Here is a 144,179-nt window from a genome sequence, read left to right as displayed (position 1 = left end):
ACTGCTAGAGTTAAGGGCTCACTGGTGATCTCTTTCAGAAACTTTTTGCACCTAGGACTAGCTAGACAGCCAGCTGTGAAACACATGTTTATGTAACACTGCTAACACTAGCTGGCCAGGTCATTTCTGAAAGGGTACTGGACTGAACTGGCAATGGAACATTCTGAACCCAGAACTAATGCCATGTTTAATAGTACGCCTAGACATGTGGGCCTAGGCACATTCAATTTTAGACTAGGGGTTCTGTAGAAGACCAAGCTAAATCCATGCAGTTTCCCTTTGCCAGTGTGAAAGCCCTGTGTGGTGCAGCAAAACAGGGAGCGAGTATCACCATCTCTCTCTGAAAGGCCCAATGTAATAAATCTCTCACACAATCAGAGAAATGGCATTTGAAATACAACCTCTCACATCCAAAGAAGGTACGAATGTAAAGATGCTGACATCGCAGTATACAAGCGTTGAATGCCTCACAACGCTTACATAGAGTTGAAGGAATATGTACCATATGTATGTAGCTTTGGTAAAAATGGTAAATTTGACTGCTTGCTCAGCGCAGCGGACAGTGGAGTTTACAGAGTCAGTTCACTGCTCCGTTGGAGGGGGAAGAAAAAAAAAAAAAATGTTTTAATCCAAGAGCAGGGCCCATTTATCACTCTGTGGTCTCCACATCACTCCCTCTAACAGCTTTGGTTTCCTGTGGCTGCGCACAGGTTAAAAGCGGTGTGGTTTGATCCATCAGCTCAAATTAACCAGGCTGGGGCCTGCGCTCTGCTGGACTGCAACATCAACTCGAAACGTGCTGATGCTGCAGAACGGAGAAGCGGGGGGAAGGATCACGGATGAACTCTGTGGAAGACAAGCTCACACCGGAGCTCGCTTCACGCAGTACAAATTTCACGCGCAACACGGGATCTTCAACGCGGGCCTGCTCCGCGGCCAATCTGAATGGCCTGCAATTTGTGCGGTCAAAATCGGATATGCGATTTTGCTCTTGTAAGGATTCAAATGTATCACTCACGAATAAGCAATGCTGGACAACGTGGGGAAAAAACACAGCAATGTGCTAACCGCAGACTGAGTGGAAGCTGGCGGTATCCACCTTTTTTATTTTAAGCATTACTGTGGCAATATTGCAAATAACAAAAACAACAAAAACCAGGAGGAAAGCAAGGAAAATGCCTCCCATGGAAAATGATGTGAACTGGCACAAGTTTTAAAAAGCTCCGATCACAGCAGAATTCTCAATCCGACTGAAGCTGGTCTGAACGCATCACTGCCTCTGAATCCAATGCACAACTGGCATATATACAACTTCTCAAATTAGTTTTGGTTCCTTAAGCCTGGACAACAGGCAGTGTAGAGTCACACAAATGCTTTGGATTCCTCCACCCAAAGGCAAAGTTATTGTATTGTCCACGTATCAAACATGCTTTGCAAAGGACATGCAGAACCGTCTGAGACTAATTTTCAGCACCAGCATGTTGGGATTTACTTCTCAGAATGTCTCTGGAAATGTCCAAACCGCAACTCTGGCTATTATACTGTGCAGCTCTGGGAGCTGTGCTTTATCCCTCTGTTATTCTTTGCGGAGTCAACATGGCCATTCGTGCCTTTGATTCGAATTTATTTGCTGACATACACCCCCAAGATGTAACGTCAACTAAACTGCACTACAGAGCGCGGAATTATTCCAGAAGCAGGAGTAGACGGATTCTTACTTGCTGGCAGCCAGCATTAACTCCTCAACTGGTACAATTAAAAAAATATGTAACACGTTGTCGTTTATTCGAGATTAATCGCAGTCACCTGTTTTTACCCTTTTAAGCCAAGACAGAGGATGTCTGCTGGCTCGGTTTCATTCTGCTAATGCATGTCAGAGATGTGGCGGCTAGCACGCCATAGGAATTTAAAAAACACAGCCGATGGCGAAAAGCCAAGGAAAACCGAGCATCCCGTGGGTTTGCTGCAGCAGTGCCTCGCAAACGCCTGGCCTCATCTGGCGACGCTGTACAAATGAAGCAACAACGTCCCCCGAAAACGTGACAAAGCTGGGCTGTTTCGGCAATCGCCGTGTTTCTTAAAAAGACACACCCCTAAGTTCAGACAGAGGAACTGTCTCACAGTCCTTCTGGAAACGCCTTAAAACGTCAACGCGAGGCAGTGTTGTCTTCGGAAACCGCTTCCGATATTGTACATTTACGGAGGGCTTGAAGATGGGGGACAGGCTCAGTGGACTGACACACAGCAAGCCTTGGACAGGCTTTGCACCTCAGAGGTGACAGAAGAAAACTGACTTGGTTGCTTTCACTCCCACAACATTTAAGTTAATTACACTAAATTCCCCTGAATTTTTAAAAGCACTGTCTAGGTTTCAGTCAAACATGGCTTGTCATCTGAATGTCTATGGCCTTGTAGCTTTCACACAATTATACAATATTAATACTTTCCAGAAACTGTGTAAAAAGCAAAAAAATAAAATAATAATAAGACACAGAGAATACACAGAAGTATCTGCCTTTGTGTTTCTACCAAGAATTGGTGCTATTAGTTTTTCCCCTCTGTGTTTCGGACAGCCTGACACATCTTCCACACTGCGTTTCACAAGCAGTTGAAAGCTTGACCATTTTGATGTTAACAGTTTATTCTTATTGGGGCTTGATTTTTTTCTATAAATATATGAAATTTATTTCAAACATCTTTTTTAATCCACTGTTTTTTTTTTTTTTTTGGGGGGGGGGGGTCTTGATATCTCAGGTTACAGCAAGTCTAAGTAACAATTGTGTGGAAATTATGAGGAAACAAAACTGATTTATTATGAGACATATGTGCCTGTATCACAGGTGTAAAGCATCTACACCGACTAAGCCAAAAAGGATGTTAAATCTACATACTTTCTTTGTTTCATTTCCTAAAGAAAATTTAAAAATGCATTTATTTAGATCTTTCGTTAATTTTGTGGCATTCTAGTGCAGGTTACAATTGTGGTTAACTGCAGTCCAGTTGTTTATAGCTGAATTAATCAATGTCGTTATTTAATCAGTTTAGTTATCTAAGAAGGGAAAATATACAATCCATAATACTAATGCCACGCATATTAGCAGTTGGCCAATGGACAATTTCACATCTAAAGGGGTTAAAGTCACCAACAGATTATATGTACAGGAGTGGCTCAAGGTAAGGGTCAACCTTAACCGGCTCAGTTAAGTGATCCACGCCTCCTTGGCGTTATCTGCAAGATTTACCTTTTTTCAAAATGCCGAATTAAATCCGTGTGTTGCGCAAATGTCACGGGACAGGGTGAGCTTGCAGGGGTCTCTCACAAACGGAACATAAATATACTATGCATAACAACTGCACTTTATGGAATCCTGTCCAATTCTCATGTTCTATAATGACATCTCGACAATCCCATAGGAAGAAGATGTGCATTCCCTCAAACATTAAAGCATACCAACGAAGACATTCGGGAGAGGATGAGATTTTTTCAAGCCCTGGCTATCAAATATGCTAAAACATCAAGCGCTGCAGATAGCAACTAGCTAACGTTAAGCTACTTAGGTTAATGCAGGAAAACATGCACACGCCCAGCACCTTCAATTTGAGTCAGTGCTCCGTTTTCTGTGCTGCTGGATTCTAAGCATCAGGGTATTGATTTCAGCAGCCACATTCTAATGCAAATCCCCCCGCTTCGTTTCAGTTCCACGTCGCCTGTGCATGTAAATCGTGTTTCCGACTCAAAAGCCCCCGCTCCAAGGGAATGCTTCACGCATTGAAAGTCAACATATTAATTTACTTTTAATTCGTCCAGTGACAGCACGTAACCACTGTTCCAAATGAGTCCCCTTCACTATCCTGGAAACCAATTAGCTAGCTAGCCAGCCAACAGCTACTTTTTCCATATATAATCCTATAACTGTGATTTTTCATACCTCTAATTAAATACCTCCATGTACGTTTGGGGGAGAAAAAATTACTCACTCAGCCCTTGCCAGCAAAATGAACAAGTTAGATGGCACATCCACAAAGGGCTTTGGCAAACAACAGCGTTTTGAATAGATATATATTAACATTTGGTGCCATTATCACACATTGATGATAAGCGAATCAAGCGAACACAGAAACATGGTAACTAGCATTTTTTTCTGACCAAAACTGAAATTGGTTGTAGCAACGTTGGTATTGTTATGATAGCTCGCTAGCTGATCAAGTGATGTGTATATCCAACCTCTTTTGTTGAGGATTCTCACACGTTGCTAGCCACTGGCTAGCTAACATTAATAGCTAGCTACATTGAAGATAGCTAACGCTGGCTATTAATGAAAGATGCACTAGCCTCAGTCGTTTGATAAGACCGTTGATGACTGGCAATCAGGCTAGCTATTAAATTATCACAATTTACGGTAGGCATGTGATACCAATAACTTGTTAACTAGTCCACCTATTCTATCTGGACAACTCAGACTAGCTTCTTCGCGAAGACCTCGCAGTTAAGGTAACTTGTCTGACTCGCAAGCTACAGCTGAAAGACAAACAGCTCGTTATCTGGCTATCCTGCTTTGTGCTTCCTATGGATTAGCTAGCGAGCTGCCAAGTTTACGTTATAACACAGTTGAACACACGCTGAAGCCAGCTATCTAGACAATCAAACTGAGGTAGCAAGCTCGCTAGCTACCAGACTCACTATGCACTACTAGCTCAAATCGGTAAACTATTTGCTAGCCAGCCAGCCAGCCAGCTATGTACTAAAAGTGGCTAAACTAGAAAAATAAGCAGTTTGAAAGAAAACCACTGAAATCACTTGCCAATCATACAGTCAGCGTATATTAGGTAAATTTAACAAAGTAAAAAGAGAATAGAAAATAAACATACGAAGAACTGCAAAATCACACAGGACAACAAACGATTCAAACTGGACTAAGTAGTGTTGGTTAATAAAAACAGCCTCATGGTAGAAATGTGCAGGCCAATGTCTGCTTCACTGTGCATACTTGTCCCGTAGCGTCCAGCGTGTCAGTACACCCTAATCATCAAGGCCAATAACAACAAAAATTCATCAGTCGTACAGGATGACAACTTCATTTCTACTCAACGGGGACTAATAATCAGACACTACTTGCGCACAGCAGGCAGCGAATGACTTGGGCGCTGAGGATCCTCTTCTGATCTCTGGCTTTTCAGAAGCACCGTTAGATGCAACTGACTTTTAGATCTTTCTCCCACTTTTTTCCACAAAGGGATTTTCCCTTAGGTAGCCGGACAGCTAGTTATCGTTAACAATAAAGATTCCACATAGCGCGGCTCTCTCTGACCTGCGCCATCTTTGAAAAGAGTCTTTGAGCAGACGCTTCTTGAAACAAAGAGCAGCAACGGACGATCCGAAATCAAACTTCACAGCGGCAACGTACAAAATGTCCATTCCAAGACCGTCCCGGTCGCTTACCTTCAGTTTCCTGTATCCCAGTCCCAAAAAGCAGGACCACAAGCACTAGACAACAGGGTACAGCATCCATTGTGATTCACACTTACTCCAGACTAGCTAGCTGTCTCACAACTTCTCTAGTCTTTGGCTTGAGGTAAAAAAAAAATCGTCTGATTGGCTGGCAACGCCACCACACCCCGCCCAGACTGAGCAGACCCACTCTGGCTGCAGCCTCGGTAAACATTCGTAAATGTGCTGAGGGAAGCGGGGGACAGTCAGATCCGTACAATGTGATTATTAACTTATTTTTCTAAACGTAAACCGCAGCTAAATTAATCACGCAGCTAACACATGAAATTGTTAAAAAAAAAAAAAAAAACTGATTTTTTTTTTTTTTTTTTAAAAACGTTAAAACTGAAACTGCGATTTAAAATTACAATTCATAACCTTTGTTAATTTCGTGTTTTAGTCATACATTGAAGCTAACAATAGTTTTAGTTTTGCAAATGGCTTAACCACAACATTTGAAGCTTTACATTCTGTAGCTACAGACATACTGATAGAATCTCATGGCGCAGCTTCTTCTGACAGGTTAAGAATTAGCCTGGCCAGCAAGGTAATTTTTTAGCATTATTAAAAAAATAGCTGTTCAGTGCATTTTTATTCACATTGGCTTTGATTCATATTACCATGTCAGAATCGATCCAAAGACACGCTTTACCATGTAGCCTACTGTGTAATCTTTTGCGTCAGAAGACTGTAAGAACTGATGTCGTAAATGAACAACGGTATCATGTTGCTCTATATCAAGGAGGCCTGTATCGTTGGCTTGGCATGGCCCTGTAACAAATACGCACTTACATGCAGTATTACTTTCACATTTTTATGTCAAAATAGAAAATACGCTTTGTTTTGTCGTTGATATGAATGGCTTATTTAATATGTTTTAAAAAATCTCCACACAACCACAGTTTGAACATATTTTTGAGTCAGGGAAAACATGTCTGTGCTTTTTCTGTATCAAAAAACCACCATATTGTAGCTAAGTAACAGTCACAGATTGGGCTGGTCATCTGTGTACAAAAGACACAACTTTGTTATCAGTTTTGTTGAGCCTGAGCCCCGAAGACTGGTGGGGGTGTTCATGTTGCTGGGCAGACTTCAACCATTGACCTCTGGCCCCTGGAGATTTCCATTTCATTCATTGCCATTGTTAAATCAAGATACTGGAATAAATACTGACGTCAAACTGACACGTCCCGCTTTTATAAAAGGTAATAGAAAACCGTTGCATTTTGAGGTGACAATCAAAAATACTGCATCTTGACCCCTGATAAACTGCAAATGAAATAAAACAGGATTAACAGCAGCTCAGGCTGCAGAGCTATTTGTACAAAGGTCTGAATGCACAAGAAAAGCAAGCTGGAATGAGACTCAGAAGCCATAGTTACCATATGCAGAAAGCCAATTTCATATTGCACAGTGATCAGTGCATGTGGCTTCATGAGCAGAAGCTGAGAGACATAAAATTGTTTCTATTCAAAGATAATGACTTTTGCACAGGCTTCAAGGGGGGGGGGGGGGGGGGTGAGTTGTCGTTTCTGTTCCTCCTGCTCGTGCTGTAGATTCGTTCAAGGCAGAAGGCGTCTGACCCCACTCCCTTCCCCCAAGCCCGCGGACGGTGGCAGAGATTGATGACCGTCCATTGTTTGATCTCCATCCCGGGCCTGTCGGCCTCAACGCTGTTTTTTTCTTTTTTTGTGCGCACTGCAGTAAAACTTCCCTCAAAGAGGGGGAATCAATGTGGAATGCTGCTCTTTTGATTTCGCAGCATCCTCTGCGTTTCGCAGCACTGTCAGGCGAGCCGTGCGCTGTGAGTCGGCCAGGAGCGACCAGGAGCTGGTGGAGGTGCTCCAACAGAGGCTATGGATGGCTGGGTGCATTATCTCGCATTCTATTTCGGGGCGGTATGCCTTTGTCCATATCCCCACCACAGTTTCCGTCAGCCGTATGGAACCCGGCCATTTCACCATCTCTCTGTCACAGTCTCCGAGAGACATGAATGGACTGGGAGACTGAGACAGACTGCATGTCAGAGGTCCTGAAAGATAGGGACATGAAGCCCCCAGGCATTGCATGTGCCTGGCGACATCTGCCATTTCACTGACGGTCTTTCATAAGCCGCTGACAGCGCCGCGATAATTCTGCGCACGCCTTTGTTTTTCATGTTAGGCGATATTTATCTCCTGGTAGCGGCTGGGAGCCATCTTGGTTGAATGTTTTCCAAACTTGAAGGAGAACATGGGAGTTTTGGACGCAGGGGAACGTCCTGCCTCTAACCTTCAAATCCCATCATTGGCCAAAACATTTCAGATTGTAATATTTGTGATGGGAATGTGTGGATGTTTTCAGCATGATGTGTTGATGCAGTGAAATAGCACTTTATGCTAATCATATAATTTATTTGTCGTATAAAGCGTGGCAGCCCAGATCAATTTTTTTCTGTGCAACAGTCATTTAGATAGTGTATGCTATTTCTGTATTCCTGCACAGTCCAAAATTGTAATGGTGGTTAAAGATATAGTAAGTAGGGCAAATATGAATGCCTTATGCTATGGGAATAAAACACACTTTTGTGTAATTTTTCAGTAAGGTGCATATACCAAAAAGATATCCACACTTGAGCGCTAATTACTCAGATACACACAGTGCTGGGTTGCATTATAAATGACTGTACTGGCAGTGAGTAGGGTTATTCATCTACAGAAGAGGTGTACTACTCTGGTCTCCGAGGACTGCAGTCCAGGTAGTTATATAGGTCTCTTTGCACCCTCCACCCCCTAAATGTGCGGGCAAGCTCGACCAATTATCCAATTAATCAACTCATTCGTTGATTCTGGTGCCCAGGCAGAATCGACATCAGACAGCAGAGCTCTAGGACTGGAAAAGTGCCTCCCTGATGAAGAGGGAGATATTCTACTTGCTATCAGATGGATGGTGATAACATTACTAAAAAATTCGGCAAAGTCGTATTATTCAGTCTTTATATCATAATCGTCCCTCAACGCTTCAAGAAACCCTTTGTGTTGAGGTTTTGAAAAGAAGCCTGTGTAGCATTTTTCTTTGCCTTTTGATTTCACAATACTCCTGATTTGTACAAGAATACTGGTCTATTTTTGCACAGTATTTGATTCTGGAGCTCCACTGTTGACAATTTGTCATGTCAACTGCATCAGACTTAGTGCAATTATTTATCATTTCACAAGGGACACACAGATCCTGGGAAGACAGTGTGCTGGACTGTTTTTTCGACAGGGTTTAACAGTATCATGTCCTGACTGCAGCAGCTTTGAACCAATGGGGAAATGAGCACATGTAGGAAACATCCTTTTAGACTGGATGGTCTCCAGAATTTGATTTAATTATGCTTGAAGGCAATGTAAAACAGTCTTGCACTTGACCTCCAGTGGGTTTCTGCTGCTTTTGGTTTGGTGAACCCAGCTCACCACCATGTTATCATGCAAAAGCCATCCATAGACATACTGCACCCTGGTGTGACAATTTTTATCCAATTCATCCCTCATATGCCGTGAACAGGGTGCAAGCTATTAATGTTCAATCATATATCAGCAAGCATTCTCAGTGGCACTAAAGAGTCACAAATGAGTCCCATTTAATAAGCCTCTGGGAGTGTTCTCGTTGGTTGTTCTTGGACTGAAAGACTCCGGTGTGTCCTTGGGCGAGCCACGGAGAGCAAGAATAGAATGCCACAGTGGCTGAGACAGCAGCTAAACATACAGACCAGCAGCGTGGGATGAGCTGTGTGTGTGTGAGCGTGTGTGTGAGCGCGTGTGCGTGTGAGCGTGTGGGCATGATCTGGGGTTTATGAAGGTGGTGCTGGTGGATCGTGATAGGCGGGCTTATGGGCAAAATGGGTGATGATTTTTTTTTAGGGTGACAATGACAGAGAGGAAGTACAATGCATGGCAATAGGGAGTGTACCAGGTGGTGTCAGGAGAGAGTAATGGGAGGGGGGAGTGTTACAATGGGCGGGACATCGGAGAGAACACGAGGGGAGGGACGGCGTGGAGGAATATGTCTGCTGTTGCCGAGGGAGGGGAGCGTTTTAAAAATCTGAAGCCAGGTGTGCTGAGCGGCCGGGTGCTAGATCTCACTCAGGCATCTGACAGGTGAAGATATTAATCTGCGGCACTTCACAACCCCCCCGTTCGCTAATGAGAGGGGACGCAGGGTGCACAGATGGCTCCGTGCGGAACTCTGAATCTCCCTGATTGGACAGCTGGCGAAACCCCATTAACACCTGAGGAGAATGTTGCCTTTGTGTCCATAACCTGCAACCTGTGCTCCAAGATGTTTGTGTTCTCAGTCAAACTCTGGAGTCTGAAAAACAGCTCACACCACACCCCTGGTAGTATCAAAATGTTTAGTAGCTTGAAGTTCTAAATTCCTGCAGCGTACTTGTATCTGTTTGTGGGTTGGAGCTGGCAGAGGAAAATTTTAGAGACCCAGCACTGAAAGGGAATGTTATTTGCTGTTTAGGTCAAATGGGTCCAACTGTTGTTGTGGTCGCACACTCAAGGGACATTGCTGAAAAGGTTTGTCAAAGAAAATGTCCAAGTACCTTGAACAACAACACTATTAATGTGCTCTCACAACACAAAGTCTAGTTCCAAGATTAGAGGCATTGTTATTGCTTGCACTTCAGTTGTACTTGCTAAATTACCTATTCATTGCATCAGTCATTGCAAGCCGGCATGTTCATTTCTCACTACTCTCCTTTGCTTTGAGGGCTATAGAGGCAACGTGTCCCATTAAAAAAGGTTTGTAAACAGCCAATCTGCGAGAATGGCAAGCCAAGCTAATGGAACACTCAGACGAGCCAGTGTGGCCTTCGCAGGAACAATGGCACAATGGAAGGATGAAATGGCGCCGTTCTGCCGCAACTCAAAGCATCGTAAGTGGGGTCATTGGTGTCAAAAAATAACAGTGGTATGACAGAACTGTTGTGTTTTCACAAGTTTTTTTTTTCCTTTTTGTTGCGCTTCGATGGACTACTAAACCAGTACGATCAGCCTCCCTTCAGGCAGTTGAAGCGACTTTGCCCGTTCTTTTAATGTACTTTAAGAATCAGATAGCTGGAAAGGTCAGGTGTGCCGTTTGGCATCCTCAGCGCTGTACAACATGAGTTTCACGTGCATTTTTACTTTGAAAGGATTAGGGAGGATTCTGTTCTTACAAGGATTTCGGATTCTGGGAAATGCAGACAGGCCTTTAATTTCCTGAATCTGCTGCACATGACTTCCTTGCCAGGGAGCCATTATGTGTCAGCATCACCAGGCCCAGGAGCAAACGTTTCATTTTTTGTGGGGACCAATGCGATCAACCACACCGACTGAAGCGCTCTGGATCGTGCATCAGAGTACGAAGGGTTCGGAGGCTCCGTTTTTGTCAGGATCATTAATTACTGGACAAAAGCACAGGTGAATCCAAGTCTGTAAATCATGAGTAGATCAAAAGGGAGCCAGGGAGGTTTCAGCAGACGCAGAGCATTTGTCTTTTTTTTCCTGCATGTAGCTTGTACATCAGAAACTCCCTAGGAGGGAGGTTCAGAAGCAGGCAAGCTCACTCACAGCCCACCCTGGGGGAAACTGTTTGGAAGCCGCCTGCATTACAGGTCAAAACAGCTTCCACGGACCAGCTATCCTGCACTTAGCGCACACATGTAAGCTCCTACTGCCACCTTGTGGTTACAGGTTGTAATAGCGCATAGAGTGTGGCGAGGGGGATCAAACTTTCTCACAGATGTACAGGTCAGGGTCTTCAAACATCATGAAAACTCAAGAAAACAGCGATAGCTCAGACTCCCTCCAAGTGAAATATATAATGTCTGTGTTAAAGACTGCTGCATTTCTCTTCAGAAAATAAGCCTTGAGCTAATTATCAAATATACCATCTGCTATTGAATTTTTGAAAAAAAAAACTTGATGCCAGTTTGTATTCAATCAAAAAACAAGCAATTTACAACATTTTCTTAGCTCTACAATATTATTTATCATTTTGGGATTACTCAAGACCCTTCACATCTCTTAGAGTTGGTGGATGGCTGGCTGCCTGCTTTGGTCCTTGCGTTCAACACTTTTCAGCTCTTCTCTCAGCTTTCACAAGGTGTCTTCTGTTAAAGTCACTCAAGTGAATGACACAGCTGTATCTGACTCCCTGTCCTTTGCCGCAAGCTAAGTGCTGTCTCTGTGCACCCAGCATCCTATACCCTTATCAACACTGAAATATCAGGATTACAGAAATAGTGGCCTATGTACCGCGAAGACACACACAAATCTTCCACTGCTGCAGTATCAACACACACGCTGAGCAAATACGACACCACAGAGCCCCCTCCTTCACAGAGTTGGAATTTATATTTAATAAAATATGCAATTTGTTGGCATTTTAACACATTACTCAGCGCAAGCACTGGTTGGTGCCGAGACGAAATAAACAGATGTTTAAAGTTACACTTTAAGTGCCTATCTTTATATACGCTCTACACATTGGCAATATGATCACATTTACTTTGATAAGGAAAATAAAAACACAGCGTAAAGACAGAGGGACAAACAGAGAGGAGAGCCCCCCCTTGAGGCGAGGGCGTAATACTACAAAGCTGCCTAGCACAGTAATACTGAACCAATGGAAAACACTTCATGTGGCATAGGGAGCATATGCATACACACAACACAAAACCAAACGCAACAAGAGACGCATCACAATACATTCTGGAGTAAAACACTTCATAATTGTCATCATGCAAGAATAATAACATTTAAAATGGCACATGTGTAACCCCCCCCCTCCTTTTTAAATTTCAAAATAGAACACCTCAGGATTCTTATCAACATTATAAAATTATTGCATTACTTTATATATGAATTCCGTATATACTTTAAGCGAGGTGTATTGTCATAATTACCCACACGTGGATAAGCAATGATTGTCATTTTCATTAACATGGCTATTATTCTTCATTTCAGAGAGAGAAAAAAAAACAATTGATGATTATCTATACATAGGAACAATATTAATCCCTTTTTTTTGTCTTTGAGCTTATGGATTGTAATATGTCACGTGTCGGCTTTCCAGTTTCATCTCGTTGACTCCAAGCCTTTCTTATTTACAACAAGACATGTGTAAAAACCTGGAGACGTGATGGAAAATAATTGGGCCTTTGAGACTTGGACAAATGTCACGGTTGGAGAGAGCACCTGTCTTATACAAGGCCTGACTTTTTCCTCAGAGATATCCAGCCACCTGGCCTCTCCCCTGCTGTCAAAGTGCTACACCATTGCAGCTTCAAAAAAAAAAAAAGACAACTAGATGGAACAAAAAGACAACCGTATGGTTACTTCCCCTTCAATGTAAGAGCAGTGAAAAAGGTGACATGCGGTGTTTTAGCAGCTACTATTAACTCCAGCCTTCTCTTTTAGTTTAGCAGATAGTAATCCCATTGGGTGCGATCGTGATTGTCACGGCGGCGGAGGGAAAGCTTCCTGTCGGACGCGGCGACTGTGCGAGGTTGGAGGCAGGTTCCTGTGGCGGGCTGGGGAGGAACGCCTACGAAGCCCCGATGCCCACGGCGATTACAAGGAGGACGAGGAGCAGGTGGAGAGACAGGGATGTGGCGGCGGGGTGTCCGGCTGAGCTGAGGGTGGAGATCTTCACCTCGGAGGTGAGGAACGCGGACAGGGGGACATGGGACACCAGCGTGGGGCTGCCGTAGTTGATCAGCGAGTCGATCTTCTCTGCTTCTTTGCTACAGGCCTCGATCTGGAGCAGGAGACACGTGCGTGTTATTTATTCAGTCAAATGGCTGGGACACATTACATGGCAGAGACAGATGTGCTTAACAGGTCAGGAGTGAGTAGTTCCAGCCGACCTGAAAACGACTGTCTATTGTTACATCATCATGCACCAACTAATGTGAGATGACAAAGCTAATGACAGGACTGCTTCTGAGTGAGGGCTCTTGTGAGTTTCGGGTGAGGGGGTGCCTGGAGAAGGCTAGATCGAGCCACCCCAGCCCTACAGGGATATCGACCATGCACTTAACCTCAAGTGACACTGCAGTTTCGCCACATGACTGACTTACACATCAAGAGTCCTATCAGTGAAGTGTTACAGAAGGAGCAGCTGCAGGCACTCTTTAAGGATCTAAAAATACATGCTGACGCGTTTCGGCTCTACCGTCCTCCTGGCCCTGTCCCCCCTTCCGCCCCCCCCCCCCCCCCCGTTTGCTGAAAAGTGGCCCAGGAAAGTGAAATGCAGCGTTCAGGGGGCTCCAGGGCTCCATGCTGGAGCTCCGTCGGGAGCCCTGCTCCCTGCGCTCCATACTCTCACCTCTTCCAGCCAGCGCACCACTTATCACAGCTTGTTTGCTAACCGGCTCTGCCCTCAATTCGATTAGACACACACATTTAACTGTGAGCGCCGTCTCACATGCTAAGAATGTCTACACACGTCGATGACTTAAGTACGGCTAGAAAGCTCAGCCTTCGTCTGAAACCCTGTGCGAGAGTCTAAACCCTCCCTCTGGATATCTCTGGGAAACGTGGCCTATAAGCACGAGCGTGTTGTCAATAGTGTACAGTGTGCTGTGCAGGGAGAGATGTGTAATACCAGTGTGCTGGGGGTGGGGGGGGGGCATTCGCAGCTGAGGGGCTGCCTGAGTAGGATGCTCTACTCTGAGATAAAGACTAAGTCAATAATGGGCCTTTGATCAATCTTTGCCTCTACAGAGGAGACAGTCAAGAGGGTGCACCTGCTGTGGACTCAGTGTAAGTGAAGGTTCAGTGCTATAATTGAGCTGTGCCTGCAGTGGACTGTGAGGTGCAGCAACTTATAATGCTGCACCTGGAATGGACCTGGGAACATTTATGTGCTGCACCAGCAGGCCAGTCAAAACTTTGCTTTACTTGTACAGAATGAGTGGGAACAGGTGGCATTAGAGCTGTACCCACAGTGAGACAGTGGAAACCGCTCCATATCCTCAGTGAGACAGTGGGATCAGGGCCGTACCCTCAGTGAGACAGCGGGAACAGTGATATTCCTTCAGTATAGTGTAATATTTGAACAGTGATATTTGTGCAGTACAGCAGTGTGAACAGCAAGATGCTGTGCCTGCAGTACAGCACCCTGAACAGTGATAACCCTGCAGTGGAACAGTGTGAACGGTGGTATGCCACACCTGCAGAGGTGTGGGCTGCTGGTCCACAGGTACGACGAGGACAACTATCTCAGAGTCGATGCTCAGATAGCCGAATATGTCGCACTGGGGCACGGAGATGTGCAGTCGCAGGATCCGCAGGATGTCGTGGACCGTCACCGGCTGATTGTGATTCAACTGCAAAGAGAGCAGCCTCACGTCAACAACAGCGGTGGAAACACGCTTTAAAATTAGCTCTCAATTTACTGGTCATTTCCTAGACTTAACACACGGCTTACCGATTCTTAGAGGGGTGTGCTTTTGCTTATAGTGAGATTGGTGGGGGGATTACTGTAAGAATTATTTAACTGATTGAGGCTTTACAGTTAATCCACTTTAAATGTGATACCATCAGCGCAATTCATTCTCACTGAATCAACACCCTGAGTTGGTCCTTTGCCCTTTGGTTTAGTGATCTGCTCACTGTCAGTCAATAATTCCTGGCGCGCAAATCTTTATACTTCTACACATTCTCTCTGCACTCCACCAGGAATAGAAGAATCATACTTCCTATTTGCGGTCTTCTATCAATGCAAATGCAGAAAAAGATCCAACTAGTTCACTGAAACATAAAGTAGTACTTATTTCTGTAAAAAAGTAACTGCAATAAATATTAGGCTGGTTACTTAGCATGACATGCACAGAGCAAAGTTGATTGATTAACCCATCCATTCTTTCACAGACTCATTCAGGACTACAGCATACAGTATGTCAGTCTTATTACAAAGTCAACTTTGAACAATAGCTAACCAGACACAGCCACAGTTTTAATGATGGAAAAGCATAACCCCTTCAGTCTAAAATTCCTTGCTCATATAAGGTAAACAGCACCGTACACACTTACTGCCTTACAGACAGACATACACACTGTACAATCTACGCTGTACAATCTCAAAGTCCTCATTGCCCAAGCCTGCAGAGAGAAACAAAGCAGGAGAGACACAAAAAAGGAGAGAGAGAGAGCAGTTAAATCACCCTGGCAAAGGTGTTCATCTGGTCCTTGTTCCATAGTATCTGCAGCATTCCTGCACAGAGCGGACAGCAGGCTCCTACAAGGACACAGAGCTATCAGTGTTCATGTAACCATTCACATCAAACGTGGTGCACGTCCAACCACCACACCAGTCATACAACAAGCATTAATTACACACACACTCACACACACACACACACACACAGACAGACAGCTACATTTCAAAACCTTTCACAAATCTTACACAAACCCAAAACTCAGCCCTTACAGGTAAATGCTATTACTGTATATGCTGTTTCCTCACAAATCATTGAAGTATTTAATTCAGCAGCATTCTGACACACCTTATTCAATGCACACCTCAGCAAAAGTAAACACCTGGTACTGCAGAACAATTGGTACAGTCCACAGTGCTCAGGTGGTTTTGTCGCGATGCAGAACAAAGTTACATCATTGACACAATGCTCTAAACAAACAATTCAGTTTGGAACACCCCCTGGTGGTTGTAGGGTGTCAGCGCGCTATCAAAATAAACTGGAATCTTGTGTTGATTAGAGGCACAGAACATTTGAAAGGAACACAGTGAGGGGTTTATTGAGCAGGTGTTCAGACTGACAGAACTGTATGTGAGCGAGAGAGGCTTTGAGAACCTCCCTGTCCTCCTTCATTTCTGAGAAACTAAGAGGGGGCTCCGAAGAAACTTTTAAATTAAGCCCAACCATAGACCATAAATGATGCCTGTATGTTGCAACTTGGTTCTACACTATTTTCTATGCATATTTATGTTACTACTGTTTATTGTTGCCCTGAAGTAGCAATTGCCACTAGTTAATGTTCCTCCTAGGAACTAACTAAAATGTCTGCATCATAGTTTGGTAGAACTGTAGCATGATATACCACACTGAAAGAAAATGGAACTGAAGCTGAACTGGTTTGGAGTGGATATGATGGAGTGAAGCTGGCTACGGGTTTTAAAAGCGAACTCAAGCCTGGCGAAGGGGACGCGGGAGTTTCAGCGTGGGTTGGGAGTAGGCGGCCCTACTCACCCGGCGGAGTGACGGGGTTGCAGCCCTTGGTGGAGAGGGGAGGGCAGTGGATGGCGTTGCAGCCCGAATCGGAGGTGTACTCCGACACCGCCCCTACAGCGTGGCACCGCCCGGGGTAGTCCACTGCCACCCGGTCAGAGTAGGCGGCGCACACCGTGCTGTAGGTCTCCCCATTGTGTCCACACACAGGCTTAGGCCTCCTGCAGGCGTCCTACAGATAAAACACACACACACACGTACGCACACACAGACAGACAGACACACACACCCCTGAGTTACAGATCTGTGTTTTGGTGGAGGCTTGGTGTTCGCCACCCCACTGAAGCCTGTGATACAGTCCCCAACATATCCACTCATGCTCGCCTCTTTAAGAGTTAAACTGGACCATGACAATCGCTTACTTCAGTGCACACAGCCTGATCGCACGGCTCTTCGTTAGGTAACCTGACGCTACAGTGAGAGGAGTTTCTAATGAGTGATCACCTTTAAGTGGGCCACCCATTCCAGCTATTTCCCATTAGACGCCTCTCCAGAGAAGTGGAGTGGAGCGCCATCAGCAGAGCTAAACCAGCAGAAGGGAATACGATCCCGCAGCGCTTAAATGCTAACAACACTACTCCAAACATATACACTCCACCTTGGAGAGGGGATACTTCAGCAAGCTCGAAAAAATCAATTACAAAATTCAGCAGTATTACACTCAGACTGCCGCTGTTTTAAGTCAGGCATGTGTACATACATACTGCATACTTGTTCAGCAAACACAAGGTGCATACACAATTCAGTGCCTAGAGAGGGGAAAACAGGGAATGGTACAAACTGGATTGGTGATCTGAGGTTCAACCAACAATGCATTTAGCCCCCTGAAGCCATGGGGAAGAGAAGGCATTTCAGGCAGTAAAAATCCAACATTTAGGACCCAGGGGATAACATTTTGACAAGAACAAAATGTCCTTGCTGTCTGCTCCTGAAAGCAATTTAGTTTTGAGGTATAGACAGGACCAGCGTCTCGATCCAAGGTGGTTCAAATGATTTTCTTCAGGTATGTCAAACCTATTCAGCGGGTTTCTGTTAGGAACTTGTCCTAACAAAGAACCTCCTTGGATGGAAAATGTGTTGTTTCAGGGAACAGACAGTGTGTGGACACATTCATTTTTTTTCCTCGAATACTTCTTTCTACCCAGCACCCAGGAAAAAAAAAACAGGATGCGCATACAACATTTCCTGTGTATTGCAGAGACCCAGGGGATACCTACGGGCTGGGGGGGGGTCAGTCCGTCTGTCCATTTAGCGGAGCGCAGCAAGAGAGCTCGCTCCACGGGGACAGGGGGGCGACAGAGGAAAGACAGAGGAGCGAGAGTGGAGAGAGGAGCAGAGAGGTCAGCGTCTGGGAGCCGTCAGGAGGGGGGAGGGGAGGGGGAGAGAGAGAGAAAGACAGAGAAAGAGAGAGACATAAAACAGGTTACAAGAAAAAAGAATGGAGAGACCAGAAACAGAGCAAAGCAAAGTGGCACAAGAGCAGGCAGAGTGCCAGGTGACGGGCGGCTAATTGGAGCCGGCGTCCCTTGATGCCGGTGGGCTGGGGTGGCTGGGCTCGGATGATGAGTGCTGTTGCGTTTTGAGTGCAATGTCATGCCAGGCTGTCACAGGGATGTCAATGCAGTCCCCGCTAGACACAGCAAACCTCCACGGGGAAGGCCGAGGCACACGGGAAAATGTGAAACGCTTTGGATGAGCAGCAGGATGGAAACTCCATGCACAGATGAACACATGCACACACACGCACATGTGCTTGAGTGGAGCACTGATAATACGCTGTTAAATTAGGTCCTTAACATGGACTGCGACAGATAACATTCACCTGCATAAATGAATACTGTGGTAAAATGTAAGCTATGTAAAATGCCTACAATAAGTGTATTTCCGCAGCAAATAAATAATATAGCACCCTCTAGACACACACAGACACATGCACACACACACACACACATGCACGCATGCAGGCACACACACACATACACACACACACACACACACACACACACACACACACACACACACGTGCACAAACTAAATCTAGAACATCTGTCACTCTCACCATGATTGTGGTGTTTGTTTTCAGATGGGAGATTAAATTCAACCTAGTTGCAATACATGACTGCAATGTCAATTAACAGCCATTTAACACATAATGATACCTGCGCCCTCAAGCTATGAAATAGCTTCCCATGGCATGCCAAATGTCTATCAACAACTAAGGGGTAAAAGTGCCAAAGCATATGTGTACACACAAGCAGAGCATGTAGAAACAGGCGGATTCACACTGCTGAGAAGTGAATGGTTGGGGAGTGGTGTGCAACTGCGCGAAAGTGAGTGGCATGCGTTAGCACTACTCCCCAGACATTTTCTCCTTAGAGGGTGAGCTTTGAAGAGCGTATACCCTGAACTTCCTTGTTTGCTCTTCTATTAATAACTAACACCTCATTCCTGTTACTTTTTTTTTAACGCGGTTCATTCAGGACTGCTGTGTGCGCGCTTGCACCGTGTGGTTATGGGTGTTTATGTGACTGTGGCCCGGGGCGTGCGCGCAGTGACTGACAGCAGAGAGCGGCTCCTCTCTGACACCTCTGGGTGAGATCAGCGTGATGCCACAGCTGGACGCGTTCTCACGCACAGGATCATTCAGCAGCCCCCTCTCTCCCTCTTCATTCATCCCCAGCAGGGACAGGCACGCTCATGTATGACACAGGGCTCCCTTTCGTCTGTCTGAGCGAAACGCTGAACCTGAAGGGCCTGTGCCCTGCCGACGCACCTCCAAATGCTCCGGTTTACAGTTGAGGGTTAAACGACAAAACTGAAGCCTCTTCTCTACTGTGGTGTCGCAGCCTCTCACATACACACGCACACACACCTTGCCAGGGAGCAGTATCAGCTGAAATCTGCACTGGCTGGTTTAAATAAACCCTCCTCACTGTACAAACCGTGCGACAGCACAGTACCGCTGCACCGGGAGGTTAGTGTGCCTGTTTTCGGTTTTCGCGGTCTGACTGTTAGCATATTCGCATGCCGACAATGCATCAGCCAGGCCTCCACAGCCCACAGTGCGCAGAATCAAAGCCATTCCATACGAGGTTCTTACTGAAGACAGAGAGCCGAGCACAAACAGGAAGCTTGCAAGGCACTCCCCCTCTGTCTCATTCCAGCCCAGCCACCAGCAAAAAACATCAGCGCCCTCAACCCCGCTACCAGCCGGCGTCACATGCGCAACAGGAGGCCGCGCCGCCGTACCTGGCAGTGCCCCATGTAGGCCAGGGTCTTCCCTCTTTGGTAGAGCAGGCAGAGGTTGGAGTACTCCATGTTGGCTGTGTCGCACGCTGGGTCCAGCTGGGTTTTGTCGCAGCTGGGCAGCCGGCCCACGCACTCGTACTGCTTGCAGGGGAATTCGTTGGTGTCGGTCAGGCACACTCTGCGGTTTGGTATACATCTGAAACGAGATCGGCGCCGCGCGTTACAGGCGACTCGTGTCACAGGTGACCTGTGCTCTTCCCACAACCTTCCCACCCTGACCACACAATTATAAACACTGATACTCAGACACACTCCCAGCACAGAGAGAGAGAGAGAGTTATACACACACACACACACTCACACACTCACACACACACACTCACACACACACACACACTCACACACACACACACACACACAAAGGCAGATATCTGATGCAGCGCAGATAACTTGTTTGCCTTGAGCCAGTTGTTTTCACTTAGTGCTTCGCTGCACTGTAACTGATTAAATGGGTAAATCAATTAAGGCACGCAGTGTGTCCCAGGTTGTGTTTAAGGAACTGTTAATGTAGTGTTGCGCTCTTCATTATGCAACATTCCAACTCCTACCACTGTGAAATAAAACCTGGTGTGTCATTTATGAAAGTGCCAATAGACCTTCCCACAGCTTCAACACTCAGAACCTCAGGGGAGGACTGTCTATAGGAGATCAACCTCCTCTCAACCCCTTGAAAGAATGCATTCTGAAAAACAGTTTTTAGTCTTTGCTGTAAATGATTTTAGTCCTTGTATTAACCGTTTTATATCTTTACTTGTTTAACCTATTTTAAATAAATCATTTATTTAAATATAATCTTATAATAAATAATTTTTTTTTTGTGAAAAAAACCTTCTGTAAAAAATTACAATAAGCATCAGCCAGCTTCTTCACAAAATCCATTTATTTCAATTGGTCACACCTTTTCCCTTCCTGCCAGCAACACCTCGAAAAGCACACATGTACCATATACTGCAGGGTTTGATACATATCTCACATATCTGCAAAAACTAATCTGTGACAGCAGCAATTATCCCATTGTGTTCCCATACCATAATCACACAGCACATGCAGTTTTCAGATGGCTCCTTAGGCTAGTACACTAGGTTACCAATGGATGCCTTAAAAGGTAAAAATTGCCCAGCCAACGATGCACAAATGGCACCCAACTGGCCAATCACGCAGAAAGAAAAAAGTCACACGGCAACAGCAGGTGCCGTGTAGAAGGCCTGTGGAATGGTATTGTATTTTTTAACCCAGTGAAATACACCTGTTTTTGTAAGTAAAGGTAAAAGCAAAGGAGGGGGGGGGGTGAATGCATCAAAGCACAGAGCAGTTCTCCCTCTAATTTTCATCATGGATTGAGTGAATTGGAATCAATCAGTACTGTATGAAAAGGCCGTTCGTAAAATGCCGTTCAGAGCCCTGCTGTAACCGGACTTTAGCAGTGCTCTCTTCTCCAACGCACACCCAGCCAGAGGCCCCACCCAACAGCAACCTGCCTGCCTTTCAGCATACCTCAGGACCCAGCGGCGGCTCCATACAGCACCAATCAGGTATCAAACGAAAGAATTTGCTTTTCACAATCTTGTTTATGAAATAACAAAACGCTGGGGAGAGCACACCAAGTCCCTCTCTTCAAACGCCCCACCAAGGGAGAGGTTATGAAATGTGCTTTGTAATATGTTACAAACTATCAGTGCCAAAAGCCATTATCCTCTGTAGCAGAACAGCGAAATAAAGTGTGGCAGTTCTATTGCTTCATTTAAAGTCGTATAGACTCAACAGAGGGGTACTGGCGCATGAATTTTTATTGGGTTTGAAGCAGGGCTGTTTGAGCGGCTTTCGCGGTATGAGTAGAAGTTTGCTGGATTTAGTTCCCGCACAGTCAGAGAGTCAAAGACTTTGTAAATGGCACCCGCTGCCCCCTTTGTTTGGTACTCGGCATTAAAGAGATAGATTGCTGTCATGATGATGCTGCGCTAACATCCTTTCCACAGACGCGGGGGAACGAGCACCGACCGTGGGTCGGACGCGGCTTTCATTGCCAGATGGGCCATATGCTTGTGCGCACGCCGTGGGTGAGGAAGCCAAGACGCTCCCTATTAGGCTGGTGACATAATGTCGCTCAAGACAAATGATCCGCGGAGGCAAACTGGCTCAGAGGGCTCAGCGAAGGCACTGCATCACAGAGGAATCCGGAGGAAGGTTAGAACAACAGACCCTCGCTCCGCTGTGCGGGGGTTCAATTAGCGCAAGCCATCTGAGAGAGCGTGGCCATGCAGCACCTGAACAAACACCGTGGTCCCAGCCAGGCCTGCACAGCTGGAGGAGGTGTGTGTGGGGGGGAGAGAAAAACCGGGGATCACCCTGACCCCGACCCCAGTGAGACAAGGGTCCTGGAACCCCCCACTCACGCCTCTTACCTTTGATTTTTTTGGCAGGGGTTGGGGGAGCAGGGGTCGCTGCTTCGGCAGGAGCCGAACTCGAACTGATTGTCGTGCAGGCCCACGCAGCGGGCCACGCAGGCGCTGGGGTAGGTGCGCCCGTTGTGGGCGCACACGGGCACAAACTGGTCCGGACAGCCACAGGGGAGACCTACAGCGGGGGGGGGGGGGGGGGGGGCAAAGGCAGAATCTGGAATTATAGAGAACAGCACTCCCTGCAGACAGAGTGCGACACAAACCAAGAATGTGACAACGTGACAGAGAATGATCTGCCTTTTACTCGCTAGTGGAGTAAGCGCTGTCTCGTGGCAACACACACTTGGAAAACGGAGGTAAGAGGTTTTAATTCAGCTTTTAAAAAAATGACTTCACTCCATAACCCTTGAGCTAATGTTCACTGCAACGTAAATACTCTACGGCATGCAAGAAGTGAAAATCATGGCAGGGCAGAATGACGGACGTCTTCTTCAACGGCCACACCCCCCACCTGTAAAACGCCTGGGGTCATCCTCGGAGCTGTCCACACTCAGGCACTGGCGGGTGGAGCAGATCGTCTCCCCCGCAAAGCAGGAGCAGGGGTTGCAGTCCACCTTGAAGGACGTCCCATGATCTGGGATGAAGACAAAAAACAGTGGATTCAGTTGGGCCATCCACCAAAACGCGACTGCGCAATTTGACCTATCAATGCCCAAGCAACACCATTTCTGCAGTTAATCTGCAGATTACTATTAAAGTGCAAACTATTGTAACTGTTACGGTCTCTCTTCGCTCGGTAGGCCTGGAATAAATACCCAATCACTGACTCGCCTTGCACCGCACATCTGTATCAAATACATCAAAAGCCTCTTACTACCTTGGACAATGAAACATCAGGAAAACAAAATGGTTCAAGCAATGTGGACTAAAAGCACGTCAAATCAAGACAAACATTCATTGATTATTCACCGAAAGAATATCAGAAACAGGCATTCACTGAAAATGAAAATGAACCCTTCCCCACAATCGTCTGGTTTTCAGGGAAATTGAGCTATGGTGTTTGACCACTAGGTGGCACTGTAACTGAGTGGTGTTGGGTGGTGGTGAAACATGGCTGAGTGTGGTTACTCTGTGCCGAATTCCTCCCTCGCTGTAGTGCACACATGGCAGCCTTAAACAAGCAGAGGGGGCAGCTCGGTCCTTTTAAGTCAGGGCACGGACATTTAGGGTGTACCGCAAAGACACCACAGGAAGGAAATGCCAGCCTGCGGTTACCTTATTTTTTGTTTTAAATTTAGCTTTTGTGTACAAAATTCTCATAAATGATGAGGACAGGGTCAGTGTTCGGTCTGTACCGGCTCCAGACGAAACTTGTCACCCAAAGCCGGGACACAAAACACCAAAGATAGTTTGGGAATGTTAAAACAGAGCAGTGTTAGCCTCAAATGATTCTTGTTGACCACTTTAGGTTAAGATTTTTAAAAAGCGCATCACATGAAACTCCTCATAAGCTGCTGCTCTGAGTGTTCTCCACAAAGTCCTTTTAAAAAGCTGTTCCCTTGTAAGAAAATACTTGCAACGAAGAGGAAACGAAAAAGTCTTGGCAGGAGTTCCAGAATGTTCTTGTTTCTAATGCATATCCAGCAGAGACGACTGACATGCGTCTGGCAAGGATCCTGATCCAATTTTCCCAGGCGATGCTCAGTTTCTTAAATCAAGTTCACATACTGCCAAGATAACAGAAAATGCTTAAAGCAGTGTCTCAGAAGAACAAAACTATTCCTGAAGTTCAAGATAGCTTTGGCTGCACTATCCTTTGAATTCCAGACTGGAGAACCTAATTACTCTATTGTGCTACCTTGTCCACTGTGCCATGTTACCATTACAAAATCATGTTTGGGGTGGGGGGGGGGGGGGGGTTAGTACGCACTTTTTCTTTGGCCTCCAATGATGCAGGTCTTGGAGGTGTCAATGCAGGGCATCTCCACGCAGTTCTCCAGACGCCCGCTCTGCCCGCAGGTGCACACCTCGTAGCAGCCCACCTGGCCATTGCGCACGGGCACCTGGATCAGGGCGTCCATGTTGACCAGGAACTCCGAGGCCTCCCCCAGCTTACAGCCTGCGCCGACACCCGGTCATGCACACATTACACTCAGACAAGCACGGGCAGTCTAGACAGGGTATCAGGTTTCCCAAACAAGGCTAGCCCTGTTTTCCTTCAGGTACAGGTCTATATCCATGCATGATACACATAAAGACTAAAGATATTAATCAATGGTGAGTTTAATTCCCCCTATAGGTATGTGATGGTACAGTACCTGGCACACAGAAGTGTGGCAGGCAGTCCTGGCCAGGTTGACAACCCTTTCTGTTGACCTCACACAGGTGGTTGCTAGGACATGGGTTAGGGTTGCAAGGGTGAATCACCTCTTCAATGATGTTTCCCAAGGAACTGGGGCCTGTCAACGAGAAAAAGAGACCCTAAAACCAGTCCTTAAGGAGAAAAGCCCAGAGAACTGGCAGAGCACCACCTTGCCAAGTAAGCTCAGAGGCAACATTCACTTGACATTTGTGCGTGTGTGTGTGTGTGTGTGTGTGTGCACTTACTCAGGTATCTCTCTAGAGGAATGCAGCGCTCGGGGTCATCGGTGGGGGACAGCAGGTCACAGATGCGCTCTGGGGTCTGTCCCTCGTGGAACCTCTTGCGGTCCCCGCACTGGGTCAGTATGTCCACGCAGTCCGACCTGGAGAACCAAGGTGGCAGGAGTGTTGAGCATTTTGGGACCCAGAGCAGGAAGAGAAAACGGGGACACATACGAAAGAGACAGTACCGACGGGAGCTCATTCAGACAGTCCAGATCCTAATGGCTGAACAGGGCCCATGGAAAGGACATAACCCTGTCAACTGGCACACTGTGCCCTTGCCTCACGGCAGAATTCATAACTGTCATGCTGCTTCAATTTGCCCCTTAAATGTAAAAATTGTTCACCGTCTGTTCTGACTGTGTAAAAGAGCCTATTCACATAACTCCCGTGTTGTGTAAACACAGTGAAATGGAAGAACTTTTATTTGTGTTTGAAGTTGAGCTGTAGTGTTACTTTCAACAGCCACTGGCTCATATCTGGAATTCTCTGGAGGCAGGTTACATTTATTTGACATCCTGGGGTGTCATTTCATTTCCTGATCCATTGCCTTTGTAGCATTTCATCCGCACCAGCTCAAGAATGCCTGATGTCTTTTTCTTGACTAAAATGCGCCCCTGGTGAGCCCTTGTAATAAGATACACTCATATCGGCGGAGCACATCTGGCATTCAAGGAATTGGGCTACGCACAGAGTCGATAAAATATGTTCCCTAATTACCTTTGAGAAAACAAAGCGCTTGATTTCAAAAGGAACGAGCTGCATTTCGGAAAAAGACTGCACATGAAGGTTATCAAACACCACCCTGGCAACTTATAACTGGACAGATTGGTTTACAGCAATCAAAGGTGCCTCCAAAACTCCAGCATTTTGACACGCATCGCTGACACTTTGTGTACACTGGCAGTGTCCGTTTACCCACTCCAAACATGGCACACCCTCCTTTCAGAAATCATTACAAACACTGTCAGAATCTAGGGAGGAAGCAGTTGTTTTTCCACACGGGCGGGGCATAATTCACTAGCCTAGTTATGTCACGTCCAACGTGCCTGTCTCTTCAGAGAGAGACGAGTTAGACGCACTCGTTCAGGTTCACCTGCGCTCACACACAGACACATTCCAGCAGGGATTTGACCAGCTGGGTGCCTGTGTTTAGAAGGCTTTAGGCCAAGACATCGGTGTGCCAGTCTCAGCTGTGACTGATAGCTCTGGGGTCAAATGTGCTCATCAATCAATGTCGCCGCACTTTGTCTCCAACTAAGCCGACCAGGTCTGCTATTGTTTCCTCTGGTCTGGCGCACCCTCTGCACCACAAGTTTAGGAAAATTGCCTTTGGTTCGTGATTGTGCTGCAAAAAAGGTGCACTTCAGTAAGAGGCTTTATCCCACTTGCTGTAAACCTTCTGCATGATAAATGAATGTTTTTCTTTCTTTTTTTTTAGCTCAGTGCGGCAATGACAATGAAGATAAATGTGGCTGGTCATGAATGCTGTCCCGTGGTACGCCCTGTTTAGTGGCACAAGTCCATTACAGGCTACAGCACAGTACCTTTGAGTCACCTGTGCTCGCCTCGTTTCTTCATGAGCTGTGGAAAAACACACTCGTTCAAGGATGTCAAAGTAATGAAAGCTAATCTAATCACGAGCGCTACAAAATCTGCAGGGAAGAACCTGGAGCGGCAGCCACAGAAGTGTCCAAGAAACGTAATGAAGAGGCATGGAAAATGACTGAATCCACCTGGCTTTGACACAAAGAGTGGTTTGTGGCGCAAGGTTTGTGACTTTTTCCGCAGCACGCCAATACAGGTGGCTTTGTCAAAAATGACTCGGTCACACAACTGCGCGGGACAGTTACAACTGCCGAAGCAAACACATGCACATCATTTGGTATAATGCAGTTCCACAGCATAGCCAGGAAGCTCGTTATGGAGAACAATCTAAGCACTGTGGCATCAGAGTGCGTTTTTTTCTATCACTTCAGTTTAGTTTAGCCACCGAATGTCACAACGATGTGCAAGCACTTATAAAGCCTAACGCCTGCTCCGATTCATCGCCCAGAGTTCAGGACGAAACGCCGTGGCGGTTAGGTTGAAACCGGGCCTAGACGCTGAGAGGCGTAGGTGGTGGTTCACAGCCACAGCTTCCTTAATGAGCCCACATTACAAGAGCGCGTTTTGATCAGAGCGCCCTCTGCGCCGTCTCATTTGGCCCGTTAACCTCTGAGGCTCTGTAATTACCTCCAGCGAAACCGCTTTGATCATCACATGCAGCCATGATGACTTCCGTGAGCAACTTCCCCTGTTAAAACCACAGCCCCCCTGGAGTTATGTGCTCTGCCTGAGCCTCGGCCTGGTACAAAGGGTCCTGAACTGAACCCTTCACCGACACGATCACGCCTTTCAAATCCCATTTGATTTCACTGCGGTTCTTGCCCTGAGCTACACACTCTGCCGTGTTCGCTGAATATGTGAAAGTTATGCAAAATATAGGCACTCTAGGTGAGAGAGGATATGCATAATTAATATCACAGCGTACCAAGAAGCATCAGAAAAAAAGGCCTTAAGGTTATGGAGGTTATGGGAGTTTAAATTTTTGAACATGTGACTTCCCTGTAAATGGTAGAAAAAAATCTGTTTTACATTTAATAAGTGTTCCTTGTCATGAGAATGAGCAAATTCAACTAGTCTGGCTGACATTCCAAAGGCACCCAATGGTTATGTTAAGCTCTCAGAAAATAAAACTCAGGCATGTCATTTCTAACTCTGCGTTGAACAAGCCATTTACATAGTGTCTGCTTGGTGCATTCCATAAACCGTTATCTCTTTATCAGTTGCTCGCTGATTTTTTTTTTCCAGTGATAAGAAGCAGGGCTTGTAACCAAAAGGTCACTGGCCCCGCTGTGGTACCCTTGGGCCTGGTACTTAACCCACGGTACTTAATTGCCTCAGTAAATATCCAAGTCTACTTTATAAATTGATAAAATTGTAACTATATTAAGTCGCTTTAGATAAGCGCACCTGCTAAGTGACAATTATGTAATAAATGGAAGAACAATAAGCTGTATTTTAAAGGTAAGTTTTGATGAACAACATACTCTCAACACCCTAATCATGAAGCAGAAAGGAGCTGTGGAGCCTTTCTGGCTATGAAGTGAACATAGCATGGTGTTTGGGCGCACTCATGACGTTAGAGACAAGCGTGTTAGAGAGTGCCCATGAGAGTATTACTAAGAGGGTGTCTGAAAAAGCCTACGAAGTTATTAATAAGCAGGTGTTTGAGTGTGCTCATGAGTTCATTAGTAAGGCAGGGTGTTTGAGTGTGCCCATGAGGATAGTAAGGCTGGGTGTTTAAGTATATCCATGATTTTATTAATATGAGGGTGTTATAGAGTGCCCATGAGGTTAATTGTAAGAGGGTGTTTGAGAATGCTCAAGTTATTACTATGGCAGGGGTTTTGAGTGTGCCCATGTAGTTATTAGTAAGGCAGGGTTATTGAGAGTTCCCTTGAGGTTTTTAGCAAGGCAGGGTTATTGAGAGTGCTCTTGAGGTTTTTAGCAAGGCAGGGTTATTGAGAGTGCTCTTGAGGTTTTTAGCAAGGTAGCGTTATTGAGCGTGCACATGAGGTTAACATTAAGGCAGCACGTTTGACAGCGACCATGAGGTCATTAGTAATGCCTGGGTATTTGAACATGCCCACAAGCTGAGCAGGACAGGGTGTTTGAGAGTGCCTGGGGGGCGTGAGGGAGGGGACATACTTGCAGATGACACTGCCGCGGGACTTGCTGTAGCAGGGCTTGATCTGCAGGGCGCAGGCCACTGCCTTCCACATCTCGGGGCGGCACTTCTTTATGTCCAGCACCGGGATGTTCATGAAGGGCATCTTGATGGTGCCGTTGGCCCACAGCTTGATGTCGTTCATGGCCCCCTGGTCCGACTGGGTGTTGCAGCTGCGGAACAGCTCTGTGGGCCTGATAAAAACACACCACAGAGAAAAGATTTCACAACACAAGCACACATACTAAAACACACACACACAGACTGCTCAATGTGTGTGTCACCATGTGTAGGTACCTGGAAACAGTAACGCTTCAGGTACATATGCATGCAAGAAAGGACCCTGTTCCTGTTTTGACAAAAGTGAACGTGCAGGTGTACTGTACGGTGAGTTGTCCTGTATGATCAACTGCCTTCAGGCACAGGCCTTCATCCTGCTGATGTCACACCCAGACAGCCAGCGTTTACCACTCTTTTTCATCCATCATTACAAAAGCATTCCAAACCAGAGCACTCTGCGCTTAGTGGTCGGGTAAGAGGACTTCCTCAGGAAACCTGGCGTTGTGAGTGGTGTTTCAACAGTGATCTCGGATAGAAGGCCCTTTCATGTGCTTCCAGTGCGGTGTGCGTGATTAGTAGGTGCAGGGATATTTCCAGACTGAGGCTGGCGTGGTCAGACGCTGATAGGCAGTCACCTGCTAGTTTATTTACATGGTTTCGCCCCCTGGCAGCCACTTCCTGCCCTGGGAGGTCATCGCGGAGACCACAGACAGCTGAGCGTGCCCTTATTTCGAGCCTATTTTCAGCTGCAGGTCATGACCACAGGGGGTAGCAGAGCGGCTGTCTGACCGTATTGTGAGAAGGCTCTTTGTTTTCCCCTCTACCCTAAACCATTCGCTACTTTGCCTGTTACTTTTCTCTGCTGCATCTGGTGGAAGCAGCCCTAGCTTTGCCCCTTTGCTACCTCACTCACTCAATGTCTGACCGAGCAAAAAGCTCCTGCAATAACACAACTTTACCACTAGAGGGTAAATGAGCCAGCAAAGTAGTTGCAGCCCTTTCATAGTGCCTGCTCATTTCTTGACTGAAACTCTGTGTTAGGGATTTCAGGTTGCTCTGTCCACTAAACTAAAAACATAAATCTGTTGAGCTGTGGCTTCATGTTCCTACCCCATATTTTCAAGTAATTTCAGTGACCATTAAACTTGTGGTGATGCGCAAGTACCAGAGCACATTTGTTTCCCATTTTATTGTCTTGTCTATTGCACTTGAAAGCAACTGAAACTGTGTGAAGAATATCAGATCGCTCTGTCTTCTAAACCACTGTGCTACTCTTGTTTCTTCTTTTTATTAACTGAAGTTCTGTGTTGAGGATGACAGGCTGTTTGGTTTTAATGGGTCATCCCCATGCTTTTGTATCATCCTGATCTCGATTTGACATGAAAGATAGCTATACATCTGCAAGAAATGAACAGTTCAAACGTGGACAAATGCCAACAAAAGGTATGCCAGCAGCCTTTGAACACTCAGAGAAAACATAAACACAGACATCCTGACACCACGCCATGCTCTGGCCCATGCTTACATCATTGCAGTGGCCTGCAAGACTCCAAGCTGGTGTGGATTCAAGATAAGGGTTGCGCATCAATTTAGGCAGTTGGAGCACATGTCGTCATTACGCTATTCAAATCGAGCACATGATCCGACAGCCCTTTTGTGTGAAATTGAGACAGTAGCACCTTACTCACAGCTGTATTCTCCACAGTGGTAAAAAAATGTGGGATTAGTAATTAAAAAACAGGAACAATGTGTCTTTTCCAACTATTCAAAAGAGAGCACAAATTCAGTTCATTTAAACAAAAACCCTTCTTAGGTTGTAGACATAAATACATAAAGCCAACTGGGGTATGTGTTCACTTTATTTATGAAAACATGTGCTTACATTCCATGCCAACACAATACTTTTCTGCTGGGTATTTGTCATTTTAGTTAGGGACTTGCATTCCACGTAAGCTAAATATTATTAGTGGATTGTTATTAATACTGAAACATTAATATCTCTCCATTTCTGCAACATTGTTAACAGGCATACTGCTCAGATTTGCAAAACAGAATCTCCCTTTTTGTCTGTCGCATATTTTGGTGATTCTTTTTTTAAGCGTTGAACTTTATGGCCCCATAAACAGGTCTCTCTCTCTCTCTCTCACTCACCCTCTTTCTCTCACTCAACACACCCTTTAAGGAAATACTCAGAAAGTTCACACAGACTTCCTGTCTGAGAACACTGATCCAGGGTCAATCTCACGAGGTCAAGTCCAGACACCGACTGTGGGACTATGCAGGAATGAGCGGCGCGACAGCGCTGGGAAGAGAGCCGCCACAGTGGGCGACATCTGAAGAGCCCCCTATGCGTTCCCTGCGTCAATAAACTACACGGAGAGGGGAGTTTATTTGACCAGCCACAAGGCCGAGGGGATGGCGAAGCTCGCTCCCCTTCGCATGCGCACGCTAGGCCCCGGGAGGTCCCGCCGCTCCAGGAGACCCGGGTCCCCGGCGCCCTTCACAGTGTTTGCGTTCCGCTAGGCGTTCTGCGGGCCAAGGACAGCGCCGCACGAGACACCCTGGCTTTGAACCCCGCAGGGGAGCCTGCGCATGCAACCCTCCCCAGGAATCCTTCAAAGGAAATTGGAGCCAGCATTTGTTTTCCCTGAACTCTGAATCCCGCACTGGGAGCAGCGGCAACGGTGCCATTGTGCAAAGTGGGATTCCTCTGTCTCCTCCAATGAAAACAGGACACGGAATCTTCTACAAGCAGGCCTCGGTGGACCTTGAGTGTCACTGATCAAAGAGGCACCTCAAATTTGGCCAGGGTAAACAGGGTAATATTCCTTAAGTAAAGTTCAAGTAACGCATGTAATGCCCACATAAACCCATCGAGAGAGTGGGAGAAAAAGGAGGGGCAGAGGGAGTGGATGAAATGGAAGAGGGAGTTATGAAAAGGAAAAAAGGGGGGGGGGGGGTGAGAGACACAGAGGGGGGGAACAGAAGAGACATGGGAAACTGACTTAATTTTAAAAACTGTGTTTTGCAAATTCCTTCTTATGCCACTGCTCCAGCAATCCTTATTTTAATCTGCCCCACCCTTTCCTGCTCTCATCTGATGGGAGGAGTAAGTTAACGTTCAGTGACACTCATATCCAACCAGGTCTAAGAGGTATTTCCTGGCAAGCATTTCAAATTCTTGTATATCCTACATTACAACGGCACCACCCACATCCTGGTGCTGTTACATTCTCATGTTTTCCCCCTTTTCTTACAGATGTGAAACATACTCCATTAGGGGTATACTGGAAACTGTACAGTGTGAGTGTTATTGTAGGAGTATTTCTGTGAGCAATGTCTGCATAAACCATTTTCCTGCTGCACCCCAACCCCCCCATCCCTCCACACTGCCCCCCCCCCCCCCCCCCAAAAAAAAAAAGTGTCCCAGGCATGTGTTCCATTCCACTGTGTCATGTTTGTATGATTTTGCTCCGGGCTTTGATCAGCTCCAGGGTGAGCCCTGCCCCAGACTGTGCTCAAACGCATCAAGCTGTGGCGCTTTTCGCTCTGACGACAGCCGCCTTTGTTCGAGAGGGGCCCGTGGTTTGCCCTGCCCTCACTGTGACTAGTAAATAACCCCCAACGCATCAACCCCCCCCCCCCCCCCCCCCCCCCCTTAACCCCCTCCACCCCTTCCACCCCCTCTGAATGCTGCGCTAAGCAGCAACCACAACTGTCATAGGGCCGGCAGAGACTGAAAGTCCACTGTGTTCTGAGGGGACCCTGGCGGGGCCCGGCTCCATTACGCTGCGCCCTGACGGCAATTACTGTCAGCGGCGAAAACCGCTCACGCACGCTCGTCTGACATTCAGTTTCCCAACTGTGTATCGAACAACAGAGGAAACATTTTTCTTCTGTCAGTATATAAATTGAATGCAATTAACTAAAATGCCATAATGTTCATTTCCACATGGCTTTAGCGGGCCTGAAGGGAGACACATTGACCAGAGAACTGCACACAAACCCAGTAACTAGGAGGCCCCAGACCAAGGCCTCAAGTCACCACTCATTATTGTGAACTTCAGCGGCTTGACAGAGCTGCTCATGCTACCCCTGCCGTAATAAATTACAATAATCTGTTTACAACCATTCAGCTCATGGCTGACGACGATGGCTAATTGTATGAGACGAGGTCACCCCACGCACATGTGTGAGCATTCTCTCTCCCTTTTAAACAGACTCACTGCTTATACCTGCTTCAGTGGACACAATCAGCCGACCGCTATGGAACCCGGTGCAGCAGACACATCACTCCTGCTGCTGAGCTTGATTCAGTGGACATGGTCACTCACCTGCTTTTGAACTCATTTCACTAGACACGGTCACTGCAGTAAGAGCAGTACGGTGACTCACCTGTTGTTGAAGTTGGTGCAGTAGGTGAGGTCCTTGCAGCCCAGCTGACAGGGCTCTCGGACGTCCGCCAGGCAGGTGACCAGGTCGGCCTCAACGGGGTTGTATTCGCACATCTGGTCAAACTCCTGCCACGTCTGAGTGCCCCAGTTGGTGCTGATCTCCTGACACATTTCCCTGTCATGTGACCAGAGCAAGTGGTCAGAGAGAAACATACGCATGCGTGCAGGGAGATATATGACACCATATGTCAACCTTACATCAGAGTCCTTTTCTAGCCCTTCTAACAAATGTTGGGTCAGAGTCAGGAGTCCAATACAGATCAGTGTTGATAACAGGGTGCACACACATAGCCATTATACACACCTTAATACAAGCTTTATTCTGAAGAAAACCCTATTCTTTTAAATCAAACAATACATGCACATGTAACTGTATAATAAGCAATCCTTCCTAAGTTCCTATTATCTCTCGGACCTGCCGCCTCTCAATACTTGCTCTACACTGGTGGAATGAGCTTCCTGCTGAGATTCGTACAACAGACTCCCTGGGGGCCTTCAAGAGAAAGCTATAAACTCTTCTCTTCAAGCTTTATCTCTAGTCTACCTCCCTCTCTATCTATCTTATCTATCCCTATTTTCTATTTAAAAAAAGCACTCTACACTAGTACACTTCTCGATAGCTATTCTTAGCATAGTGATGCACTTATTTGGAAGTCTCCCTGGGTAAGAGCTAAATGACGTAATGTAATGTAACGTATTGTTATGCCTAGAGGCCCTTTCACTCACCTGCACTGTGAGGTATTGGCTTTGGAACAGCAATGCAGCTTGGCACAGTCCATTTTGGCGGTGGGGGAGGTGTCCGGGTCGCTCTTGGGGGGCGTGTGCGAGCTCCCCAGGAAGCACTGCCAGAGAGGGTCCTGGGGGAGGGGCTGCCGGTCGCACTCCGCGATCAGCCCGTCGATGATCTCGTGCTCCGTCGTCATGGTGCGCAGAATGCGCCGGCAGGCCGTCTGGCAGTGGACGTCCTCCGCCCGGTCGCAGCAGTACAGACCTGCGCAGACGCAGGCACGCCGTTACTTTGCAGGCCGAGACACAAGTGTCGCCGCGCAGACCGCAGCAGACTGTGCAGGTGAGCCGGCTGGCAAGGTGGAGTAAGGGGACAGCTACACTAGTGTGATGCCACCGCTTGGTCAGCACCAGAACAGTACACACAGAACACGCTGCACCTCACAGAAAACAGAGACATGTCTCTTCTGAGAGCTAAGGAACCTGAGCTGTGACTCATTGTCGGGTCACACACAGCTGCTCACAGTGACAGTTAACACTGAGGCGATCTGTGGGGAAGGCAAGGATAGGGGCTGGTGCGTGGTTATCCTAACAGGTAACCCACAATAACATGCGCAGAGGTGAGTGTTTCCGTGCCTGTGAGAACGTGTCCACGCGGACACTTACTGTCGATGGGGCTCTTGATTGGGTAGGATTTGGTGTAGTTTCCCACACAGCTTATGAGCTGTGGGCTGACGCTCTGACAGTACTCCTTAACAGCTCTGATCTGAGAGACGGTGGGAGAGGAGTCTGTTCGGAAGATGGCCTGGCAGTACTCTCGGCAGTTTGTGTGTCTCCCGGCATAGCTGCAGCACACTGAGCCCACTGAAAGAGCAAACACACACAGACACAGACACACACACACACACACAGAGGAAAAAGTTAGATACTGCAAAACTGCAGCGTGGGTTTTAAATACCACGCAATTTGCAAGCATTTGAGGACGAACACACATCGTTACGAAAACAGGTTCTGCTAAACGTTTCCAAACAGCGGTGCCCTTCCCATCCTGCCTCTGTCCCGGGTCCCAAGTGTTTGTTTTCACAATAATTTCTCTCCAAAATGAGAAAGGATGTGACAGATTTTCGTAGCGTGCAGAGATCTGAGGCTCCCTTTGTGGGGGTCGAGCGGTGAAACAGAAAGACTAGAGCCGGCGCATCAGTGTGGAAAAGGGGGAACATCCTCTTGGGGGCCTAAACGTATGGCGCATCTCGAGCCCCTGTGGGCCGGCCTTGCACAATGGCACAATGGCTTTGGAAATACAAATAAGCGCTTTATTCACCGCTGGGTTCTGTGACAGATGAAGTCATTTCAGCGGCCTAAGGGGTCACGACCCTGCCCCCCAGGCATGTAAACAGGGCTTATCAGGCAGGGTGGCAGCTCATTTCCTTGTCTCTCACAACAGGGGGACAGGGTAAGCTACAACAGAACGGTCTTTCCTCTGCGGACTTAACTGGAACAGGGCCTTGCTTGTGCTCCAAGATCATATGCCATTAGCATTCTGCTGGCAGTGAAACCAGTTCATTCTACTGGCAGTGAAATCAGTGATCTGCGAATAATCAACAATTATTTTATTTATTTATATGCTATTTATTTATCCTTCATTTAACCTGGAGAACCCCATTGAAACTGAAATCTCTTTTACAAGGGGGACCTGACAAAAAACACAGTTATACATAGTTACAAAGACATACATACACAGAGGCTAATGAGATAATACCAAGGGTAATCAGGATTAAGCACAAGAGCAGACTTCAGATACTGGATTATGAATGATGCATATACTGACATATGTTTTATAATAACATATAAAAGAATGATTAAAGAAATTACTTTTAAATAAGTGCACACAAATGCATGTACAGTAAAAACACACAAACTTACTTTCATTTTTGGTGATGCAGCTATAGAGAGGTTTCTGCAAAATAAATACATCTGTAAATATATAAAAATTGCTTCACCTGGCAAAAACAATCAAAACAGCAATCTCATTAATACTGGCTGAAAACATTTCAACAACGGCTGAGGCTGGCAATTCACAGCATCCCCCGACGGGCTGAGGCTGAGCATCGTTTAACGATTCCTATGAATACACAAAGGCATGTCTTTCTTTCCGCCTGCCTGACATGCTAATGACAGGGAGAGTCGGGGGGGAACCGCCTTTCATACGAGGTGTGCAGTCCTTCATATTTAGCGTGGCTGTGGAGAAGAGCTCTTCCGCCAGTCGCACGGTTGCGCTGCTCGGCACCGCCGCAACGCCGCGGCCCGGGACAGAATGAATAACCCGGTTTGTTCCATGACCCCGTCCGAGGTCTCTTCTCAGGGCTACACAGAAATAAATCACACTGGAAATGCTCCCAACCATCCTCTGCAGACACTCCCTCCCAAGGCAACATCGCCCCGCTCCAACTGCAACTCACTCCACAATCTGGAAATGATACCATACTTTTTTTTTTTTGCTTCCTTGACCATTTCGTAAAGAAAGGCCACACTGCTGCATTCCGTCGAGACCGTTCATAATGTGAGCTAAGATGGTTAGGCTGGATGGAATCCCTCCCACACCAAAATTATGTCTGTTGTTGTTTTCACTGTTTGTTATAAGGAAATGATATTAAAAATAGACTACATGGCAACATAATTTTTTTCTGAAAGCAGCAGGCTCAACTATAGATGGGAAATCATACCCAATCATCAGCAAGATTTCTATATCTTTTGATTATATATTCACTGTCCTATGCAGTGAAATCATTACTCCATGGACCAATAGGTGCAATACATCATTGGAGTAAAAAATAATGCCCTAAAGAACACAAAAGCCAAAATGATGAAAATGAGGGGAGTTTAAATACCATATTAGTTAAATAAGAAGTCCATGGTGGCAAACAACACTGCCACTGACGTTGTGAAAACACACAAGAGAAGTCCACTGTTAGCAATTGTTACTGACAGCATGATGAAGTAGAACCCGCACATGCTGAAAGCCCATATTCCTCTACTTCCACAACAGCATTTCCTGCCTGGATACACATGGGGTCCTAATCAAGTAACTTATTACTACTGCGCTGGAAAAACCCTCGTATGTGCGGGCGTGTGTTTGTGTCCATCGCAAAGCATAGAGGTTTGTAACGCAACATCTCCGTTTTCAGCTGAGAAGTTACTTGCCTCAGAGTCCTTCTTGCATACTTTCGTGATATCATTCTTGGATGATGCCTACAGGGAGAGAAGACCATGAACTGCATTAGAACCATACACAGGATGGTCTTACAGGAGGTAAGATGAAAGACCCCAGGCCTTGAACTAGTACTCACTGACCAACACAAACACACACACATACACAGACATACACATGTGACATATGGTAAGGGGGTAATGACCACGGAATGCAGTCACAGCTCCAAGGGTTGACTTCCAATTTCCTCTGATGACATGCTACACCTAAAATATCGGTTTCCCCTCTGGTTGACCCCCCCACCCCTCAATAGAGCCAGATGCTAATAAGATTCCTTATGCTTAACTCTCTCACCAGCTTACACTCCCGGCGGCAGTCCGCAGAGATAGCCAGCTCGCAGCACCCAAGACCCACCCACCCGTCCGACTTCCTGGACGCTCCTGGGAACACAGAAACACGTTAGTGGGTTTCAGTGCGAGTGTCACAGCCTGGCTCGGGTAAAACCAAGCAGCCTCGTGAGTGAAGAGGTCAGCAAATTCCTTCTTGTGTAATTGAAATGCATTATTTTCTTCTGTTCACCGAATACAACTCTGAGGCTTTCGGCTTATATGGACTTTGTTCCAGAGTGGATTTGTTCAGCATGAATAATGTTGTTATTGCATCTGGAAAGCCTTAGGCTCCCGTTTGTACATCTGATTCCCGTCTCTCAAGAACAAGCCACTGGGCAGAGGCAGGTGGTACACTCTCACCAGCTACGCTAATGGATAGTATGCTTCACACAAGCATCCGGAAATCCTTCTTGCTCTACTTAAAACTATAATATATCCCTCTTCACCTTGAGCTGCTGATCAGTATCTTACCTGGTAATGTGGAATTGATGCAGACCCAAAGTTCATTCTGTAAGGCAAGGAAAGGTCACAGAAGCAATGAAGGCATGTTTGAGTTCACAGAAACACATCAAAAATAAAGCAACAGTTAAAAGTTAACTTAAAAGCTCAGCTCAAGTTCAGGTGTGGTTAATTAATATGCTTAACAGGGAAATGCATTCTTTTCTGTGAAATGAAAAACAAGAATCTGACAAACATCCCTGCACCATTATCTTTAAATTATCATGTATTATCATATATTTACATAACAGATGCCTGTACACAGTTTAAGTTTGTATTTGCCAAATGATCCCTTTCTGCAGTTTGACATTGTGCTCAATGGTGTGTGTGTGTGTGTGTGTGTGTGTGTGTGTGTGTGTGTGTCATAAGAGAATATCCTTGTCTGAGACGCTCCTGTGTTGTGGACTTCTGTGCTTTCCATAAATGTTGGTTCTCATCCCTAAAAATCAGAGGTTTCAAAGACTCTCCTTCCAGTCAACACGGAGAGAAGGATAAAACCGAATGCCCACGTCCAAACAGCTTGTAGGTTTCTGTGTTTGTGATTTTGTGAGAGGTGGACCTCAGATCCCGCCGCATCTGCTCAGAAGTAATCAGCTCATTGTTCCTGGTGGTGGCTTGCGGCTGGAATTTTAATTCAACCAGGTTGCAGAACAATTTATAACATGACTGAGCTCTAATGGAATAAATCATTTAAAAAACAGACGAGACAAGTTCTGTGGTAAAATAACAATTAAGAATTCATAAAGCAAACTTCTTCGCTTGGCAGAGCGTACGATGTGGGAAAGCACAGACACACAGATAAAGTGCCGTGTGAATCATATTCACCCAACGCACGGGACTTTGATCAGATAATCAACAAAATAAATGCGATACTGTTTGAGATTAATTTGTACGTCACTGGTAAAGTCCTTCATGTTGTCTGGCACATGAAGAGAGAAAAAGCAGTCAAAAACACGATCATCTGCCCTGAATCCCAAGGGAAAAAACGTTTAAAATGAAATCCAAACATTAAGAGACAGATGAAACGCAAAAGGGTACGACTTAGGTCTGCATTTGACCGTGGCAAGAGATCTGCACTACTTCCAAAAAAAAAATCATACCTTAATACTCAGTAATAATGTTCTTTCACTAGTCAGACGTATGTGAGATTTGAGGGAGTAGGAGATTCTCACACTTCCCTGAGACGGATTCAAAATCAATCTGAAGCGGCCTCAGCGCCTCAGAGCCAGCGACAAGGCCAAATAAAACAGAAAATGTTGACTTGCGTGCTAATTACAGGCTGGCCCTGATTGCAGGTCTCTTTGAGTGCAAATTGAAAACAGCGTGAGGTACCAGGTTTGTAATTAGCCATGGATGGGTGGGGAGCGTTCAGCCTGATTTCCAGCCGTGATCTTTGATACTCCGTCACAGCTCTGGCAGGTGTGATGGACTTGTGGAGCCCGCCCCTGCCAGCCATAACAAGGCCATAGCTTTACTGCAGATACGGCAGCCATTCACACATGCCTTCTATAGTGACGCCATTTGCTTTTGCAGACATTTATCAGTCTTTTATGGCCAAAGCTAACAGGACAGCAGGGGAAAATGGGCGCTTACCATAGATTCTGGGCAATAGCTTGGTAATCGCTGCAGCAGGTGCTTCAAACGGGACTCGCTTTTAATGGTGGAAAGCTGCAAATGGAAAGAGTTGTGAGTCATTTGCTAACACATTGCACACAAATCCTGAGGGTGTCCTCCCATTAAAAAGCTCTCTGTGAAGATCAGTGGCTAGAATTTGTCACCCTTGGAATAAGTGGGGAGGTGCCTTGACATTTTGTCCAATGAGCACCAACTCCTCAACTTGAATTCCTTGTGAAAGGAACAACTCATTTTAACTGCTACCAGCGTTATTTTATGTACTGTCAGCCAAAGGTTCACCAATGATGCAAGAGACCGATATCTGCACCAGACTGAATTCAGCACAGGGATGATGAAGAGTTAATAGAAGTAAACGTCCTCTTATTTTTCCTTTGGGTGTATGGAATCAACACCGAACTTCGCAACGTTTGTTGTTAGTTGCAGGACCGTTATATTCAAAGTGTGTCAAGGCTTCGCTCACAGCCCTGCTGAAAACCAAACAGCTTTTGTAGAGATCATTACGACTTACGGCTTACGGGAGAGTGGAGATGATGGGTGTTGGGGGATGGCTGTAACACTCATTAATGTCACCAGGGTTATGAGAACTGTGGTGTGCCAGACTTTGGTCTGGATACCACTTACAGAACGTGAAATTAATCTACAGAGACTGACACTAAATCAGAAACGGTTCAAAAGACTAGACAAGACAACAGTGAGTGGTTTCTGATATGTCTTTTTTTCACTTCTGGTCCTGCTCTATTTCAAAATATTTCTGTAATAAAATGCTATTAATCTTAATAACGGTCCACTCAACAGTGCCGCTGCAGGACTGGTGGTAGATATCCACTGGAATACACTTCAGAGCCTTTTAGCAGCTGGCTGGAGTATGGCTGGCTCAAGAGCTGATAATTTTTGGAATAAGAGCAGAAAAATTCTAATCAGGGTCAAAAATAGTGTGCGTTCTTTCATTCTTTGTTGTGTCTTCACAGTTTGTTTTTTGTCGACAGATTGCTTCTTTTTACAGGCTCGAACTGAATGCAATCTTAGTGAAACGTACCATGGTGTGCTTGTTAGGTTAGATTCATAAACAAATGTGTTACAGACTAACAGGTCAGGGGAGCAGTGTAACACTGGTTTACAGATTGTTTTTGAAGTCCTCTGATAAACTGGACAGGGATGGTACTCCTTTCTCTTACCCATCTTTGCCTCCCATCTCTTAGGGCTTTATAGCTGTCAAATTTATGGACTTCACAAGGAGTCTAATGGTCTTTAATGCATTCTAAACGAGGTCTTCAATCCTCATATAACATGGGGTAAGATACAACAGTGATTGTTCGACAGGAACCGCAACATTCCTGTGACAGTCGTACCAACGCTTTCCTTTGAACACAGACTATGTCATATCGCAGAGCGTTCAGGGACGAAGGGCGCGTCCACACCCGGCCCCTTTCACGAAACCCCCGACGCACCAAAGAGTCATTTTGCACAGTCACGCTGTCCTCACACGTGTGCGCCGCACGGAAAACACTGGGAAGCAGTGATTTCTTGGAAGCCTCTCAAAGAAATCTGCAGAAGGTTGCAAAAGAAAGGCCCCGGCCATGAAAGCTAATGACCGCCGCTGCCCATTTATTATGCTTTTTACCATTTAAAAAAAAAAAAAGATACAAATGTGGGCCGCCACACTAAAGATGAATGGCCCCCTCCTTTGGGGCGAACCGGCCCCCTCTCATCAAAGCAGCAGCCGTCCATTAGGAAGAAATGGCAGGATGATTACACACAAACCCGCAGCACATCCAGCCCCCTTTCTTCACGGCACTGCTGAGCCCTTCTGCGGACGCTAACAAGACGGGCATTATTCCGGCTTGCTCCGTCCTCCACTCTCCTTCTGGCAGGTGCAGCACGGGGACAAGGGACTCGGCTGCCCGCGCCTGGGACCGCTGCCACCGCCTGAATGAGTCACTTTCATTGGAGGGGAGGGCTCAGATCTCCAAATTACCCCACCGCTGCGGGCCGGGGGGTCAGCGCTGAGCCGTGGGCGCGACACTTTTTCGGCGGAAAACGGCCTTTCAGATTTCTCTTTTATGTCCCGCGTGAAAGAAGAGCGCTCTGACAGGGAGGAATCCCTGAAAGTCTGCTTGCTTGGATTCCTCCTTAACAATAAATCTAGAGAGAGTAAGAGGGAGAAGGAGAGAAAGGAGAAAGAGAGGGGGGAGAAAGGAGAGAGAAGGAGAGAGAGAGAAAGTGGGAAGGGGAGAGGAGAGAGAAGGGGAGAAACAGAGAGGAAAGAAGGGGAGAAAAGAAAAACGAGAGAAAGGGTACGAGAGAAAAGATAAGGAGAGCAAGAGAGGAGAGAATGGAGACAGAAGGGGGAGAGAGGATTGAGAAGGGGAGAGAGAGCACAGAAAGGAGAGAGAGAGAGAGAGAGAGAGAGAGGAAGAGACAGAGAAAGGACCAGTACTACCTGCCCCTCATCCACTGGGAAGAGAAAAAGCTTTTACCATGAATGGTGCTCTCTCTCTCCCTCTCTCAGCACCAAACTTCAAAAGAAGGGTAAAGGTTCTTCAGCAATTCCATTTGAAAAAGGATACATTTTCTACAGGGGCCAAAACTGAAACATTGCTCTGACTGTTCAATGACTACACTTCACACTCTTGTTCTGCTGTGGCAAATGCCCATTTCGGGCATGTATTCCCTTTGATAGACCAGTTTCAGCTCAAGTCACTACAGACAGGGAGAAATGAACATTTTAAAAAAACAGCACTTTTAAACTGGCAAATTAATTACCATACTGTATATTATACACTCTATTACATCTGTAATTAAACCTTCCTGACCATTTAAATAAACCCAAACAAATGCTTGATATAAAAAATTAACATTACACTTTGTTGAATCAAACACTGAACTGAATGACTGAATGTAAGAACAAATTGTTTAAAATTGTTATTTTATTCAGATAATAATTCAGTGCTTTCAGGTACTCTGTCCATTATTTTAAAACAATGACATTGACTGGTCCGCATTGACAGTCATTTGTATTTTATGAATGTGACATTTTAGCATCACATGTAGAGGCACTGATGATATAACCTGGCCATTGGCCTGTTCAGATAAGAACCACGGCAGTACCTCACCTCTACGAGCCCCTGGACTCCTGAACTCACACTTAGGCACAGTCCCCCCTCCCCGAACAGTGTCCATATTTCAGATGCATTAATTTCAAATAAACTTTTAATCTACATTTCAAATATGACCAGTGAATAAATTGATAAATACATGTTGAGAAAAAAAATGCAGACATAAATACATATGAAGAATAAACACATAATTGAAGATAATTGAAGAAATACAGATTATGAGATTATGAGATTATTTATTTACTTATTCATTGCTATTTTTTTAGTTCTGTATTTCTACCTTCGATATGATAATGATGTAATCTTGTCTTACATGGCATAGTATACTCAAGAGTATGTGCAATTACTCTTGCTTTGGAGTGACAATTAGTGAAGGCATACGTTCTGCAAACAACTGCAAGAGACTAAAATATTCTGGCCACAAGGACCGCATTAAGGCAAGCTTTACAAGTATCTTACCTTATTTTCACACCATAAACAGATCTTTAGCTGGCTATCCAATGGCATGGATAGACACGACTCATTTGATGAAAAGTTCTGGCACAGATTTTGTATATATTCTATATAACCTACCCTGTAGCCTTAGTTTTTACACCGCAAGGTGTCTGCTGTTGCTCAAGATCTACCATTCACTGTGCTTCCGTACGACATCAACCTAGGTGATGGTTCTGGTGGACTTGCTCAGTTTGAGGTCTCTGTTGCTAAGTCAAGACATGCAGGCAAAACAGTTATGCATGGGCACCTAGGATGGAGCACCTACAGTCCTTAGCTAGCTAAAGAGCTTCTGTGTGATGTTAGCATTACTACTGCTGATTTTATCAAATTGACAGGCACGGACAGAAAAAAATTAAAGTTATCAAGTTGGTCCGCCACATCCCGTAGCATTTGAGAGAGCATATTCAGAACATTCACAGCAGCTACAAGGAATACAGCCACTGTGCATTTTTGTTGCTAATGTCTGGTATGCCACAGGTTAAGATGGCTCACCTCATTAACATACTGGACACAAATATAGAGAAATAAATAAATGTAGAATTACAGAAATAAATAAATGTAAGGATGCAGAAATAAAAATTTACTTATTCATTTATTTCGATTTATTCTCAACATTTACGTACTTATTTAATTAGTAGCTGATTTATTTTTAAATATTTCCTTCAAATACCTGGGGTGTAGGAGGTGGGGGGTAGGGGGTCTTACGTGTGAGGGCACTCACCTGATCGCAGGCTTCTCTACATGGTGAGAGATCTGTGGCATGGTGACAGCATGAGGAATCTGTTCAGGGGAGACAGACAGGCCAATGGAATTTAGTTTGGTTTCAGTCCTCCCTGCTGCGTTTCATCCTATGTGCTGGCAGCATGAACCTCAAAACCCACCCAGAAGAATTCAATTTACTTGACTTATGGAGGTGGTTTCATTCAGTATTAAAGTAACAGGGTAACCACAAAATACACAATGCAAACATACATAAAACAGATTTTTCTTGCATTTTAGGTTAAAGCCAGACTGCAGTGCACTGCGCTGGCGTTTTACTTAAAGCCTCTTAGAGTCCAATGTGTTTGTACCTGGAATGCTGCAGTGACCAGCAGACAGTGGTTCATTATTCAAAAAGCAGGTGAATGAGGGTTGCGTAGGGCCTGCCGAGGCCTAGTGGAAAAATCCTACACACACACACACACACACACACAGAGCCTGGCACAGTGGGCAGTGCCGCTGTGGACCACCTCAGAGAGACAGAGGCACTGTAGTGATCCCCCTCTCCTTTTGGGTCACCCTCCAGCTCAGCTTACAAACCATCATCCAATCCTCCACAAAAAAAAAAAAACTAAGGACCCCACCCCTGTCACATGTGTAGGAGATGTTGTATGGCAGCAAATTGCCAACTTCTGTTAACTGTGCCAGAGGCAGTCGCTACAAAATGGAAATCTTGACCACATCACAAGTGGGTTATAATGGTCACAATACACCTAATCAAAACACAATACACTGGGGCCTTCCATCTTTGTTATGACTGGTGTCTCATGACTCATCACATAACTAGAGAAGAACGATATGCATAATGTATATGCACGCAGACAAAACCCTACGGCGTTTTAACACCGCTGTCCGTGTGAAACACTTCCTCGTTAAGATTCTAGAAGCCCTCTGAGTTGTTGTTTGTCATTTAGAGGCCTCATCAATAAACTGTTTTTTCCAAACTATTAACATATGGTAAGTCTGTCAAAAAGAGTTCACGCACCACATGAAGAAAGACCAACTTTACCCTCAGGGTAGGAAAGTCTGGCCTTCCAAGGAACAATAGCCATAATCGAACACAGAGAGGAGGCACCGAGAGGACGGCACAACTGTGCACAACACACACTGTGTGCAGAATATCTCTAATGATCACAAAGGAAGATAATTCTTAGAAAAATATATTATCATCTGTTTATACATCTTGGGAAAACATCATCATTATCAGAATTGAGCCCTCTCAGACGTCCTTTCATCTAAGACCAGACACTGTCCCCTTCTGTTTACGTCTCTTCCATGCTGGACGCTTTCATCAACTTGATTCTATCCGTTTTTCTAAATGTAGCTCCCATGTCGGGCGATGCTCTAAAGAACGGCAACAAACATCGCTTCTCATATCGAGATGATGCATTTGAGGCTCTAAGTGCACTGTTTTCCCGTCTAATGTATCTCAGCATGTCTGGTCCAAGTCATTAGGCCAGGGATGAAGGGTCTGGCTGTGTTCTGTTTTTAATCCGCAGTCAGACGAGAGCCCGGAGCCGAGGGGAGTTTTGGCTGTAGGATAAACCAGGAACGTTGCCCCCTTTCCTCCTGACAAATGAGGCTCCCAGTGTTTCTGAATCTGTCCAGCTGCTGTGTGAGCCTCTGCCTGCTGCGTGTGAACCGCACCAAAAACTGGACCAGAACCACAAACGCTTGCAGGCCAGAACCTATCGATGTATACGAAGAGGCAAACAGTAGTGCTGCGTCGGCTACCACTACTGTTCCGTCAGACAGGACTGGTGCTGTTTGCTCAGCCGCAGAAAGCATTAATGTGGCACAAATGTTACTCACAGGTGATGGTGAATTTAAAATATGCGGCGCCAGCACAACATGTGGTGCAAACAATAGGTAGGAGGTGCCTTAAGAACAAAACAACTTTTTTTAGTTCCCTGGAAAATTCCATGCAATATATGAAATTACAGCTTGACAGAAGAGTTTGGTTGGACACATCAAACACATACCATGGACCATGACAGGAAAATGGCTGGTACTTCCAGCTGAACCCTTTCCACAAGAAAAACTGTTCCTGAGCTGTAGCAGTGTACAAGTAAACATGGAGCAAACTCCCATCAGAGCAAACTCCAAGAGCATGCACACTGGATCACACCACAGGAGCGCACTACCAAACTGTCACTAGCTTTCTGTACAGTTAATTAATCCAAATTCAGCCAACCAACTTTGACTGGATTCAACTTCTAAAGAGCACTTTGGAGATCACATTCCATAAGACCAAATAATGAGATGAGATGTCCCATGGGAACATTTTAAATATAAGGAAATATCATGTTAATCAATATAAATAATTTGATCAAGAGGGAACAATAAAAAGGTAATGAAAATCAGATACTGTTGGCCGAGTAGTAAGGAGTCTCATCTTTCAACACCATTTTTCCATGTATAAGTGATTATTAGCAGTCAGCCATGAGCAGTGTCATTTAGGGGGCTTGCCCTCAGTTGAGGGCCTGCTCAGCGGCACATGAATAAGTAGTGATGTGAGGGGAGTGGAACCAGAGGGAGGGCCTCACATCTGGAGCTGCAGAGGATCATGGGAGGGGAGGGTGGAGTGAGAGAGGGACTCCTTCTCCCCCTCTCTCCTCCACGCTCTCAGAGCTGTGCTCCACTCGGACTCCTTGTTCCGTGGGGCCTAAGACGCGTTCAGTCACCATTTACGCTCACATCCTGACCAACACGTGCATGCTGTCTGGGGGGGCTGCTACTGTGTCCTTGTTTTGTGAAGAATAAAAATAATGCCACCCACAAGCCACATCAAAGGAATTCGCTGGTTCACCTCCCCCCCCCGCTCCCCTCTCCCCCCTCCTGTCCCGACCAGCCCCCCTCAGATGGGCCCCTGGGACACCCCTCCCGCCCCCACCGCCGCTACCCCTCCTCTCATCTGCTTTGCGGTAAATTGTTTGCAGCGAGAGAACATAACGGAGCACCTCCGTGCGCGAAAAGTCTATAAAAGTAAGCATTTGATGTTCTGACTCGGAATATCTGGCAGGAATTAAAGCAACTTAAAAGGGAGGCACTTGACAGGCTGGCGAAGCTGATCAAACGTGAATGGAAACCAGACCCAGTGCCGGTTTACAATTTGGGACGTGCCCCGGCGCTGGAGGGTCGGGGCGGCTCTGGATCCCATTTTACTCAAATGGCGCGGTGAGGAAACGCAGGCCCCCGGATTCTGTTTGTTTGTCCTCTCATCTGCGTTTCGCGACGGGGGGGGGTAAACAAACAATCCAGACGGACAACTGTTGTTCCCGTCCTCTCCCGCGTCTCGCGGCGTTTTTTTTTTCGCCAGGCTCGGGGCCGCCTTCACACACGATCGGCGGGTTCTTACCGCGTGAGGCTTGCGGGGCCCCTCGGCAGCCGGGGAGGGAGAAGCGCTGCCAGATTCCAGCAGACGGCAAACAGGCCGTGCCCGATGTGTGGGCGGCATTGTTCAAGTCCCCCTCAGTTATTCCGAGCGCACGTTAGCGGCCGCGCAGCTATGCGCTCCGCAACGACAGCTAGCTACCAAGCGCTCGCCTTGCCAATGGGAGGCCAAGCCACAGCCTCGGCTGCTCGCCTCTTAACGAGCTGCCATTTTAATTACACAATTGGAGGTGCAGTGGACCATTTAGTCACAACCACTGCTTCCAGCTCCTGTGTGATGCATGGCCTTTGTTTTTCTACTCCGAGTAGAACACAGGACAATTTGTTTGAGCCAAACAAATTATGGTAACTGAAAAAATTGATAAAAGCCATGGCAACGGCGCTGCTGCAGTTTTTCTGTCCTTTGTTTTCACTCTGGTCTTTATGTTTCCTTCCTGCAAGAAAGTGTAATTGGCTCAATGGCTCACATTATGTAGCAAGGGCACGCACCAAGTGACATACATCACGCATGCACCATAACAGCTGTTGAAGCAGTCAAAGCGATGTGCAGTCATCTCTGCGCTTATATCGAGAGAACTTTGTGTCGGAGCCCAGAAAACATCATAAGAGTAGGTATCTACTGAAAAAGTATGTTACACCGAGGGAAGAATGGCTATTACTGATAAACATGAAACAGTGGGTTAAACAGTTTATGCAACGCTGCTTTTAAAGCCAAAGGAGCAAGGGCCCACATTCCCCCTGATTTAGAGCCCTGTGATTTACTGTGGGACATGCAAAGCCCGAGTGGAAGAGGTGTGGGATAGAGCAGGTCCGAGGGCAACACTTGCAGGCGGTCAGGAGGCACTTTGATGGGGTCAGAAGTGCAGGCTGGACAGGTGAGCCACGTGAGAAGGGGGGGCCCAGTGCCAGATGATGCAAACATGGGAGTGAGTGTGTGTGTGTGTGTGTGTGGAAGACGGTTAAGAGGGAGGTATGGAGGTGGGGGTGAGGACACACAGTGGTGGGTGAGATGGCTGGAAGGGCCGAAAGAGAACAGTGAGGGGTATTTCTGACAAGTTCCAAATAAATGTGAGACAGAGAGGGCAGGGTTATCATCTGATAAGATATAGAGACCAATAAAGACCACTTAGGGTAAGAAAGTCACTAATGAGAATGGCCATGGATCTTCAGCTAAAAAATAATGACGTAAGTCACAGTTGGGGCTCACAAATACACTATATGGACAAAAGTATTTGGCCACACCTGTTTTTCAGGGTTTGGGCTAGGCCCCTTATCTCCAGTGAAGGGCCATCTTAATGCTTCAGCATACCAAGACATTTTGGACAATGCTATGCTTCCATCTTTGTGGCAACAGTTTGGGGAAGGCCCTTTTCTATTCCAACATGACTGTGCCCCAGTGCACAAAGCAAGGACTATAAAGACATGGTTTGATGAGTTTGGTGTGGAAGAACCTGACTGGCCCGCACAGAGCCCTGACCTCAACCCCATCGAGCACCTTTGGGATGAACTGGAACGGAGATTGCGAGCCAGGCCTTCTTGTCCAAAATCAGTGCCTGACCTCACAAATGCTCTACAGAATGAATAGGCACAAATTCCCACAGAAACACTCCAAAATCTTAAAGTATACATATTTGAATACAATGTCATTACAATGTAATGGTCAGGCGTCCGAATACTTTTGTCCATATAGTGTATGTACGAATGTGGGGGGTGGACAAACCTAACACCAGTAAAAGTGGCAGATGTTGAACAACAGGGCGGTCTTTCAGGAGAGGATGCCCGACGAGCTGCACTGGGGAACCATGCGGCCTGTGTTCAGGCTGACCAGCTGGACAGTCACTGGGCTGGGTCCCCCGTGACTGTAACCCAGCAGGGCACTGGAGAGTGGAGACAACAGAACTCAGCATGCACTTCCACAAAGAAGCAGGAGGACGTGTGCGTGACACGCCTCCGCTGCACTGACACACCACCCTGCCTCTCTGAAAGCCAAGACTTTGGTATTCATGAAACAACACATTTCCAGATTGATCTGCTTCATTATGATGCATACATGGAGGGTGGAAATACATCAGTCAGACCTGACACAGGCTCTTTTTTTTTTTTTTTTTTTTACGATGAAAGAAATACTTTGATTTTCTTCATTCGAAAAAAAAAATTGTTTCAGTATGGATTTCAGAGGTGCCAACAAAACCCTTGACCAAATACATCCAAGCATCTGAAATACAACCAAGCAAACAAAGACAGAGCGAACAAAGGGACACTCAGTTCTTGGCAAATTTTGAATTATACTGACGTCACAGCTTCTGAGCTCATTTTCTGTCGCTATGAATAATTTGCCAGTGATGAATCAGTGAGATTCACTTTGACATGGGGCCATGACATTATCATTATCTTCAAAAGCTTTAGTGCAGACATTTGTGGTGCTCCCAGACCAGCACTGCGGAGGGTGTACATGGGGACACACCTACGTGTTAGGCCTTATTACACTTTGCATGTGAAGTGGGAAAACAGCGAGCTTTAATCAGGAAATCCAAAACACCAGTATCATCCCCTTTCACAAGTGTCCATCAGCACTACCCATTAAGCTTTCCGAGTCCAGTATAAACTCAAATAGCAGCTGTGTGGCTTCATAAATCTCACTGTCCACACCAAGGATTCATTTTGATCCCTCACTCCTGGCAGCAGAGACTGGAGTGTGCTCTTTTTAGCTGACCACCGACCATACCATTTGCTTAATAACCCTGTCCCGTCAAAGTGACAATTTTGCAGAAGACCGAGAAGGCTTGGCTTTTCGGCAGAGTGTATTTACGGGCCCCACCACATCTCTGGAAGTGAGAGAGCCCTGTCGACTGTAGGCTTACAGTGGATGCCCATCTCCAAATTGCCACCATAATATGGAGACAGGGCTGAATTTCAAACAGAGGGTACAGTAATACCTATGTTGTGACATGGAGCCTCCAACAGCATCTCCTTAACATAAAAAGTCAGGTAAAATTCAGCAATGGTCAAAAATACAGCCACTTCCAGCAAGACTTTCTTGTATGTGTGTTTGTGTATTTGGTCTAATTTCTCCTGAAGCACGCACTAAGAAAGACACCGTGCCAATGTGTTTCAAGGAATTAAACCAGGCCAGCAATGTACAACAAAATAAATTGCCATGGTGTAACTTCACATACCTTTCCATTCCTATTACACAACCGAAAACAAGGCACAAGCAAAACAATTACCCCTTCCAAGTATTAGAAATGGAGCGGTAAAAACAAAGCTCAATGTGACCTGTCCTTTTTCTCTTTTCTGTACTGCTACATTCTTAACTGGGAGCCTGCAGCCTCTTGGAAAGAATTTGCCTTCCGGTCAGAGTTCACTTCCTGTGACTGAGGTCATCCTGTGTGAATTAATGCAAAGCTAATGCAAGTAAAGGATGTTCCTGGGTCGAAATGTTTTAGAAGGGTTTCCTCCACATTTAGGTTGTGAAATTTTCTTCCTGTTGCAGATGGCAACTAAGCCCTCAATTTTATTATCGCTTTTGGAAGCTCCTGAATAAGAAGTGAATAGCAGGAAAAGAAATGATGTCCCACTATTTGAAATATATTTGGAAGCCTGAAACTATACATTCTAGAATGGGGCCTTCTTCAGAAGTGCTCAGCGGTGGCCAAACCACTGAGAAACTCTTAGAAAATCACTGTCACTGTGTATTTATATATACCTCTGTGTAAAGTTTTTCACGGAATCTTGGGTCATAATTCACTGGCTAATAAATAGAAAAGCTTGCACTTTGAAGCGACAGGGAATTACATCACACTATTGTCATTTGGCAGGTGCTCTTATGCAAAGCGACTTACATAGTGAATCTAATAAAGTGGCATGAAAAGCTGCACAAACAGGAAACCACTAACCACACATAAGCAAACATCAGTGATAAACATTACCATAGTGCTGATATCACAAATGTGTGCCTAAACAACACAACATAATGCAAAAGCGAGCATCTTCCCAGGTTTATGCTTCCAAGATGCTTCTGAGCTTCTTCCCAAAAGAAGACAGTTTGTGGCAAAATTCACGCCAATACTTTGCAACGCTTATTTGGGCTACGACGTACACAGGAATCTCAGTGACGGTCATATTTCATGGAGCATGCAAACAGCTAATTCGGAATATAACCGTAACCAGGGTAATGACCATTGTGCAGAACACTGTGTGCATGAGAATGTTAGTCATAGAATGCCCTCAGCTTTTGGAATGAAGACAGGATAGGGTGTTGGTTTAGAATAATGACTGGTGAAGATATATAAGGATGACAGTCACAGCACTATAATACCAGTATGTGAATTCTAGTGTGTTTTAAAGGTTAGAACGAAGCGTTTCTTGGTACAAAACAGCCTGCGCCATTGCAGTACCTAGACATGTACAGTGAAACAGAGATAAGCTATGAATCACAAAATCTCTCTTATTTTAACCAACCTTTTACAACCTGACGTAAAAGACGCTGGAGTTTTCTCAAAGCCATTGCTCAAGAGAGAGGTTCCAGCTATTCAAAATAAGGGTTATGCCTTTGCTGCAGCACTTTGATTCTGTGAGCCAATTTGCGATACAAAAACACGGTGCGAGATTCAAATCAAAGAAACTCAAAGGGGGGAATTTGTGAGATCTCTTTTTCCACTTGCCTTTGTTTTTTGTTTGTTCTCGTAATGCTTGCGCTCACTTGAAATTTACCTTGATCAGGAAAATCCTTATCTCTGTCCTTCAACCAAACCAACAAACAGATGGAGGCACACAATATCTCATCATGCCATCTCAGCCAAGCAACAACTAAATTATCAAAACTTAAATGACAAAAAAATAACACCTGCATTAACCCATTTTCCGATCAAATGGCTTGTTCAGACAGTCAAGGCGGGCAAACAACACAATGTCACAACACCCCGATTTTGCCCATTTTTCATTCCAATCTCCATTTTCAAACAGTGAGTGTCTACGTCTTGCCAAAGCTCCTTTAGGGTTCACACACCGTAAACACCTCAAACCGAAACTGTTGCACTGCCCACCCCATGGCGACTTTCTATTTAATCTTAAAACTGTGATAATATTTATCTCTGTCTCTAGAACATGTCTTAGCATGCTACAGTGAGGTGACATGTCTCAGTATAATGCAAGTCCGTGTCTGCACGTGTGTATATACCATGTGTATACATGAATCAACCACTGAGACACCTGTGTACAATGGCTGCTTTTAGAACAGATGTTGAAAATACCCAGGCCTCCAGGTGCAAAAGACTTCTAAACTGAGAGTTCCATCTCCGTTTTCCCTGTTACCTATGAAGCTCCTAACAAAATGATGTTCTCCAAATAAACCACCAATTTTTTTCAAGGAAAATAAATAATTAAAGATAATGAATCGCACATGTACAGGTAGAAGGGGGTGGGGGTGGGGAAGTTGGATCACAGCAAAACTTTCTGGCACAGGATCAAACGAAAAAATATCCTACTCCATTATTTACCCACTGCTCTTAATCCCCATTCTCTGGGGGACACTGTCAAGAGTCTGGTCTCAAATTATACAAATTAACGTCCTCTGTCCTCTTAAAAATGATAGTTTACAATAAATCTAACACAATCTAACACTCTCAATTTCTTATAAACTGCATCAATTCCTTGTAAATTAACTAATGCCTCCAAAAGGGCTATCCAAATGCTGTTTTTCTCATTCAGATCAAAGGAACACTCAAGTAATCTCAATCTGTTTTGTTAATAATAACAGTTCTGGTACTGATACCAATCATTTTTACAGTCAATTAACAGTAAATACTCAAGTAATATTTTATTTCAATAGAAATTATGTACAAATCCAGCAGAACACTGGAGACAAAATCTGGGTTGCATGAAGCATGACTTTACCCAATTGATTCACAGAAAAACACTACATCTTCTGTGTTAGGTCATTAACACATGTTAAAAACAACTGAAAACAGGCTGGAGGCTTCAATCGCTAAAATTCCTTACCTAATAAAGTGTTGTTAAAAGACAGCATTAAAACACCAGACATAAGATACTGGAAAACAATACGATACAATCTCAGAAAACAGTCTTTGTTTATGTGTATCAAGGAGAAAAAAATACTCAGAAGTTCTCATTAACCTTCAACTTCTTTTTTAATGGAGCCACATTATATTGCAATCAAAGACAAATATGTTTGCGCTGGTTAGAAATTAAGAGGACACTTTATTAAATTTGCCTTGTTTGTTTAAATTACAGCTGGTAAACTCAAGATACGGTCCATTTGCACTTTGATAAAAGTGGGCTACCCTATTCAATACTTTCATAGATATGTGAAGCAAAAAATTAGACAACACTACTAAAAAGCAAGCCACAAACAAGCAAAATACAAGATGGAGAGGTAAAAATTTTAACTGAGGCAAAGCTTCCACTTTCATGTTTCTCCCAATGTCCCCGAGTTTTACTTGAAAGACGTTCAATTGGTTTCAGATGTATGCCACATTCAAGCCTCAACAGTACACGGGAATAACATTGTATTGGGGCTGGATGCAATGTGATTAGTTACCTTTAAAGGAATTTGCGAGCGCATATGTCTTTAGAAACTTCTACAGACTTCTCGAAGCGGGGAAGGTTATGCAGACAGTTATCACAAAAGGGATAAGCGAACGCCCGAAATTAAATAATCAGCTGAACAACCCGGGTCTCACGTTCTTCAAACGAGTAATATTCTGGTTATTTCATATTTAGGCTACATGTCGATATGTCTGTTCCAAAGAATTTCCCACGTGCGTAGTTTTCGCTCTCTTTTGATCAAACTGCTCCAAAGCAATGTGGGTCCCCGCTTATGAAGCTCTGAACGCAGAATTGTCTTTTATGTTAGCTCCATACTGTGACAGATGTCTCATGTCAGTAACTCTAGAGCGACATTTACCCGGAGAAATCCACATCCTGCGCGCATGTGGACAAACACCACTTTTCAAGACTTCAAAGCCTTCAGAACCCCAGATGCGAATTTATAGCCCCTACCCTACCCTACCCCCACCGACAAGCTGTTTTCCTCCACTTATTTTTAGAAAGATTCTGGTTTAGAAATGACATACTTAAATCTTACATTTTAAAACCTAAAGTTAAAATCAATGACACATTTAAAGAGTGTGCACGGAAAGTCAAATTGTTATCTAGCCAAAGAGTACAAAGCAACAACCGAAATTTATTTTCAAACATTTACATAATAAAATAAATAGCATATTTACGAGTAAAAAAAGAAAACAGCAACTTTGAGATTACTGAAGCTGCTCTGACACATTCCACTACAACTCAGCGTGGTGGATTTACTAAAGCGGCGATTGTTTCCACTGCAACAGAATCCCTTAAATCGGCGGAGGATAAAGAGCCTCATAAATCACAAATTTTAAACTATCGGATGGATCGTGACAATAGAAAATAATCTGAAGTGTATGTTTTGCTTATCACAACTGAAAAACTTGACATGAATTATTAAATATACTATTTCTCCAGAATCATATCACTTAACACTGGAATTAAGAAAAAAATTCTGTTTTGAAAGACTGTATCAAAAGTAAACAGAAACTCAAAGCGACTGTGTAAAACTGAACGCAAGCAAGAGTTACTAGCCAAAAACTTACATAGTATGTGCCGGTGATTCATCGCCAACTAAGAACTCGCTCGCTGTACAAGAGTGCCATCTCGCATAGTGAATTGTCAAAGTATTACCGTAATACAACATTGAAATGGTAACTGGAGGACACCAAGGAAAAAAATCTAAAGAAACTAACCTGCCAACGGGTTTTTTTGTAATACGGTGTGCATATGACAATGGGCTATTCACATGAATGTTTGTTTTCCTTATTCATAGGACTGTAAAACGGTAACTGCCCGAGATCTGTTGCTACAACTAGAGCTGTGTGAAGAAGCGGTTATCGACACGCTCAAGCTTCATACAACTCAGTGCAGACCTGAAAGCACCACGAAGAATCGAACTTTCGCCGATAGAAAACCTCTTCGTGTTGGACGAAGTATACTTTATTAGTGCTATTGTATTTATAAAAGGGCCTTGCGCGAGTAAAAAAGAGGTACAAAACAAACGCGTAGCTACCCCAAAAATCAAGTACAGCAAACTTACCCTGAGCATGAACGGAATCGTGGATGTTGAAGGCGAGAAAAAAGAAGATCTCGATACACAGAAACATCTTATTGAAATCCTAAAGTGCATTGTGAAGGAAAACATAAGTAAGACTGCGCCGCACTGACAAGCTCCATGAGACCATCTCTCTTGGGTATCTCAGCGTCTGCAGTTCTCCAGCGGTACACACAGGCCGAAATTCACTGATGAAGCTGGCCTGTGGTCATAGCCCCGACTGAGCATGTGCAGAAAGAAAACTCCCTGGAAGCGCTGCACTCCACGGTCACAAGAGGGCTGGGTGAGCGACTACATGAAAGACCCGTGCGGGCGGGGGTGGGCGACTGTACGGTTCCTTTATTATGACAGTGCAGTGACTGTAGCTATAGTTTGCATTCTTACGTGGAGACGGAATAGCCTCTAGCCTTTAGTCTTTGCAGAGCTTAAAATGCGGTCTTTTCTTCTTTATTGTATTATTATTATTATTATTATTATTATCATTATTAATATTAGTAGTAGTAGTAGAAAAAGTAGCCTAGTAGTAGTTGTAGTAGTAGTAGTAGTAGTAGTAGTGTTATTGTTGTTGTAATTATTATTATTGTTGATAACAATGATAATAATAATAATTGTTTCTATTAAATAAATAGGTAATTACATAGAAATAGTGGTGAGGGAGTTTATACAGAAGGATAACCAGTAATTTGCATTAGATATACAGATGGAGTCAAGTTTATATTGAGAATTACAACTTCACATGTAGTCAGAGGACATTTTAGCCATATACTATGGTCTTAAAAAAAAGAACAACAACTTGTGTTATGGGCTGCAGTCTCAATCTGCTTCAATCTGAGTTACTCATCTGCTAAGGCCAACATTATCAGACTGAGATTCTATCATCTCTGAAAGATAATTTAGTGCACAATGTTAGTGCTTTTGACAGGCAAGCTCATATTGTTGAAAATGATTGTTGCATCGGCAGCAACCCTGACCTCTCCGCATGTCCTGCCAAAATTTATTGTGCCCTTATGAGTGTCACTACAAACCCTTTCACAGCCAGGCTCTAAGAGGGCCCTAGGGCGCACTCTTCAGATACTGATAATGAGTAAAGTGTGGTTGGATGGCAATGCATCAGTCAACTTCCACCACAATACAGACCTTAACACACTCCAGTGTGTCACTTATTTTATCATCAGAGATGATGAATCACTGTGTTTACTGGAAATCGGCACCGTCACTCCACTTGGACGGCTGCTGTCGGCACCACTGACAGTCTGTCAGATGCAACAGACACCAGCTCTCAGCCCACAGATGCAATCTGGATAATATTATCTGATACAAAATATTTGGTAAAAATCTACTAATCATCCATAACTCCGTGTTCTCTTCAGCAGTGGTTCTTCTGGCAGCCCAGGACCTTAGGTCTGATCCAACGGGACTGGTCTGCTATTGGGAAATCATGAGAAGATATCCTTAATAAAACTCACAGGATGATCTTTGCCAAATCACATTGGAGCAGCTTGGATTTAAACACATTACATATACATACTATATTACATATAGTAATTCTGAGTTTGTTCAGGGAAATATTTTCATAAACAACGAGGTGTTGCAGGTGTAAAGAACACATCCTGCAGTATTAGAAAGGTGAGTTAGAAATCCGTCAAGATACAAACTGGCTTTAGTGCCAAGACTTCATACTTCATAAAAATAAAGACGCATTGATGGTCCTAGACTACATTTCACTTGCAGCGTGGCCAAAGTCAATGTGTGAGTGCATGCTCGGCACAGAGTTTAATGCCCTATCAAGCTAAACTCACGCCGACGCTAAGGACAACATAACTCTGCTGTAACCGCTATAGCCTAGACATCTGTTGCCTGCATAATTCCTCAGTAACATGCAGGCAGTGATCTTTATTGATTAGTTAACCGGTTAGGCAACAAATCTCATTACCTGAATTGAAAAGAGCACATCATTTATTTGCTAGGTCTATTCTGAAATTTTGACTATTTAGTTTGAATAATCTCATGTGGTCTCAATTTATAGTCAATTTGAGCTTAGAGCACTGCAAGAAAAACGCTAATTTTTCACTTTGACTAAAAACATCGTGTCTGGCTAAAAAGGAAAAATAACTGAAAAATAAAGTAAATTCCCCATTCTTATGCAGGATGAACTAATGTCTAAAACATAATCATTCAGCTGTTAAATTTGTCATGAATGTTTTCAGTTTCTCCATTATAACCTGTATGTAAAATTAATTTATAATTATAGGATTGATGATGGTGTTATTGTCATCATCATAATAATATTATAAATTTCATCACCCTCAGACTATCATTGTCAGTAACAAAACTGACACCACCTGAATTTGGAAGGTTTTTTTTTTTTACCTCTTCCCTTTCCCAAGCTGAAATTTGAATTTGATCACTGTGGGTATGCCACATCTGATGAAACACTCCTACTGCCAAGCACAATTCATCATTCTGAACTAAGGCAAAAACTCAAATAATAATTTATAATGCAGCCCGACCTAAAAGATATTCTGAAATAACCGGAAGTCCCTCATGCCGCTTTCATCGAAAAGAATCTTTGGAAATAATGTATCTGTCCTGGGAACATCAGAGGGAAGCAACATCTTCAGCTGGTCTCGCCACCATAGCAACAGCTCCTCATTTCCAGAGCACTGAGGGAAAGGCAAAGAAGCCCTTGTATGTCCAGGCCCCTGATGTGACTATGCTCATAAAAGGGCACCTTGTTGCATCTTAGTGGATGACTGGGGGTTGTTCTGCCCTTATGGCATTGTCCAAAGCTCATTAACCCCTGCATGGTTCATATGAGTCCCCTGATGTGTAGGAGCCCCTTCAAATCTGTGGCCACTGTCAGGAATTAAGGCCAAGAGACAACATGCTACAGTGCGAAAACAATGGAGAGTCCTGCTCTGAAGACCATTTCTGCCTCCGGGTGAGTGGTGGTACCTGCAACAGCGATGGAGTCATTCTTGTAGGCCAGGGGTGTCTCCGACACAATGGGAATGCTGTCACTGAAACACGGGTAAAGCCAGATATCTAACAGCAGTAGAATGGAAATTCCAATCAAGTAGCTCATTTTGAAAATAGGGAGAAATGGTTGGATGATTTATTGTTAAAGCACTTGCAACTCACTAACGAGACAAAAACTCACGGAAAATGTGGAGGTCATCAATTTTTACTCCTGTGCTCAATTACTCTTTCACATGCATACAAGTGACAGTCTAATATTCAATAACTAAGGTAGCAGTAGACATCACCAAAGTCCTTTTAGTTCCATTGGCACAGCTACATACTACATGTGACCTTTACAGAAAGTGTCCCCATGTCCATTAGGAAAAATAAATGTATCCCTCTGTTCAGAGGAACAAAGTCACATTAACTCTAACAGCCTTTGTTTCTGTATGTTTCTGTATATTCTCTGTATTTTCCTTCCAAAATCTTCTGCACATCCCTCTTCTCAAGGTAATGTTTATAATCTTCTTCATCTGTGTAGACCAAATCAATACATGTGGCATTCACCCTCAGCCCTGCTTTGAGGAACACAATTGTTGATGGAGTTTCCTCTGGAGCTGAGTGCTTCTTTCATATCGTGTACTGTGAGCATCATCAGCATTATATAATGCTATGTTGGGATGTGCTTCACACAGTTGTCAAGGTAGATCCTCCATCATAACCCACTTATGTGAGTTTGCTGATGTTGGTGGTGTGTTTCAGACTGAATGCAACTAGAATGAGATTCTAAAAGGCTCCAGTCTCCGCGGGTGGGCCCATGTAATTTTCCTCTCCAGGAAGTTCCATTTTGTCCACTCATCATGCGTTCCACGTTCCACTGTCATTAATTTCCTTTCTTCCTGCTTTAGGCTTCTTCCTTTCGCTTGGATAATGGACTTCTTCCATTATTCTTCCATCGGCCTTTCCCCGCTGTAAGTAGTGCATTGTGTCTAGACCCTCTCTTCCTGTGCATCTATCTCCTACGGTTTAAATGGAAATGCACTCAGTTTGTGTCACATGCTGACACTTTCCCCCTGGTTTTGTCCTGATGCCTGCAACTCAGTTATTCTTTGAGTCCCTCATTACCAGGCTACACTTCACCACCTTGAATTATTCAACCACTAACCATATGGGGTTATGCTCTCTTAAGATTACAACACTCTCTACTGACCCATGAATTTCCTGTATGATACCGACACATTGCATAAATGTCAAAGAAACAGCTTCTTTATGGATAAATTCACCAGCATTGCTGCAAGTCAGTACAAGTGAAGCCATCTTTTTTAGCTTGTACTCCCCAGAAGCTCAGAATTTCTTCCAACATATCAAGGATTCTTAATTCTATTATTAATCAACATTTTACCGACATGTTATGAGTCCCAGAGGTACAATAGTAGCTAGCAAAAGCCTTTTTATGTTTATGTTCTTCTTTTTACAGTTTTATTCATTTGATCTTGTTTTCTGCACTGCAATCAATAGACAATCTAAGATCATATTATTTATGCTTACACTCACATATCATACACACAAAGAGATAAATCAGATACTTCACACCCGCATATATACACATACCCACACACAGACACATGCAGTAAATATTAACTGGAAACCTGAATAATAAACAAAAAAAACATCATACCCTATATTGAACATACTTAGATATACATGCATATTAACATATAGGTGTAATAAAGGTACATACAAATAAGCATGAATACATGTAGCCATAACTCTGAGGTTTAAATAAAAAGGATAATTCTCAATGATCACTGCATTATTACATGTACATACGCATATGCTTGATACATTTTGTTTTACCTTTACATAGATACAGATAAACTTCAGACAGTACTGACACTCCACTCCACAGTGAGACCAAATTCCATGCAGATTCCTCTCTTTAGGTTTCAGAATCCTGAAGGGTTTGATATATTTCACCCCAGACCTATGTAAACTCATGTATTGTGTTTTTTTCTTCAGACAGGCTTCTTTTGATTTTCACATAATACAGCATAACATATTTCCATTGTTCTAGTTTAGGGGCTGTGTGTGATTTCCAGTTCTTGAGTAGAACTGTTTTCATAACTAAAACTGAGAGCAGAATCACTATGTTAACAAGGATCTTAAATGAATTTCATTTGTTTATCATGAAGGAGAGAGAGAGAGAGAGAGATTTGAGTTTTTAACATTCATTTCTGACCAATTATTTATAACCAATTTTCTGTTTCCATAGCTTTTGCACTCCTCAACAACACCAAAAGGAATGCAGTACAAACTCATTCTCTGTCTGATATTTAATACAAACTTCTGAAGTTTGATTATAAAATTTGGAAATTTTATCTTGAGTATAGTAAATTCTATTCATTAATTTCTATTGGATAAATTGCAGATTTTTGGATACCTTTGCCACATTGTTTCTTCTTAAATCATTATCCCACTTCTTATAGACTGTGTAGTATTGCCTTATTACTGAGTATCTTGTAAACTGCTTTATAAGTTTTTCTCGCAAGGTATTTATTATTCTCTGTATTTAGGAGTATATTGTCTATCTTTTTAATTGTTCTAGAATAAGAAAGATGATAATTATTTATAAGAAGGCTTTTTCGACTGCAGATATCAAAGGTTTTCCTTGTCTGATATTCTGTACTTCTCTTTGAGTTTGGCAAAGGATATAAATATATAATTTTCTATAATGTCTGTTACTTTGTTTATACCTAATGATTCCCATTGTATCCATTGGAGTTGTTGATTTTGAATCGTAAGCCAGAGGATATTCCAAATATTTGTATTTCCTGGAAGTATAATGTCGTCTTGCACCTTCTTTTCTAATTTGGTCCAACTATGTGTAGTGTTACTTACTATAAAGTTGTTTGAACCTTTTTTGAAAATAGCTGGAGAAATTTAGAGGTTTTTGGAGCTAACTTGTTCCTTTTCAATATTAATCCTTCTTTTAATAAATTTTAATCCTTAAAATAAACAATATATAATTTGTGAGGCTTTCTGATATAGCTCTTTGTCTGGAAGGTTTAAACTGCCTGCACTTTTGGGGAAATGTAGTAATTCACCATTTATGAGACAGTGTGCTGAACAGTGTACAAGTGAGTGCAAAAGTTGAAAGTATTTCCACTCTCGCTGGGTGGCTCACACCTAAGACCAGGCCTGGCCAATCAGGTTTCTGGCGTCCTTAAAAGAAGAACTGACAATGTAGTTATTTTATCTTTCATTACAAATCTGATTAGCCAGCTGAAATGTGGACTTGCTTGCACAGTAAAATAGCCATTAGCACTAAGCATCAGTAAGAGACCACCCATAATCTGGCCCTGACTGCCAGCGTATTAACTGTCTCTGCCTGCCTAACGAAGGTAATTGCTTTTTTGTTCTGGCAAAACTCACTGTGCATGTTGTTTTAGGCCTCTATCACACACCAGGTGACAGAAGGTGAACCTCATTGCTTGGCAAAGTATGGAAAGACAGGTTGCAGCCTTTTACAATTATATGCAGCAAGAAATTGTGATATACAAGTATGATATAAATGGCCGTTTTACAGTTTTGACAATCCACAAGGACATATTTTTGGGTAATCTAAGATAAATACTTCATACTGTAATCAATTTAAAAGCAGACATTTCCCAAGAATTACTTCCTTTCTGGTATTAGGATCTGGAGATCATATTCTGACTGTCTTTCTAAAAAGAAACTTGATTCCTCCATTCACCAGGGATTGGACAAACACCTTCGTTACCCAGCGTAACCACAAATCTTTGAAATAGTTTGAACTGTGACACGTGTAGCATGCCATGTGGCTGTACATGACACACTGGTTCTTAGCCCTGCCACACACACACACACCCACACACACACACACACACACCCACACGCACTAGCACACACACACACATATTGACCATAATAAGCTAGCAGTTATTTTTTGCAAATCTGAGGCGAACTTTGTGCGACAGTATGACGGAGACCAAAAATGTAGCATCGCCTCAATTATAGTGATAGAGTAGACACACCACCCACGAACAGCAGACAACTTTGGCTCACTGCTTTTTGTGTTTCAAGGGTGAAAATTAACAAATAACATGGCCTAAAATAAGTTACCCTAGTTAAAATAAGTACCCTCCTAAATGGGAATTAGATTTATGCATCTACAGTCATGAGAACATAAATACAAGGCAGGCTTCAGCTGTTATGGTTTGAATATGCATGCACATGCCCACGCATGCATACACACACATGCACATATAGACGATTGCATGTACACGCACACGCGCACGCACGCACGCACACACACACACACACACACACACACACGCGCGCACAGCATTTATTGAAACAGAAGCTCTGCTCAGCTTTAGAGGGACCAGAGTGGGATAAGGGCTAGTTTCCATACATGATGTTGTCACTTTCACAGACACAGTTATGGCCTTCTTTGTTAAAATCAGCCAAGCACTTCAACAGCTGGCATATGTAATATATGCTAACAATGGCATCAATCCACTCAACATTAATCTCTTTTCTGTCTGCAGCTGGGAATACAAGAGCCCCAGAAATGTATATTCTGGACATCCGTGATACATGTTTATTTTCATAGATTTGCTGAAAAATGTGATCCCCATTCATGCTTAGTCGGTTGGAAATAATAAAGTTTCTATGCGCAACCATTACTATCTTCTGACAAGTGTTGAAATATTTTCCAGTTAAGCCTAGAGGGATGTCTGCTGATCAGAGGTAGCCATTAATGCATGAATGTCAGGCGCTAGGAAGAAACATCTTCTTTCCGTCTGTGGGCAACATCATCCGTTTACTGAGTCACATGAAATATGAAACATGCTACTTGAAAGAGATGATAGATGCGTAGGGCTTAAATTTAGCAGCTGCCACAGCGGCATTCAAATGACACTCTATCACATCCCCCCTCATTCAACCTGAGCTCTCAAAGGAAATTATATCATTTTTCTCCGTGTCCCTTAGTGATGTTATTTACCATAGGATTGCTGGAACATCTAAGAAGGATCAGTAAAACTACAAAATGAAAAATCTGACACAGCCAAGATATAATATGAAATCCAATTCAATAACAAAAAAATGTGTTTGAAGGTCACTCTATTTGTCATATTCCTTTCCATTAATCCATGCCCAGCAGGTTCCTTGTGACTGTTTAAAATGTTGTGGTTACGGTACTGTGATGTTCCACAAATATAAAGGAGAATTTCAGAATGGAATGACGCCCCCTATTGGTAAAAGGGTTGACTGCAGAGGGCAACAGCCGTGCTAACTCATTTTTTCATTCTGTATGTAATATATAGGTTATTTGCAATCTGTTTACACATATATGTTGCAGAAGTCATTAAACTGTGGCCTTGCAATAACAAAGTGACTATAAGGAAGGAGCTGTTTTTTCTTAAAACTTTGGGCTTTGAGCTGTTAAGGTGAAATGAAAGGAAAATCGGCAAGCTTTGTTTAGGGTGCCCTGTTCCTCTGTTGGCTGGTTGTTAGTCAGGCCATTGTACTCCATGAGATGAGTCCTCTTCTGTTCATACGTTCACTTGCTGTGAACAATTGGCTATGCAGTCTTGATACCACGCTTTCACCTCTGATGACAAAATGCTCTAACCTTAATGCGCAAACATTATGATATCATGGCACCAGGAAACAGGATGTTATATCATATGGGGAGGAGAGGTTAACTTGCTTTGAGAGTATGTTTATGACATCTATGTTTATGAACCCAAGGACAATAATTTCCAGGCCACAGAAAATTCAATGCCCAAGTTAAAAGCTTAAATAAGGTTACTTTTATTTTATTCTTGCTTCCAGATAAGGTCAAAGTTTGTGTGTGTATGTGTGTGTGTGTGTGTGCGTACTCATGCTTCCGTGATCCAGTCATTTAAATTCCAAGATGCTGAGAACAAATGCCCGTTTCGGTAATAGACTGAGTCACAGAGGGAAATTCAGAACCTGCCTTAATGGCAGCCTGAGTCACCCAAACACCTGTTTGCAGTCTTTGAGTCTGTGAGCAAAGTCACCGTATCAAAGCTCTCTGATCAATCCCAAATGTGTACAGTGACCTATCAAAAGTGAAGAAAATTACCGGGTTCTCCTTGTTCATTTCCTCCTCCCCACACTTTCGCTGTTGCTTCCCCTCTATCACTAATTCAGCAGGGCTGAGCCTATGCTAGGTAAACAGCACACTTTCCCCATATTCATGCAACCTGCACGGCTGCCAGTAGACAGAGGAACGGATTTAGTCAAAATCACAATCTTTCAGATTATGGATATGGGTGAAATAACATTAATGTGGCCCAGGGAGTCCAGGGTGTGGCATCAGCAACTTGATCGAAGACCTGCCCGTAGGGGCAATGCCACTGCTCACTGCATAAACCATTCAAAGCATTCTTCCGGCTCTTTCCAAAATACACAGCCTTTATGAGTTGCAGGCTTGTGAAACGATACAGCACACATGCATGTATCCAGAATTAACATCAGTACTTACATCCACAAAAGCAACCAAGATAAGTCTGGTTATACCATATTATGTCCCTCTGAATGCCAAATATGTGTAAATATGGTGTATGTAAAAAAAAAAAAACACTATAAATACAAAATCTTAGCATTTTTTCATTCTGGGAAATTGGTATTTCCTCTTCAGCTTATCTTCTTGTTGGGCATCAGAAAATGTGGTGTTGTATTACAAGTGAATATAGACATTAAAAGCAGACAGGCTGTACTGTATATGGAATACTTTAACTACATCTCTGCAATTTTCTTCATAACCAATCTATTTATTGTCTGACCCAACTCATTTTTCATTTGCTTAAAATAGCGCTCTTTCTATTACTGTGGTTTGTAGGGCAGTTGTGTTTTTGGGCACAGTGCTGTTATGTAACATCCCAGTTTCACCAACTGCGCTTTCATGTTTTTATACTGCTTCTCTGACATTTGTATTCAGATTGAATTGGCACTGAAAGTCACATCTGTGGTACATTTCAAGTAAAACAGGATGTCCCTGTATAGACTGGCATCCGTATGGACACACTACTCTCCCTCAGCACAGGAATGACTGTAATTGGCAATGAGCAGACCTAATTTGATTTAAAAACATGGAGTCAAGTTCATAAAAAACATTTATTCAATGAGCACCAGTCATCGTATACAAACATATATTCCTCTGTAACACTACCACAATTACCATGTCTTTTCTTGGCCGCAAGCGAGGAGTGATCATTTGTCGTTTGTCAAATCCAACTTCTTTTGAAAACTTCCAGTTGAACTTTTTTTTAATAAAATAGTTTCATCATTTTTACAGTCCATAACTCTATGTACCTATCATAGAATCCTTTCAAATCTTAAAAAAAGACTTTGTTAATCTAGATCAATCAAAACAGATGCTGTACAAAAATACTAATTTTAAAAGGATAAGGCAAAATATTGTAGCACTCTCACTTTGAACAATGGTAACTATAAATTACATAATTAACCTCAATCACTTGATTTATTTAGATTATGTGCTTGTAATGGCATAAATAGAACATTGAATTTAACTTAAATACTGAGATACCAACTGCTGCTTGCATTAGAAACTTGTAGACAGAAAACAGAAATCTTTACAGACAAAAGGCTTCTTTTGTGGGTATGGAATGACACAAAAGTATTCAGTTATAATGCAGTGCATCTAAATCACTTCATCTTGTTAGGCAACGTGTAGCAGTTTTCTGGTTGGACAATGACACATGTATTCGTTTACTCAAACAGTGACTGCCCTAGTGTCGTCTTTAAAGAGCACGGGCACAGGAAAGGAAGAGGTGTGAAAACACTGCTGACAAATGGCAAAGAATGGACAACCTTCTAAACTGTTGCCTCAAGCTGTCAGATGACAAGCAACCGTTGTGAGAATCTTGGAGCAAGTAACCTGACGTGTCACCAGTAAAGAAGAACAGCTCGGCTTCCTGTTGGCGGGATTCACAGATTGCTTGCTGAGGTATCTGGTCTTTGGCATTGTCTCAGTCAATTGGATGGAGGGCAGGTCGGACATCAAATTTACATATATTTACACCTTTCCAAAAGTTTAGCATGAGAGGGCATGGAAGGAGAACAGGAAACAGTGTCTGCTTTTCTGTGTGTGTCTGCGAGGCCCCTGCATGGGGTGTAGTGGGGGGGGGGGGCTTAGTTTCTACGGGCATCCTGAACGTAGCTGTTCTCGATGCACAGCACGATGAAGTAGTTGGAGCAGCTGCGTGTATGCTGGCCCAGCAGCCGGCCGCTGTGCAGGAGCGAGGCCTGGCCCGTCACCGCCATGTGGCCCGCGCGCCACGCCTCGCAGTAGTTGGACGTCAGGCGGATCCCCACCGTGCTGGAGCCGTGCCACACCATCTTCTGAGGCCTGCGGACGGACACACATGCACACACACGCAGAACACAAATGCACACGCACACGGACACACACGTGTACGCACGCACACACAGGACACGGCATTAGAATGTAGGAAACTCCAGGCTTTCCGTGCTGTGCGGGTGTTCAACCCAGGCAGACTCCTGTGCAGCAGGGGGTACCAGTCTATCACCTGCATACACCGCGTGCATTACTCGGTTTATGCCTCAGTGCCCCCAGTGCCCTCCCCAGGGCCGGACCACCACATGCCAGCAGCCCCGTGGGACTGGTGAGGCTCTCGCTCACACCACCCAGAGCTACAGGCTGATGCAATCGTCAGGCTGTTTGCAGCATGAAGTCTAAAAAGCGGCTCATCCTGAACCTCATGGCCGTGTCAGGTGTGTGCCCGTCTGAGCGTGCTCAGTCTCACCCCCTGCTATATCTCTGCTTGGGCTGAGCCAGGTAACGGGACACCAAACAGGAAACACAGCTGAAACTTTGACAGACGTATGCAATTCGTAACATTAGGTTCATAGTGGGTTCAATATCCATCAGAAGGAGGAAGCTTACCCACAAACAACAGAGGTCTTATTAGAATAACTATTCTCATTAATGCCCAAATAATTCTGAATAGTCTTCCTAGTAAATGACACAGAGTCATTTAGAGTCAAAGTGGTCACAGAGCATGCTTATGACACCACACCGACATTCCTACAGCAAAAATGAGGAAAGCTTTCACCTGTTGCGGCTTGAGATTAGAGGTTGAGAAGAGAGGCAGATTTCTCTTAAAATTTTCACTGATCCAACACCTGAACCTCATGGGGGTTAATTCCCATTCAGCTGAGAGGTCCTGAACCTCCTCTCCCACTGGCAATATGTTATAAACTCAACCATCCATATAATTCATAAAAAGTAACTCCGAAGCCACAATTGCTAGCTGTATGACACCGGATCCTGTCCTCTGTAATAAAATCTGCTATATTTAACATGGTGATGTATGAATAGACACAAACAATGCAGCAGCGAGGGCTGTCTGAACGGGCCTTGGGCCACATTCCTCGATGGACAGGGCACCCACAAAGCCAACTGTCTGCATCGTGGTCTGGAGATTCCACCTCTTAAAACTTGTGTCTTACATTACGAGCCACGAATATTGTCTTGGTTTTTTCCCCCCACGATGCTAAATATATCTGTCTCCCCGTCAGCTGTACTGTTGGAGGCCCCTCCGCTTGGAAGTTCATTGAATGTGACGGGAGGAGGGGGGCGAATGGGAGCGGCCCTGCGTCCTCCACTGCTCAGACTGAGACAGGGAAGCCTGAGGCATCGAGGTGACACCCGCAGGAGCGACACAGGAGCTCCCGCGCCTCCGCAGAGGGGCACCCGACCCTCAGACTCGCAGCACTCACCAGGACGGGTCTGTCATCACGTTCCGGCCGTCGAAGGAGTAGATGGGGATGTCGGGCTGGAACACGCCGCCGTTCCCCGAGAATATGGCCATCCAGTTGTTGAACAGCACTTCGCCCTGGGAAGACAGACCGGCCGGTTGAGGGACGGCAGCTCACTAATGCCTCTGAGCACTTCTACATTTTTATGGTAACAGTATCAACACACTTATTCATGTCACACTTTGCACCCCACCCACACTTCCCTCAAGGAATCTGTGAACCTTGCTACCCTTTATTCATTTTTCAGACATTTACAGATACTAAGATTTCACATATTTAATCTGTTGCTTTGTTAATTGACCTGCTGTTGTAAGGCACATACGTGTCTCGTAGTGTGTATCTGCCGATTGTATGTTTCAGAGTTTCTTTACCTTGAGGTTGACAATAGGCATGCTGAATCGGTCACCCTTCTTCACAATGGTGGCCAGGTCCTGCAGGTGTGAGGACAGGAAGGCCCTGTACGTGGTCATCAGGCCCATGGCGCGGGCCTGCTGGTAGCACTGGTAGTCCGCGCCGCGGATTCCCCGCATATCGCCCGAGAAAGGGGCGTTCAGGGCCACCAGGTGGAGCTTGGGGGGACGGATCAGATGTTGCACAATTAGACACGGTCTTCACCCCTGCACATGTTACCACATTCACCTGAGCAAATGTGTCTGACAGAACACAATGTGCTCGGATCAAACCAACAGCACTCAAGCGTAATTGTCAAACATTGGCCTGGTGCCATCTGGATATCCTCTCCGGATTTTAATTGGGAGAGGCTAGGTTTATATACGCACATCTTTCATGGTACGGTCACATTATTGTACGAACACAATGATACAGCCATCCCATTGCACTTACAGTTGTACTGAATGGTAGAGTCACGGCTGTATTGTCAGCCTTCATACTGTAAGCATCTAAACCCTTCTCACAGACATAAGTTGCCAGGCCATCCTTCCAGTGCTCAATATAGACAGCGGCAATTTTGTCTAAATCTGGAAAAATGATCTGCGGTCAAATCGCATTTTGACTCAGACTCATTTTAGAGCTAGGATGGAGCCAAACCAATGTTTTTAAACTCGTTTTCATGAACACATAAGAACGATTAAATGACATGCCTTTCACATTTCATCATGACATGGCAGGCACTATGGCGCACTGCTGTTAGCTGTGAAGAGATGACAGAGTCTTACTGTTCTTACCCCGGGGCCTGTGTGAACGGTGTGTGCCAGGATGTTGTAACCTGGAAGGTATACCTGGCCCTAAAGAAGACGGGTTTGACACATTAGGTACACGGTATGCGCTGACAAGCTCAGAACACTCTGCCAAATCCCGAAGCTCAATCACAGCCTGCGCTGCCAACACCGCACACACGCCTCAGCTACACAGACTGGATCATGTGACTTTTGAGGTGCAGCGCTCTCCTGATGGCAGCTCGGTAGCAGCAGAAGGAAGTTCACTGCCGAATTTGTTTCAACGTTACGAGCCACAAGCTGTGTCAGTTTGTTGTAACTTTTTCCACAGTGTAACTGTCCTGCTTCCCGTGAAAAGTACAATAGTGATGAGCTATCTAGGACAAGGGGAGACGTCCTTCAGTGGTTAACAGGCTAACATGCCAGCGTGGCTCACATTCAGCGCAGAACAGCGCACTGATCAGAGGGCCTCCCACTGTGATATCCTGAGGTCCTGTCCACACGAGCGTTTCATAACTCTGTTAAGGTTTCAGTTGCGGTTCTGATGGTTTTAACTGACTGTGATTGTGTCCACATTTAAGGAAACAGCTAACAGGAACCAATTACTGAACCCTCCTGTACAGCTGATTTTGAAAACAGTCGGAACTTACAGCCATATTAGCCCAATTTTCTGAACGTAGGATCTGCAGATATAACATAATGCTCAGTAAACAACCGAGCTCATGGAATTGGGCATAAGGTAGGAAGAAAGCTATTATTTAAATCAAACTAATGTTAGCAAGTTAAACAGATAGTTAAAGTACTTGTTTTACATAGGTAAGCTACCAGATTTATCTTGAGGCATTGCGGGATAATGGTTCTTAAATGTAGTCTTCCAGAACAGAAATCACAATAAGCAAACTCCAGTTACTTGAAAAAAGTTGGATACCTTAACTTACTGCTCTGAACACTTTTGTCAAACTTGTCTTAATAGTGTGGACAGAGCTTGAGAGAGACTGGGTTAAAAGCAGCATGATATTCAGAGAGCAAGAAGAATACAGGATGTATTCATTCAGCACTGCATATTACTGTGAGAGTAAACTGCAGAAAGCATGGCAGATACACAGTGACCGGAGTATACAAAGCATAGTATTATGGGTGACTGAAGTGAAGGCTGTGTGCCATACCTGGCTGTGTATGTCACTGTAGCTGAGCTCTCCTGGTCGGGCCAGGCCATGGGACAGAGCCGAGGAAGGGCTGTCTGCTGGGAGGGCAATCAGCTCCCCGAGCTGAGGAGACAGACAGGCAGCTGCTCAGGAGCCATTACACAACCCAAGAATTTTAAGGAATATAATCATCAATTCAATGAAAAAAAAAAATCAATTGCTTCTGGACACATTTTTACTGTGGGCAACCATCGACATGCTTTGAAGGCAGATACGGAGATAGGAAAAAACTGACTTGTTGCAGGCAGTTATATATCAACTGCCCATTCATCTTGACATCACAGCATGAAAAAATTGTTAAGGGGAATGTAAACTGTTTCGCTCTAAAGCCAGTCCCTTCATGTTGGATACCCGTACTTTAAGGTAAAGAACAAGCAATACAGTTTACATTTAATATAATGTATCATTTCCTAAACTTTAAGTAACAAATTTCAGCAAGTGTTTTGTTTCTTTTGTTTCTTATTTGATAAATGCAGAAAATTAAAAAAATTTGTCACTAGCTTAAAACTGTTTTTTTCAAAGGTTAAGAACAAAGCGCATTCCGGTCATATTGACCAGGGTCCCAAATCTGTTTCTAATAAGTTTGTATCAAAGACGTCAAGACGTGTGTTTCACATATTTCTAGTCATTCCCACTGAGGGGAAATTTGGCACAGATGAGGCGCTGTTACCTGGATTTTCCTCCAGCCTTCTCGCACTCTAACATAGAGCTCGCTCTTGTCAGAGATGTACGCCATGGTCCCCTCGGCAACGTGGTGCATCTGCTTGAACAATGTGTCTACACTCTTATAGGTGACCACCTGTGGCAGGCAAAAGGAACAGTTACACTTGTAACTTTGGAGAGAAGACATGCTGGCCAGACTGGACTCATACAGAGTGTACACAGGAATGCTTCAAGCACAAGTATTAACCACAGTTTAGTTCACTAGGAGAAAAGCACAGAATGTATTCCTCTTCAGTGGAAGGCACTTAATGTTACAGGTAAATCTGTCACCCGCACTGGGGGTATGCCAGTATCCCCTGCCTTTCCACATAGCTCAATGTGACCTGTGAGGTCTGCTTATATCCTGGCTGCATTCGCTGGTTTTAACTCACCGGGTTTCCAAGTCCAGGGGGTCCTGGCAGTCCAGGGGGGCCAGCAGGGCCAGGGATAGCAACAGCTGAAATAAAACAATCAGGACGTATTCTCAAGGGAGGTTCCCTTTCCATGTGAAGCACAAGCCTGAAATGTTCAATGCGCTACATATCGTATTTACGCGGCTCCTACAAAGAACCTCCTGATTCTCTGCACTCACGGATAAGGTTATTGGTGGGAGTCAGTAAGGGGAGTGGCAGCGCCCTTTCCCTCAAGTCTGATGATGAAACTGTGCTAATATTTTTACTCAAGATAATGCCTCCTGATGGTAGTAGGTGCAGTATGACAAACCAAAGCGGAGCGAGGAGACTCTTACCAGATCCGAAGAGAGGGGGTGGTCCTGGGGGCCCTGGGGGTCCTGGAGGCCCTGGGGGGCCTTGAGGCCCGGGTCTTCCAAACCCAGGAGATCCGGGTCGGCCTGGGTTTCCAGGATGGCCCTGGGGGCCGACGATGGACTCACCTTTCGGCCCCTGAAACGAAACACAGTGTCTTAGTAAATCCCTGAATGCAAATACCCTTGATTGACTTTATCACCACAGGAGAAACCATGCACTGTTAACTACTGTGTTTTTCTTGTGTTACAAATGTGCAACTGAGGCAAATATAATGATTAGCGGTGGCTATTTGTCTTTCAGCAAGGGCAATCTGAGCATTGATAGGAGCATGAAAATAACACTCCACCATGAGAGAGCATATGCAAAACCGAGTTGTTTTAAAAAACAAAATTGCTTGTTTTTTTTCATGAGCCCCATCTCATTAATCTTTGAAGCACGGTTTGCCAACAAGTCTGTTTGAGAAACTTGATTACTCACACAAACCAAATCCCTATTAAAACATCTCGAAAACTGAAAAGAAAATCCTGTTACATGCCAATTAATTTTAACAGAACTGAACCAAACAAAGCATCTTTAGTCAGAATACGCCACATTAAAAAGAGCTCACAGTCAGCCATAATGCCCTTTTTAATACAACTGAATGCGATCAAATGAACCTATTATGTGTCCATATTGTACTGCGCGTGATTAGAAATGGAAATAGAAACAGGAAAAAGGCCTGCCTAATTTGAGAGGGATCTCCTCTGTAATTGGTTAAAGCTGTCACGGGTGGGTGGGGAGGTGTATGGACGGGGGGGCTTCCTGAGGGAGTGAGCACGGGCAGCTGCCGGGGTGTGTGCGGCGTTGTAGAGACAGACACGTGACTCACCACCAAGCCTGACCTCCCAGGAAGTCCAGGTGGGCCCGGAAGCCCCGCCTCCCCCTTCTCCCCTTTCTCTCCTTTGTAGCCTGGGTTCCCCTTGTCACCCTGGGAGATACACACAGCACGGGTCAAACACGATGGCACCAACTGCACCAACGCCACCTTTGAACTAAAGGAGGTGGACAGACCTCCACTAGTTCCACTTCTCAGGACCCAATGATTGTACTGCAGCCAAAACTACAGCAAAACCAACAATAATAACATGGTAATTTTTAGTAATTTGTGGATGTATAACCCTAATTAGTAAGGCTTCCTATCTGGATCCCACTTTCAAAATGTATTTATTTTCTTAATGCTTAAACCTCTTCCCTGAGGCTTATTATAAAAAGACTCACGACTAAGTCCGCATTGTAGCAATATCCCCTGCAGTAAACACATGACTTACCACAACGCCTTGGGAAATCCAGCTATCTGTGAAAAGAATACATAAATATAGTAATCTAATGGTGACAGCTTAATGAGCATGAAATGCCATAATTCAAGGCAAATACAGAATGTTGTCAACCAGATGTAATGTGTAGGTGTTGGAGCAGCCCAAAAGCGTACCTATCGTTGCCGGCTGCCCTGGGAATCCCGCTTCTCCCTTGTCTCCTTTAGGTCCAGCATTCCTTCCATGGCAATCGGCTCCTGATTCAGAGGAATAAGCAGTTCATCAAAACTGAGATTTACATATCTACTTATAATTTTGAACTGAAAGGCTCCTTTTGTTTCTTTCTTCTTGCCTCAATTTGAGTTCTGCTGCCAACCGCCCCCTAAACCTTCATCACGTTCCTCTCCAAAGCACAGCAAATAGACTCAAAATGAACACAAATTGGGGTCAACAGTTTAGTGGTTACAGTGTCTGGCCTGACACCAGAAGGCTGTGGGTTTGATCCCTGGCTGAGTCTTTCCTAAGCTTTAAATATGGTACCCATGCCAGAGAACATTACCGGGGTGTACTTGGGTAATAACTGTGTGACAGGCTAGTGCCCTAGGTGCTTTTATGTCAAAATGCATCACAGTCTAGAAGTTAGGATAGACTCAAATAAGAGCCATTCAGGCTTTCACATGGGTCTGGATGAGTTCAATAGGTAAAAACAGCATTCAAATATCATGCACTGATATAATACTACATTTTTAACCCTTTAGCGTGTATGGTCACACCGGTGTGATTAGAACACTAGATTGGAAAAATTATAGCTAATGTTGGCTTTGAGGAAACAGTGATTTAACATTACAAAGTATAGCAAATGGGGTGGTGAAAACTATGAAAAGCTTAATAACGCTAATGAAAACATAACGTACCATGTAACATAACAGGCATGCTACATTGCATAAAATAAGTCACGTTAATGCTCAATATTGTTAAATGCAGTGTAAATCCCTCATTTGAAGCAGTGTACTATCTTATCCATTTAGTTTTTGCTGTATGTTCCCACAGTGCGTTCCAAAAACCACATTGTAAAGTAGTTTTACATTCAAAATCACACTGGTTTTACTAGAGTAAATCATTGGTACGATTACCTGTGAAACAGTCGTATCAAAATGCAACTAAGTATTAACTTACACACAGCAACACTCACCTTGTGTTGACTCCTTGTTCCCATTAACCTGGTCAAGATCAAATAAATATATTAGTAGATATTTCAAATTTTTACAGGCAAATTGCTGCACCATAACACACGATGCATTCAAATGTTGCGATGATACAAATGCTGTCTGAAAAAGAAGTGCATTACCGGAACACATGGCGACATTTTGTGTTGGAATTACAAGACATGCCCTTAAAGCTTTTGAAGAATCGGAATAATGACAGTCATACATATGCAATTTTGGCCATAGTGCTGGAGAGAGAAGACTTTGCTCCTGATACTCTGTGTATGTGTGTGTGTGTGTGTGTGTGTGTGTGTGTGCGTCAGTGTGCGTCAGTGTTTGTGTTTGTGTGTGCGTCAGTGTTTGTGTTTGTGTGTGCGTCAGTGTTTGTGTGTACATGTAAGTGTAACACTAAAGGATATCCAGACTCAAACTGAATGGCTCTTAACTAATTTACTGGAATAAAGTGGTATTGCCGCTTGACTGATTACAGCAGCCCACTACAAACCGCTGAAAAAAATGTTCTGAGTGATCCTCTTATAGTTTCCAGAGAAAAGCAAGAGCAGCCTGTTCATATCAGTGTAGTCATATAAGTTCCATCAATGCTGTCATTCAGTCACTGTAGACTATTCTGCTCTCAGCCTCATCATTTCCCTTGGCTTCCATCTGCTTGTTGTACAACAGGATGCCTTTGTTAGTCTGAAACCGACTGTTTCCCATGACAACCCATGAGGAGAAATAAATAGCACATAAAAATAACACAATGTTAAAATAAAATGCACAGGATTTGTATGCAAATAATGTTGCTTCAAGATGACCCTCAGAAAAATCAAAAACAGAGAATGCAGGATAATAGTCAATAATGACAGACTGCTACAGCATTCTCTGTGTTTATTCTCAAATATATCCACTGCAGGAGCTCGTCGGGGGGCTGAGAGAAGCCTTTGTCTGCATACAGAACAAGACTATAAAAACGTGTCCTTTAGCGTTTTGATTTTTGGGGGTCACCTTGCATTTTCGTTGTTAGTCTCCACCCAATGATACAAAACCAACAGAGGACCACACCCCCCGGGAGGCAAACACCATGCAGCATGCTGAAAAGGGGGGGGGGGGGGGGCACTTCCACCATGCCTGGGTCAGGTTAACAACCACAGATGCAGCAAGCACATCTTCCCTTTATGTTTCACGCACCAGCATAAAGCAGGCTGTACTGTCAGGCCATCTATCGCATGTGTAATGCAGTTCCTGCCTTCCGTCTCCCTTCTGTCACTGGGCCGACCACCACATAAGGGAGGACTGGGCTTATTCTTTCTGCTTCCTTCAATTCGTCGCAATCTTAACCTGCATCTACTCTGGTGCGCTCCAGTTCCAAGACCTGGCAGAGTGTCCACTGGCAGATTAGTTAATTGTTCTTAAGGATTCATTGGCCAGTTCCAGATTTGGGAATGAGAGTCGTTGGAGCTGACACTGATGACCCAGAAAAGCAAGCATTATCACTTCAGGAATGTGGACACAGGAAGCGGTGTCTCCAACTTCACATACTTTGTACGGCTTGTGCCTTGGCTGAAATTGCGTCAACTGCTACTGTAAATATCGTTGGAGCCATGAACAGAGACATGCCAGCTTTGTGCTTTGTGCTGTGGACCTGAGGGGGGGGGGGGGGGGGGGGCAGAGCACAGAGGGACGGAGGGGACGGCGCAGCGGCAGAGGGAGGGGCGGCCACCGGGGCTGAGAGCGCGGGCGGACTCGGACAGACCAGGCCCCAAAAACCCACTCAGCCAATCAAGGGCTCTCTTTCACTTACTGGTGTTTTGCAGTGTGGTCTGGGAGGGACCGGAAAAACTGTCTTTGAAATTTAGAGGAGAGCAGTTCAGTGAAACAGAGAAAAGTCATCTATTAAAACAGTGGTGGCTAAAAGGTGAATAAGAGTCGGTACAGAGAAGTGACTTACTCCTTTGGGGCAGTTGAGGGGTCCTGGGCGACCTGGGGGTCCAGGGGGGCCAGGAGGACCCTGTGAAAGCAGAGACAGGTTGTTCACACATCACATCTGTCCAGTAAGAGCTATTACTATTGTCGGTGGTTATTTCGCTCCAGCTACTGTTGGAGAATTCCATCATGAATTCCATAGCTCCTGAAGTACAAGCTGACAAAAGGCACACAGGCAGTCTCACATGTTTGACGTTAAATTCTGACACAAGTAAAATACATATGCACATCATCTTTGGTTTTGAAACAGCTTTATCCATGCAAATTGCTTAGCACTATGTAGTAAAAACAGATTCATCTCTAAAAGTTCATTATTGGAGATGTACAAGTACAACGCAAACACTGCATTCACTTTCTTGAAAATATTTACTAAATTGGTTTGATTTTTCCTTCTAAATGAGCTCTTCTGTCTGGTTTCCTGCATGACATTTGCGTGATATTCAAAAAATGCTATTTATCGACAAAGTGATCAAGATCCATAAAAACAAACACATCTTTCAGTCACGGTGAAATCACCAGTTACCATTACTATAAGGAAACAACTGCCCCCAGGTTGGTAGTGTTCATAAATCTCCAAAAACTGATGACATAAATATATACTTGTTCTGGGCAAGAGATCTGTTCAGCTGCCATCTTCACCTTACTCTGTTTAACCTGTATCTGCTTGCTCTTACACTTCTGCAAACAGCTAAAACCTACTTTTTAATCTACTTCTACACACAAAGTTCCTTACAGATCTAAGCAGTTTAAGATGAAAGCCATAGGTCAGCCAAGCAAGACCTGGAGAGAGAGCTAGTAAATACAATCGACTCTTGCCGGGTCTGGGTGATAAAGTGCAACACAGTAAACACAGATGTAAAAAGTTGGCTGATTTCAACACGGCTCTGGTTCGCAGCAAACCGTCATAAACGTGCGCTGTTTCAGAGCGAGAGATGAGAGCCAGCGTTGAGAGAAGTTTATTTATTTACTGTGCTGCCTGTTACAGCACAGTGTGTTTATATGATTTTATGCACTGATTTACAGGGCCACGCTGACACAAAGCAGTAGTTTGTTCCACTGATTCTCAAAGTGAGTTTCGCTGGCTTTCGTGTCCGGTTTTATTATTTTTTAGTATTTTAAAAGGTACCTTACTTCTCCTCTTCGGCCATAGGCGCTTGTGTGATTACGTCTTTAAAAGGGGGAGAAAGGGTATTTAAGGGCAGCCATAAGGGCAGACCCAAGCACGCAGCACCGCAGGAGTCTCACATCAGAGCGCTGGTGTGTTTCGGGCTTGCGCGGTTGTGCCAGCTGCGGTCATAAAACCTGCTGGAGTTTGCCAGTCACCATCGCGGAGGGTACTTCCTGTTTGGTCACAACGCCCTTACAGTGAGGTTAGAGGAATGGGCCTGACTCACCGGAGGACCAACAGAATCTCCCTTGTCTCCTTTTCTCCCTGCCATTCCCGGACGACCCTGGGGTGGAGGGGGAAAGAAACGACACGGCCAATCAAAAATGCTGAATAACCAGCGGCACAAAGATGATCATGAAGGTAGCCATTCATAAAGCTAACACAGCTCAAGACATTGCTGCACATGTAAGTCTGACTGGTCTTACCCCAATGCTGTGGCAGGGGGCACATGAGTCCATACTATATTTTACTTAAGCCTTCAGATCCGTGAGGGAATGACAGGAATCCATATTTTAGCAAACCTCATATCAGACAGAGAGGGGATATTGTACTTACTGGCCGCCCAGGGAAGCCATATTCTCCTTTTGGTCCCTGTGGTCCAATAGGGCCCTGCAAAAAAGTGGATCTATTTTTTAACAGAATCCTTACTGCACCTCCATTTGCGTCAAATGGCAGGTGTGTGTGACCAAAAATAAGTCCCAACTGAGACTGAGAATATGGATTCACTTCTTGTTGACATGAAAGCAAACACATTTAAGCATATTTTGCCTGAAACAATGTTACGAACACTTTGAACAAAAGCAAGCCCAGTAAGGCAAACAAGAGGGGATTACTACAGAGGGCCCACATGCTGAACCACTGGAAATTCACCCATTAGCATAAACAGAGAGCATTTACTGGAGATGCAACAAATAGAGGAAGAAGAAAGGCTGTCAAGGAATCAGCATCGAGGAAATGGCACAAAGGACAGCCGGCGGGGTACAAAGCCTCACCATGAGTCCAACGGGTCCAGGAAATCCACGTTCACCCTGCATAATATACGAACACTTGGTCAATACACTGGCACTAGGATAGCCTTGTCAACATGACACATGGACCAGGAAGTAGAACAGCAACGACCACCAGAACCAGGAAGTACAAAGGGCAGTGACCTTGATTCCTTTGGGCCCCTGCGGCCCTCTCAGTCCCGTCATGAGAGATCCGTCTGCAGCGATGGTGACCCCAGGTTCGCCCTTCTCGCCCTGCGCGCACACACACACACACACACACACACACACACACAGGGTAATGCACAACACATGCATGTACATCACCAAAGGCCCTCTGTGACCGCAGATAGCATTAGATAATTTCGTTCAAGCTGTTCCATGCGTCTGGACTGGATTTACTGTATATTTTCTATGAGCACACAGGCTGGAATACATTAGCTGGACTAGGTGAGTTTCAACAACTGGCTTCAATCTGTCCCTTTATTATAATCCTAATAGTTCAGTTTTAATTAACTATTGGTCTTCAGATGTGAAAATGCAGGAGAGTATATATCCCATAAAACAGTTCTTAGGTACTTCTTAGGTCTTAGTCATTCACTCAAAAGGATGTGTATCCTAAGCGAATCACTGTTAGCAATGAGCGGAATGCAGGGGCAGGTCTGTTTTGTGCTGGTTTGTGTAGGCTTGTCCGGTGTCTACAGTATCCTATGCTGGAGTAGCACCAGCGGTGTGCTTCTCCACACCTCCCACCTCCAGGCCCCTGTGTTTTACCTTCAGTCCCCTAGGGCCGTGGATCCCTGGAGGCCCAACCTCCCCCTTCGGGCCCCTTGGTCCCTGAGAACAGAGGAAAAGCATTCTGTGGAGAAATCAACACCAGCCTGGCTACCCTGCCACAAAGAGTCCGACATACTAGAAGCTGCAGTGTCATTCATTCGCTTGCATTACTGTCTGGCTCTGCTTGGGTTAAATACACTTTCACATGCAAAAGCAGAAGTCCAAGAGCCACCCACTAACTCTGCTTATAGCGGTACAGGAAAACACTATGTTCCCTATTGAGGGATATTCCCAGTCTTTTTGTACTCTAATGGAAATCTGAGCAAGTCACATTTTTCTGTGTAAATTACCAGACACTTGCAACCTACCAATTTGTCTTTCCGAGAGCGGGGAAAAAAATGAAATAGGAACTATTATCATCAGAAGAATTAAGAAGACGTAATGATTCTTAATGAATTAAAACACTGATGCAACCCCTCCCATATTCAGCTGGAGTTACAGCGAATCAAATTTCCTTAATTCCCTTGCACAGGGGATAAGATTCGAAAGAAGAAACCACAGACATGACCGAACATTTGAGAAGGTATTTTCTTGTGGTTGTAATATCTTGTACTGTGGCTACGCGAGCTTTGATCTGAGGATATGGAAACCGGCAGATTCGGTCCAGTCAACTCTCTTCTGACAGAAAATGTCTCAACAAGGATCACGAGTCAAGTAACATACCATTGTCTAGAGATCCACTGTCGCTTGGACTCAAAGAAGCAATTATCAGACCAGTTCACATGACAAGGAGACACTGAAAACAAGCCATTTGTGGTTTCCAGAAAGGTTTACCGCTAAGCCCTTTGGCAATTAAAGAGAAACACGATCTGAAACTGACGCTGAAGGAAAGCATGCAAATGACAGTTTGTCACTTCGTACTCTGCCAATTCTGTGTATTTTTGGAGTGTTTAGTATCACCCATATGTAAGCAACTGTCAATTTCCTGTTTTACTGGGTTCTTAAGTTTGGAACGCTACCATGTAGACAATTATCAGGATACTGTCTCAATTTACTAGCAAAGCAGCGAACGACAACGTCGGAATGTCACAAAACACTGATTCTGTCAGTCAGTGGGATTAAACCTATTAAATGACCCTGGCAGACTAGATTGCATACAAACAGCAATTGCACTTTTCTGTTTCCAGTGACTGACCTCATTGTGGTGATATAAGCAATTGCTCTTTGTCTCTGGAGTAATTACTGCAATTGCTTGAGACATGGTGGGGTGGGAGTGCGTGCGAGCCATGGTCCAAATATGTGTTGGAACACCAAATGAGGGACTTGACAGTGGATGTCTTCCAATACGATTTAATAACTTAAAATGATTTCCTGTCCAAATTCAGTTATTTCATATTTCTATAACCGGCATACTAAAAAACAAGGTCCACATAGTATGCCTCAGGTTGCTCTTTGAACTGAATTACCTTTCTGTACTCACTAAATATACTCATATCTAAAGAAATATCATTTAAGCTTGAAATCGATTTTAAATTTTTTTAGAACAAGTCAGTACATACAATTTTTGCAACATGAACCCTAAAGGCAGCATTTTACCTTTCTAGGAGGGTGCTGATAATTCTAAACAAAACATTTTCCAAAGTCATACTTTTTTCAGATGCAAACCCTAATAAATGGATTAAACATTAACATCTGTGCTGCCATTTATGGAACTCTCAATGGCACGGACCAAACATGTAAAGCGAAGGATGGGACAATTCCAAGACAAATAACCATGACGCAACAGTGATTTGTGGAATGGATACAAAGCTGGGGCCATGACACGGTGCACCCTGCGATTCCACACACACACGCACACGCACACACACACACAAACACACACACACACACACACACACACACACACACACACAAACATACACATGTGTGCACACAAATATGCGCATGCACACACAACATACACACACATTATGCAGTCACACTTCTGATAAAACATTAAAAGTTATCTTACAGGGAATCCTGCATGGCCTGGCAAGCCTTCAGGGCCCTGCAAACATGCAAAAGATACACAAGCGAGTATGACATGCAGATGCAAGTGCTAACAGTACTCTGTACCGTCTGAGTTGTGATAGTCACAGTCTGTGAGGTCTTTCCACAGTGCCACAGAGTCAACATCCGTCAGCTGGCATAAAACATGGGTGTTTCATTGTACTCTTATGTATGTGAGAACAGGTGTATCACTGGCAATGAGAAAACGCATTTCTGCACTAAAAAGGCTGCTTGCTGAGGAACAACTATGACACGGGAGCTAGAAGGAATATTTCAACAGGAGTGCTAATCTCTGCTTGATATGGAAAGACCTATCCTTACTGACATGGACATTCTGGGGTTGTAAGATGCAGCAATGCAGTAATTAGGCATTCATGCAGTATGGATTGCAAAGGGAAAACATTACACGCAAACAGTATATTGTCCTTAATGAAAAAAAACACCATGCATTGGTCTAAGCAAATGCAACAAGGTTTTCTGTGGAGCATCAGGGAGGGCATATGTTGTCTTTGTGTTGTCAGACACATGCTGGCACAGTTTGGTTGGCGGCAGAAGCTGAATTTCTGCCACAGCATGGTGACTTACCATAGGGCCCGGGGGTCCGCGAATCTCTGACAAGTTAAATATGCCCTCTGTGTCATTGAGCAGGAGCTGCGGGAGACAAGGGGTTCATTACATCACAGCCACCTGCGCTCTCCACATTTAGAACACGCGCTCTTACTTCTACCAGACAGCCGTCTTGTGGGCGCACAAGCACCAAACTGTCTGCTTAGAGTTTAGCGTGAGGGTTATTAGTGCTGAATAAACTATGCAAATATATGCTACTTCAAATCCTTATTTCAAAACAAGCATTTAATTATTACTGAGACGAGAGAAAAGGGCCGTAGAGCAAACCAAACCACTAACTGGCTAATTGGACCAGCCGCTTTGTTACTTTGTCCTGATTATCCCTGGCAGCATGCAATGTTCTCTCAACATCACTGGGATATTACAACAAGAAATTAAAACGCTAAATTTTTACTGAAATGTTAGGAGGACATCACGTCAGGTCGCAGCCTGCTCTGTGTGAGGTCTACTCACATCCTGGAGGTTGATGATTGGTCCTGGGGGTCCGGGGGGTCCTGGGGGACCAGTGACACTGAGACCATCCAGGCCGCGCTCCCCCTGTGAAGAAAATGACACTGTGAGGATCAGGACCGGTCAGCCCATGAGGCATGGTGCCCACAACTGAGTGAAATGGCAGTGGGCCGTACCTTTGGTCCTGCATCACCCTTCTGCCCCTTTTCTCCCTGCAGTGAACACAAAACAAACACCGTGGTGAAACTCTGTGCCAACGGTTTCAATACAGCGCACGCTGCCCCTGTGCACTGATCCTGGATCAGTACAGAACTTGACATTAAGAATTGGGATTAGGCAATGGCAAAACTGATCGTGTCTGGGGGCAGAAACACCCTACTGCAAATCTCAAAGAGAAAACAACGTTTAGATATCACAGTTAAGAACGCTTCATTCGCTCCGGCTGAAATGCAAAATCCAGTTTTAGTTTGGCGCCATCTAGAGCTGAAACTGTGCTATTGCTTCAAAACTGTAGCTGCATCATAGCAAATAAGTATCACTATGCTGCATTCGCAATTTAATACGCATACACAATGTTTGCAGCTTATCTGTTTACACAGGTAAGGTAAGACAGAGGAATCCCTGGGCATACAAACTGAAAACATGAATTGTAAATGGCATGTATCTGAATGGGGTGTTCCAAATGTTCAAAAAATGGTCAATGTTCAAAACCAGGCCTATGCACTAAAACACAGTACTACCACAGTGTACTGACCCTCAGCCCGGGAAGCCCTGCTGGTCCTGGGCTACCCTCTCTTCCTGGAGCACCTGGCTCACCCTGAAAGGAAAAGGGGGAACAGGTAAAACAGGATAAGGTAAAGAACAAAACTGACAAACAGGAAATGACTAAACCAAATTGGCATTTTCCTCTGAGCCGCTACAGCACGATCAGCACTGTCACCTTGTTACACCTAAACAAGCTTTTCCAGACTAGAATAATTAAGGGAAATGAGCCTGGAGAGGCCTAATTGTTATATATGTAATATGCTGTTGGCCTACAGCCGGTCGTACATCAAACTTTGTCTTGTTCTGAAGGCATCACACGTGCAACATTCAGCATATCCATGGTATGAACTACATCTGTGGCTGCTACCATTAACGGCGCACTAGGCCACGGTCCGCAGAACGGGTTAAAGCCCACGATTGGCTGACCTGCGTGTTTGTTTTTTGCAGATGGTTTGGAGGAATTCAGTGGAAATTAGAGGTAATGGAAAGCACATTGTTCTAAATGGTAACACTTCCTCCTTGGTGGGATGAATGAGAAACAGTTGTGCGGCGGGCCCACCTTCTCTCCCACGCCCGGCGTCCCATCAGCACCATCCTCGCCCTGTGGAGGGACAGTCAGTCAGTCAGCCAATCGCCGCGCACGTAACACCAAACCAGCATCACCAACGACACACACACAGTTACATGATGCTTCGGCGGGGTCACCCTACCTTAGGTCCTGGGAGACCAGGAAGGCCTGGTGGCCCCTGCAAAGTGAGACCAGGAAGAAGTGAAGAATAATTCCCTCTTCACCCAAGACTAGCCACATTAATCTTACAATTTCTCAGTAAATCAAGAGATCAAGAGAGGGTTCATGGGTATCGCTGGTAGAGCAAGCTTTTAGGAGGAGAAGGAATCATTGCTCCCAAACAAAGCCAACTTTGTATGTAGTGTAGCTATCAACTCAGTTGAAAGGCTCCCTGAATGGTTCTGTGAGCTATAAAACCCAAGGAAAGTTTTAGTTTCACAGTTCACAAGATTTACAGAGGATTTACAAAGCAAGCCTTATAAAGTTTACCATTTACCGGGTGTTTTATTCAAAAACATGCTGACTTTTACCAAACAACTTAATGAAATGCAATACATTCACAATCCCATCTCACTGTGTATAAATGTGTAATTCTATGTGTAAATGTTATAGTCATTATCAGACTCTCTGTTGGTCCTGCTGGACCACTTGGGTCAGCAATGGGTAGGCAGGCCAGTGAATCATTTCTGTAGTACAGAATTCAATATCTCCACCCTCATAGTGTTAGTCCGTTACTCACCGGGGGGCCTTTGGGCCCTGGGCCGCCAAACATGCTCAGTCTTCCAGATCCCTCCAGGTCCTGCAAATACCAAAACGGGCATATACATGGATGTATACATATATGTATACACATACACATACACATATATATATTCATATACAAACACAGTGCATGTGACTATCATATACAAATTCACTGACATCTACATCTACACAGAGTAAAGGATTTACAGTGGTCACTCTTTGGTGAAGGGCTCTAAACACACCTCCATGTCAAAGCTCAGGCCTGGTCCTGGGGGGCCTGGTGGCCCTGGAGGCCCCTGGGGGCCAGCTGGCCCCCTCTGCCCTTCAGGTCCCACAAGTCCTGGGCTCCCTGGCAGTCCTGGCTCGCCTGGATCACCCTGTGAAGGGAGGGATTTCAGTGAACTGGAGACAAGAATGTGGAGTATCTGCCTTGTTGCTTCTATGTGTGTGTGTGTGTGTGTGTGTGTGTGTGTGTGTGTGTGTGCGGTGTGCGTGTGTGTGTGTGTGTGTGTGTGTGTGTGTCTGTGTGTGCGTGTGTGTGTGAATGTGTATGTGGTGTGAGCGTGCATGTGTGTGCATGTTTGCTTTTATATGCAATGAGGGTTATGGCCTCGCATACTTATAGACACAACTGAATAAGGAAATTGTATCGGGTTGCCAAATAGTGTAATTCAAAGACTTTAGACAGTACCTTTGGCCCAGAAGGTCCGGTTACTCCCATGTCACCCTGTGAAAGAAATCAGGATTCAACATGACACACGTAATTCACATTAACACCAAATATGATCAGCTCAGGTAAAAGACAGGAACTCCCTTTCATTTTCACATAACAAAGACAAACATGTTCAACTTTTTTCTCATGTAACTTTTCAATGTTACCTTCTCTCCTCTCTCTCCTGGTAGTCCGACACCTCCAGGATGACCAGGCAAACCCTGAAACAATCAGTGCGCGTTATTATGAGGATTCCCTGGTCGTCAGATGGTCAGCGGTCCTCTGACCTCATCTCTCTCATCTCAAACACAGACTGAATTCTACTGTCCTCCAAAAGCAGAGTGCTTGAGTGAGTGGGGAGGCCTGTGTACCACATCTCTCTCTCTCACAGTCTCTACAGTTCACAGTAACAAACTGTGAAATATGTATTACAAAAAATGTTTTAGATGTGAGAAGCTGATAGATTTAAGTACAGCAGCAATGTAACTTCTTCTCTCAGTTCTGGCTGTCTCTACTACACTCATCTGAAGAATTACATACATGAGCAAAGATTAAACATCCGTGGCTATAATATATGTGCCAGCTACACTTGCTTACTTGTGTGCTTACATAACGTTATGCAAATGCAATTAGTACAGGCTTACAATAATCATTAACGAAAAGGCAGATTTTCTCCAACAAGAAAGATGGGCCATGTTCCACATGAAGCACGTGCTGAGTTTAACATGAGTTCATACACCGAGAGACAGCTGAGAGATACAGTTGTCACTCCTTCACAGCTTACGCTGTTGATATTCTAGTTTCTACATGTGAAAAGACTGGGGCCATTTTGTACTCTTTCCAAAACACATGCACTTCAATTAAAAATTGTCAACTAAAACCTGTTTTCCACTGACTTACTCAAGATGCTAGGATGTTTAAGGAGAAAGCCCAAATTTGCTCTGATAAGTGCATCTTGTGGTCAAGTCACAACAGAGGGTATGGAGTGAAGGCTTTTCCCAGGTGTGTGGATCACTCCTGCACTACTAAACACTACTAAACTGATCATCATTATAACCTAAGGACTATATACAGTATCAGATGTTTTTCTCCTACATGTGTATTGATCTGCTTGATGTATACATTAATCTTTAATGATATCAATGGCAAAAAACTATGAATGTAAAAATGGAAAATCTCATTTGTCTGAACTCTCATCCAGTGTTCACAGGTATCATTCCGGTGCTGGTTTCAGAGACCCAATGCTGAGAACTCATTCTCAACCTGGAAATCTAGTATACTTGACACATGGTGACGAAATAATGTTTAGAACAACAACAGAGTCCCCCACCATGTTGTATGGACTCCCAGTCATCTCATCAATCTTTAGAAACTGGTGAGAAACACAAAGGGAACGGTCAAATATTAGGGCGGAAATTCCCAAAGTGCTTCATCAACAGTGTCACCGTGGCCCGGGCCTTGAAGAGACGAGACGTCAAAACTGTATACACCGAAGGGGGGCCGGTGTCACGCACACAGCGAGCGGACCACACAGCGAGGGGCGGTGTTTACCGCGGGGAGAGCGGGCCTGTTTATAAACACGGGCCGCTTTTCATGTAGCGTGAGGAGGGGGGGGGCACACACGCCTCGCGAGACAAAGCAAACGTGCTATGTCGTCAGCAGTTTTAACACAGCGGCCCCGCGATGTGGCCCCCCGCGGCAAACAGCAACGACCGACGCTGTTCAGATTTGGGATTTCGTTTAAGCTGTCTGGCTCTCTGCTGCACCTTGGCCAGCCGCTACGCCTCTTGGCGCCTCTACCTTTCGGACGGCGTGCGTCGGCAGCACACAGAGGGGCACAAGAAACAACTGAAGTTAACTCCAAACAGCCTGTCGACAAAGTTTGGGATCGCATATGGTCGCCAGGCAATCCTGTCACGTAGCGTTAGCATGGTGCGGGGGGGAGCCGACTGCTTTAAGGTTGCAGCTGCATTGACAAATCTTTGGCAGACACCTGGAAGTCCACAATACTGGCTCGTATCTGGTTGCACCGCACCCCCCCAGCACACACACGCACACGCATACGCGCACATACACACGCTTACACACACAAGCATGCACATGGACAGTCTGTTTATTAAACAAGGCCGTGCCATGTTAGTTACGCTGAAAGCCGGGAGCGTGTGAGGGCTGCCTGGTGTTAAGAAACATGGGAGCTCGGAGAGTTGGAGAAGAAATGCTGCCTTTTGAAGCCTACTGGTTCAGTGACCTGACCAAACCAGTGCAATACCTCGCTTGAGCCAAAGTCAGAGTCAAAGCCAGAGCCAGAGCCACTAAACCACTGCTCAAACACCTGCAACAAAGGCCGGGTCAACGAGAAGACCGTGAGGACAAGAAACACAAAACTGCGCTTGTCATTGAAGGGATTTTTCAGTTTAGTCACAACAAACACATTTCAATGACTAATAAATGACTAATTGACTAATAGCAATATAAGCTTTAGATATTTAAGGTTCCCCAGCAGTGGTTGGCTATGAATAGTCAGAGAGCCAACAGAACAGTGCTGGTGTCTGCTTGGTTCAGTGCAAAAGTTATGTTTACATATGCAGTGTGTATTATGGGTCTTCACAAAGGGGCTAAAAGCTCCTCCTCAGAATTCACTACCAACTGACCTGACACTGAAAGTGAGTGAGACACATCAAAGCTAGGACGGAATTGTTTTGTACTCACAGGCAGGCCAGGTTTACCCATCTCTCCATCCTTCCCATCTTTCCCTGGGGCACCAGGGGGACCGGGCGGCCCTGGGAGCAGACCCTCTGTGGGCCCAAAGGGAATGCTGGGACCTGGAGGGCCAGGCTTTCCAGGGGGACCGGGAGGACCAGGGGGCCCCTGTTCAGATGCAGAGATAAGAGATACCATATTTAAGCAAATCTTTAAAAGCAAGTAATTAAATCAGAGCTTTTGGACTTATGCATAATGGTGAACAACCAGCATGTGTTCTAGATCATAATTTTACAAAGCACATTTCTTGAAGTTATAAAGTTTCATAGTTTATTATTAATTTATACAGAAAATTACATGTTACACTAAGATTATGTTCAGGTGGTGCATGATAATCAACAGATAATGCCAAGGAGGGTGTACAGCACCCTCTACAGCATACCAGTGAAACTAGTTGAGAAATTCAGGTTGGGTGTTTCTAGGCGATTATGATGGACATAAAGCAAACAAGAACACCAGACTGGCAGCAGTTATGAACTCAGAGAAGTAGAAAAAGTCTGGGTACTCACTCTGATCACCTCGGTGTCACTGTCAAAGTCCCCGAACCCTGAGCCATACACATCAACGCCATTCTGCAATTCACCAGGATAGCACGTTAGCGCACAATGCAACGGAAATCTCTGCAGTCAGTGTGTGAGGTTCTGATGCAGTGTGAGTGGGTGTATACACACCGGGAGCTTGGCTGGGCTGGGCGGGCCAGGGGGTCCGGGGGGTCCTGGAGGCCCGGGGCGGCCCACTCCAGAATCACCCTGCACAAAGACAGGAGGAGAGTAGTTACCATTTACACTCAGCAAGTACACATCTGATACTGTTTCATTCATACAGCCCCCTCACACACAATACTTTCTCACTCGTACAGCCCCTTCATACACAGCACTGTCTCACTCATATAGCCCCCTCACACACAACACTGTCTCACTCATACAGCCCCTTCACACACAATACTGTCTCACTCATACAGCCCCCTCACACACAATACTGTCTCACTGACACAGCCCTTTCACACACAATATTGTCTCACTGATACAGCCCCTTCACACACAATACTTTCTCACTCGTACAGCCCTTTCACACACAATACTGTCTCACTGATACAGCCCCGTCACACACAATACTTTCTCACTCGTACAGCCCCCTCACACACAACACTGTCTCACTCATACAGCCCCCTCACACACAATACTTTCTCACTCGTACAGCCCCTTCACACACAACACTGTCTCACTCATACAGCCCCTTCACACACAATACTGTCTCACTCATACAGCCCCCTCACACACAATACTGTCTCACTGATACAGCCCCTTCACACACAATACTGTCACACTCATACAGCCCCTTCACACACAATACTGTCTCACTCATACAGCCCCCTCAAACACAACACTGTCTCACTCACACAGCCCCTTCACACACAATACTGTCTCACTGATATAGCCACAACTCATACAATGCTGTTTTTTTTAAACGCTGTCTCAGCCACAGACAGTCAGGATCACTCATACAATGCTGTTTTTCTCAAACACTGTGTCAGCCACAGACAGTCAGGATTCAAAACCCTCCAGATAATTCATAACCCTCCAGATAATACTCTTTCATATTTCATATTCTCAGTATCTTCAGCAGACTCCCTCATTAATGAAAGGCACAGGATCAGATGGACCACAGGTACTTCAGATAAAACATCAGTTTTAAACCAGCTGCAGCTGCACTTCACCTGACATTCTTCAGTACAGCTGTTTCCACTTGTGATACGTGCTATAACCAAGTTACACCTGAGGCTGGGCTCGGGTATTCATGGGTTGGCTTAAGCATTCTGGACAGGAAGTAGGCTTGGAAGGGAAACATGGGTAGGGTGTACAATCCAAAATGAAAAGCAAGCCAGCAAAATTCATCTCCAGGAAAATGATTAACTTTCACTGGAATCCTACTAGGATATCCCAGACACCTTCGTCGTGGGTGGTACAGTGAGATTTCTGCCCAAATAGCATCCTTTTTAAAAATACCTTCAACATGTTAAACGTTTTTGTATTGTGCTCATCCTTTTCATAACAGTAATTGTTTTCCTGCAGATTACCGAAACAAGAGAAAAAGACTATAAACTTACATCTGTATGCCCACTTTATAACAGGTATTGTCTGCATATTTCCCCACTAAAGCTGAATATATTTCTAGCCCTCATTGCTGTCAACAGACCTATCTGCCATCAGTTTGGGAGGTGATAAATTGTGATGGGAGGTGATGTGTGTTTATGTATTCATACCTTTTCTCCCTTGGCTCCCGGTTCTCCTGCCAGTCCAGGAAATCCCTGTGGTCCCTGTTCTCCCTGAGAGGGAAGAGCACAGAAGTCACTAATTTCAGATCATACAACACGCAACCACAATCAGCAACATCAACACAGATGGACGCATAATCAAAGGGGAAATGCAAAGTATACACATTCAAGCTAATCCATCTTCTGTTTACTGGGAAAAAAAATCTTTTGAAATCCTTAAGCTGTCATTGATGGCAGACAGTCTGTTAGTAATTTTTAGCTCTACTAAAATTAACTACAAATAATATTGTTGCCAGAAATAAGCAGTGAACTTAATCCCTCTGTAATCTTATCTATGTAACTTTCTTGCTTGTTGAAAAATGGGTCCTTAGTGCACACCACAGCAGTAAGACCTTATGTGTAAGACTTGTGCAGACATCTTTAAAAGGCCGCACAAATTGAGAAGCAACTTTCTAGGCTCCAGTGCATCTCTGTGCTATTTCCCTGATTCATGTGTCTCCAGTTGAAGGAAACACAACCGTACGGGATCAGCTTTCTAGGGTGTTTCTGACTTTTTCGAGAAAGGAAAGACAACACTTCTTGACCCAGAGAGCAACCCTGAACTCCTTTAACCCCACAGGCAGCAGGCACGACGCTCCCGGGAGCCACGGGGTGGTCAGTTCCCTCACTTCCCTGAAAGCGGCCCGGCAGATGCAGACGTCCTTAGCGTGCCTGCCCTAGCAACCCGAGGGGGGTCACGGCCTCGGATTCAGCTAATCAGGCGCAGGGGTGGTATTCCTTTCCCCAATCAAGCGGAGGGGCACATGAAAGGCCGTGATCAGCTCCCTCCTCCAGGTGTCTCCGTTCTTTCCCCTGTGCGGCGGGCGAATGCGCCCTAATTACCCGGCTATAGAATTAATGGAGCGGCGAGGTTCCATTTTCATCGTTTTGCAAAACATTTCCATACTATTTCCTTCCCGTATTTGGCTTCGCATTTGGTTCTGGCGCACACATGTAAAAAGCTGGATGGGTCCAGCTGGCTGGAAGGCAGGTATGTAACAAGGACCGGAGTGGAGACATAGAAGCACAAGGATAACAAAGGACAGAGGAGCATCCACAATGGAGTTCTGGAGCTATGCCCTTCTTTATCTCTTCTGAACAGTGGTCTCATTCCAACCACTTTTTCTCAATAAAGAGTTGGTATTGCTAACGCATAATAACCAGGTGACAACACTTCAAATAACTAAAATTATATCATATCGAAACTAAAGCACTGTAAACTGTATTTCCTATTTTGTGGTGAGGTACTTAACACACTTCCTGAGGTAATTAATTACTCTATGGGGCGTATATAAAAAGGTAAGAATACTGACCCCGATTTCTTAAACTACTAGTTTAGTATTCTTACTCTATATCTTAAATAATGTTTGCTCACTGTGATGGAATTGTGGCAGGCTTTCCGGCACAAATGAGTTGACACACAACAGGAAGTGCTCCCTTTGCTGTATAGTGCTTTCAGATGCTTGGATGAAAAGTGCAATACATATGCAAGACAACAAAAACTGCATAAAATATCTGACTTAATTCAACAATACTCACCGGACTGCCATCTTTACCCCGACTCCCCTAAAAACAAAGGAAATTTTATTACACTTCTTTTCAATCTAACAAATCGATTCCTTGATCGATAAATAATGCTGAATAAGAATGCAGAGATGTTCTCCATCCTGGCCTGAAGACAGGGATTTAGGGAAAAGAGAAACTGCCTTTCACTAATGTCCCACCCTGCCAGGAGGACAGTGAGTACTTGTATTCACACTCTTGGGTACAGCCATCAGCAGGGTATTCCTTAATGCAGCACAGGTTATGGAACGTGTGAGGCTGTAGCAGCACAGCAGTCACTCAGAAGCTCATGATGTCAGCAGTTCTCTGCGTTCCCCTTGCATTCGATGCAGAACAGACCTGTACGATCCACGACATCTGAAGACCACAAGGTCTTCAGGCTTCTACTTCCATCATCCCGTCCAAATATCCACTACCACGATCATTATTCAAATCCGCATACTTTGAAAAGGGCTGTACTAAATGTTCTCGTCCAGGGACATGTATCACTTATGTCACATTACAGCTTTGGATTGACCCCGATTTAAACATCACCCCTTAGTTATGTAAGAGAGATGTAATCTATGCCAACACAACGAATTGGACGCACATAACAGACCCTGAATAAATAGATGCCTTTGTTGTGCTCAGATCTGTCTGAGAACCAAAATAGAGCAGATTTGTTTGGGCAACAAATGAGTGGTATGAGCCAAGCCTCTCTAAAGACGCTGAATGCTCTTAATTGGGGAAAGTACCACTGTTTGCCAAGGCTTTATTGTCTATTACACATTGCTTAGCATGACAAATAAGATGGCATATGTTAAAGCCGTTGTAAAACTGCCAAAATGACAGAATCAGTAGTGGCCTGGTACATCAGGCTATAGAATATTATTTATAGAATATTATTTTTCAGTGACTCACTAAATTACGGCTCCACAGCTATATTGTAACAGAAACACAACTTTTCCTGGTGTCAGTGGAAAAACAAAATCACATACAAGTACCTAAATATAGCATCATTCACAACCTACTGTTAAAGAATGAACAACCTGTTTTTACAGAAGTTGCTAGATACATTGAAAGATTTTTTTAAAAGACAGTGAAGATAGAAGTAAAAAAAGGGGAGGGAGTGACACACAGGCAAACAAAGAGGCTTACGTGCTGGCCATCTTTCCCTGGCGCTCCTGGCACCCCTGGAGGGCCTGGAGGCCCCTGAGGCCCTCTGGGACCGGGCTGTCCTCCCTCTGGGCTCCCTCTGGAGGGCACGGTTGGGCCCGGGGGCCCAGGGGGTCCAGGAGGGCCGGCGGGGCCTCGCTCCCCTTGTTCTCCTTTCTGTCCTGGGAACGTCTGGAGATCCACCCAGCATGACGTTACATAACTCATAGTTAGTCAGTCTTTGCATAACATTACCTCCGCCGATTTCCACACCACCTGGGTTTACTTACGCTTCCTGGTCTGTCTCCTCGGTCCCTGTCCTCTGTACGGCTTGCACCTGCAGAAACACCCAACCAGCAAAGCTAAGGAACACTACACCCTTTCGCCAGCATATGGAGTTGACCTCAGTGGCATTATGCAGCAATTTACTTATAGGTGTCAGGATAAAAAACACACACAGACCTACAGCAGCAGCTCTGTAAACTATAAATGTGCACTGTAGTCTCGGCTACAAGGAATTGGATCAAGCCAGTCTGCATATATGCTAACTTGAAGACAGTCTACCTGTTTAAGCCACAGGCAGTTAAAAAGCCCTCTAGCTGGGGATAAAAACCAAAACAAAACTGGGCCAATCACTTTCATTTCTGTTCCACCTATGTTCTGTCTCCCCCTAGTGGCACCCTCATTCTCTGCTGTTGCAGCAGTCAACAAATATATTCTGTGCTGGCTTTCTGTTTTCATAGCAGCGCAAATGATTTTTTCTGTATGAAAAGATCATTCTTGACTTGATAATATAACATGACATGCTACTTTCATATACATTAAAGCTGTATGTAGACATGGTCATCTTCAATAGGTTGTCTGAGGGTGTTTCACCAAAGACTCAGACTCGTGACAGTTCGCTCACAGGTCCGTTCTGCTCACCTCTCTCAGCAGTTAGCTCGATCCCCTGGCTGGAAGACGGCTCCTCAGTGGGGGTTACGTCGCCTGAGTAATCGTCGGCATCATCATCGTATGGCGCCTGCGTGGGTGGGGCTTGAACAGGCGTGCTCAGCGAGTCCTCTGGCTGGGGAGGTCAACAGAGCACAGAGTGTGACCACGGGACCATCCGAATGTTCCCACAAACAAAAGGGATGCCCTCCCTGGCGCTACAGCCAATCGGAGAATGTGTGGTTTGATTCGTGTCTGTTTATATTGTTTACTCAGCCCCTGCACTTATATCGTCTAAATATAGCTTCTCGCAAACAATCGCATTTACATTAATCATTTGGCAGATGATTTTATCCAAAGCGACTCACAAGTGAGGCAGAGTACATCACAAGCAAAAAGCCAATCAACAATATCAGAAGCACAGCATGACCAAGTTTCAATAGTTGGCCAGACAAGGTACAAGCTATCTGCTAGAGATAAACGTGCACGAAAGAGACAGAGTCACTTTTTTAATTGAAAACAAAGTATAACAAAATATAAGAAAGTGCTTTAGGTGGTAGTGTTTCAGGTGAGCGCGGAAGAGCTGTGTCTTCAGATTTTTCTTTAAAGATAGTGAGGGAGTCAGCAGAGCGGATGAAGCGTGGAATTTCATTTCATTATCAGGGAACAACGGCGGAGAAGGTTCTGGAAAGTGAGTTTGTGCTGCGATGTGATGGGACCAATAAACGCTAGCAGAAAAGCAGAGCGTAGGTCAGGAGGGAACATAGACTTGTGGTAGTCTCAATGTTATTTTTCTTGAGAACAAACGCCTTAAAACGAGTCACTTGACGTGTGAAAAAAAATTGAAGCGAATGTGATATAATGGCCTCCAGCAGAGGGAGATGTGGCCTGCTGTAACACTGGGGCCTTGTGCTGCTGCTCTCGCTGGCTCTGCCCGGAGGGTGGCCTGTGTGTGCGGACCAGACGGCTCTCGCATCAATTGCCCGGCTCTGCGCTGTGGGAGCCGGGCCGGCCTGGCACGCGGCGCCGACATGTGGTCGGGGTTTTGGCGAGCAGCTCTGCCAGACGAACGGGACCGACTCCCCGAGCGCGCGGAGGACACACAAGAGCTGCTGCCTCGGCCAGTCTGCCGCCGGGGGGGGGTTGGGGGGGGCGTGAAGGCATCCCGCTCGGCCCAGCCCAAAAAAATCCAGAGCTCAGCGCTCTCCATTCAAAGCATGCTGTATCAGCTTTAGAGTAAAATCTCACAAGCATTTCCTGAGATGCTCCAGCTGCCAAAAACTGCAGTGGATAATAAGTTCAAACTGTCCAAGTGTAGCCTAAGGAAATCATAGCACACGACTGAACCCACAACAGTCTGGTCAGAGGGATTCCTAAAGGGAATATAAAGCTCATAAAGTCTCTATAATAAATAATCTGAATCCTACAGTAACCTTACCTGTCCTATAGGACTCTTTTTTAAGGGATGTGCAAGGCTTGCCATTGGCAACCACAGTTTTGGCCACTCTGAGTAAGCTCCAAGCAGGCAACGCTATGCTCCTCAGTCCAGACAGGTTGTGAAACCCTGTACAGGAGTGTGATGCTGAAATTTACAGCCCCGTGAGCGAGTCACCTAGTGACCCCCAGCCCAGCCTAATGGCTGGAGGGAAGGGTGAGCTGGGTTTCTGGGCTCAACACAGGATTTTTACTTGAGTCATATTCAAGACAGACAAAATGCAGGCCAAGCACTGAGAGTGATTACCTTGTTCTATCGAAAGTGCATTGTGATATTAGCAGAAAACAGCGTGTGATTCAGCAGCTGTCTGTCAGTACAGGAAATGTTTTCTCACAAACAACGTCCAAGAACATCAAGAACATCTTAAAAGCTGCAGAGGCCGACATTCCTCCGTGTTAGGGCCGTTAACAGATCCTGCGTTAATAGGCTGCGTGTTTTGTCTGGTGAGCCCAGCCCTAAGTCAGTTCTCAGCCTTTAGTGTGTGTGCGGGCGGGTCCTTCTGCTGACTCACCCAAGGCGATGTGAACTCTCTCTCATCCACACGCTTCTTCACCTCGTCCACCGTCTCCCTGTCGTCCAGACTGTCATCCCCACTCCCATCTCCCGAGGCCTGGAACAACACACACACACACACACACACACACACACACACACAAACGTTTCAAGTCTGCAGACTACACCTTGCAAAGGAAGCTCCTGTTGATTTTGGAAAATAGATTATTTTGCTGTTTAATTGCATCATTGGTTCTTTCCAGATGAAGATATTTCATGTCCTTTGTCCCTATCTTCTGTCTCTATCAGGTCATTAGCTATGAAACTACCATTATCTCTTTATACATAAATTATACGTAAACGTAAAGTCATCTTCAACCTCTTAAAAAGGAGCAGAGGCCATAAATAAAGCACCCAGTGGGGTGCTTTCTGGATGTAACGTTTCCACCACAAGCGAACCAGTGGCAAACCACACTAATCACAGAGCTGCAGTGTTACCAGTGCGCCACTAGAGGGAGCAAAGGGTTCACAACTTCCCGGCTGAATGTTTACGTTTGACAGTACTCTCTTTCCCCGGGTTCCTACCCTTCTGCAGAATCTGTTACTCAGATAACTCACATATGGGTCGTCCTCCTCACACTGCTCCTCTGCTGCTCTGGGGTCAGGCTTGAGAACGAGCTGCTGAATGGAGCCCTGGAGAGGGAGAGAGATAGATGCATAGATAGACAGAGAGTGAGAGAGAGAGAGAGAGTGAGAGAGAGAGATAGAGAGAGAGAGAGACAGAGAGAGGGAGGGGGGAGGGGGGAAAGAGAAGAGAAGAGAGGGTTTACTACAAGAGTCATGCACCAACCCCCCTTCCCACATACACACACATGCTTAAACATACACACACACACACACACACACACACACACACATACACACACTTGTACGCCTACATAAACTCCTTCATCAGGCTCCGATGAACGGAGGAATGCAGCACATGGAAAGGTGCCAGGTAGCGGAGAAAAAAAACCCTCACAGGCCTTGTCTTAAAAATCCCCTCTTCAGAAATCCAACTCTGCAGAAAGCACAGATCACAGGAAACGCCTTTCAAAAGCACATGCAGATGGCACTGACTGAAGTGCCACGATTGTGTAGACATGTACTTTATCGACTTCAATTCTACTTGACAATCAGACATTAAACAAATGCATCCTCAGATGCCAGTTTCTACTGAGTGTTGGCTTTACAGACAATTACCCTCACCTGCATATTACCTGAGATGATTTCTAAATTGTTACAGCTAAATTTCACTTTCCCCAGACTGCTGACAGCCAAAGGTGAGGCTTTCAGCCTCGGCATATGTCTTTAATTCAACAAAAACCATATAAAGAGGCACTTGGGAAAGGGGGAGCGTAAATGATGGCAGACCCAACCAGGGACATCTGTTGCGGCAGTAAACAACGGCTCCAGATAAACAACAGCGGGTGGATATTTCCCAAAAATATGTGAGCGTCTTTTCATGTCTTGGAGGAATCAGCAAAAATGAACCAAATAAGAGACACGCACTGAAAAGCCTGAAAACCTGCTCCTGTGACCTGTATTCCAGTTGCTGAGCTGGCCACCAGCGGCTGCAGGCTAGCTGAGCGGGACTTCCATAAAGTGGATCAGCTCATCCTGCCGGCCCTTTCAGTGGCCGCTGGGGGATCATGGACAGGAAGTCGGTGGCGTTTTTGGCCCGCCCGAGCCGGGGGAGCGTGGCGGTCCGGCTTCCCCCTCGGAGCAACGCGGTTCCCAGCGGAGGAAGAGCGGCTCCTGTTACCCGCGGCAATGACTTCCCCGGCCCGGCTCATTAGCACGCCTCCCGCCCCACATCCGGCGCAGTCACGCTCCGCCGCCCGGCCAGCGACGGCGTCAGAGCCGGGCCCCCTCGCGGGAGGGCCTCACCCAGCAGTGACCCGCCGCCTCCGCCCGGCCCGCAGAGGGTGGTAGGGACAAGGCCCCGGGGCCGCCACGTCACCTGCGTCTTCTGCTTCGATCAGGGGACGTGGGAGCCAGAAGGAGCTCCACATAAAAGGGAGTCCAGTGAAAAACATGGCGTGCGTCCACAGGGAAGCGTGCCCGTGCAGGCTCATCCAGACCGGAGCACCGTAGCAGCCATGGGGGTGGCCAGAACACTGCTGACTCAGGGTCATTCTGTCTCTGTGCAGGCAATCATCCCAGAGGCACTACCCACTGCTGTGAATGTATTCTCAATCCTGCCATTTGATACGTCCACCGTATGAAAATGCTGTACATGCTGAGAACCAATTTTTTCACCTTGCTAACCCCGACACAAGAAAACAAACAAGAGCTGCTGAAAAGGGTTTCTCCCAAGATCTTTGAAGCAAAAAGCTGTATTTTCCTCTTCAACAAACAAAGCTGAGGTAAGCGTTAGGTAACATTTTTTTTGTTTTCCCTGCTGCTGTGAAGCGTTTATCTGATGGGCATGGCCACGTAAGAATGCATGTCCTTTGAAAAGTGAGGTCAGGCTGGGCCTAAGAACGGAAAACATGGAAAAAGCCAAATGCCAGAGCCTAAAAGATCAAACGCAGGAAGTAGAGACCCACAATATGAAAGAGGGAAGAAGGAGAGGCTTCTTTTACGGCCTGAAGCATACCAAAGTATAAAAAAATAAAGCGCCGGACAACGGCCTTATATGGGAGAAAAGAAAGGGCGCACCATCGTAGCCATCAAAGAAAGGACACGGGAAAGAATGTTAACATCGCCTAAAGGAGGGAAAGTGTGCGGATCTGTGTGACTGACGAGCCGTCTAAACAAACTAAAAGACTAAGTCCCAGCTGGTAAGCCTTGGCTCTTGGCACACAGCTTCCCCTGCAGCGAGACGAGGCATGTGTTTCCTATTGACGGAGGGATGGGACCCATTACCACTTCACCTCACTCCGAGCACCCTACTAGACAGAGGTGTCAAAAAATATAAATTATTGCTTAATATGTATGATAAAAATAAGGTATTAGTGACATGGACCAACTGCAGCAACAGACATATGCTTTGTTATCTGAAACACAGTGTAATATACCGATTTAACTGTCTGTTGGATAGCCCCTGTCTGACCAGCTAATGGACTGCATGAGGCAGATGACAAAACAAGGAGACAGACAGGGTACGGGTGGACATCAATATCACCAGGGACATGACAGTGACGCAAAAGAACACATTTTAGCCTGTGTGCATGTAGCTGCCATACCATCCATTCATATTTAGCCAAATTTCCCATCAAGCTGAGTATGTAAATGACATAGTCCACTATGAATGGTGTAACATAAACAGCAATGAGAAACTAACAGCAGAGAAGTGAAGGGCCGTCAAATCACAAACTGAATGAGGTGTTTAGGGTGTGCTGAAAATTTAGAGCAAAAAAGAAAAAAGCCACAAGTTTGAAAATCAAATTTCAAACTGCATAACAGACGTATTTTCCGTGGCTGAGTAGCACTGCACAACCACTGCCAACCAAGAAAGCCTTTATCAGTCCAATGTCTCATACATTATCCCAAGCCAGCGCACTGTGTGTGTATGTACACTACAGGTTACATAATGTGGCTTTAAGTGAAGTGTGGAGCCCGTTTGTGGGCCACTGTGGCTATTTATTGTTCTTACTCACAGGTAAAGACATGGGATCTCAAGCGCGGCTGCCAACGAAAACGTTTTAGCTGCTGGAAGCCATGCTGACTGTTTCACGCTCTTCCCATTCCACCGCCTGTTAGGAATAAAGACTCCCGTTTTGGTGGGCCTGTGACCAACGAGATGTGCATTTCAATTAGCGGCGCACTCTGAGAGACTGTAGCGACTGCAGGGAGGATGTGGAGAACACCAGCGAAGGGGTCCCTGCTTTTATACGCCGTACGTGTATGCGTATTCAAACAAGGGCGCCGCGGAAATGATGTGAGCACTACTGCAAACGGGAGGACTGTCAGGGCCACTGGGTCAGAGAGGATTGTGGGTAAATCATCAGTGTCACCGGCGGATGAGGGAGAGTGAGGACTACCGGCAGGAGACAGATGCTGCGGTTTGGAGAGGCTCTCTCGCAGCCAAAAAAGGAAAAAGCCTGGAGTCTCTCTGCAAGGTTTGGTGAAACTCACCCAAAAGTAAGTCCTTTCTTCCATTCTTATTGGAACTTGATGAGAGGAATCCCTCCCAGATATTTATAAAACAAGCCTTGGTGTTACCTCCTCCTTCCGCTTTACGAGATATGGACTGTCAGGACACGGTGCCCTGCCATCATCCTGTTCTTCCTTGACCTGGGCCTTCACCTTCTTTGCAATCAGGCCCTTGTTTTTCCCTCAGGAAAAGCTGTTCCTTACCACAGAATATTCCTTTACAAGGGAATTATTTAACAGCCATTTGTAAATAATGAAAACACCCAAAACTTTTGAAATGCCAAATCACATCTCAAAGGTCATAATAAATGTCAGTCAAGTGACCGGAAATTATATTTATTGCTGCATTTTTTTTTTTTTTTGCAACACTTGGATCTAGGTAGAAACTTTTTTAAAACCCAAGTGATAAAATGCAAAATGCCCTCAGTGTTATTCCATTGTACCACTGGAAAGATTTTGCACAACAATAACCATTTTCATGTGCCTGGCACATTATTTCATCTCTTAGTAATGGAATTGGATTTTTTGGCTGTTCAGTGGGTGTAATTCAAAAGGCCAATACATCATTCTCAGCACCCAGAGAGGACAAAGCGCAGCTCTGTCAAGAATTTAAACTAGGACTGTGGATTAGCAGAAATTTGCTGAAATCTCCTTACTGTAAGATCATATTGCCCCAACATGATAGTTCAATTTATTACAGTGAGTATACTGGTAGTATTGTGCTTCCATGTTTCAGAAACAAATGCCAGTGGCGAGGTTCTTGTTAGCTCAACCGTACATAATGTCACGCTCTGTTAAAGCACTAATACCTGAATACAGTAAGAGAGACCCACGATGATTTAACTTTCTGAGACAGGAGTCTTCATAAGAGGATACACAAAAAGGAAACAGTCAACGCAATGCTCCAGATCAGCATCAGCAACGTCCTTCCTCATTTTCATTCCCATGCGGTGTGAACTGGTGTGAGTCAGTGAGCTGACGTCAGCGTCACGCTGCCAAGGTTTGGCACGTCATCTTGTCGTGTTGCGATGACTTCTTATAAAATCAGCTTGGAACTTAATCTGTTTGTCTCTTATTATTAATAACCCTTAAGTAGAATGCATTAAACAACCGTATCCACCACAACAGAGAACTCTGTTCAAATGGCATTGGCACAGTGCTTTGTCCTTTGATTTGACTAACGAGGCAAGTGGCTTTTTTTTGTTTTTTTACACAAAAAATTAAAAATGTACGCAGACATGAGATTTCACAGGAAATTTTAAAAAAATTATGCTTGAGCATGCACTTAATGAGGTTAAAGTGAATGCATACGACAGTAGTGTGACAGACGACACACAATAGCAAAGGAAGCAATTCCAGAACCCAGCCTGGGAACTGTGCTGGGAGGTGTTAAATTAAAGTCTGGGATGATTCAACAAAGCTCAGTTCCATTATCATGGAAATGCGACGTACTGACTTTCATTGCCTCTGCAGGCTTGGTAAACGTAGGCCGTTTCCTGGTGCACACAGACAAATACTTAACACACAACACACACACACACACACACACACACACACACACATACAGACGCAGGCAGAGTTGCAAAGAAAGAGCTTCAAAGGCCTCACTCACCACAAATCTTTCCAGGCCAGTCCCCCCGGCGTTGCCAACGAAGACGCCGGAGCTGGCCTCGAAGGTGAGCTGGCCGGAGCTCCTCTGGAAGGCCACGCGGTGGTACTCCTCGCAGTCCATGTAGAGCCGCACCTCGTCGTCCTGCACCGTCAGCGTGAAGCGGTTCCACTTGTTGGACATGTCGGGCACCTTGAAGGACGCCACCTGCTGGGAGCGGGAGGACCCCTGTTCGCTGTAGTACAGGATGATCCTCTGCGTCTGGTCCTCCACCGGCGTCAGGGCGAGGCCCAGGTACACGATCTTCTGGAAGGCGTCGGTGATGGCGAAGAGGACCCCTCCCCGGCTGGTCGTGGGCTTGATGGTGACGATGACGGCGAAGTCCCGGAAGAAGGGGTCCGGCACGAAGGTCTTGGTCAGCCGGCCGATGTTGGCGTCTGGCCCAAAGCTGAAGGCCGGGAAGCCCTCATAACCGGTGATGAAGGAGACGGAGGGAGGGAGAGGGACTCCGATTAACTCCGTCAGGTCGAGGTGGCCCTTGGAACCACGCTCTGGAAGACAAAAAGACTCACCTCAGCTCGCAACCTCAGGACCAGATGGGTGCCACTTTTGCACACAGCAGACAGCTTAAAGGAAAGGAGCAAGCAAAATTGGCTGGTCTATTAAACTAATTGCATCAATATTAGTCTCATTTTGACTTTAATTGCACCCCGTTTCTACACAACCCAATGGGGTCCATTCATTCCCGGTAGCAGCTGCCCCTCACTGACAGCGCTAGAAGTTGAGAACTCACAGGCGGCCTCAAATTTGCCAGTGCAAACATGCCCTAATTTTGCTCCCAATCAGCAGCGCAGTGCCAGGGCAGAGGCTGGGCTCCACCCACCCCTGGCCTCGCCGCGCCAGAAGAGTCATCTGACTGTATTCCGATTTTTAGGCGCACTCCAACAACAACTGTTCCTTCACACAGTTATACCAATCCAGCACGCACCCTGGTGATTTCCTGGTACGACGGCACTGCTCTATAAACAGATCTACCTGTATCACTGCTTTCACATTTGTGCTCACATCACCGCCTCACCCTGATACACACCTCATTCACATCGGCACTCCACTATCACAAGGAGCTGGACATGCCAAGAATGAGGTACCCCCTCCCAGCACACACACACACACACACACCCTGTTCATGTCCATCCCTCCTGCTGTGACCAGCTTGTCCCGCACTCACCACCATGACCCTGGTCAGGACGCCTTCATCTCCAGCTATTTCTGTCTGCATCAATGGACTTCTGTTCCCATGAAAAAAGGGTTTGATTCTGCTTGTAATTTGTCAAATTTGCCAAGTAGAAGAGGACAATTATTAGAGTGGAGCCTTTGAACATCTGCTTCACCCCGCTTCCCCGTCTAACACTACCAATCCCCACACTCCAGCCATCCACACATGTTCCCTATTACATACGGCCCTGCAGAACAATCGTCTATTCTGAGGAGGGCAGCGGGATAAACTAGAGTCATCTGGTTTTCATTAACATCCACTAATATGTGCACAACGCAAAATCTACTCCTGTAAATCATCTTAGCGACATTCGCCACTGAAAATGCAGCTAGCACTAGCTGGACCCTTTGTCAATTTACATGCTGTTTGTGCATGTCTGACTCCTGACCATATTTGCTGGACTGGGGACAAACTGGACCATGACTCCAGCTGGCACAAGCGAGCACGTCCAACTGGCCCAGTGCCGGCAGCCACACCCCGCAAGATCACAGACACGCTGCTCCAACCCTCTCACTACTCCAAAATCCAGGCCCACATCAACAGGGCTCACCTGTAGGCCAGTGTACTAGCTAAAGCCCTAGACACAGCCCCATACTTCATACAGGTCTGGTTGGCTGAGCATCAACATCACTCAGTCTCAAGTTCACAGCTTGAGAGCAGATTTCAAAGTCAGCGCCTGAAGCCTTCCAAGTGTCGACAGCCCGTGGCGGCATGCTCTGTGACAGTGACATAACCCATGTTCATACGTACGATATAAAAACACTCCCACACCTACACGTCCCGCTGACCCTCTACCGAGTTATGACACAACAATCAACAGAGCGGTGAGTTTCAGACAATTACGGGCACTCCTGCGCAGTTAGCGAGAAGGAATCCAATAGTGTTTCCTGTTTATTGGCTTTCTCCCGTAATGAGAGCGCGTGGCCGGCGCCTCGGACAGATGCCGCTCATTAGCTGCGTGGATGTGTAGCGCCGAAACAGCAGGGGGACACCCTTTATGACCTGAGCTGCCATCAAAAGAACAACCCGCTCACCATTCTAACGAAGACAGAGAAAGTCCTCCAGATCGGCTTGGCGTGCAACAATGGCTAGAACAAAACAACGAGCTGCCGCTAAAAGTCTGCAATGCAGACGGGCGAGTGACATTTGCTTGCATGTGCCATTGTGCTTTTCTTTTTCCAGCAGGACTAGCTACAGAGAAGATTTTCCAAGTCTTTAAACAAATCAAGGAGTCCCTGTGATTAGCAACCAGAATTACACAATGATATGCTCACGCTGAGGCTTTGTGTCAAATGAAATAAAAATCAAAGACTCAAAGGCACGTTCCATGCCTGTCTTAAGCGACTTTGTTTCTGGAGATGCCCCCACCATGTGCTTTCAGAATAGAAAACTACTGAAAACATTTTGAGATACTGATTCAGTGCAGTCAGGAGTACAGCACATTGTAAAATCTCGCTCACAATGTCCAAGAACAAAGTCTTTCCACTCCATCGCCAGGGCATGCACTGTGTGGGTGTGTGTGCATGTGAAATGCATTCGTCTCCCTCACCGGTTCATTGCAAACTGGCACATCAATGCCGGAGGATTGAGAAGTGTGTAATCTGTCTTTAGGCCGCATCCCTACAATGCTGCATTGTTTTTTGGGCCACTGGCTGCGATGAAGACCGCTGCCATCTGCACAAAGCCCCTTTGCGTCTCCACCTGGGCTGGTAACACAGAAGATGGGCCTGCCTCTGCAGAATGCGCAACACCGCAAGGGTCCGGGCGAAGAACCTCTAACGTTTCGCTCCCTGAAAAGGGTTTCCGCCTTTTCGGTCGGGTCGGGAGGAATGTAAGGTCGTAACACCTGTCACACGCACTCCCCACCGCGGGGCGAGCAGAGCCGCCCGGAGATGTTTCGCAGGCTCCACGCGGTGTGTCCCGCGGTCGGTGTGTCCCCGCGGTCGGAATGCGGGGGCTGCCTCCCTCCCCAGCCACCAGCGGGAGGCTCTGAGACAATGTTCAAGCTGAGACGCCCTTGTGCCAGGGTCCCCGGGAGAGTTCAGCCGCTAATCCTATTACCGTAATATCATGTGACTGAGATTTGCTGTAGTAAAGAGTGGCGGAAACCGCTTGCCAGCTTCCTTTGACAAAAAGTCTGGCCTCAATTAAGCAGAACATTAAACAGAGGCAGGGAAACATTTCAGGTTAGCAGAGCATGTGCTAATGTTCATGAAGGTGTGCTGCTTGGCTGATCTAAGCACACTATCATAGCCTGTGGGTATGGCAGTCTTATCTTTCTATATAAGTGCCCAATGCACGTTCTTTAGAGACTTACTATAATCTCTGCTGTTTTTAATCTTCTTTTTCAGCACCTAGTTGCTCTGTAATACGTAACGCAATGGGTGGTATACTCAACAGCATTTCTGCAGTCTCACTCTGTCAGCTAATTTTTTTTTATTAGTTTTACTGTTTGTTACCTTTATTATATTAACCTTATATGTGCTATGGAAGCACAAGCCTATGGATGTTTTGGCAACTGACTGTAAACTCAGTTATTTCAGAGACATCACAAGATCATCCATTCACTGGGACATCCACTTATGCATAAGAAGACTCAAAACACTCTTGCATCACAACAAACAGTAAACATAGTTTTTTACGACAATTTGAGTAAGGGACGAAACAGACAAAGCCTTAGATGAACCTAAATCTAAATGACTACAAAGAGTTTTCTCCCTTTTTTTAGAAAATAAGCCTCACTGCAAACATGAGAGAAAGAGCAGCTCTCTAGCATGACCCTGGCTCCAGCGCTCTCCTGACTCACCGTTCTTCCACATTTTCAGGGGTCTCTTCTTTGTTCTGGGCTTCTCTATGCTGGTCCCAGCCTCCAGAGCGGTGGGACCGAGGGTTTTGGGGGCCAGGGCCTCCGCGGTGGTTAGGGGCTCCGTGGGCAATGACGTGCCAGCCGCCCCCGTGGCGGCGGCGGTCGCCGTGGTGACAGGGGCCGGAGTGGTCTCCTGGCTGCCCCCGAAGAACCAGCCCCACCACTGGCCGCACACTGGCCCGCAGAGGGCCAGCAGGAGGCAAAGACGCAAGGCGCCTGCCTGCATTCTGACAGAGAGAGAGAGAGAGCGCAGACTCCGGGGGCCGTGGGCTCGCCGGCTCCGATCCCTCACCCGCTGTGCGAAGCTCTGCTGCTCCTCTCAGTCCGTTCCCCCAGCGAACGCAAAGCCTCGGCTCCACGCCTCCTGCTGCCTGCAGTCAGGGGTCTTTAAAGGGCAACTCGGCAGCCACCGCGCTGCACGGCACTCTCCGGCAAAATGGGTTTGTTAAGCAAACGCGCCCGTTAGCGACTCGCTCCTCTGGCCCCCTGCTCCCCTCCTCCCACACCTTTTATGATGTAAATGAAACACAGCTCAGGCGGCAGAAGGAGTTGCCTCGTTTGGACCAACCACGGGTCGTGCTTGTCCACAACAATGGGCACGCTGACATTGGCTGCGCTGCCCTTTGCTTTCATGTGCTTTCTCCTGTCCTTGATTGAGTTATTTCATGCTTATAAGGACATTCGGATCCAACCGCTGCAGACATCAAGGTGAACGGAGTTCCTGAGAAGCCGCGCAATGACATCGTTAGCTGACACGCTCCACAAACCTTCATGTCGCTGCACATCAAAGCCAGGGTTTTGCAGTCTGAAGGATCAACATTTTGTTAACGTCAAAGGCTGCTAAATCTGTAGGTGGATTGAAAAGTTTACCTCCTCGCCCAGATGGCTGCCTTTCTGCGCTAGTTTTAAATGATTCCTACACTCTGTCATGATGTGGATTCTTTATTTATATTTATACCTTTTTATATCCAGGTTAATAGCTGAATTAAAAAAAGTAGAGAAAATGGAGAAAACGTAAAGATAAGGGGGCATTAAATATGTCACAAAAAATGGCCATTATTCTCGTGATCTAGCACCACCTGACTCTCACCCCTGAGAAAGACTTTATGCCAGTGATAATGAAGTGACTCATGTGGTTTTGGCAAGGAAAGAGACGCTACAATGAGGAGAGATCACAGGAATAAAAGTGAAGTCTGGCCGAGATCATACTGAAAAAAGCGAATAGACAAGTCTCATGGGAGTCTCTATTAGTGAGGCTTCATATTTTTGCTGCACCATATTTTTGTTACATGCCCCAGCGGTGTTACAGATGGATGGCAATAGAGGACTACAGGCACCCAGCTAGAGAGCAGTGGTAGGTAAGACCAGAGCCCTGGGCTAGTGGTAAACGGTTCTCTGTCCAGGCTGTGATGCCTGTGTCATGCCTGCGGTACCGCTGAGCCCACACAGAGAAGCATCCCCTCAGCATCACCAGATCGGAACTGCTCACAGCACGTAGCGCTGGGGTAAACCAAAATCGGCCAATTCCTGAATGCGGGCGAAGAAAACATTCCGCTCAAACGCACCGCCTGCCAAGTCTCCACAGCCCAGCGATCAGAGAGGGCCAAGCCCAACGACAAAGGGTGACTTGTTCTGATTCCGAAGTGGCACCGCGAGGCCCCGTAGACTGCAACCGCTCCTGACCTGGCTTTCATCAGCGATGTTCCCATAAGGCTGTGAGAACAGGGGCCTCTGTGGGCCAAAGTGCAGGCACCGGGGCACGGACGCGGTGCCTTCAAAGGGCCCAGCACTGCCTTAGCTTAGCTTGGCCTTAGCTTGGCAGTAGTGTAAAAGATAATGGGCTGGAGGTAAGTCCTCCTCTAGGAAACCGATAACTGTCTCCACAGGAGCATGCAAATGCCTCCGCCAACAGCAGGGCGCCGCTTTCTGAGGAATTCGTGATGAGATTCCACTGTCAAGGTGCCTCTGTGTGTATCTCTGCATACATCACCTGCAGTGTGCGCACGGAGCTCTGCTGGGATCAACCTGGGAATCACAGCGCCAAAGTAAAAAAAATGTTTGGGGCGCTCTCCAGCACGGCAGCGGAGAGGAGCCAGTGTGGCGAGCGGCCTGGCAGTGACAATGAAAGCGGAATGATGAGAGCTCAGGCTCGGACAGGCTAAGTGGAGCAGATGAGGGATTTACTCTAATTTGGAGGCGGGCCGGTCAATTTAGCCCGTAATGGCGTTTCATTTGTGGGGGTCAGGGCCGGTCCCTTCTAATCACCCGGCCTTTAGATACACTTGGCCGGGCTCCAGGGGGCCAGAGAGGGCACAAGGAGCCCCTCGCTACGCTGTGTCCGCACATCCTCCAGTAATTGGCCTGTTGTCATAAGTCATCAGCACTGACCTGTTATAGATTTACTCGCTCATGTTGAACCCCCATTTGCACCAGTGGCTTACAAGCCCACGCTCAGGATTCTTTGTTTGTGTTTTGCAGGCCACATGATGACCGACCCTCGTGTTTCTTGGATGTCAATGTACGGTGTGGGAGGGACTGACTGTGGAGAGGCGTTGTGTTTCTCCCCAATTGTCTATAGAAATGTGCCACAACAGTCAGGAAACTGGACTTCTAATCAGAATAGTGCAGGGTCCTAAAACTGTCCTGTATCCAGCAGTATAAACTGGCCAGTTGTAAAGGGTGCTTGGCTGAGGCCTGTGGATAAACAGTTCACTCAGCCAAACAACCCCGCCACAAAAACCAGCGTAATAACTGGTTATTAGTTGAAGATGTAACCTCGTATCAGCCAGTTGTAGCTCCTATACACCACAGAATTGCTATATACCGCAGTGCAGTCAGCATGGTGTACCCATACAAAGATGAAAAGAATGACAGGCATGTGGACCGTGTGCAGGTGAGTCAGGGATCAAGTATCACCTATATTCCCGATGACAAGACGGACCCCCTGTTCAGTGAATGAAACACCTTACCATCAGGATGAAGGCTTAGAATTCCTGCCTTTGCAACAAGCAAGGCACAGAAATCACCTGTCAGCAAAACTGTCTCTCTGCAGCTCAAGGAAACTAATGTATGGCTTTAACTCATGTACAGCATAGTATTAGGATGTCGGATTTGATTTTGGAGAGATAACTAGTTTAGTTCATGAAGCTTAACATCTTGAATGAAACTGGTTTGTACTCATTCAAAGAACTGTAAGAATGTAGTATAACATATGCAGAACTGTTCATATGAAACATATTCTGCACTCATATGTGCATGCATCACAACTGCCGGTTGGCCTGTTTTGCCTGTCCCTAGACCTTTTTCCCCTGATAGTGTAGAATGAAGGATACCAGCAAATACAAAGATACCGAGTGCTGTATCATTTCATTCAAAGCCAACACACTGCCTGCAGTAACTAGGCAAGTCCACAAAAGTGTGAGGTTTACTTTAAAGCACAGGCACTTTGATCAAAAGGTATCTGTAACACACAAGATGCTGCACACATGTTCACTGTAAGCCACTAAACCTCCTTGGATGGGGGCCTGCTCAGCAAATAATAAGTAAAGTTATGCATTATTGTGGTGGGGCTGAGAGATGAGGGCCTGACGATTGGCTGCCGAGAGAGAATAACACACCCAACCCCTAACTAACAGCCAAGGTTAGTCCCTGAGTGAGATGGTGCCCACTGTCTGGCCTGAATAAAACATTCTTGGGATGTCTATAAATCAACATGTATGATTGTCACATAAACAACCACTGTAAGACTCAGTAAAAGATCCTTGAAATGGGATTCCGGACATGGAGAACATTGCCCTGGCCTAGAAAACGATATCTTTCCCCATGTGCTTAATTATCTCCTGCTTCAGATGGGAAAGCAGGCATATCTGGGAGCAAAAGCTCCCAGTGGCTGAAGCTCTGGAAATGAGGCCAGCGGTGTTTACTGGTGTGGATCCCACCTCCAGTGAAGACGGGGTGCCCTCTGGATCCTGTTAATGAGCCTGAACTTGGCACAAACATCCGCGCGGCGTCCGCCTCACCATGTGCTCATCACAAGAGGCGAGGGGTCACAGGTCAAATACCCGCGCTTCAGGGTAGCTGAACGCCGGGCCAGTCTGACGGTCCTCAAGCTCCATCAAGTGGCGGGATCCCGAATCTCTGCCGCGTTTAGTTTAATTCCAGATAAAATCTGTCTGAAGCCGAGTGTAAATACCTCGCGAACAAATTCTCAGGTAAACAGTCAGCCTTCCTCTGGCAGGGAGGCGGGCACCTGTTGCTGTGATGGCTTATGATCGTGCTGGTGGAGACAGGACGTGCTGTTCCCGAAGGTGAGGGGGACGACGGGCCCATCCCGTGGAGCGCCCCTTGGGGCTCTTTGATTGGGCCTCTGGAGCCTGTGAATGCACCGGGGACTGTCGCTTCTGATCAGCTGCTACGTGCACAAGTGCGAGTTAGACACGGGGGGGGATTACCGTCACAGCGAGCGGAGCTACGCGATATGACAGAGCCCACAGCTCCGTGAGCCCATAGTTCCAATTAGCAGGGAGAGGGGAAATGTACCTCCGAAGCACTTAGCCACATTCAAGCTAAACAGCTCTGAGACGACTCCGCTGAGTTTTCTGCCTTATTTTTTTTGAAGACAGGGGTAGTTCAACATAAATTATTCTTCTGATTTATGAAGAAGCAGAATTTCTCTACCTTTTACAGCTTGTACAAAAGGTCTTGTTAAGCCACAGAAGGCATTTTTCATTTTCCACTGCTCTGCTGGATAACAGCTAGCCACAGTTTCACTGTGATTGTGACTGACATTAAAAGCGGACTTCCACAGTCATGGTGCTGTCTTGGTGACAGTAAGATCCTCCCTGGGGTCTTTGGCAGTAGTACACTTCCAGCTTGTGGACATCAATATTAACCATTAAACCCCATTGAAATTCTCTGACATGTGATAGAATAGCTTCGTTTGACTAGCAATTTAGACACCACATCCCATTTTGATGTTTGTTAAGCTTATGAGGCATTGTTAAAGCTTCAGCTTCAAGCAGTAAGCAACAGAAGCAAGAGAAGCCATTGTGGGTACGAAACCTAACCAGCTCTTCATCGCTTTCATTTGTGTGGCCAGAAGCTCAACCTCAAACATTTGATTTATACTCTCTATGGTTAAGAGAGTTACGTCTGCATAAGCAATGGGATTTTGAATTCTGAAATGCCACGAAACGGTGCAGAAAACATCAAGCAATGGAAAAACTGAATCATGCTTAAATCAGTCATAAATAAAGCTTTAAAAACATGCCCAGGTACATTTACTATGACATATGTAATCATTTCTCCTATTCTATAACTTAGTGGTTCCTAGCACTGGGTAAAACACGTTTTAGCACAGATTCACTGGGGAATCTGGGGAGGAGAACCTGTTATCAAGTATCAGTCAGATCCTGACTCTCCCAGCACTCTGGCATTCCGAGCAAAGCCAGACTCAAAAACTCTTATGCTCTTATGCTAAATCATGGAAACGGAAGACATTTTCATCTGCAAAGAATGTGAATTATTTTTTCTCCTGTGAATCTTATAGATGTGAGTCTACAGCAAACCAGATTTAGTGTATCTAGTGTATGGATACTACAAATTTAATTACTGCTGAGAAAAAAAATACCAGGGAATTGAAATTATGAATGCTGTATAAATATGCTGCCTTTGGCATAGTGATTTGATTAAGCCCAGCAAAATACTTTTCTATGCTTAATTTATTGCTGAAAAACATGCCCTGTTTGTTGCTGAAAAACATCTGGTAATTCATTTTAAATCAAGTTCATCTAAAGGATCTGCATGGCCAAGTCTTTTTTCCCTAATGTTTTTGTCAGCACACTTGCCAGAATCACAAGCAGACTCACAGCAAAGGAGAGCTGGGTTACAATGCTCCTGCATTTTGACTTCACTTTGTAGTTATTTAACACGTCATTCTCTGTATAGGACCTGCGAGCCACTACACAGCAGGCCCCTGGCGTGATATACTGCCATGCTATTTCAAACAGCAACTGACAGCTCTGTAGAGAGAGTATTTAGCCCCCTACCCGTGGTTGGTGTAAGTCTGTGATTTCTTGGACTGCCGTGTGTGTGTGACAGGATCCAATTGCAGGGTTTCACTTTTGCAGTCAGGCCCTCTAACAGCACAGGACAGATGCCATGATGATGATGATGTTTGTGAGGGTTCTGAGGGGCTCTCGGGCGCTCATGTAGTGGGAAGCACCTGTGGGGGGCATGGGGCGGTCTGCTCCTTTTTAGAGAGGGGTTGTTCTCAGCAGAGACCGGCAGACACGGAGCTTCTGGGAGCAGCAGGGGATGGTGGAGTGGGTGGGGAATTCCCCAGCGGTTGAGTCACCGATCTCTCTCCTGAGAGGGAAGCGGGCAGCGCATTCAGGGAGAAGGCTGCACAGGAAGGGATCAGTGGGAAAGGAGTGGGCAAAAGCACGACCCGGCCCCCTCCCACCGGCCTGCACCACGAGCCGCGCGACCGCTTCTAGGAATCCCCGTGCCAGCTCTTTTCCATAACCCCATCTGCAGAATTTAATTAAAATCACAGCTCCTCGCGAAATCAGCGAGCCACTCATCCGGCTGCTGCCTCCAGCCATTGTGCGGGTTGCCAAGTGAATGCTTAATTGCCGTTTTTTTTTTTTTTAACATTGTGCTTGAGCAGAATAAACGATTTTCTCCCCGCAGAACAAAGTGACTCATTTTCATGAATTACTTCTGCAGAAGGAGACTGGGAAACAAGAGAGCAAACACAAAGAGCCCGGGGTTTCAGGAGACAAACAGCAGAGGCAAGCGGAGAGAAGCATTCTGGGAATTCCCGCAGTGGCCACGGTTAATTGGAGCTCATCTCTCACACCTCGGTCTGAACGCCGGGACACAACCAACACACTCGCTCACCTTATGGCAGGTACCGAAGAACGGCAATCTGTTTTGAAAGAACACACACTGCAGATGCCCAGGGTACTCTGCCCTGATCCACCCCAATTAAACAGCAGAGCTTGAACCTCCTCCAGGGTACAACTGCAGCGCTCCAACCCAAACTCAAACCATCTGATCACAGCCTCATCTGGTCACGAGCTTAGCAGCATGCTGTTCCACACTGATGCCACCTACATTTAATGGGTGAGCTGCCAATCATCTCTTCTCTGTGTACATATCCAGTCAATACCATTATACACCAATTCCAGACCCACAAGGAGGCATTCTAAATCTTTTAAGGTGTTGCAAGAAGGTGAAGAAGAGGTTTAAGCACTATTTACTGCCAACGGCTATGCATATGTAACTTGACACAGTAAAATCTGAAAACCTTTCAGCTTTGTTTATGTGGCTGAAAGTACTTGATCTGGATACCAAAGAGATTGTAAACAAACCTAAAATTCCTATTACGGGTTATAAACTGAAATTATTTAATGAACTTCAAAGTGTAGATGTTTAAGAAAAAAAAATCCGATGCAGGCCTTCAGTAAATGTTTACAGTTCACTGGTGCGTATTTCTTTACAACCACAAAAACATGCAGACGTTTCAACTGATTCAGCACAGGTGTTTCGTATTTATTCAGCATCCAAGCCAAGTCTGTTGCGCCGTTACGGTTTGGGATTTTATCACCAAAGATTTGACTAGTGTTCAACTACATTATGTGTGGTTTTACTGAAGTGTATGACTACAGTACCACTTAAAAGTTTGGACACATCTAATTGAAATGGGAAACATGCATCCAAAGACTGATGTTTAAATGCTTGAAATTTCTTTCCTTTCTATTTTTTTAAATAACAGGCTTTGAAGAACCTAATATATAAGACTGTTTTGATTTGTTTAACGCCTTTTTGGTCAGTGCATAACTCCATGTGTGTTATTTCATAGCTTTGATGCCTTTGCTATTTATTTTAAAATGTGGAAAAAGGTAGAAATAAAGAATAAAAGCTGTGTTCAGACTTTTGACTGTTTGTCTATGTCTTCAGTGACTGTATATTCCATGTATATATCCCCACGATGCCTTTCTTTTGTACACAAAGACATCAGGTCTGGGTTTACAAGCCACTTCAGGTCTGTCAGTGCTTCTGGCGACAGCTGTGGTCTAAACTGAGATACTGTACGCACAAAGGCGGAGCACCGAGGGGCAGTGATGTTTCTCACCACAACAAGGCTGAGCTGAGTAACAGGTAGTGCCCCTCTCTGCGGTCTGTGCATACTTATCTCCGTCAGATGCAGGGTTATCACCGTATGCACGGTGAAAGCAGAAGGCCTGACACATAGGTGATGAGCCAGCCAGCGCTTACCTCGGCTTGCGCCATCCACATGCACAGATACCCAGAACTGAGAGAGACACACTGCCCAACTGTTCCCCTCTCCGAGATAGGCAATTATCCCATTCTGCATTTCTGCCTTCCACATACACCAGCGGAGTTTACTTTTCCCTTCTGCGACTCAAAGCGGCCTCTGTTTGACATATTTATTTAGTCAACCGTTTTTTCTCACATATTTTCGGCCAAGAGCACATTTTCGGGACATGCTCATCGACATAAATGTCTGACCTCATATATTTAATGCAGTCATGTTGTCCCTTCAACTTGAAATGATTTTAAAATGCACTACTATCAGTTGTGACTACAGGGAGAGAGCTTGCATATAAGCCAGTGTGCACAGCTACATCTGAAGACAAAAATGCAGTATTCCTCTCATGAGCAATAGTGACTTAAAAAACAGACAGCATCAGCTGGAGAGACAATATGATTCGATCTTCATACACAGGATTCCTTAGAACACTGGAGAACAACGCCCATCCCAAAAGCCACTGGAGTCATCGCTGTCTGACAGAGTTACTTTATTTTCAGAAACTTTGCTATATGTATCCTCTTCAAGGCAGCTTGTCCATCCTTCAAACTGGTCAAAAATAGCACACACAACTCGCAAAATCTTCCAAAAGACACACAGAAAGAGTCTCAAGTCTCTGAAGTCATGGAGCAGAGCATTCATTTTTTTCTCAATCCAGTCTGAATGGTGAGGGTTGGCTGAGGCAGCTGCTCCTCCTGGCTTAAACCAAGAGGTATGTGGGGAGTGACTGTACTGTGGTTTCAGTGTAACAGGGTTCATTTAAAGTACTGGTAACTGAGTATAAAGGTGTGTGTGTGTGCCTGTGTGTGTGTGTGTGTGTGTGTGTGTGTGTTTAGGTGGACTTAATATTGGGATGGATACATATGCACTCTCTTCATTACTCTGGCCACCAGTAGGTGGAGCAGAGGTTATGTGATCGTCCCTGTGTATCTCTTTGTCTGCCGGTCAGTGAAGAGGATAATTAAAACTTGCGGGTGGATGAAAATTTGTTAAATGATGGGACAAGGACCAGTGTATTAGAGGTTGATGAAGATCTGGATATGGGAAGGGATATCGGGTGGTGAATTAAATAACTGTCCCACCCAGGGGAAGATATCCGCTCTCCATAGTGCACTGTCCTGCACCGGTACGCGCAGGTATGCTCAGTGTTCACAAACTTCCCGCAGGCATAATGAAGCTGCACTGACTGAAACATGATGTCATACCCCTACCGCTGCCAAAATCCCAGCTGGGCACACCGCTCTCTGTACTTCTCACAGCGGCACTGCCAAGCTCTCGCCAAATATGAGCGGCACAGCTCTCCCATCATGCACCACTGCATGACACGATTACCGCACCGTTCACAGGAACAACCGGCAGCAGCCAGATTGGCCCTGGGTCACATTACATCACATGGACATCTGTGTGCAATACAGAGGCATCTGCCCAGTCTGTGTTCTGTCCTCAACAGTCCCTCTGTCTCTCGGTAACAGTCACAAGCGGACTCCAGGGTTGACTGCACAGCTGTCTGACCAAGACTGATTAACTCATTACAGTATAAATAAGTGTAGTGCATACAGGGGCAAGCTGCCTTAGACCTACTGTTTGCACAGTAATGTGATCTGTTCTGTGAGGGTTTATTTTGAAAAAAGGCTGTTTAATCTCCCTAATTCTTTGCAGAAAATCACTCTCATGAGGGAATTCCCACAGAATGAAATAAAAACTTGACCATGCAAAAAGTTGCAAGAGTTAAATCTTGTGCATATTGCTATGCTTTGTGGTTTATTTCATGAAAGAGTTTTTTTTCAGTGGTTGATTAAAAACATTAAGAGCTACTGTTACACCCAGCTGCAGCCTAATTAGCCAAACGAGCAATGTCACCTGTCCTTCTGTCCCTTGTTTTTTACACTTGGGTGTGAAAGAGGTCACAGGAAATGACATCGCCTTGCGGGGGTAAAGTCAGACCCAGCCCTCAGCATTGTGATGCACAAACAGCGGTGCAGATGGGGGGGTGGGGTCGGGGCTCGGATTGCTGAATTTGGCCAGAGAATGCCAAGAATGTCAATTCCTAACTCTCCCCCCTCCCCCCACTGCCAACTAAATTGACCACCTGGAGGACAAATGAGTCAGACGCAAATGCAGCCTCTTTCATCCGCTGTTTTGGGTTGGAGCGCTGCCTTTATTGTGTCCCGCATGATCAATAACGGTCATCGGTTCGGCCAGCAGGGGAGGGAGTCTCAAAACACAGCTGAGAAGGCGGGGGGGCGGGGGTGGAGAAGGAGGAGAGGGCTGCACGAGGGCAGGTAGAAAGCCTTGCCAAAAAGAGGCAGGTCAGTCAATGTAAGCTGCAAGGACACATGCTGAAAGGCAGACCTGATTTCCTTTCCACTCACTCAGAGACTGAGAGCGCGGCAGTTCACAGAGATGCGCTCAAAGGCAGTCTGAGGATTCTGTGAAATCGTTTACAGAGTGGTATCTGAGGAAACGCACCAGCTCCGATGGCTTTGGCTCATCTGGTCCCGGTGATGGGAAACACGTCACAGTAACAGGAGACAACATGAATTAATCCTCAAGCTAGAAAAATAATCACAGGTTCACACTGCAATACATTTAAATACCGGTAAGACCTGTTGCTGGTTGTGATAAATGATACCCGGAGAGAGTGGTTGGTTGGATGTTCCAGACATGTACCGTTAAGGTGACCATTACCTGAGCAAGACAGGGTAAGACTCTGAGCTGCTGGCTGATATTTAACTGCTTTAACCTAGTGCCTTCCCCGTTCCTTTTTCCAGAAAGGAACCTCCTGGATGTCACTGAACAAAGGCATTTCAATTTAGACTTCAGCTTCTGTTAACACCACTGCACCCATTAAGCCAGTTCAGAGACAAATGAAGTGCAGGCTAAAATGTTCAAGCAAACTAAACTGTCACTTACACAATAACAGTGCGAGTACTGCAGTGGATCGACTGTGTGCCGGAGACCTCACAGGCTGGAGCCTGAGCCTACCGCAAGGCTGACAGCACAGGGAGCTCTTTAAGACCATGCATGAGGAAGTGCTGACAGACGAACCAGACTTTTTAATAAACATCGATGACCTCATTAACGTGAGCCAAGAATGGCTGAAATTGACCATCTGTGCCCCAAAAAAGGTTCTTCTTAATTCCCTCTGCAGAAAAAAATGCTCCATCTCACGGGATATTGAATTTCACCACAATCTTTTACCTGACTCAGGGTAATGGTAGTAACAGGGCTTGATGTAATGTTCAGCGGTAGTTTCACTGGTCAGCCAAAAGCAGTTCTCCACAATGGCACATACTTAGCGGCATCATGGGAGCTTGTGAAGTTATCTGGGGCCCCGATGTGTCGTTGCTATAGGCTTAAACACAGTGGCTTCTAGTCAAAGTCAATTATTGAGGGCTTGCGCATATTACTAACTGCAGCACAATATGCTAACTGCAGCACAATGAGACAGACAGTAGCCACAGTGTTAGTAAACCTGCCTATAATGTGGCGTATGTCCTGGGAATCTATGGCCACTCAGGCTGACTTACTAGAACTAGCATTCCCTCACACATCCACATTTCTGTAAGCACAATACAGACAGGGCTCCACCATCAACACAGTGTTTGCGCAAACTCGGGAGTCAAGGCTTGAAGCTTTAAAAGGAGTCACGGTCACCATCGCGAAGCTCCACATCTCTTATTCTGTTCAGCATGCCCAGAGACTGGGGTCGCAACACATTCTGTGTGGCTGAATAGAGGTCTTCCGCCCCCTAATGGAGGGACTATGCCGCCATGCAGAGTCCATTCTCCCAGGCAGCTCTTTATGTGCGGAACAGCAGAGCTACTGTGATGGCCCTCTCAGAGGCGTGCCGTGGGGGTGAGACTCGGAGCTGCTGCTCTAGACCTACAGCGGCAGCAGGGATCCAAGGACATAGGCTCACACTGGCTCACACAGGCAGGGGCTGCCGACGTCCATTGTTACTTAATGCAACTGGTTGTGTGACCGTTCCGCCCCGCTGCCCGGGCAGTTCAGACCTCCCCGATGTGTCGAAGTGTCGAAGCAGACATCACTGGGGCGCCCCTACACGCAGGCTGGAGGACCACAGTGAAGCCCCTTCGGCAGCCCCAGCGCAAAAGCACTCTGGGGGCGGACACACAGTACAGCATGCATAGCTTGGGCTTGTGTGTGGCCAGTGGGGGCCACTGCAGCACCTCCTTCAATCTCTACAAGGGAGAGTGACAATAAGAGCTGGCCTTGTGAGCCAAGCTATGATGGAAGAGCCTCGCATACTGAAGCCCACCGGCTCCGACTGTCAGACAGGTGCTAAATGGAGGGGAAAGCCTCTTCAGAGCACATACTGTGCCATCCATTCACTGAGAGTAGGCGAGGCTTTGCCCCTGATGCACCGGGGAGGCCAAGAAAATTCCATTAGTCATGTAAAAGGCTGCCATGAGAGGGACCCTAAATGGCTCCACGCATACATCACTGGCAGTAAAGAGTAAGTGCGAGACGTAGGCGCTTCCTCCTCCCAGCCGCTCTGTGTGGTGAGACGCGCACAGTAATGCGGCAAAGCTGTTAACACGAGTCCACGCCCAACAAATGAGGTTATGCATGCTGTGGTGGAGCTGGCAGAATGTGTGAGATTTGCGGCGCATCGTTACGTTTTCAAGGGTGTAAGAAAATGCCTCCTCAAAGTGGATGTGAAGCATGTGGTTCTCGCACTTTAAGTCCACAAAACCTCTAACAGGGTCATTACCAGAGGTTTACAGCAGCAGAAGGAAACAGCGCATTTATGGGCAGGCATGCATCCGCAAGCTTTTACGCAAGCTTTCCTCCTGGCTCCGTTTTCAGTTGTTCGGGCGTCATCACCTGGATGAGCAGTCAAGACACCCGACATCGAGGTGCAAATTGGCTATAAACACGGACAGAATTCAGAAAACTGAACAGGTTCTGCAAGAACTCGACACATTTGAAGAAAAAAAATGCATCCCAAGAGGCAACAATTCGTCTCTACAAGTCCCACGCCTGATCATAAATCACGGGATCTTAGGAACTTTTCCATTACTTCAGACCGAGGTGTGGGGGGGGAGTTGATCAATGCCCACGCCCACGTCCCCTGACAGTGGCAGGGGGTACAGGGGCAGAGCAGTGCCAGCGCTGTGTCATGCGTGCAGGGGGATAATTAGGAGCCCTGAATGCCCCAGAGTAGGGGGTCATTGGCACAGACAGTCACTCACGGCTGACCTCCCTTTTCCAGCTCCATCTGAGCCGCCATAGACTCTTCCTTTGTCAATTGTGCAGCGATTTGACTGAGATGAAAAGAAGGGGCTGCAGTTTCGCCAGTCGTAAGCAAGAGAATAATATCTCTTTGTGCGATTGAGGGAGAATGTTCCGCTTTCTCCTTGACTTTCTCTTTTCGCCTTTCAGGTCTCCTGCACCTGGATCGCAGAGCTACACGCTGGTTTGACATCTACTTTCCGCTAACAAAAATTCGGGGGGAACAGTTCTCACATTGTCCTCGGCGAAGAGCGGCACGCGCGTACAGTGTGCACGTGAAAGCTGTGTAAATACCTCCTGTGGAACTCAAGTGATTCCAAATTCTGTACAGCCGAAATCAGCATGGAGAACAGAGAACAAAAATAACGTAGCTTTTTTTTATTTAACAAAGTGCAGCTGAGATTACAATGCACACAAAGAGAACTGTATAAAATAGATTTATTTGATCCTATCAATAGTGAAGCTTTCTTCACTATGCTTTCTCAAGGAGACCTCAAACTCAGTGAAAGGCTGCCACGGATAATGTAGTTAGCACTTACGGTAAGTTTAAAATTACAAGGTGTATTATAAAATTAAAGCATAAAAACACTTGCGAACATTTCCACATCTGCTGTGGCAGACACCACAAGGTGCTAATTTAGGACAACAAGTCGGGTGCATTTCACATACAACATAGACATGGAGCCGTGAGCTTAGGGGCACAAAGCTGTTGTTTGAGTGACATACCGTTTCCCACAGACATGTTTGACCAGCTGTGAGCCACGCTCTGAACAAAGTGTTAGGGAAATGATAGGAAGACTCAAATTGCTGGCTCCCTTGACAGCTTGCTTGCAGAATGTAACCTTTAGCCTGGGATCTTTTGAGAGCAAGTGTGAAGCTCAAAAAAAGCCCAGGAAACAGAGACTTAAGCAGCATCCTGCTTCAGGGACTGGCACATGACCCCTGCATGAGCCCTCCTGTGTGAACGCAGCATTTCATTTCAGCCCAATAAAATGTCTGTCATTCTTCCCATGGAACATCCTCTCATAAAGGTTTTTTTTTTTTAAAACAACCCCCCAAAAAACTTTCCTGGCCTAAAAGTAGAGGCTCAAGTTGTCTCTATTCATCACTGCAAAAATCCCAGTTTAGAAATAAAAGGACTCTCTGGAGGCCTGAGTCATGCAAGCTAAAGTTACGGAATGATACCATCTGTCTTGACTTCACAGCACACATTTGTTTAAGGACACACCATACAAGGCCTGTTTGCAACTCGTTTGCTCTCTGTGCTGTTACCAGAGCGCCAAGAAGCCACCACACGTTGGTGGCATCGGAGTGGACTACCCCCACCCCAACCCCCCCAAACAATCACATCCTTGTGCAGGTGAGGGAGGGCAAACTGGACGGCCCAGCTCACAAACAGCAGGATGCAGAAAGTTCCGGATGGCCTGGCTGATTTATCTCACACTGCTTAAAGCCACCGGACGACAGCTAAGCACAGCAGCAGTTACGGTCTACGGCAGCTGTTACACTCAAGGTTCCGAAAGAGAGGGGCTTTTCCTGTGGAAATATTTACCGGCCAGTAACCGGGACAATTGCGGATATGTCCCGCTTGCTTACACTTCAGCACCCCGTTAGAGAGCTGGCACATGACCTTTTTTGCCAGTGCCCTTGATACATGGAACCTCACCCCCATCCTTGGGGGGAATCATTTTAAAACAGGCATGCTGAAAGATTAATACAGGGGAACATTTCCAGTGCTTTTAGCCAGCAGGGTTATTAGTTGCTTGTAGGTTAACATCTGTACTGTGCACTGCCAAGAGGACAGGGCCCGGGCACACAGTTCTACAAGCTTGATTTACTGTACTTATTTGCAGGAATAACAAACACGACCTGGGTAAACATGTGCACCTCAGGGGCAACAATTTGTACATTACTTAATTAATCTGCAGCTGCTCACAGACTCAAGTCCTTACTCGGACCTTACTGGCTGTTTGCTTAAGTTTGCAAAGCAGAAAACGATGCCTCTTTCTCTGTTTTTCACATGCACTCTACACTATAGTTTGGAAAGGTTGCGACAGGGCCTGAATACAGCGAACTGGATAACCTTTTGCTAAACCGGCATTTAAAATGTTCTAATAACTGACCTTAAGTACCCGACCGTGTTCTTCTGTACAGAACAAAAATAGCCAGTCCCGTTTTAATTCTCATGTGAAAGTAACAAAATAGAGCAGAAAACCAGGATCTTGATTATGTTGTGAAAAAAAACAACAACTATACACTTCAGACACCTCCCCTAACACACACATATATGCCTTGATCTTTCAATAGCACCCTATAGTATAATAATTTCCCTTATCAGGGTTGATTGATGACCACATAACTCACTTGATAGACTGAAATGAGAATTACTGCCAAAAAGTGAGTCTGTAATCTCAAAGCAATCAATAATGTCTGAATGACTCACATCTGCTGAGCACACTACTGTGGAGACACTATCACGGTTTACGTGTCTGACAGCAGCCCAGAAGTGGTGAAGCGCCCACTCTCTCTGACTTGGCTGTAGCCCATGGCTGAACCGATGAGCTGGAGGCTGAGTCTGGCACCCTGCAAACACAGGCCGAGGGTCTACCGGGGGCCATCTGGGGGGTGAGGTCTCTGACTGACAGGGTTTGGCTGGCCCAAGCTGGAAAGAACGCCCCCACCCACAATCACAATCACACGCCATAGCAGGTAATGCGGACAACAGGTTCATTTGGTCTGTAAAAATAACAGCCACAGAGGTCCACACAGCCAGATACAGACGGATCACCACAACTGGCTGTGCCTGAATGTGCTGCTAGACGCAAACAACATCAGACATGAAGATAAGTATAAGGTGCCTATTTTGTGTGTCTTCCCATCTTCTGTCTAAATCCTTATTCCTATTTTCACCTCATAAGACAATACTATATTACATAAAGAAATTGATGTGGTTTGATGCCTACTAATTGAACATTTATTGCAGTACTTCCAAAAGTCAGGGCCTTTCTAGTTCTTGATTTGGACAATAAAACTCTACTCTTTTTTTGAAACAATTGGCGAATGCCTCAAGTTCAGGTCAAATTTAATGCTAGCCTCAAGCAGGCTGCCTCCACCACCGATGTCTGTGCGACTCAGGATCACTGACACCTCCAATATAACCTTGGCAACCACAGAATCTCTGGTCCCAAAACATTCATATTTCCCTGAACTCAATTTAAGTTAAACTGCAGCTCATTGACATGTTTATGTAATTACACGGCCTGGAAAGATTGGGTTTGTTAAATGGTGATGTTTTATAAACAGCAGGCAACAGACATGGGCATGCCCTGACAGTTAGAGCCCAATGTAAGATTTAGGCCTTCATTTCAAATGCCATCCATTCATTGTAATGGCGAACTGCTGACTGTTACCTGATGTGCCACAAGACTTTGAACCTGGCCTTTACTGAGAGAATTCCAAGCCTCCACTGGTTATAGAAAATGAGATAACAGTTAGCTGCGTCCATGAAAGATCATGTTGTCTTACTTCTAACAGGAGACATATTCTGGTGGCTCTTTCATCCTGAATCAGCATTAAGCACACGTATGCCTGTTCACTTTCACAGACCTGAATTAAATCCCTGAAATGGAGACCAACGTGGAAAATATAGGGCCTCTGTACAATTTTGTGGCAGGTTTATGGATAAGAACCTCATATCCTACAAAGAGATTTACTGCCCGTCTGTGGGAAAGGAAACACTTAACTCAGGCAACTGCTATGCCTCAATAGAACGATGCCCTATTGACTTATAGATATGCTCCTCATATTAGCATTCTAAAATAACAGAGTTATTTACTATCAGAGCAACAGGGAGGGTAGTCCTTATTATATTCAAACAAGTACGCCTAAAGTAAAAGATTCAACAAGCTGCCTGTATGCCACCTTTAGTGAACGATAAGGTAAAGGTAAAGGTAAATCTTTCATTGAGCTCATCCTACTTTCGTCTCCCTCATTTTTATACTCACTCTCTCTCTCTCTCTCTCTCTCTCTCTCTCTCTCTGTTTATCTCTCTTGCTCCTTCCCCTCTCTCATGTTCAGTAGGGGCTCAGCACAGAGGCGCAAAGTCACAGCCGGGGTGAACAATTGCTGGACCCAGGAGGTCAGAGGGCGCGCAGCAGATGAAAGCAGGAAGCCGAGTGCAAGGAGACAATTCTTTTCACCTCTCACATCACAAAAGACATTCCTTCCTTTCATCCTTCACTCAAGCCTCAAAATTTCCCATCTTGCGAGCGAGGGAAAAAGCGGCCCTGGCACACTTCCCTGCGTTTCCCCTAAAATGTTATGAGACAGGATGACAGGGTATGACTTCAATAACCCCCGAGCGCGCTTATATAGCAACACAGCCTTCCTAAGGCAGATCTTGCACAGCGGTTCCCACGTGACTCCACTGTTACAATGAAACCGCAAGGATTGCATCATCTGATAGAAAATAAACAGAATGCCAAAAGGTTCAGTGCGTAATTTTGCAAGTCAAAACAAAAAGAATTGAAAAACTTAGCTCAACAAAAGCAATCTTGGTGCCATTTAAAACATGGCCTACGCCCCCCCGGGCAGAAAAAGTCTTGAAAAAACAGTACTTCAGGATATGCATGGATTTTGTTGGCAGTCTAACAGGGAAAGGGTACAATTCACAGAAGGAAAATCGAATTAAAACTAAGAATAATAATTAAGGGGCTAAATAAGATCCACAGCGTCATCAATGTGGACCTGATTTTTCAGAACACAATTGATACTGATTAAGAGCGAGATACTGTGAGTTGACCAGCAGCAAACAGAGGGTGTAGCGGTAAAAACAGATGGTACACAATTTATAGCCCCACCACACCAAGGGCTGGCAAAAGGTGGTCAGTTGGTTCCGACTTGCCAGTTGGTTCCAACTGTGTAATCTCACTCCATAAATCTGCCTTTTCAGTACTTAACCTCTTGTGCGCTCCTTTCACAGAGTACGTTTCCACAGCGCTAAGACAGGACACCAACAATGAGTGTCCCACCCTCACAATTAGTCCAAGGGGGGTCTGTCTGTTGCCATGGTGCCCCGAGGCATCGCCACTCATTCATCCCCAAGTACTATCACTCTAATCTCAAATATTCATCAAGGCAGCAGGATGTGAGCAGAGTCCAATAGCTCACTGTGTGTGACCTGAGCCGGAAACATAAAACACAGACATTGAAAATATCGCCTACTAATTCTAGTTAACATCAACATACACTGTAAAAGCTATTTCATCAGCATTATCTTCATGTAAAATGTCTTAAGTATGAATAATCTTATTCTGTGTGTGGTTTCAATTCACACCACAGCTAGCTAATTCACAAAACAGACAATAAACAAGTGCTTAACAACAATGAATCACCCTCCAGTTTGGACTCCTCCCTTTGGTAAACCACACAGTGAGACAGCCCTGTGATTGACTGGGGCCCTGTCCAGGCGACCAACCGCTAATATTCAACCACTAATACTGAGATGACCAACTTAAAATACTTATGCATGAAATACACTTTTTCTTACAGTAAATGCTTCTTTTGTGACTAGAACTATGAAAGGCAACTGCAGAACGACTTTGCCTCTGGGACTGGCAACCTAAATGAGTAATTGAAAGCAAACCGCTGGGTAGAGCCCCTCCCTCATAATGTTTCCAATTAAACCGATGGCATGCTGGCTGCCCTCCAGGGCTGCCAGGTCTGATTCAGCTGCCCTGCCTGCTGACTGGGCGTCTCCAGACCACTGGGTTTCCACTGCCAGGGCCAACCCTACACCTACATTGGCTCTCAGGTTCTCAGAATGGCCTATAGAACGCATGTTTCCAAGCGCCACGCAGGAAGTGTTGACAGGTTTTGGAACTGCACTGCTAGGGCGTTGTTTACTTTCTTGTGACATCACTGTCTATTGTTATAGGCCCGTGTAATACAAATGAAGCACAGACGGGCTATGCTTCAAGGGTCAGGCAGAGATGGAAATGATGAGCTGGTGTACCTATTTAGCCAACAGAAGGGAGCGGATCTGTCATGGGAGGACAGCGGTCTCCGCCTCTACCTTTGATTTCAAATACCTGTCTGTTCTTAATACAATGACACATATTTGTTGAATTAGACTTAATTTCATGACACAAAGCAATCACAATACAAGGCCATGTATTAAAATGATTGCGGAATGTCTTTCATTTCAAGCAAGCATCTGACTTCAAGGGTAAAGATACCCATCATCAAATCCATGATTTCTATTAATATTGACAAATGCACATGACTTTCACTTCAACCCGGACCAAAGCTTAAAAGCTCCCCTTAGAAATACATTTCCAAACTGTACTATGAAAATAAATATGTTAAAGCATTCACTGTAGCAATGGAATAGCACAGTGGTTCATCTGAATTAAAACAGATTGCCAAAGTGACTGCTATGTTAGTCCTGAACAGGACTAACAGAAAAGAGCAGAAAACACTCTGACATGAGAAGAGATGAGTGGTAACCGTGAGAAAAATGACTGATCGAGGTCAATGCAGTGAAAAATGTAACTGAACACTTGAAACTTCAATCACCCCTCATTCAGCAGAAAAGGCACTTTGACTTACCAAGCTGGTCATTGCTGAGAGCACCCTTCATAAAGCATATTTAATCGATAACAGAGGACATCACTTGACAAGCATAAAATGTTAGCCACTAAAGGTACACCGAGTCACATATCCGAGGATGCCCGAATCAAGAGTGAGTCTTCCACTTGGCCTTGATTGCTCCCTTTGACCAAGTGTGTAAAATTAATATGTATGTGGATTTCACATTGGTCTGGTATCCCAGAATTCCTTTCATCTGAGTTTTCATGAGAGTTCCATTCAACTGCAGTCACGCTGAAAAACTCCATTGGACCAATTTACTGCCTTACTTTTTAATTAGAAGTGAACACAAATTGTGACAAATGACTTTGTGGCTACATTTCAAGGCTCAACGTAATCTGAATCACTGTGATATTTATCTGGTTATCAAACAGCATTCGTCAAGAATGCAAAAAACAAAATATGTCATACGATCATTAATTTTTTATGATTATGGCTGGATTTAAAAGTGACTGTCCTTAGATTCAATTTATAGCTAGCTCACTAACTTAAGTAAATGATACAACATTAAAATAGTTACATTGTTAAAATTAATTGGAGAGGTCCATCTCTAATTAAAGTGTTTTGTTCCTTCAAATGTACTGACATTTTTGTTTTGTACCTAACATTATTTTCTGCAAATTGATATAACAAGATCTCCTTGCCCACAACTTTCAAAAAGTGCTTGTCAATAATAAGAAAGATTAGTGTGGGAAAGGATACCATATTTAAAATGCATAGAGGTAAAACCCAGATTTGTCTGTGATTCTGATATGATTTCCAGAAGCCTTGCTTCTGCCATTTCCATTACATTTTGTTTGTTTTGAGTCACTCTTGTTCTATCATGAGCCAAAGCACTGGAATGCTGACAGCAGAGTGTCTCAAATGTGCTACCAAATTACACCATTCTCCTCCTCTCCTTACCTGATATTGCATGAAGTATGCACTCATTCACATCCACTTCCTTCGCTCACTTGTATTGGGACAAATATTATTTTACTGCAGATCTTAGCTGGTCCTCTGTCTACTTTATTTATTTACTACTTTACATTTACAGCACAATTTTCCATTCAACAGTTTGACTGTTTTCCCTCCAAAACAAAGTCAAGACACTTGAACATCTTGGATTTTCATTGTTTTTTTTTTTTTTTTTCAGATCCCACAAAAATGCCTTTCCAAAACCAGACGATTTTTTGTAATTGTGCCATTAGTGTAGAATGGCAGAACTGTAATCAATACATGCAACTCAACACTTAATTAGAAAAGAAAATGGGAGAAAACAGCTCACTTTCTCATGAGACACCACGATGAAAGCACCAACTTCCCTCTGGCATGCCTCAGACCCTAAGTCAAATCATTACGTTTCATTTCTTCAGTATTCCTGAATGCTAGCCACAGTTAACATCACAGTTCCAGAAGAACAAATTATGTGGAAAGTACTGGAACCCTTTCCAAAAGGTGAGGGTGATTTCTTGGCCCACACGCCAGTGAATGAGAGTATGTAACGTTATGTTGGAAGCACAGCATGAGTTCTCTAGAAATGCCCCAGTTAAGCTTGGCAATAGACAAGATTTCTGAGTGCTTAGCAAATTGAACAAACTAATATGGTTTTACAAGCAACAGTGTTCCCAAATCAACGTGTTTTTGTGATGTTGAGGGGCCCATGCTTCCACGTCAGAGCGATTTTTATTGTTGCAGAGGACCGGAAGGATTGTGGAGACTTGATTTGTATATGCGAGTAGTACTAGCCCATTTTTTACAAGGGAAGGCTAAAAGAAAGTCAAACAGAAACCACAAAAACAGAGACGACTGAATATTATTTTGGGCTGATTGTTGCAACAGCCTGATCAGATGACTGTATACGAAGCAGGATCAAGCTGGACTGTGGATCACAAAACGTAACCGCTAAAATAATCAGGATGATTAGGCTGAGAAACACAAGGAAAGCTTAAACAAATCTGAAAAGGGCGGTTGAAGAACGTGCACAGAAAAAGGGCCCGGGGGGCTTTCTGGCTGCCTGGTCGAAACGAGTCTTATTGCGAGCAGATTGCTCATAAAGCGACAGCGCGCTTTCAGGAAGCGTGCGTACAGCGCAACCTCGCAGCCCGCAAGCGACGCAGCTGCCGCCCAGCTGCGCGCCGCGCCCCCCCTCGGCAGCCGCAGCCCACAGCTCCTGGTCCTGCACCGTCAGCGGCTTCCTCCGTCAGACCCCCACCACAGCCCCATCTCCCAGTTTCGCTCAAACCACCCCGGTGCCACATTTCCCACCATATGGAGCCGAGTGGCACTGAGCACGTTAGATTCTTTCCTTTATGACGTAGCACAGCGCTTCATGTGAGGCAAACTCGAGGATGCTGATTTCAAACATGTGTAAGAGCAGACTGTGCGACAGAGCAATGCCTTCGCTTCTTTATTTAGGACTTTTTTGTTCCAATTTTATATGCACTGGGTATTCATACAACAGGCTGGAAAAAAAACGGATGTAAAGAATGGATTACAACATTTTATAAATATTTAGGAATCTGGGTCCATTGTGGGACAATGAACAAATGCATGGACGCTTTGGACCTCCCTCTTTTCAGTCTGCGACAGGAAGACCACATCACAGTACAGTGTGTCTGACTGAGGTGGTAAGTGTTGACCATGGAGCACAGCAGTCTTCTCCAGTTGCTGTTACTTCATTCCGCAAAGCAGCCTGGGTGACCTCACATTTGGAGCAACATTCACTGTGATCACAATCTTGGGGGACTCGCTGATTCACTGCATTCTTGATATGCTGCGTTCAGTGAGCTACCTCTCTGCAGCAAACGCGGTTTTAAAGAGGCAAAGAAGAAGCAAAATCATCCACCCATGGCTCCCTCAGAGAGGTGCCATGGGATGTAGATGATAAAAAGTGAACTTCAGAAGACAGACATCTTCTACATTCCACGCTCTCCAAGGACAACACTTTATGGTGCTGTTGAGACATTGGGCAACTCCATTAAAATGATGTTTTACCACAGTTTTCATGTAAGATGATAGCCATTATAACACACTCTACTCACTCTTCTTCAATCAAAAGCCATACACAGGGAATTACCAGCACATAAAAAGATAGAAAATCATCTCAGGGCTCATCTACTTGGACATAAATACCGGTTTCCTCTTGAAACAGTTTCCTGCTTGTTTTCACACATCTTTCCATTATGATGTTAACTTTCCAGCCATTAACAAACACTGGGTGATGTTTTCGCCCATCTGACCGCTGTTGCTGAGGCCAGGAGGGCAGTCACACCCTGAAAGGTCACATAAATATTTAGAGACACTTCTATTTGTGGTTCACATTCTTTTTGCAAACCTGACTGGAAGTGACCTAATGAGCGCTTTTTTTTTTTGTTTTTTTTTAAATTCCCCTGGCGTCGGCATCACAGCTGGGGACGCGATTGCAGCGACGGTTATCCGCTCCCCTATTTAATACACGGCCTCAAATTTTTGGATAATAAAATCACATCAAAGGCTATGAAAACAGGCCAGCCGTGCTCAAGTGCTTTGAAGGCCCACGCTTTGACACAAATGAAACAATTAATAAAATGAAGTGGGTACAACAATCAGGGCTATGCTAGAGGGGCAGACTTCCTCATTAATTTTGAATCTGTACTGAAAAGTTTCGAACTTTATTGAAGCGTTCAGAAAAGCCACCGATTAGAATATAAATGGAAAAAGTTTGCAGATACCGAGCTTGTTGATCTAACAGCTGGGTTGTGTCATGGTGGCCACGAACCGTTTAAACTCCCTTCCTGTTATTATTATCATGATTATCATTTCATGGAGTTGGAGAGGCTTTTAATTTGCTCTTTGCTGCCTGAGAAAATATTAGTCTTTGCAACACTCCTTGATGGGGGTTCTGTTTATCGTAGTTTATGTTGGGACATTCCCATTGAAACTGCACACAGGGAAAGTTCAAGAAACTGCAATATATACATACTTCTGATTGGTCGGCATGGACTGTTTCAAAGCTCTCTAGCTCTTAAGGCAACAAGTATTGTCTTTGCTTCCAAATACACATTCAATATACGACCCAAACATAGTATTTGTAATATAAAAACAGCTCAGGGGAATGATGCCCAGGCTCTTGTGAGGTATGACAAAGGTAAATAAATCTGGCATTCACATTTACAATGATGTATGATATTTACGGCATGCATTATCTATAACTGTACATGTGTTTAGACTGATGCCACAAAGCTGGGTGGTTCTACACTGAGATGAGCATAACTTCAACATGGCAGTCATTGGGCTCATTTGCACTGGAGTATTGCATCTCATTTACAAATTCCATAAAACGGACAATACAAAATAATGCAGTTGATTGGTAAAGTCCGTTAATAATTATGAGCATTACTATTGCAATAAGTTTTTTCAAGAGGAGTTTGCTCATACCTGTAATACCAATCCTGCATGGGGAAGGGTGGTATCTACACTCCTTGTGTGAGCTTAAAAAAAGCTAGCACACTGGAAACCCTCTCACCAGTACAGTACAGTTTCAGTAATAACAGCAAGGCACAAGAAGAGGCCATATTTTCCTGCAGGAGTCAGTGACCTCATTTACGCAGCTTGTGTTAGGACACAGGAACGAGACACTTAAGCACTTCCTATAATGGATCTGCATCCTCTGTTTAATATTTTCCAGAAAGAGTTTGAAACAAATTTGCCTTCGCCTCTGAAGTCAAGTATTTATACACTGAGCAACGCCAGCTTTTTTGAGAGGACAAGGGGAGAGCAGAATGTGACAACGAAAAAACGCAGCAGCGGCTGTTACGTAAGTGCTTCTCGCAGCTTGGACGTGTTTCCAAATTCATTCTCTCCTTGAGCAGGCAAACGCTTGGGAAAGAAACACAGCAGGACTAGACTGCAGCTCTTTGCCTGCACACAAGCCGAGCTTGGTCAACCAAAAGCCACACCTAATCGTGGTATCACGCCTCTTGTCTCTGTATTCATGAATGGACAACGGACAGTTGTGTGATGGCCAGTTCAGTTCAAGAGGGATTTCAATGACTACCATCTTCAGTAATCACAGCAAACAAAAGGCTGTGATGGCTTTAGCAGATATGGATGAGCTAGTCTTTGTAGCTGATGGGAGCAGAGGGTAGCAGTAGCAGAGAGTAGCAGTCCCCACAACCGGATTTGATGAAAAAAAAAAAAAATCAACACGATCAGGGGCTGCTTCTTCATCACACAGTGGGTGCACTTACGAGCTTCTCATGTTGTTCTGTCATCTCTCAGGGCAAACCCCTACAGCTACCTGTGTAAGACTGCAGTGAAAAGGCCCACACCCTGGGGACAAACCTGCCACTCATTCAATTCACTTGGCAGGAAATTGTTGTTGGCACCAGGCTTTGGAACTGCCCAGGGGTGAGCCGAACCTCACCTCTTTCTCTGAGCTCCACACACCTACTGGAACACACTAGGAACGCAAATTCATCCTCAGCTCTTTGATGAGCAGTTGGACCTGGAGACATATTTCTGTCCTAAAGTAATCGCAGACAACAGGGCTAAGGAACCTGCTTATTACATTTCAAATAAACTGGGACAGTATTGTGAAGCAGCTGTTGTGGAACTGTAGTATACTGCAGGATTTCCTGCAGTATGAATGAAAATGTAAAATGTAAGCTTTGTAAGTTACCTGAGATAGGAGCACCTGCTTAGCAAATCAAACACATTTTGAAGTGCATCTTATATGTAAATACACTTTACATGGATACCCCCTTACCCAGTGAGTTCTTTCTGGCAAACCTGTTCTTTCACAGGGGCTGAGAGAGGGGAAGGATATCAGATTTATCTCAAAAGCCTGCTGCTTTGGCTGTCAAAAGATACTGCAAACGTTGTGTTTCAGTATCTTTAATTTCCCTTTGAGATTAAGTGTGCAGTTCATGGATGCCACAGGCTGATGTCAGTGCACATAATTTGCAGAGATTGCATTCTCACCCGGGTCATCTGAGGACAGAGACTGCAGCTAAGTATCTTAGTTTCACCATAGTTAAGCACTGCAGTAACAAGTAACAGCTTTATACTCATTCTTAAGTCTGTAGTGTATACCTCAAAATGTAAATTTCAGGCTTCATTCTCCTCTTTCTTTCATTAGCCTAACCCCAAAAAATATCAATTAAGATAATTAGTCCAGTTTTGGCCAGCTGTACATGCTAATACATACGTTTTTCATTTTTTGCCTGTTGCACTCAAGAGGCAATTACAAAAAGCACACATAAAACTGTACACATAGAAAATGATTCTGAACCCTCAGAACCCTCAATTATTTATTTACCAATACATCATCTGCAGCTGTTTATTCAGGCTGATTGTCCCCAGATATGAGTGGAATTGAAGCCTTTACTACACCATGTCTTTGCTCTTTTCTGATGTTCAGTAAACATTTTCACTCTCACTAACAGCACCATTCCCCCCCCCCCCCCCCCCCAAGCTAACTACTACATATCTTGAAGTCAAAATGCAAGGCCTCCTTTGCTCCAAGAGGGTAGTGTAACCTGCCTGTAGGGAACAAAGTGGGACGGCCATTCACCAGTCTCTTCCAATATTTCAAGACAAGTAATTAAAGGAGCATTGACCACACCCATCACTTGACTACCACCTTTCATCATCGTCATCATCATCATCATCATCGTCAACACCAGCAGCAGAATTTCAGCAACTATGGCACCTGCTATTTACCCTTAACTTCTTCATTTGTCCTCAAGTTACAGAGATCAGCTACTGAGGTGTATGCATGATTTCAACTGTGTACTGCAAAAGGTAAATAGAATGTGTTACAGTAATGGCTTGGGTAAAATTGTTTTATTTCCAAGTAAGAGTTAAACTGAACAGGATGTGTTGTTTCTGTGGGAACGGTGTTTGTTTCACAACTGTTTACAAAGTGCCCGAGTCTGGTAATCTTTGTCCATCATGGTCTGTTTGGCAAGCACACTGCTGTGCTTGTTTTAATTTCTTTTAATTTGGTGAATCATCATTGTACAGTAGTTTGTATAAAAGTGGCACTTACAAGTATGTAGCTTTCATATGCCGGTACAGTAAGTAAGGACCAACCCAGGCACCACTGTATCATAGCAACCAGTAGGACGTCAGTTGCACATCTGTATGTAGCACTGTGCTTCTATATTCTCTTGTCTAACCAAAATTGATCACCGTGCAGTTGCAGACCATTGAAAAGTTTTGCAAAACCAAAAATCCCTGCAAAACCACATTAGGGTGGCACGGTTACACGAGAGCGTCATTGCCTCTCTTTTCCAAATGTCTGCGGTCCTCATGCTTGGTTTAGGATTAGTTTGTATGCATTCTTTGGGACTGACAAAAAGCGTCAAGAACCAGAATTACCCCTTCCTCTCGGTGATAAACGGCGCACTCCTTAGTCAAAGCGTGATGGGACATACATACATAATCTGATTGCAAAATGTGTGTTCCATGCTTGGTTATAGATGGATTTTAACTGCCTGGGTAGCAGCCGCAGTACTGAAGACACGCGCTCCAGATTTACACTAAAACGCTGTTCATAGCAGACCCTGCAAAGCGGTTTCACACATCTGTTGTCTACAGAGCAGGTCATTTTTAAGTCGCTAAAACTACAGGATACCCGTAAAGGGTAGAAAATCTATTATGATCTCTGCGCTATATTTATGAGTCTTAGAGAATGTTTTTAAAAGATGCTCTTTTCTAGGGACTCAGCCCAACCATTTTTTTTTCAAGTCGGACAACTAAGAGATCAAAATTCAAGCACCACTTTGTATTTCAGTGCATAAAGTAGGCTACTAGACTGCTACACTCAGTTTAATATTGCTGCAATCCCCATTATCAACGTATAATCGTTGCCCAGTTATGTAAAAGGACTATTCAAACTCTTGCCAAAAAAAGTATTTCCTGCACGGTGGCGACAACTTGCAATTTAAGTTTCATTTATTTCATTGCTCAATTAACTGCATCGATTTTTAATTAGAAGCGCATGCCTACATCCCATTCTATAAATTTCTGTTACTTCTGCACAGCAGCCAGCCCCTTAAGCCAGCGCGAAGTATAGACCACACACGTAAGATTAAAAAGGGCAGGTATAAAATCCGCTTGACATACCTTCCATAACCTGAGCTTCAGCAGAAAGATGGCAGTACCACAGGACGAGATGTATACCAAGGGACCACAGCAATAGTCTGTCGGTGAAAGCACAGGTTAACACGAATCTAAGTTCTAAATTGAAAATTAAAAAAAAAAAAACTCTTTAAAAGACTTTTTTTTGAGGGGGAAAGGTACTCACCGGGAATTCATCTTTGCTTAGTGATGGATATTCTTCGGGAACGAAGTTCTCTCATACATATGTGCTTATGGTTAAGAGTTGGAGCCCGCTCTGACTCTCACTCACTCTCTCTCGGGCTCTTCTCTCTCCCCCACTCCCTCTCTCTCTCTCTCCCTCTCGGCTGCCTGCAGCTCCAAATGGAACAAAGGCTGCCTTAGTCCTTCAGTGCCTCAGTCGTTCCTCAAACACTGAAACCCGACTCCCCTTATTCCCTCCGTAGACCGCCGCTGTAAACTTCTTTAACTACCCTCCCCAACTAACTGTATCGCAACCCCCCACTATCACTACACACCGAGCTCCCACCTCCTCCAGTTTTGATTACTGATATATCACTATTCCCCACTTTTTTTTTTTTTTTTTTTAAAAAGGCTGCCCTTGGATGACAAATTGGCAAACAGCAAAGCCTTACAATAAATGTCTTGCAAAAAATCTTTGATTTATGGTATGTGCCCCTTCGTGTAACATCATGAATTAAATACAGGATGTAACGTTATGGAAAATGACTACATGTAACCTTATGTAGCTTTAGGTTGTAGGTCAGGGAGATAAAGAAGAAACAGGTGCAAACAATTTACTGATATAATTTCTTCTTGTCATGTATCACACATCTGTGGCTACTGCATGCCCCAGGATTTTCTTTTAATGTAAATTAAATACACTTTGTTTTGCTCCTACATTTTCCATTTAAAAATATTATGACATCTTTTCTACTTCCCAAAATCTCTAATATGTGCAAGATATGCAGAGGATAAAGACAGGAGAGCAATAAATTACAACAACAAAAAATTGATCTGTTGAAGTGTGTGGATATTTGCTGCATAGCGTTCGAATAGTGGTCATTGTAATCCCCACTAAAATGAGAAATCCCTGCTTTTCAGTTGTGTTTCCTAGCTATTATTAGAAAATTACCCCTGAAGCTTTTTTTTTATCCAATCAGAGGTAGATAGACAGGTTATTAGTGATGATTAGCAAGGCACTTTCACAAGAGCTGTATCTAGTTCACATACATATCTGAACCATTATGAATTATACCGTGTTTTCACTCCGCAAATTCAGGTGTTTCTGGTGCAATCCTATGTCAACTCATAGCCATGCTGAAGTCATTTGAGGTTTTGGTAAACCCGACCTTGGATCCACTTCATCTTTTGCAGGGGTCAGCTGTTCTCCACTTCACTGCTACATGCCACCACTTAATACAGCTTTACACATAAGTGATTAGAAGTTTTTGGTACTTTCATATTAATTGCAGTTTTCTACAACTAGAAAGGCATTAAAACAAAAGTATTACATACTAACATTTGTGTTTATTAGATAACTCTTGTCATACTGAAATTGTATTTAAGTTAATATCACATGAGAGTTAGTTAATATGACAGTATTAATAATTACTATGGAAGTGTATTTTGACAATGATGAGTTTGTTTGATATAGCTGTAAACGTATCGATCTGAGGAAGTCAAGGGTTTAGACAGTCATGTAATTTGTTACCTACAGCAACACATTAATCAATGTTTCACTACCTACCTCAGAATAAAACAAAATCATAAAACATTTCTGCTGTGCAGTATTCATTTATGGGAAGCCCACACAAATGAAAACTTCCTGGTCCCCCATTTACTGAAGGAAAAAAAAAAAACTACTTCCATTTATACCACAAAGAACTAGCCTCAGAGAGGGCTTCTGTCCTGGGCCAGGCTGTACCTGGGGGGTAATGTAAATGCTTAAAAAACCATGGCCACGCAGAGGTGTAGCCAAAGCTGGGCTAGTGCAAACACCACATCGCTGATACAGATCAGCCAGGCCTGACTCTGCAACATCTCAGGAGAGATAAAGAATGCAGTCAAAATGAGAAGACAGAGCCCAAGCCGTTTTCAATGTCAGCTTTGTGGCGGATGCATTATTGAAGTTTATGTGCCCAGAAAACACACAATGTGCTAGCCTCTCCAAAAATCATGATATTTTTCTCTGCTGCTTGTAGCTTTGATGAAATGCATGTAGAGTTTCAAATCAAACTGTACAGTGGAATGGTGTCAGTGACTGTCCACCCCATCATGACAAAGTGCCTCAGAGGTTTAGCTCTCTTGTCAGCTGTGACCTATTGTTTGTCCCACAGCAGAGACAGTCTGATGTTCCAGTCCTTTGCTCAAACTTTGCAGACACTGCTACAGGGCCAGAGTGATCATGAGACATAGTTTTAATGCTGCTGATGGTACAGTATTGGAGACTCGGTTATACCAGGCAAGAATGTGAAATAGCAGCATTTTTTTTTATTGAAGGCAACAAGAATTCCATTGTTTGGATGGTGTATAAAGGTATTGAGAGAGAATAATCTTGACCCGTTAAGATAGGAAATCTAGATCTGGAAGTATGTACATCTTCGTGTTATAAAGGAGTTAACATTATAATTTAACTGTTTTATTTGACCACCAGAGGCTTCACATCTGGAGGTTAGTCACTAAAACGTTGGTCTTTGCTGTCCATTACCATATCAAAGGTCTTGCTCCATGCCCAAACAAAAGAGATTAATAGGCTGAGGGCATGGTGACTGTTTGCTCTCAGTTGTCTACAGACCAGTGCTGCCAGGACAATACTATGTTAAAGTGACCTGGTGTCACATGACATAGTCCTGATTGGCAGTGCTAGGGGACAATTCTGATTCAGGGTATTAGTCTCAGTCTTATTTACGTTGGATCAACAACCCTTAAGGAATCATCACGTTAAACATGTGGCGGCCATGACATCTCCCAGATGGAGATCCCCACAGCTTCAGCAACAGAGCCATTCATGTCTGTTGCTGTGTGTCTCCGATGAAGGACATCTGCACCACAAACCTTGAGCGCCCATATGCCCTTCACTAACCGCTCCTCTCTGTCTGATTGCATCAGTGTCTGAGTGTGCGGCCCACTCCCCAAGGCAGTCTGCGAAAGTGAGGATGGAGCCAGGAATGCTTTGAAATCGCCACAAACCACTTGTCTGATACAGGAGAGGACTGTGTCCCGGCTACGAATGACACCATGCAATTCCAAGTCTCAGTCTTGATGGGGTCTTCGTTTGCAGAGGCTGCAGTGTGGTATGGATGGCAGCAGTATCAGAGGCTGGGTTTTGGTGTCAGTTCTGAACCAGCTCTTATAATGGACCAAGATGATGTGTCGCTTGGCAGTGTCTTATTGCTGTAGCTTGCTAACATCTTTCAAAAAATCACAAACTCACGCCCTTCTCAAGCTTTGTGTAGGCAACACGGACTGCAAAGCAAAGTCCTTGGAAATGGCCTGAGACTGCATTTCACTTTAGGCTTAATCATTTCCCCTCCAAAACACCCAGAGGACCTGTTGCAGAGCATGGATCACCTTCTGTTCCCATTGTCATAGTACTACTGAGCCATTGTGATGTCATCCGGGACCAGCTCCAAATCAGCTATGGATGAATGGATATCTAGGAGTTATAGAATCTTTAATGGCCTGGACTGAGCACCGTCAGGGTGTTCAATGTCTACAGTACTGTATGAAGATAATTTGTGAAGTTCATGACATGGAAACACATTTAAGAGATTTATAGTATAGACATGACAGGCTGCCTTGAGGCAGCCTAACATTTTCAGTCTTCAGTTCTCCAGCAGGATGAATACAGGTTTGAAATGTTTGAGTGGCATAGTAAATGTAAATATAACTATATTTGTAATCAAGTAATTGTCCAATTGGAAGGAAAAATACCATGCCGCAAGTTCTGAAATGCATACATAATGGTATGTACAGAGAGAAGACAGAGCTGTCTTCCATGTAACAGGAAATTTCAAGTGTAAGAATAAAACAGAAATTTATGGAAATGAAATTCTCATCATCTGGGACTCTCAGGAATAATCAGCATGTAGTCAGCTTTGTTATCACGTCAAACCAATCCTATGACATAAACTAATTAGAAACAGCCAGGTCCTTCCCAAGAAATACCAGCGAAAAGAGCACTCTGATCACAAATAATTGATTCCATAAATGTTTGCATTTGACCGACTCCTCTTTTGTAGTTACAGGAAAACAGTTTCGGTTACACATACTCTTAAGTTTATCAAAATTAGAACCAGGCAAGAGGAATACTCTAAATCCTTAGGAGAGGCTGCATTCACTTTAGCTTATAAAAGTCTACGGATCTCCCTGGCAACCCATGTTTTTGTAAACAAACAAATGCTAGAAGGAACAGTGATGGTGGGAGAGAGGTGGTGGGTGGTGAAATTCTGGCTGATTACAGCTGTAATCGAATCCAAGGCCTTGTATTAGTCAGCAATACTTTGCCGTGTGACCATCCACAAAAAAAGGCAGAAAACTAGATTCTTGATCACAAAGCAAATTAGGCTATTAATTATTTAACATCTGTCATATGCCAATGCCAAAAGTAAAAGGTCAGCATGACAGCACTGTGGAGTAATAGAACAGGGATCGCAAATTATGAAATTCCAGCCCAAGACTCAGCTACAGTAAATGTATACCGTGCAGGAACGGTGGAAGAGGCAACCTAAGCATGACAATTGAGGACTGAGTCTGTGCAGGATCTCTTCCGTGGACATTGGACCGCAGTCTTGCGGGCCTCCTCCATGGTTTACTGCTGACACAGCAGAGGCATGGTGGCTGGTAATGGGGCAATGAGAACAGCTAAGCTCACTTCTGGGCGAATGACCAGGAGTACATCAGGCACAGGAAACATTCTCCGCAGCACTTTTATGGGCCGATGTTCGCTGACGGCTGGCACGGGCCCAGAAACACAGAGGCTACTGGGAAAAACAGGCTGAAGAACATCTAGAGTCCAGTGACCGGGGGAACCAGCCTTTAGCATCTCCAGAGAAGTCTGTCAGCTGAAGGAAAACCCTGCTACTCAGAAGGGGTTTGCAGACTTTTTGTTTACCTCATCCATCTCACTCCAGACTGACAGGGAAAGGACATTGTTATCTGGCCTTAAAAAAGGCTTCATATTTCAGCCCTCAAACTAATGACACATTGGTTTCGTCAATCAATAAAAAAATATTTGGCCATATTTGAACATCCCAGCATGTTGATCTAAGAATAATAAACTAGCCCCACAAAAAAAGAAAACCAGAAGAAATCCCAGAAGCTGGCATGTTTACTGTAATTGGGATTGTTCAGCTTGTTCCATAGATGACCTTTCTGACACACACTCCGTGATGGTATGAGAGACAAGGTGGAATGTGAGGTCTGACTCTGAGTGTAATAAACTACCTTTGGCTACATTTCAGCAGCAGAACTACGTCTCCTTTAGCCTGACACAGAAGCAAAGACTCGCTCAGAGCTGCTCCTCACATCCAGGCTTACTTTGTCCACACAAACAAGATATTTTTTTTGTTTATTTTATTTTGTTTGTTTTTTTTGTCATTTTTTATGAGGGGCCAGGGATACAAAGAAAGAATAATTTCACAAACATGAAAATGAAAAAAAAAGCCTCAATCCTCAAAGAAGAGCAGTAGGAAAAGTGGCCTTTGATAGCCTTATTTCCTGCTTCCACTGCACATAATGGAGCTTTGAAATAGTGCAGTGTTATCGCAGCGCTATGGAGACAAACAGACAAGTAAACATAGATCAGTGGTGTGAGTAGACAGAGAACAGAGCCAAACAACGGCCAGGACTTCAGCTGTTATATTTAAAGGCATCTTCTTCAGAGCTCTTCCTCCAAAGATAGCTTGGACATAAAAATCTTGTGCCTTCGAATACAGCACATGATATACTATTATACATGCATATTTTAATATTTAAATAAAATGATACAGTCTAAGGTTTCATTTTTTTCATTGTTATATTATGACAAATGAAGATGATTAATACTAAAGTGACAGCGCCAAATACCTCTGGATCCATTGTTAGAAAAAAATCCTACTTTTGACATTGATTCGGTAGCTTAAGGGAATTCATGGCTTCAGTCTTTGTAAAGGTTGGCCTCATTCCCCATGCCTCAGACACAGAGACAGGCAGATGTGTGCCCTGAAAGCTAAGAATAGAATCAGTTAACTGTCTTTTACCAGGGATTTAGAATCAGAGACCACGGTCAAGAGCCATGCAAAGTGGAGGACAGAGAGCCACACAAGGAGGGCAAAGAGTGCATTCTCCCCCTCCTCCTCACAATGAACGCCAAGAGCATCAGACCTGTCCCATGGCTGATCTGTGCCCTTCAACAAGCTGAACCAAGTGTTATGTCTCAACAATGTCACCCAACAGATAAGCGCTCGCTGTAAGATCTGAGGTCGCACCTCTGCACTCTCGGGGGTCATATATGTGTGGCCACATGGTGGAGATAAGGTTTCTAATTACTGTCTGTGATACGTCTCTAGCGTTGTTCTGCTATCATAACCACAACTGACCTGCAAGCACCTCCATCGCTTTTCTGAAAGAAATTAGCGATCAACTATAAACATTTTGCATTTTCCCCAGTCAAAAATTTCTTCTCTACTAGAAACTCTGGTAAGTGAGGCCACACCTTTGTCCCAAAGCCAGAACCACTCATTTTTAAAAATTATTACATTTACCATGTGAGGTCAAACTGCCATTACTCTAATGGTAAAATGAATTGCTTCCCTTCCCCTGTACACTGGCACAGTGTTTTGTTTAAGCCAAGCTGGGATTTTTCTAAATTTAGCATAAGAGGCGACTTTCTTTGAACAAATTACTGTAATGCAAATTGAGCATAGCTTTCATAGCTTACATGCCATTTTTACTGGGCACTGAAAGCAGTACTCCTTGCAGGTTACATTTCTGCCCTGCGCAGCGCTGGGAGAAACTAAGTCATAAGCCAGGGGCCAGACAAGGAGGGGCTAAGGGGTCCAGGCAATCTGACTTTAGAACGTTTTCACTCACATTAACCCGGAAAAAAGACGTTATGCCAGAGGCACGGTCTCAAGTGAATTTCTGATGCAATGGAATCTGAGTCACAGTAAGGCCTGGGACCAGCAGCCAAATACTGTTCATTCATTCTCGCCGCGGCTCCACAGATGTGCGGCCTATGCGCAAGCGGAAGGGTGGGGATGCATGCCCGACTGCCCGGACTAGAAAGCCCTGTACAGTACCCAAAGCTGCATGTGATGGTATAAAACGCAAAGCCCCAAACAGTTTTGTAGATTAATGAATCTCCTGTTTGGATCTCCTTGAATCTGGTACACAAATGCAGTTCCTTAATGATTCTGTGATGAAATTAAATGTGAACTATGTGGAAAAGGTCACCCTATGTAAACACTGTATATGAAGTATTAGACATGTTGACACTGACTAGCATTCGTTCTCTGTATGCAGGGGAAAGAAAACAGGGCAGGCAAACATGTGGACGATATTTCCATTACTCAAGCGATATTTCACCTAGTATAAAATCATTCTTGTTGTCCCCACAGGCACATCTCTCTCTCATTCTCATGAAAACTGTTTTATTTATATTTAATTTATTCTTTTGAACTGACAAGTAGTTTAAATATTTGAAACGATATGTTAGCACACAATGGAACCGCCTAATCCCAAAATTCCTGCAAAAGAATTTAAATTCAATGTCTCTGACAAGAATGTGATCTGCTGTAGCAAGCAAAGCGTGTAGTTACAGATGAGGTGATTAGGTTGTTGTCCCTGGGGTCAGTATCAGTACAGGGCACTAATGGTACTTTGGGGATCACTAATTTAGGGCCAAGAGTTCAAAGACTCATGTGCTGAAGGACTCCTGGCGTGTATTATTGTAGATGTGTGTTTATTACAATGTTGCATGCCTATGGAACACTTCTAACTGCTTGAAGTTGCATGATAAAACTGACATGGGCCCATTGTAAGCCAGTGCAATTGTAAGTGAATGTAGACTATTTCTTTTTATCGCAGAGAAGCCACAAGGGCCAACCCCAGCACTATCACATACTGAAACACACAGAACTTAGTATGAGCGTAAACGTATTATTCTTCAAAACTGATAAGGGGCATCTGCCTTTATGTGTGTGAGGTGTGGTTTTAAATGTTCAGTTTTCTCTCTTGATTAGTATGTTTGCTTTGCAATAAACAAATATTAAGAAAACTGCCTATCAATTAAAAATAAAGCATGAATGTGCTATATATCAAAGTCTGCAGTTTCATTCAGTGTGGAGGAGTCGTTATTGGTTTGGCTGTGGTATTCACCAGCCCCAAATAAAAATCAGTATTATGTAACATTTTCCAAACAAATGCACCATTAACTGTCATCTACAATCAGTTATTGTTGCACACTGCAAGACAAGACATAGCGGCATTTCATGACTCTAAGGAAACATCATAACAATAATTATGTCAAGAAATTTCTCTTGTTGCTAAATTCAACTCAGAAGAGTTCAAATAAGCGGCAGAAAAGGAATGCTCTTCTGGAGGGACACACCGCAGCTTGGCCATCATTTCATCAAATGTTATTATGATCTCTGTGGCCTCCGTGACGTTTTCACTCCAAGGCATAGCAATCATTTTATGCCTGAGCTGCATTGCACAGCATACTTTCACTGGTTAAACATCAGCAGCAGTATTTACAGGACAACAAAACATTTGGTCGTCCAAATATCCCAGACTTTTGCAGGATGCTATGGTAATTTAAAAGTGGTATAAATAACAGCACAAAGAAGCAGTTGCCTTAGGACCTCAAGATAACATCTGATTCTGTAGTGGTTGTCACAGTGCTTTTGTCGAAGCTCATTTTCCCACCATCAAGTGCCCAATGATTCAGCATTATCTTGGCTGGGCAGCACACACAGAAAGGAGGCTCTGCAATTATTAAAATCTGTTGGAAATTAAAATGAGGACAAACTCAGGGCCGTGAAATTGATTGAACAGACACTTTAGATTCTTCAGTAGTTCCATTCTTTATTCAAAGTTGTGTTTCTGTTGGAAAACTGGCCTCTGTTCCACGTTTTGCAATATGAAGAAACAGCGATGGCCATAAATAAAGTCAACAACTGTAAAATCTCTGTTGCCACCCATCTCCTTCAGTGTAATTTATGTCTGGATTAGATAACTGGAATAGGACTCATTTTTCCATAAGGAAAACTGAAGAGTGAAATGATATAACACAGGGCCTCTTCTGAACCATTGCCAGGTTCAGATTTATATTATGCACATGCAGTATGTACAAAAACCCCATGAAACAGAAGATTAAAGTTGTACCTTTTACAAACGTCAAGATCTGTGAACCATTACAGGTAAAGTTTAATGGCATGTTTAAATAGCCATATTTTGCGTTGTTGCCTAGTCCACCTGAAATCATAAGGGGCTTCCACACTGTACTGATGGGTATGTTGACACAACCCTT

At 44.9% G+C, this 144,179-nt stretch overlaps 3 protein-coding genes across 5 annotated transcripts in view; all 3 read right to left on the bottom strand.

Annotated features, from left to right (window-relative positions):
• The window catches only part of tgfbr1b (transforming growth factor, beta receptor 1 b), a 33,007-nt gene extending 27,487 nt beyond the window's left edge, over positions 1 to 5,520 (bottom strand). Inside the window, exon 1 of the mRNA XM_036520700.1 lies at positions 5,441 to 5,520. Within this exon, the coding sequence (XP_036376593.1) occupies positions 5,441 to 5,510 (70 nt within the window). The 5' untranslated portion in view covers positions 5,511 to 5,520. The remainder of the gene's footprint in view (positions 1 to 5,440) is intronic.
• Positions 5,521 to 11,852: 6,332 nt separating this feature from the next.
• Positions 11,853 to 55,964, bottom strand: reck (reversion-inducing-cysteine-rich protein with kazal motifs). Its single transcript, XM_036522228.1, has 21 exons — positions 55,748 to 55,964; positions 44,180 to 44,238; positions 39,806 to 39,880; positions 38,186 to 38,222; positions 37,680 to 37,765; positions 37,319 to 37,366; positions 36,041 to 36,074; positions 34,784 to 34,981; positions 34,118 to 34,382; positions 33,333 to 33,506; positions 28,859 to 29,071; positions 25,070 to 25,206; positions 24,781 to 24,921; positions 24,393 to 24,581; positions 22,974 to 23,096; positions 22,466 to 22,637; positions 20,004 to 20,199; positions 16,716 to 16,926; positions 15,672 to 15,745; positions 14,679 to 14,834; positions 11,853 to 13,261 (listed from the first exon to the last, which is right to left on the bottom strand). Exons 1-21 carry the CDS (start codon positions 55,812 to 55,814, stop codon positions 13,049 to 13,051), a joined length of 2,868 nt encoding a protein of 955 aa, XP_036378121.1. The 5' UTR covers positions 55,815 to 55,964; the 3' UTR covers positions 11,853 to 13,048.
• A 10,314-nt stretch (positions 55,965 to 66,278) lies between these two features.
• On the bottom strand, positions 66,279 to 135,112 carry LOC118772738 (collagen alpha-1(XV) chain-like). Of its 3 annotated transcripts, XM_036521309.1 has the most exons (43): positions 134,853 to 135,112; positions 134,672 to 134,748; positions 102,197 to 102,744; positions 97,063 to 97,137; positions 96,464 to 96,562; positions 94,452 to 94,593; positions 93,818 to 93,864; positions 93,531 to 93,719; positions 92,370 to 92,396; positions 90,780 to 90,842; positions 89,188 to 89,265; positions 89,026 to 89,088; positions 88,466 to 88,624; positions 85,924 to 85,977; positions 85,736 to 85,771; positions 85,287 to 85,421; positions 85,040 to 85,099; positions 84,443 to 84,478; positions 84,292 to 84,333; positions 83,722 to 83,784; positions 83,144 to 83,179; positions 82,971 to 83,054; positions 82,476 to 82,541; positions 81,853 to 81,888; positions 79,839 to 79,901; positions 79,230 to 79,319; positions 79,071 to 79,106; positions 78,634 to 78,687; positions 78,305 to 78,361; positions 76,876 to 76,935; positions 76,729 to 76,770; positions 74,915 to 74,942; positions 73,899 to 73,979; positions 73,738 to 73,763; positions 73,299 to 73,397; positions 72,412 to 72,565; positions 72,056 to 72,120; positions 71,632 to 71,760; positions 70,923 to 71,024; positions 69,766 to 69,825; positions 68,953 to 69,150; positions 68,543 to 68,658; positions 66,279 to 67,148 (listed from the first exon to the last, which is right to left on the bottom strand). In XM_036521309.1, the coding sequence occupies exons 1-43, from the start codon at positions 134,861 to 134,863 to the stop codon at positions 66,932 to 66,934; spliced, it is 3,903 nt and encodes a 1,300-aa protein (XP_036377202.1). In that variant the 5' UTR covers positions 134,864 to 135,112; the 3' UTR covers positions 66,279 to 66,931. The 3 variants fall into 3 exon arrangements, with proteins under 3 accessions (XP_036377202.1, XP_036377204.1, XP_036377203.1); XM_036521311.1 differs by lacking the exon at positions 76,729 to 76,770; XM_036521310.1 differs by lacking the exon at positions 81,853 to 81,888.
• Positions 135,113 to 144,179: the final 9,067 nt, after the last annotated feature.

The sequence above is a fragment of the Megalops cyprinoides genome, chromosome 2, assembly GCF_013368585.1.
Source record: "Megalops cyprinoides isolate fMegCyp1 chromosome 2, fMegCyp1.pri, whole genome shotgun sequence".
Classification (NCBI taxonomy): domain Eukaryota; kingdom Metazoa; phylum Chordata; class Actinopteri; order Elopiformes; family Megalopidae; genus Megalops; species Megalops cyprinoides.
The sequence above is the reverse complement of the archived record's forward strand: the minus strand, read 5'-3'. Positions and strand labels throughout refer to the sequence as shown.

What these genes read in the sequence shown, in the direction of transcription:
- reck (XM_036522228.1), bottom strand. Translation starts at nt 55,814, where the DNA reads ATGTTTCTGTGTATCGAGATCTTCTTTTTTCTCGCCTTCAACATCCAC. An exon ending in GCCAATACCTCACAGTGCAG is followed by an intron (nt 33,507 to 34,117) that starts GTGAGTGAAAGG and finishes GTCACATGACAG; the next exon opens with GGAAATGTGTCAGGAGATCA. An exon ending in GCCACACTTCTGTGTGCCAG is followed by an intron (nt 24,582 to 24,780) that starts GTACTGTACCAT and finishes GTGTCGGCGCAG; the next exon opens with GCTGTAAGCTGGGGGAGGCC.
- LOC118772738 (XM_036521309.1), bottom strand. An exon ending in CAGGGCTTCCCGGGCTGAGG is followed by an intron (nt 83,180 to 83,721) that starts GTCAGTACACTG and finishes TGTTCACTGCAG; the next exon opens with GGAGAAAAGGGGCAGAAGGG. An exon ending in GAGATTCTGTTGGTCCTCCG is followed by an intron (nt 76,936 to 78,304) that starts GTGAGTCAGGCC and finishes CTGCTTTCACAG; the next exon opens with GGTCCTCCTGGCCCCCCTGG.